Source organism: Perca flavescens, chromosome 14, assembly GCF_004354835.1.
Source record: "Perca flavescens isolate YP-PL-M2 chromosome 14, PFLA_1.0, whole genome shotgun sequence".
In the NCBI taxonomy this organism is placed as follows: Eukaryota; Metazoa; Chordata; class Actinopteri; order Perciformes; family Percidae; genus Perca; species Perca flavescens.
Window position 1 is genome coordinate 33,262,575 of NC_041344.1, and position 137,500 is coordinate 33,400,074.

General features: G+C 41.2%; 5 protein-coding genes and 1 long non-coding RNA gene across 6 annotated transcripts in view; 1 reads left to right on the top strand and 5 right to left on the bottom strand.

Moving 5' to 3' along the window:
- Nucleotides 1-1,735: 1,735 nt before the first annotated feature.
- LOC114567799 (uncharacterized) lies at nt 1,736-4,725 on the bottom strand. Its single transcript, XM_028596904.1, has 7 exons — nt 4,657-4,725; nt 4,466-4,576; nt 4,229-4,360; nt 4,058-4,138; nt 2,870-2,899; nt 2,650-2,760; nt 1,736-2,557 (listed from the first exon to the last, which is right to left on the bottom strand). The coding sequence occupies exons 1-7, from the start codon at nt 4,723-4,725 to the stop codon at nt 1,913-1,915; spliced, it is 1,179 nt and encodes a 392-aa protein (XP_028452705.1). The 3' UTR covers nt 1,736-1,912.
- A 227-nt stretch (nt 4,726-4,952) lies between these two features.
- Nucleotides 4,953-5,319, bottom strand: LOC114567562 (uncharacterized). Its single transcript, XR_003694195.1, has 3 exons — nt 5,287-5,319; nt 5,110-5,185; nt 4,953-5,020 (listed from the first exon to the last, which is right to left on the bottom strand). It is a non-coding gene; the product is annotated as an uncharacterized LOC114567562 (long non-coding RNA).
- A 14,706-nt stretch (nt 5,320-20,025) lies between these two features.
- Nucleotides 20,026-24,986, bottom strand: LOC114567555 (G2/M phase-specific E3 ubiquitin-protein ligase-like). The gene is made up of 10 exons (XM_028596598.1): nt 24,679-24,986; nt 24,434-24,494; nt 24,112-24,207; nt 23,062-23,200; nt 22,838-22,930; nt 22,387-22,679; nt 22,026-22,249; nt 21,662-21,862; nt 21,396-21,585; nt 20,026-21,107 (listed from the first exon to the last, which is right to left on the bottom strand). Exons 1-10 carry the CDS (start codon nt 24,841-24,843, stop codon nt 20,800-20,802), a joined length of 1,770 nt encoding a protein of 589 aa, XP_028452399.1. The 5' UTR covers nt 24,844-24,986; the 3' UTR covers nt 20,026-20,799.
- Nucleotides 24,987-41,108: 16,122 nt separating this feature from the next.
- Nucleotides 41,109-47,724, top strand: c1galt1a (core 1 synthase, glycoprotein-N-acetylgalactosamine 3-beta-galactosyltransferase 1a). The gene is made up of 2 exons (XM_028596905.1): nt 41,109-41,726; nt 47,560-47,724. Exons 1-2 carry the CDS (start codon nt 41,121-41,123, stop codon nt 47,722-47,724), a joined length of 771 nt encoding a protein of 256 aa, XP_028452706.1. The 5' UTR covers nt 41,109-41,120.
- An 8,709-nt stretch (nt 47,725-56,433) lies between these two features.
- Nucleotides 56,434-117,423, bottom strand: col28a1a (collagen, type XXVIII, alpha 1a). Its single transcript, XM_028596604.1, has 35 exons — nt 117,161-117,423; nt 114,568-114,708; nt 112,129-112,694; nt 110,847-110,867; nt 109,222-109,281; nt 106,873-106,926; nt 106,730-106,774; nt 103,230-103,256; nt 97,344-97,388; nt 97,200-97,244; nt 92,671-92,724; nt 92,513-92,581; nt 92,327-92,395; nt 89,800-89,868; nt 87,283-87,351; nt 87,113-87,181; nt 86,948-87,016; nt 83,962-84,030; nt 83,796-83,867; nt 82,808-82,876; nt 82,370-82,441; nt 82,062-82,130; nt 77,114-77,182; nt 76,857-76,925; nt 76,679-76,747; nt 73,861-73,929; nt 73,672-73,740; nt 72,143-72,211; nt 71,887-71,967; nt 63,674-63,709; nt 63,538-63,574; nt 62,740-63,294; nt 59,683-59,831; nt 58,850-59,099; nt 56,434-57,109 (listed from the first exon to the last, which is right to left on the bottom strand). Exons 2-35 carry the CDS (start codon nt 114,692-114,694, stop codon nt 56,937-56,939), a joined length of 3,504 nt encoding a protein of 1,167 aa, XP_028452405.1. The 5' UTR covers nt 114,695-114,708; nt 117,161-117,423; the 3' UTR covers nt 56,434-56,936.
- Nucleotides 117,424-137,072: 19,649 nt separating this feature from the next.
- Nucleotides 137,073-137,500, bottom strand: part of rpa3 (replication protein A3) — a 16,644-nt gene continuing 16,216 nt past the window's right edge. Inside the window, exon 4 of the mRNA XM_028596602.1 lies at nt 137,073-137,321. Within this exon, the coding sequence (XP_028452403.1) occupies nt 137,239-137,321 (83 nt within the window). The 3' untranslated portion in view covers nt 137,073-137,238. The remainder of the gene's footprint in view (nt 137,322-137,500) is intronic.

Consider the following 137,500-nt stretch of genomic DNA (forward strand, 5'->3'; position numbering starts at 1 on the left):
CTTATCACTACTTTCTTTATGCTCGACGGGTTGTATATAGCAAGAGTGCGTAGTAGCACCTAAAGGCTCTCTACAATGTAGGCATTTAGGTTTTTGACAGCTGTGTGGATTTTTCGACACACGATATGTTGCGTAACAGGACTCGCAATATTTGTTTTTATTGCAGGGTATAAGGCCGTGTTTCCCATCGGGTTTTTTATGGTTTTCAAAACACTGTTGCGATTTGCATATGCGTCTACAGTCTGTGCATTTAATGGTCTTGTCAGGTATACAAGCAGTGTAACACACATTACAAAGCCAACTACAACGGTGCCCCAGAGGGTTCTGGTAGGTCTTGTAACACCCCTCGCAAACGTAAGACGCCCCAAAAAAAGCCGTTTTATTTACGATGAGATAATAATGCTCGTCATGCAAATACAACCACGCTCGTGCGTTTTGAAGATTGCGGGTTTTTTACAGCCAGCTACATGATGGAATATCACAATTTTCATTTTCAAATGTTTCTGAAATCTGTCAACATCAGAGAACGAAACCTTATGGGTGTAGTCAAACCCCAAATCACTATGCAGCTGCTTGGCATAATTCATCTTCTCATCATGCGACAATCTGCTGTTTACATAATGTGCCAGGCAGAGAGAAAAGCAGAGATTGTCGTTACCAGCGTTATTCTTGGGATTATACAAAGCATTACCTTTTTCTGACAATATTTGATCGTAACCAATGCTTCCTAGTTTTCGACGTCCCCACCATTCCCCCCGACATATTGGCGCGCTATTGTCACAATTAATTCTAAAGAGTCTTCGGTCAGTGAATTATCGTTACTCTGCATCGCTTGTGTGACTTGCTCCAGAAATGTGTCTGTGTTATAGCCGTCGCTTGAATTCAACATTGTTTGGATAGGGACATCTACGGCGGGACCCCTTAACTCAACATTTAAAACGCTGTCCTGTGTTGCATTGCCCAAAGCCCTCTCTATTAAACCTGTTAGGGTGCTATACACCCTTTCAGGAACACTACCAATATCAGTCAAATCAATATTTCGCAGGTCAACATCTTGACGAAATTCAGCAGCATTAAAAAGAGGTATCTGTCTGGATGCTATTTCAGATGTTACCTTAGAAACTCGCTCCGCACCACACTGCACACTACCCTGAGGATTTTCTGAGGGTGATGGAGGGGGCCTATAAGCGCTTGTGGACGGTTGGGTACCGGTCTGTTCATCTGTACAGGATCGCTTTTGACGGCTGAACACTCGGAAAACATGCAGGACTGTTATTACTCTGATCTATGACTGTGGGGTCTGTATTTGATGATTGAGTTGCGTCTGTATTGGACTGTGTATTGTTGGAATATACGCGTGAAGGACCATTATGTGACAACTGTTCAGGAGCAGGACTATCTGATGCGTGTGTTTTCTCACTGTTGCTTTCACTAGCTCTAGCTCTAGGCATAGATCGGGCCCAGGCTTCGAATATTTTTGCATGTATCGCGCACAATCGTGCAAAATCCTGAGGATTGCTTACTGCTCTTGTGTAATCGTCCTCGCACGGCCATTCTAGTTCCTCATCACTACTAGCATCACACCCCCCTAGGGGTTCCGATTTTTTTGTTTTTTTGGGTGGGGATGACATTTCTTTTTTATTTTTTATTTCTTTTTTTATTTCTTTTTTATATATTTTGCACAAACTATAGCCTGTTTTACTGCGGGGTCAGATTCATTGTGTTTTTAAGGCATGCTATCATAGGTACAAGCATTGAATTGAGAGAGCTGACATGAGAGGCAAGAGTTGCGCCAAAGCCTGTGACCATATCAACCAAATGCGTGTTAGCTCTGGCCTGACTGGCTAGAGCCGTTCCAAAGTCTGTGACCAAACCGGTCAATTGTGTGTTAGCTGTTTGCAAGACATCTAATTTATTCATAAGACCATCGTTTTGTTTTTCGTAATTTGGCTAATTCTGCAGCCTGTATTTGTTTATAAGGGACATCGGACGCAGGTTGTTGAGGGGTAGTGTTGACACAATACTCAAAAAACTCTTCACTCTTAAGTAATGTTACCTGCTCAGGACCTCCTAGTGCCCCACCGTGTTCAAACGGATTGTTAGTAATATAATTAGGTACTGCTTGCTTATCAAGGAATGGAACGTTAACCTCTAATACATTTACAGGAGTGGTTACTGGGGTATTATCCCTGTTACACTTTTTATCTGACACAGTTATGACAGAGGTGTGTGGTATACAGCTGACATAATCGGTGCCTTCCTCGGTGCTATAGATACAGTTAAAGAGGTATTCACCTACATTATATTCAGGGACCTCCTGCAAAGCAGCCTGACACGGTTGGTGGGGTGTAAGCTGTGTTGCTGTTAGTCCAGTGTCTTCAGACTCTTCTCCCGTAGCTCCCCGATTTGTCTGACGTGATGTAGGGACGGTTGCTGTTAGCTCTGTGTCTTCAGACCCTTCGCCTGTAGCTTCCCGATTTGTTTGGCGTGATGTAGGGGCTGTTGCTGTTAGTCCGGTGTCTTCAGATACTTCGCCTACTTCTATGGCATGGATTGTCTAGAGGTATAACAAAATATTTTTGGTTAAATAAAGACACACACAAGCACACACACACACACACAAGCACACACACACAAGCACACACACACCTCTTCAGATGCCTTTTGTTCCCTCTCAATGGAGACACTTGGTGGCTGGTAGGGCGTTGGTGTACTAGACGACGACCGATGCAAGGACTCTAAGTCTTCGCTCGCCGTTAACTGCTAAAACAAAGGAAAAGCTTTTTTAACAATATATACATTTTATTTAAAAAAAAGCTTTTACAACACTATGTAAATATATTCTGCTATATACAAATGCGTTTCTCACCTCTGCAGTGGTGTTAGGAACACCCGATACATAGGCCTGTCGCGATAGTCAATAAATCGAGTTATCGCATGATAAAAAAAAATGAGCTCGATAATTTTCATTTGCATGCTTGTTTATTTTCCTCATCTCTCCCTCTCTTTCTCTACCAAAGAGACTGGAGGACCACTCTCGGTTCCTTAGCGTAACGAGGAGTGAACCCTCTTGTCAGTCGCATGGTCTTTGTGTGGGCGGTAGGCTACTCCAGGCGGAGAGAGAGATAGAGTTGGAGCAGGGTTTCTTGCAGCACTTTGCAGTTAAGGCGCCGTCAAAAAAAAAAAAAAAGTATATGAGCGACACGTGTTACTCGGCGTCCCGTTTTCTTCCTTTCATTCCAAACCACACAGCTGACAACCTGCAGGTGGAGATTGTGGAGACGGGCTCGGACATACACGCCGCTGGACTCGTCAGTCTCGCAAGCGGTTTCAGGAAAGTGGCTGCATGTGTCCGACAATGCACAGAACATTAACGGTACAAGCCTACAGCTGTCCGCGGACACGGAGTGTGGAAAGTATGTCAGAGTTGGCGCGTGTGTGTGTGTGTGTGTGTGTGTGTGTGTGTGTGTGTGTGTGTGTGTGTGTGTGTGTGTGTGTGTGTGTCGGCCCGCACCCACGAAGCTCCGACCTGCAGAGGAGCAGAAGCCGCACCTTCGCCAAAATGAAGACTGAAAAACAGAACTATTTTGGTACATTTAGTCGCCACGTGGCAGATAGCCATACATATAGATTTTATTTATTAATTATATATTATTTAAATGTAATATTTAGTGTTAAATAATTGTAAAATGTAGTACAGAGTCTCTAATCTGAGAACTTACGTGTCACAAATGGCAATTCCACAACTGTACATCAGCGTGAAAGACGACATACCAAAGGAGATCAAAGACATATTGTGGATATTTAAAATGTCTTCCAGTTCCAGTGTTAAATATTCTTTAGAAATAAAAGTGTATTGATCTTTGAAAAGGTGTACCTGTAGTATTATTATTATTATTATTATTATTATTATATTATTATTATTATTATTATTATGACATTATCATTATATTAGATGCAAATGGTCTCTCGATGACAATATTATCGTTTATCGCAATAATTTCTGGGACAATTTATCGTCCAGCAAAATTTGTTATCGTGACAGGCCTACCGATACAGTGTCTGGGTAAGGCGTGTCTGGAACAAAGGAAGGGCTTCTTCTTTTGGGTGGGGCACTGTCCGTGTATGGCTTCACAGGCTGAAATCAGCATTAGATTAGAAAATAATCTTTTTTTTTTTTTTTTTTTAAATACAACACGCTATTTTACTGTTTTCCTTTTAAACTCACATCAATAGATCTCTTCCTAGATCTCTTCTTAGGCTTGTGTGGACATACGTATCTGCTCCACGGGGGTGACTGTGTGAAATCGTCCTCAGGCGTCAAATACAATGAAACTAAGTCTTCCGTCGCCTTTAGTTGCTAAAACAAAGGAAAAAGCCTTTTTTAAAAATATATACATTTTATTTAAAAAGCTTTTACAACACTATGTAAATATATTCTGTTAGCTACAAAAGGTTTTCTTACCTCAGCTGCTGTGTTACTATCATAAGATACAGTGGCCGGGTAAGACGAGACCGGAACAAAGGAAGGGCTGCTACTTTTGGGCGGGAGACCAGTCGTGTATGGCTTCACAGGCTGGAATTAGCATTAGATTAGAAAAAAATCTTTTTTTTTAAATACAAAAAACGCTATTTGTGTTTTCCTTTTCAACTCACCTCAATAAATTGCTTCTTAGGCTTACGATGGCGAACGTTAGGCGCGAAAGCAGCCACAGAGAGGGGCATAGAAGCACATGGTCTTTCAACAGGGTTGATTTCAGCCACATGGGAGAGCGAGTAGCCGTCGCCCTTGCGGATCCTTTGTTCAGGGGCTGATTGTCTAGACACAGAATATATATATATATATATATATATATTAGATGACTACAAACAGTGATAAATTAAACAGTAATAAATATTACATACTGAAAGAGATAAATAAACCGTAAATACCTGTTTGCTGTGTTCTTATTCCTTATTAGAGTGGCCTTTTGTTTTATGTTCTGGCGTGTTGGGGTCTGTAGGATTGGGCTACACGGAGCTTTTTTAAAAACAAAAACAAAATGAATGAAAACACAGTACTAAATCAATTAATGCTGTAGTGTATAATATATTTATAAGTTTTTTTACCTTGTGGTTTAATAGTTTCATCAACTAACACAGCCACGTTATCCCAGCTCTTTGCATGATCACCTAATGATGCAAACTACATTATAACACACAAAAAAAACGTTTTTATGTCACAAATGTCTGAATGAATTAAATACCTTACAATAAGCTTTTTTTTTTTTTTTTAAATATACTCACCAAATGCAGCCATTGCTGTAGAAACGAATCCTCTTTCTTCAGAGGACTTTGTTGAGAAAACGAGGGAAAGTTTTAGCTAGCCACGTAGCTACAAAATGCAGGTAAAAAAGTGAGCAGACCCCGTCTTGAAACAAGGGGTTTTAAACACCACAAACCAAACCCCTTTATGACGATTTAACACTCACAACAATAGACCCCACATTTACAAGCTAGCCACTGGTCTAACACGACTTTTTTTTAACACTAGCGTCATGTGGTACAACCCACCAGCATTACGAACACACGATCAAAGTTTTAGCTAATTCATGAATGACTGAATGAATTAAATATCTTTGAACATTCTTAAACACAAGATTTACTTACCACTTGTAGGTAGTGCTGAAAAAACGAAACAGCGTTGCTTGCACCAAGAAGAATTAAAAAGTGAAACTCCAGAGGGCTTTTTTGATGTGGAAAAACGTGGTCGCAAGCTAGCTACCAGACGAGCTAAAAAAGCATCTAAAAAAAAAGAGCTAAATAGCAGTAAACAGAAGGCTAAAGAGGGCACTGCTGAGAAACGATCCCTAGTTGTTTTTCACCAAAACATAAGACAAACTCCAGATGGCCTTTTGTTGTGGAAGAACGCCAAGGTACTTGAACTCCTTCACTTGGGGTAAGGACTCATTCCCTACCTGGAGTAGGCACTCCATTGGTTTCCTGCTGAGAACCATGGCCTCAGATTTAGAGGTGCTGATCCTCATCCCAGCCGCTTCACACTCGGCTGCGAACCGATCCAGTGAGTGCTTTGTGAAGGCTTTAGTAACACAAAAACACAACGGTGACCAACATTACACGCTTAGGAATGTTATTTTTGGTTAATTTGGTTGAAAGAAACCCATATTTCTAATAACAACACAAGTGTTAGATGCCTTTTTATTGGCTAGTCTAAGATTAGAGTGACTAGTCAATAATTGCCACACATAAGCTAATAATAGATGAATGTAGATTTCCTGTGATTTTAAAATTATTATTAAATAATGAAATACTTTATATAACCCTAAATAGCTAACTTTAGCCTAATCTGACAAGCTACAGGCAAACAATGTATTCGTAAAGTGCCTCGTTCTTCTGGCAGTTATTACAGCTCTCATACTTTTATTTTGACAAGTTAATGTTACTTCCTGTCCAGAGCGCATTGGTTTGAGTCAACTTTGATCTTTAACACGTAAAACCAAAATAACATTCCCATCGGATTTTCAATGATTATGCACATTATAAAAATGAGCTATTCCTGCTGTTGGGTTAAAACGGAAACATGAATAACAGAAAAACAACAGTTGAAAAACGAGCAGTTTTCCAGTTAATTTTTTACTTTTATGGACATTGGAAAAATGGGAAAACGGAGCTCATAGTTTACTTTAGTACCCTGACCGTTGTAGCCTAGCTGTTTGAGAGCCTCAAGATCACGTTTCCAGCGCAGGGTAACCAGCTGTTTTAGACCCATTGTTTCAGAATCCGTGTGCTGCCTGCTATAATTTATGACAAATCCTTGTACACGGATAGCGCAGAGGTGTAGCAGACGGTTGGAGTGCTTGATATAGTTACGTTTTTAAGCCTAAATTAAGGTAACCTGTTGTTTCGGAGTACTCAGATAAACAGTGATTCATGGCCTACTGAGAAAAAAGAAAAAGAAAGTCATGTCCTGTGATTAGCGTGATAGTGTAGTGGACAGTGAAGCAGACTCAGCAGACAGATTTTTGCTGAGGAAGGGTCGAATCCAGCGCGACAAGGATCATCCTTTTTTTTTATTACTTTTAAAACACATTTTTCTCTCTGTACATTGTTATAGTAATGTAGGGCTCAGATATTCAATTCAGTTCAGTGTAGTTTTTATTTGAGTTGCGACATGCAAAGGCCAGTAAAATGTTTATGAATATGTAGCGAATCTGTTGACGTGGGTAGGTTGATAGGTTTACACGGCATCTGGACAGGCTCGGAAACCAGTAGGTGGAAAAACCAGAAGGCCCATAACACCGGCGGAGTGGGAAAGTGGTCTCGTCCCAGAACATGAAACCAATAATATCGCAAAAAGTGCAATTCTGTCTCCATATGTGGGAATGTATTTGGCCAAAGCTGAATCATCCATAAGCAGGATGACATCTATGTCGATCTGTGAAGCAAAGGAAAACCATGAAAGGGGAAAGAATCATCAGTTTACAGTTTTTCTCGATTGCTTAAACACATTTCTTGAAACTATACCTTGTATTCTCAAAACAGTAAACACAAATCCATAACGTCTCACCCAATTCACCAAACATCCTATTTTCAGGTCAAAATGAAGCACTACATCAAAACCATTAACTCTTACTGAAAAAACAAACTTTGACCTCAGACGGGACACACAAGCCGTCACAACATACACACTAAAACTTAGTTTTACACACTGGTGTAATAAATTCAAAACAACATTTCCAAAACTGTTAAATTATGTTGCCACAAACCTTTTCAGGTGAAAACAAGACCCAACCAATGGTTACATTGGCACATTTTATTCATTACTGTATTACAGTACTACACAGTAAAAAAAACAAATTCTGCATTATTCTGCATCAGCATCCCGTCTTTGCTCTGGGTCAGGCCAGAGAATCTCGTCCGCATCACAGGCTATATTGGCCCTAGCCAGGCAGCGGGGGTAAAATCCTCTTGCATGCCTGATCCACCCCTGGCACGCATCTACAGATATGTCTAGGCAGGCTTCTTCCATGGCCTGAAGGAGGTGAACACGGATATAAGGTTCTCGGTCATACACTTTCCACCGCCATGCCGAAAAAAACTCCTCTATTGGGTTAAGAAATGGAGAGTATGCAGGCAGAAAGAGGTTGGAAAATATTGGGTTATTGGTAAACCAGTCACGAACCAGAGCAGCGCAATGGAAGCTTACGTTATCCCAAACAACAACATAGTGAGGGTGCTCTGGTTGTGCTGGTTCCCTGTGGTCCAGCTGGAACATATGCTCTCTTAGACCGTCAAGGAATGCAAGAAGGAGCATAGTATTATAGGGTCCTAGACTGGCATGGCTGTGGAGTACCCCTCGTTGGCTGATGGCTGCGCACATCGTGACATTCCCTCCACGCTGACCAGGGACATTTACAATAGCCCGATGGCCGATTATAGTCCTCCCCCTCCTTCTTTTGGTGAGGTTGAAACCAGCCACATCCACAAAGATAATTTCAGGTGGAACAGGCCAGCCTTCAATCTCAAAGATTCTCTGCAAAACACATCAAAACACAATAGAGTATATCACTACCCTGAAGCACAGTTCAAGAGGACACAAATGGCAGCATAGACTGCTATACTGTGATGGTGCACAATACTTCATACAATATCAAAAGTCATACCTGAACATATTCCACTTGTTGGTCTTTTACCCTGTCAGAGTTTCGTTCAGAACCGATGCTTTCGGAGGATGCGATCAACTGTGGAAAGGCTGATGGAATTTATTCCTTGAAAATGATTATTATCCTCAATCACTCTCCTTTGAATCTCTCGCAGGCGGATTACATTATTGGCAATGACCATGTTTACAAGCTCCCTCTCTTGCTCCTCTGACAAAAGCCTTAGCCTCCCACCACCAGATGGTCGTCTCTGTATCCTACAAAAATAGAAGCACACATTACTTAAATTGTATGGATTTATTTAGTATTACAGAAGCATAGTACAACAGTGCATGTGATGTCACAGCACTCAAAAGTTACTGTACAGAGCAGTTGTACTGTAAGTACACCTACCTGTTTTCCTCCCTGAAGGTTCGGATGATGGAGGCAACGGTGAAGCGACTCAAATTAGCCTACGACAACAACACCTTGTTCGGAGGTAAATATGAAAACAAGAAAATATGTAACAAAGAAACGTGCAACAGAAATAAGTAATGATTGACTGACTAAACATTGAAAACACATTTCTAGCAATTACTCAAACATAAGCGATACGAAAACCTGAGCCCTACCACTACATATAGGAATTAACTCCACTTCCACGCCTTGCACCCGCAGGACGAATCACGGCATACCTGCCGGGGTGGCAATTCAGGCCAGCAACAAGCAAAATAAAGTCCCAAGTATGTTTAGTAACCTTGGTATGTGGCCAGAATGCAATACTTGCCAAAACCAAATAAAGCCCTAGCCTAATGGATTTTATTAACCTCGGCGCGGAGACCGGAATGGCGATACTGGCCAAACAAAGTAAAACCCTAACCAGTCTGAAGAACCACGGCACGATGACCGGCAATGCAGGCCATGAACAACGACAAGCAAAGAATAAATGTGACACAAGCAGGACAACATCCTAAATGAGACACAATAACAGAGACGTGAAAACACACCACCACCAGTTATATGCATGCTCACCAGAATCAAGGCTTCAATGATCTTTGGATGGTGAGAAGGTCGTCGACGTCAGGACGAATGTATGAGGAGTAAGCAGCAGATGACCAGCGACCCAGCAGTTGCAGGGAAGCACAAGATATGCCCCCGGTTAGCCGTCGCAGCCCCGATCCTAAACGAATGGCCCGAATAATTTTGGGGGGAATATTAGCTCTAAGGAGAATGAGCTTTAGATGAAGCCCAAACCACGCTCTCGACAGGGGAAATCCCCCGGGGACGAGGAACAGAGGCGCTAAGGAGCCAGTGCGAGGCCGCAACAGTAAATAGTTTAGCATGGATTTGAAGGGACAAAAACAAGTATCAGTGCGGGCGACGAGGACCGAGCAAGCGCCACCGCGTTTAGAATGTTTGAGAGATAAGCGCTAATGACCTTGATAAAAAGCCAATTCAGAAAAAGTGACATCACTATCAGGGTTAAAAGATTTAGAAGGGGTAGTAAATTCGCCGCATCTGAGAAAAGCCAGCAAAAACATGGACTCCAGTAAGGGAGAAACCACCCCCGCCCGAAGAACCAAGACCATAGCGTGCAAAATACCGAATGATAGGCTGCCTCTGATCAGGGGGAGAAGGATGGGACTTGGAAATGCCTTTCGGCAGCAATTTAACAGCCTGATTAGAAAAAATGCTCGGAAACGACGGGTCGTAACAGCGCCGGCGAGCAAACCTTGAGTATACTGCAACTTAAATGTGCAAGTGTCAGTACAATAACAAATGAATGCACAAATGCTGCTTGTAAGAACGGGTTTAAGAGGAACAGAAATACAAACACAAAAGAAACAGAAGGTACGCCAAGCAAAATCATAGGTTTTCAAAGTAAACGCAGCCAAGCCTTTTCTCATATACTCCCTAGAGGACTCTAGATAATGATTCAGGGGTGATAGGTTCAATACAGCGCCAGCTCCTGGAGAGAAGGCAGAGTGACAGGGAAGGGGCTGGCGGTAGGGCACAGGCGCCGAAAGGCCTGAAAATGAAAACGAGACAGAGCATCAGCCACACCATTAGAATGACCGGGAACATGACGGGCAGTGATGAGAACATTGTGCATGACGGCAGACCAGGTGATGCCCCAGACGCGGCAAGCTACGGCGATGGGGTAAATCTCATGCAAGGCCGATGAATCGAGCCGGGAGAAGGTGGGAGGCCAGTGACCTGCGAACCACTGCCCCTGAAAAAATCAACCGAACCCGGCAGAAGGGGCAGCGTCTGTGAAGAACAGCATGGAGTCAGAAGAATGCACCAAATCATCGTAAAAAAACAAAACACCATTCCAATGTTCGAGAAGGTGAGCCCAAAAACGCTAATCGGAACGGCAGCCGTCATCGAGGGATACGAGATCCTGCAGTTGGGAAACTGAAGATGCCGTATCCAATAACCGGGATATGAACGAACGCCCCTGAGGGATAACACGCATGGCGAAGTTGAGGTGGCCCAAAAGGGAAAGCAACTGGCGTTTGGTTATGGAAACGGCGGTTGAAAAAGACGCAGCGATCTCGCGAATGCGCTGTAATTTGTTAAGCGATAGAGACGCTTGCATGTCGACGGAGTCGAGGGTAATCCCGAGAAACTCCAGGCGCGTGGCAGAACCTAAAGTTTTTTCGTCAGACAAAGGAATGCCCAGGGAACGAAAGCAGCTCCGCAGCTTCCCCAGAGACGACCCTGAGCTATCGTGAGGGGGGTCGATTAGCAAAAAATCGTCCAGCAAATGAAGCACCGAAGGCACCCTCACCCTGTTAAGCAGGATCCAGCAAAGCGCCATCCGACACGTGATTAAAAATGCAAGGGCTGCTCTTGCACCCAAAGGTCAGGCGCACACCGAAATAGAAGTTTTAGTCCCACTTAACTCCGAAAAGAGGCCATTGGGAAGGATGGATGGGCACGATTTTAAAAGCGTCGGTGATGTCCGCCTTGGAAAGCCAAGCGCCCACCCCAGCCAGTTTAACCATGTTGATGGCATTATCGACGGTGGCATAGTGCAGAGAAAACGAGGCTAGTGGGATGAAACTGTTAATGCTGGGAACAGGCCCGTTATGCGGCGCGGACAAATCGAAGATCAATCGCTTTTTGCCAGAATACTTCCTAGTAGCAACGCTGGTCGGATTGACGCGAAACAGGGAAAACGGAGGAGAACTGAACGGCCCTATGACGTAGCCCTTAGCCACCCTTCAAATGCCAATGCACACAGTTTTAATGGAGTGGATGGGTGAACAGTCAAAATGTCTTTGGGCCGCGGCGAGGCGGCCGCCGGGCAGAACGGGGCAGACGCGAACGGCAAGGGCAGACAGACCGGGGGTGGGCATTGCGGCAGAAGCTGCAGACGTGAAGAAAGATGCTATTGGGGAAGGTACAAACATTGTCATTAAAGTTATTGCAAATGGGAGTTTTGGTTAGGCATAATGACCTGGCGGCCCTGCGCAGCAGCGTCGGGGGGGGACGAGGACACTGAGAGGAGTGGCCAGGGACCTGGCGAAACGGCAGCATAGGGCACAGAGAAGCCACGTGGCCCGCGACTCCACAGGTGGCACAGGAAGTAACCTGCGCGCCGCCCACCAGCATGACCAGAAGCTCGAGATCCACGACGGACCAGTCCAGCCGGACATTGGACCGAGCGAGGTGCAGCGCAGCCTTACTAGAGAAAGCCTTGTGATAGCGGTAGAAAAAGTTCCTCCCATACTTAGCAAGCAAGGTAGGAATCAAGTTCCTGCCGCCGTTCCGGGTACACTGAACAAATCACATCCCGAAATATGCTGAAAGCCACCAAAAACTGCCCAATGGAAAGCTCCTTGTACAACCGAGGGTCCGTAGATTTAAGCACTGCGGAGAACCCCACCCCGGAAACGACGGATTGGTCACATTCGGGGGAAGGCAAAATTAAGCTCACCAAATTGACGTCCTTGCCCTGCAAAATGTTAGCTCGCAGACGGGGAGAAATATTGGCAGAAGCTGGAATGTAAGGCCTACCGGGGGACGGAGCCGAAGCAGCAGTGGCCAGAGAAAAGGCAGCGTCGGCCGGGGCCGACGGGCCCGTCTGGGCGGAGCCGAGCGCCGGCAGCGCCGCGGAGGAGAGAGCAGCGCCGCAGAGGAGAGAGCAGCGCCGCAGAGGAGAGAGCAGCGCCGCAGAGGAGAGAACAGCGCCAGCTGGAATGCTTTCAACGGCCTGCAGTCGTGCTTCCATTGACTGCAACGAGCCGGCCAGAGACTGGAGAGAAGCGAGGGAGGGATCCGCCTTCCTGGTCCGTTTCCGACCGCAGGCAGCCACAGGAGCGGCAAGACGCACCCGACTTGGACGGCCAGCTCGCGGAGCTCAGGAGACGGCAAACCCGAAGCCGGCACGACGCCGTGATCACGGAGCCGCCGAAGCAGCAACTCCAACCCATCCGAGCGGGAGCCGGGCAGTGATGCCAGCCGCGAGCTCCTGGGAACGCCGTCCGGAGAACCAGGAATTGCCTCCGGCGACGAGCAGAGTACAGGAAACGGGTCCGAAGCAAGAGCAGGCTCAGAATCCGACATAGCGAATGTGGACGAATATAAGAAAATCATGTAGAATATAAAAACAATCATGTTTAAAGGTAATTTTGCCATTACAGGGGTCACATTTGAGCATTTAAAAATTTACTTGAAAGTAACGTAATAGTTACTTTCTGAAGCAATTACTTTCATAATTTGTAACTGAGTAACTAATTTAGTTACTTTTTGGAAGAAGTAACTAGTAACTGTAACTAATTACTTTTTAAAAGTAACTTGCCCAACACTGCTGAAGAGAAAGAGTGCCTGGCGTCATTAAAACAAAGCAGTAAATCCAAGAAATAAAACATTTTCGCCGATTTCTCACTCGAAATGCAACTCCAACAAGCATCTCACTATTGCTAACGTTATCCACATTCATATTTAGAAACAACAAATAATATATCCAGCTACAAAAAGCCGGAAAGTCAAAAGTTAGACAGAAGTACAAAGATTTAATGAATATGAAGATGATACACCGTCTTGTGTCGTCTCATTGGTGTTACAGATTTTTTTTTATTGCTAAACGACAGTGGGCACAACTGGAGTCACATGTGGAAAACTCTAACTCCAGTCTACACAGCAGCAGTTCATGTGGACCAGACTCTAACTAGTCTACACAGCAGCAGTTAATGTGGACCAGACTCTAACTAGTCTACACAGCAGCAGTTCATGTGGACCAGACTCTAACTAGTCTACACAGCAGCAGTTCATGTGGACCAGACTCTAACTAGTCTACACAGCAGCAGTTCATGTGGAACAAACTCTAGTTTGTTCTTCATTGCTTGAACACAGTTTTCATAACTATACACACTTATCCCATGACTTTAACCACAACCTGCAAAACACTGTAGATTCACAGCACTTTGTTCAAATGCTAACACACTGCTGTCAAAACTGTTAACCACACATTCAAAACAGAATAGATTTCAGTCTGGTGCCTATCAAACACTGCTCATTGGAATTTTAGCTGAAAGCCTAAGTAGGTGTCTAGTTTTAGACTAGTCACAGTTTTTTACAGTTGCTAGGACGCATTTCTCAACACTTGTCAAAACTCTTCACACAGTAAGCACAACAGAAGCATATGTGGGCTAAACTGTGGATCATTTATCATTGCTTTGGCACAAAATGCATTCAATGACTACATCTTTCAAATGACATTCATTCTTTTCTTACTTCAACACAACAACCGGCAAAACTCTATGTACCTACAGGCCAATTTGCACATGCTAACATACTGATTTCAAAAATGTTAAACTTAAGTTCAAAACAATAACATAATAAAAAACTGAATGAGACTACTGCTACATTTCTACAGTACTATTGTAATGAAATATATTTTGAATCGAAAAATTAAATGCTATGAAAACAATTGGACAATTGGACCAACGACAGCTGATTCTCATTATGGCTGAACACCTACACAGGTGTTACTCTTTCAATTTCATTACAAAAGGAGACAACCTCAGAATAGTTTTGTATTGTGACGTAAACATGGACCCAGCCAGAGATGGAGAAGTGGCTGAAAGAGGAAGAAGAGTGGCTGGGAGGGGACGAGGAAGTCATATGTGCGGTGGAAGAAGAAGAAGAGGAAGATCAAGAGCTGTAGTCTCAGATGAGATTAGAGCTACTGTAATTGATCATGTAATCAATCATGGTCTCTCAATGAGAGAGGCTCAGAGAGTTTTCCAGCAAACCAACAGGTAACTTATATCCTGCATGGCATCTGACTGAGCTGCAAATTACAGAAGTAAATGCAGAAGACCAAGTAGATTAGCATTCCTATTGTATCTGTATCAGTGGATGGTGTGTATACAAATTCTTATATTTTGGAATTACTCAGTGCAAATAAAAGACATACAATATATTGAAGCGTTCTGCATCATGTCTGATTCATTCCAGTAACATGTATTGCAGTGAATTCTAAACAGTAGAGCGGTGTCCTTGTTTTACATAAGAAAGCATTGTATAATGATACCTGTTGTTTATGGGGTGCCGTTTGTAAAGCGGCTCCCTCTGAAAATAACAGCAACATTTTGTCACATTTAGCTTCAAACAATGTTTAAAAAACTGGTATGAATTTTTGAGGGTCACTTTTTAGCACATTTAGAACAATATTTGTCGACTTAGAGATATTTTAAATAGTTAAATCTAAACATTAAATGTTACACCTAAATGTTAAATCTAAATCTAAATGTTAAATTTAAATATAAATCTAAATATTAAATCTAAATGTTAAATCTAAATGTTAAATCTAAATATTAAATCTTAATCTAAATCTAAATGTTAAATCTAAATGTTAAATCTAAATCTAAATCTAAATGTTAAATCTAAATATTAAATCTAAATCTATATCTAAATGTTAATTCTATAATATTAAATCTAAATCTAAATGTTAAATCTAAATATTAAATCTAAATCTAAATCTAAATGTTAAATATAAATGTTAAATATAAATCTAAATCTAAATGTTGAATCTAAATGTTTCGGGTGAAACTAAATATTTAGCTAATATGCAAATTCAAAATACCGGTAACCGGAAGTACCAAAATAAAAGCTCGAGGAGGTCAGTGTGTGTTTATAGTGTCAAATAATGATTGACAAAACATCTCATCCGGGGAAATGGGCTCTTGGACATGGATTATCGTGATAATAACTACCTAAATAATAAACACGTTTGGAGAAACTGTATTTGAAGAGTACTTTGAGTTTTTAGTGTCACTTTTATGAAGGGGGCGAGACTTATGACCTGTAGCCACTATAGCCAGCCACGAGGGGGCTCACTTTGACTGATCTGTCATGTTCGCTTGCATGAAGGCCAGCAAGAGCCTGACCAGTGCGGTAGTGTTGGCCATGGTCGCGCTGCGAAAAATGTCCAACGAATCGGCGTTAGCCGAGAACATCGGCAGAGCTGTCCTGGCGGCTATTCAAACTTTTTCAACAGCGACAGCAACCGCCTCAGGGCCACCACAGGCCAACTCGGTAAGTAGCTATGTTTTCCAAATCACGTAGCATTGGATTCTTGTCAAGGCTAACTTAACTTAACTAGCTAACGGTAGCCAGTAGAGATTTGCTACTAGCACCAATGCACTTTATGTGTAGCACATTTGTTTCTATAAACCCTAAAACTCACACCTTTTAAGTTACGCAGTGGGATGAACTCATGAGTAAATGTGAGTTCAAGATTATGTGAAGATGTTCTGACCAGCAAAGCATAAATTATATAATTTAGCGTTACAGCTAATGGAGACTACTTGTCACCCCTCAGGCCCACAAATGACACTGTGAATTGTTGGTCAAATGGAAATCTGCCTCTGTCTTCAGTCAGACATCTCACCTTGGCTTACCTGCTGGCCTTTACTCACAAGATAAAACCGTTCTCTGTTTGGCTAGAGAGAGAGCAATGCTGATGGAGGACAGAGGCAGTCACAATGATAAAGACATTTAATTTAATGTGAATGAGTGTATACTGTATAAAAGCATAAAATGTATCTCTTTGTTTCTGCATTTTCCTGCTTTTTTGTCCTTTGCCAATCTCAACACTGTTTTTTTGACTGCTGGGCATATAAACATTAAAAACACATGAAATATAATGTTGCTAATATTTTGCTAATGTCTCTTCAGGCTCTCACCACCTACAATAACCCACCGGGGCCAGCCACACCCACCACCTCCACTGGGACATCATACCGCTTGGTATACTTTCATACTCATGTAACCTAAGTGGCTGTTTGTTGGTTATTTAATTTGTGTGGTGTAATGTTTCGGCATTAGTTCCAATCATGGTGGCATATTTTACACAACAATAACATGTGACAAGATAACAATGTCTTTGGTATTTTGTTTATATTTCAAAACTCTTCAGGGCTCCAGCACCAGCACTACCATACCTTTACCAACAACAGACTTTGCTCCAGTGACCTGTCTGTCAGTAAGTACTCATTAATATTCATGTTCATATTTGTTTGATTTATTTCTCATTTACCTCTCTGTAACCTTTCATCTTTTGATTGTCCATTTTATTTAAATATTTCTTAAATAAATGTACAGTACACTCTATAATTCTCTTCAGTCAGAAAGATAATGAGTGGATGTGAATGCTCATCTGTTATGTCTATAATTCTCTCTTGAATAACCCTTGTTTGTTATAGAAACATGCCAAATGTCATATCCTTTGCTGTGTTCTAGAATGACTACCAAGGAAGACATCAGATTTCAAAGAGGAGCTTGAACATGTTCTTTCACTGAAAACCACCTTTACAGAAGCGGCATCTATTCTTTCAATCTCAAGGCCAACTTTCTACAAGTTACTGCAAGACTATAATATCCCAACGTCAAAATTTAAGAGCATCAGTGATCAACAATTGGATCTTGAAGTGTCACAAATAAAAACTGAACACCCAAATGTTGGAGAAGTGATGCTTATGGGGCATCTCCGCTCCAAAAACATTGTGGTTCAAAGACAACGTGTAAGAGATTCACTGCGAAGGATGGACCCAATTGGTGTCCTAGCCAGGAGAAGAACAGCAATAGCTCGGCGAGTATACTCTGTCCCACATCCAAATTTCATATGGCATGTAGACGGAAACCATAAGTTGATTCGGTGGAAATTGGTTGTTCATGGAGCCATAGACGGATACAGTAGGATGTTGATGTTTCTTCACTGCTCCAACAATAATCGTGCTGAAACTGTAAGAGACCTCTTTACTGCAGCTGTTGGACAGTTTGGCAGACCACTGCACATCAGGACTGATCACGGAGGAGAGAACGTTCAGATTTGGGAGGACATGCATGCAAGCAGGGGGGAAGGCTCTGTTTTAACAGGAAGTTCTGTACACAACCAGAGGATCGAGCGTTTTAACCGAGACTTGAACAAAAACTGCAGCCATATTTATGCACCCATTTTTTATGAACTGGAATCCCTGGGTATCCTAGACATAGACAATGCAACAGACCTATTTTGTCTCCATTATGTCTTTCTACCCAGAATCAACCGCACTTTGGAGGAATTCAAAGCTGGATTTAACAATCACTCTATGTCATCTGAAGGAAATAGAACACCAGTTCAGCTTTTTAGTCTGGACAATGATTTGCCTCATCTTCACAACCCAGAACTCTCAACAGCAGGGTTAGTTTTTTGTTCCTCACCAAACTCTCAAAGAGGATTTTCCCCATTGAATGACAGGGATTTGCAAGAACTGAATGATGCCATTAACCCTCTTCAAAATGACAACAACAATGGCAAAACATTGTTTCAGAGAACACAACAGTTTATTTTTGATAAACTTGTAAATGTGTGATCTTAGCATAACATGGACAACTAGGTAACAAGATTTAACTGCAAGATTTAAAGCCTCTTGCCAGCATATACAGTCATGTGAAAAAATTAGGACACCCATGCTAAAGTTGACTAAAAAGAGGAATAAAAATCTTTTGCAATTTGATCTTAATGTCTTAATTTTAAAAAATGAGGAAAAATCCAATCTTTAAGGACACCAATTTTCTTTGTGAATGAATAATGTATCGTAAATAAATAAATAAGTATATTGTATACATGCCCTTCACCATACCTAGAGATTGGCATGGGGTACTTTCCATAAAATCATCTCTCAATGCAAATCAAACCAGCTATTAGGCTAACTGAAATAAAACCATGCCAATCTCTAGGTATGGTGAAGGGTATGTGATGATGGGGGGCTATTTTAATTCCAAAGGCCAAGGGAACTTTATCAGGATGCATAGTATCCTGGATCCATGAAATTAAAATCTGCCTGCCTCTGGGGATTTAACATAGGGGTGTACTGACTTATGCCCCCTGTATTTTAAGGAAGAACATTTATTTACAATACATTATTCATTCACAAAGAAAATTGGTGTCCTTAAAGGTTGGATTTTTCCAAATGTTTTTAATTAAGGCATTAAGATCAATTTCCAAAAGGTGATTTTTTTTTTTTTTATTATTATTTCTCTTTTTAGTCAACTTTAGCATGGGTGTCCTAATTTTTTCACATGACTGTAGATGTTTAAAAATGACATGATGGCACATACTTGATGTCAATGTTAAAAAGGCTACAGATGCACTTTGGCAACTGTTAAGTTTTCTGTCAAGCCAAAAGCAATGGTACTGTGGATAAATACAAGATGACTCGTTATGTGAAAGAACAGTGAAATACTTTTCAGGGCTCTACAGATGTATTGATACAAAACTGTCTTCCACTACATTGCAGTACATTGTTCCTGATTTTTAAATTACCTAAATATGCAAAGTAAAACTACTCAGTAAAGTAAAACGATACCTGTCATTGTTTTATTATCTTATACATTACAAACATAACTATTGTATCTTTATTATGTATCTCTGAGAGAAGATGGCTGTTCATAAGGTAAGAAAGAAACTGTTTTCAGCTTTGTGACGATGCATTTTGCAGCTAATTCAAAAGGTTTTGTAAAGTGCTTGAGTAGGAATAGAAGGATTTTTTTTCAAAAAATGAACAAATACATTCTTCAGTTTATCACAAAACATTCAACATCAGTAAATCTGAATATAAATGGCTTTCAATGGTGAGGAGGGGAATTAAAAATTGTAATCTGAAAAGTACTTCAAATTTCTACTGAAGTACCTTACTTGAGTAAATGTACATAGTTTATTCCTTCACTACTGTTTCAGTATAAAAAAAACTGGTAGTTAAATTAATCAATCATTGTTAAAAAACACATATCACAAGGTTAAAGTAACTACATTAGTGATTTATTACTCTGATGACCGATTCCATATCCTTCAAATCATACCGTACATTTTACAGAATAAAGGGTCAGATACAGTCTTCACAGAGGTAAACACTTTTTGTAATTAACATCCACAAACAGGAATAGAGTTTTTATAATCAAAAACTACAGAAACCACATGGAAACCAGAGCTGATAGCTCTATCAATCCTTTTATACTAATACATACAGCCAAACCTTAGTCCTTAAACTATGATGAACTCAAAGGACATATAACATTTTTTTTTGTATTATTTTTCATTAGGCTATACTGATTGCATATGGCTGGCTGTTGATTTACAGAAATCAGGAAGTGATAGATGTGTTTACATAATGTGTACATCACAATGTTGCATTTTTATTGCAAAGGAGCTCTTAACAGGAAATTTGATGACAAGATAAAAAAAAAACAGCAAAGAATGTGGAGCAAGATGGGAAAACACGAGCTGAAGTATTTATTTTTCAGCTTTCTTATGTACTGCAATTGAAACCACTGCTTTATAATATGGACAAACTATGTCCTCTATGAAATACACTTACAAATATGGACACAATCAACCACTGGGCTGTAGTGTAAAGTTTTAGGGTTGTTACCATGAGGGGGGCAGAGGGTACACAGAACACCACAGGTTTGACGAACATGGGGAGTCCTGCACTAAACAGTGGTGTATTACACTGCAGCGGTTCTTTTACAAATTAACTGATTTCAGTAAATTAGTAGTAGATTTACAGTAAAAATCAAAACTAGGACAGTACACTTATGCTCCAGTTGTGCTTGCAAAAAATATGCCTTGTGCTTTTATGGTAGCTGTTAAATTTCTCGTTGTTTAAATGGTGCTGAATAAAGATCCATTCATTAGTGCTACTAGGAAGCAGTAGTTAAATTCATCATCATCAGCCATTGTTGTTGTGTTCACAAAAAGGTGATGCTCATTTGCACAAGTGTGCGCAATGGGAAGATGTTTTTTTTCATCATGAATAAATATTAATTTAGGAGTTGGATGAAAACCAATGGCTGGGACTTTGCTGCTCCCTGTAGCAAACGCCAGGATGTGACCAGGGCTCAAAGTCTTCAGGAATGCCTCCTCATCGTCGGTTAGAGTCCTGTCCCCATATGTGTCTCTCAGCTCTTTATCTAAAATGAAAGAGAAACCAGTGTTGACTTGGAGACTGGAAAATACTCAGGTTTAAGAAAGCCTGAATTAGTGAATAATTGAGTGACTAATGGATTACTGTATACTGTAGGTATTTTGGTGAAAAAGCTAAATTTTATTCTGAAAAGCAATCAGATAACTGTATTCTTGTTTGTGGTACATAAACATTAGATAGGCATAGCTTCATGAGTTGTAAAGAATAAAATGAATCTGTAAATTCTCTGGATTGCCTTATTGTATAATATACTGAATTACAAATACATACTTACTTTGAACACACTGGAGAAACTCCCTAAATTTGACCACCATCAACTCCTCCTTAGCTCTTCTGTTGCTCCCCAGTACGGAGTAGCTTGGCTTGAGAATACCAGCTACAAAATCAGCTTCTTGACCTTTGTCCTCTCCTGGTATGTCAAGCAGCACACGCAAGCTGTGGTTCTCTCTCAGGAGTGCTAAAACCTGGAGGGAAATTCAACACCATAAATGAAAGGCCATAAAGATAACCAAAGATACAGAACTGTGAGGTAAATCTTACTCCATAGTGGGACAAGCCATCAATGAGTTGATCAAGACAGCTCTGCCGTTGCAGAACAGTATGGTATAGAACTGCATTTTTCACAAACACATCTCTGTTGGCCATGGTGACTGTGAGTGGAAGCCCCTCTACTTGATATCGCCATGAGTCACAGCAGCTGACTGCTTTGTCCAAATCATCCTGCAAGGTTGCATGTTGAACCTAAATATTACAGATCAAATGTTAGTTTCTCAAATTACTGCATTAAATCTTTAATTATTTTAATATGCATTCCACCAAAATAAAAGTAACTGTACTGCTGTGGAATATTAAAAAAAAGCAAAGGCTTACTACAATAGTCTTCAGATCAGAACATTAACATTACCTTATTGAGGTTCTCCCTTAAATCAGGGTCACCTATATCATCAGGTGTCACATGAGCTTGAAGGATGTCCCCAGACACAATGTAGTCCACTACACTCGGGGACAGGAATGCAGGTGGTTCACCCCCTTGCACTATTATTGTAGACATCATCCTGCCAATGGTTCGATACACTCCATTTTGCAAGTGGAGCATGTTCAGTCTTGGTGTGCATCCATTTGGTGTGCCTGAAAGATTAAATAAATTAAACAGCACATTCTGTATTATTTACTCTGGCATTTACAAACCAATATTTTTTGCCAGGTAGCCACAAAATATATTATATATATATATATATATATACATAGATATATTTATAAAAAACCTTCAAAAGCTCCACTGTCCTGGAAGATAGCCTTCACCAGTAAGCGGAAAAACTCTCGTCTGGGACCCCCAAGGTCAGCAGCATCTTCCACAGCATCATGTTCATCGCTTGCAAATGTGACATAGAGCTTGTCACAGCTTTCTGCAAAACTGGGTCTCTTAAACACACGTAAGGCTGTGGTCCAAACATTGGCTCGACTGATATAGATCTGTCTTGTTCCCAATGTCATAACTCTCTCACTGTGAGCTTGTAGAAGGCCTGCAATTTCTTCTTTGCTCAGCATTTCAGATGACCTATATTAAAAATGACAAAGATAAACAGACCTTTGGCTATCTGTGCATTTACTCCACTATCACCTTCAGTGCACGATGATATAATGACGTTCGATGTTGTTTGCGATGTTTACAGAGGTGTAAACAAGCCGTGATAAAAAATTACTTGTAACTCTTACTTTAAAGTATTAACAGCAGGTCCATCACACTCTTCTAGTAGACTACGCTGAATTGCCTCTTCAAGAGCCTCATCTTCTTCCAGATAAACAGGGCTGAGCAAACAGATATAAACAGGGACAGCAGAAATCCGAGGGAGAGAGAAAAACTTATAACAGAGGTTCATAATGTAAACAGACCAACATCTACCCTGCTGTATTTCTATGAAGCCCAAACAATATCTTACACAAATTCTGCCACATTATAAGGAAACACTTGTCTCGGGTCCCCTGCCTGGCCCTGACTTTCACTCTCTTGAGTGCTGCTCTCTGTCTCCTGACATCTGGCCTCACTTTCCCTCGGTGATGAAGGCACTGTACTCCGCACTGCATGAAGAAAAGGAGGTCAAAGGGAAATATTTTTGTAATGATGTTAATCTCATTTTATCTAAGTGCAACTTAACCCTAATTCCATTTTTAAGTGTGTTTCCTTTAAAAAAAAATTAAAAGGCAGCCTTTAAGGATTTAGGGTGAAGCAAAACTGAATGAGATGAGCTAGGTTTGAGAGTTGCCTCTCCCTTTCAGTACAAATGACTGAATTGTGCTACTAAGCTCAGTCTACACCTCTTATGAATTGTAGGTAGATGAATCAAGACATCCAATCCAAATACAGTTTACAGGTTGCTTACAGTGATCCATTTGAGGCTGACAAAAAAAATTATAATAAAAGAACTGGTGCTTAAATTCTGTCAGGTTGGCTTTTGTTAAGCTTTGGTCACACTACAGGACTTTCAAAGTCTTAAGATCACTGTACTGTTCACACTACACGCCTGTCTTGTACTCAGGAGTGTTGTGGTTTGCACACTTCATGACTGGGGGGTGGGGGTGTAAATCATACATTACATTACATTAGGTTAAAGTTTGTTGATTGCTCTCGGCAAGTGGAAAAATCAGGGCTACAATCCTAAAGTGTGAACTTAACTTTTGCAGTAAATAAAGCAGTAATTACTGAGTTGTCAAGGACAAGGGTATACTTTATTAATCACACATACAATTTTGTACAGTGGAACTTGTCCTCTGCATTTAACCCATCCCAGGAGCAGGGGCAACCATAGCACAGTGCCCATGAACCAACTCCAGATTCTGAGCCAGTGCCTTGGTCAAGGGAACTGACTGGATAATTAACCTAAATGTGCCCGTTTTTGATGGTGCAGGAAACCCACACAAACAGACCGGGTTTGAACCAAGTTACCATACAGCCCATAGAAAACATAATATAAACAAGTGCTTTAACCTACTTCTTCTTTGACGCGATGGACTTTCTTGCAGTCTGTCATTTTCACTCCCTTGACTGATGAGCTCACTTTCACTTGTGGAAGGTGACACTGTATGAACTAAATTACATGATGTTATGGACAAAAGAAGGGAAAATATATATCAGTAATTGGAAACAAAGTACTTAACATTTTTAATTTAAATACCCATATCTGAATTTTGGGATGAGCAGAATTAATAATAAATAAAAAAAATGTATAAATAAATGATAAACCCATTGCTATAAGAAAATAACTGTTGACTGTGCCTACAACCTGTTGAAACATTTCAAATTCTCAGACCCACCTCTCCTTCTCCAGCCCACAGGACTTTCAAAGTCACTATCGGAGAGTTCCTCAGGTTCCTCCTGGAGAAAAAAGTATGTTATGTGTGATATATAATACATCAAGCCAGTGGCAATGCTAGTTAACCTAAAAAAAGGATATGCTATTTATGTAAAGAAGCAGAATAAGCAACATACATATTTTTACTTCTAAAACATTGAATGTTGCCCATAACTGAAACTCTGTACTGTCATATAAACTGTTTACCTGTACAGGTTTGCGTATTAATGCCATTATATAGAGACAAGTGGCTGAACTAATCGAGGCAACTTCCTTTCCACCCCAAAGAAAACTGTTCGAGACGTTTGGTTTCATTAGTCTTTTGCATCCCTTGACTGTACTCAAATACTCGAATGGGAATGACTGGCCCATAGACAATGCAAACGTTCTTCTGAAAATGGCAGTAATTTCTTCTTTAAGTTGTGCTTCAGACCAGTCAGATGTAAAGGAGATCTTCCCAATAAGGCCATCTCTTGCCAAATTTGCTCTTGAGTCTCCCCTTGGAATGCGGAATGTTGATGCTGAAGAGAAAAGCAAGCACACAACATCTCTTGTATAGTGTTTGCAGGCTTTGTTTTTTCTGACAAAACGTGAGTGTGTAGCAGGCCTTTGAAGAACTGATGGAAATGGAACCTGAAATCAATGGAAACACAGACACCTGTGCATTACAAGAGAGAAATACGTTTTTAGTTAATTGTGAATGCAAACTGTAGATGCAAACCAACTAACTGGTAGTATCATCAACCCATCATGGGGTCTCTATACGATTGATCGATTACTAGGTGGTTCCTTAACCTTTTTTTTGTCAATAAGCAATTTATTAAATCAAAATGCTGGTGTTGTGTAAAATATGCCACCATGATTGGAACTAATGCCGAAACATTACACCACACAAATTAAATAACCAACAAACAGCCACTTAGGTTACATGAGTATGAAAGTATACCGAGCGGTATGATGTCCCAGTGGAGGTGGTGGGTGTGGCTGGCCCCGGTGGGTTATTGTAGGTGGTGGGAGCCTGAAGAGACATTAGCAAAATATTAGCAACATTATATTTCATGTGTTTTTAATGTTTATATGCCCAGCAGTCAAAAAAAACAGTGTTGAGATTGGCAAAGGACAAAAAAGCAGGAAAATGCAGAAACAAAGAGATACATTTTATGCTTTTTTACAGTATACACTCATTCACATTAAATTAAATGTCTTTACCATTGTGACTGCCTCTGTCCTCCATCAGCATTGCTCTCTCTCTAGCCAAACAGAGAACGGTTTTATCTTGTGAGTAAAGGCCAGCAGGTAAGCCAAGGTGAGATGTCTGACTGAAGACAGAGGCAGATTTCCATTTGACCAACAATTCACAGTGTCATTTGTGGGCCTGAGGGGTGACAAGTAGTCTCCATTAGCTGTAACGCTAAATTATATAATTTATGCTTTGCTGGTCAGAACATCTTCACATAATCTTGAACTCACATTTACTCATGAGTTCATCCCACTGCGTAACTTAAAAGGTGTGAGTTTTAGGGTTTATAGAAACAAATGTGCTACACATAAAGTGCATTGGTGCTAGTAGCAAATCTCTACTGGCTACCGTTAGCTAGTTAAGTTAAGTTAGCCTTGACAAGAATCCAATGCTACGTGATTTGGAAAACATAGCTACTTACCGAGTTGGCCTGTGGTGGCCCTGAGGCGGTTGCTGTCGCTGTTGAAAAAGTTTGAATTCCCCTTATTCACCGCGCCTCCATCTTGAAAACCAAAACGAGGCTAGGGGGTACACTCTAAACCGGAAGTTCAGTGAGAGAGCGCAGCGGGCGTCTGTCTTCATCAGGTCGTCATGGCGGTACCTGTGTGGACTACAAACCTTTCATCTCTTCCGGAATTAAAAGTGGACTATGTTGAAAAATGGGCAAATAACGACTGCAAGATTCCGCGGGCTGTTTTGCTGAAAGGTTACAGCAACTGGATTGAGGGATATGTGCACGACGTGGAAGGTAATACACGATGATGACGGCTTTTTTTCTGAAATCAACATTAGCTAACGTTACTTTTATGGTTAGCTTGTTAGCTAGCTAATACAACATTACAAGCTGATGCTAAGCATTGTTAAGATATATTAACCACACCAGACTGACTGTTATTTTGAGTGTTAACAATACATTATTTTCCCGACAGTCAAGAGTGGCGAGACAGTCAGTGTGAGAGCTAAGTCTTTTTCGCTCAATGCGAAAAAACGAGGCACCTTACAACATTCAGGTATCATGACTGTGGACAAACTGCTCCGTTTGCGGAGTGGTGCCACTGCTAGAACAAAGATGCTTGCTAAACGTTCAAATGTTCATTTTGATCGTTCATATCAACAGTTCATCTTTCCCTGCTAGACTAAAAATAACATATGTGCAGTTAATGTGATCTTTAGCTAAAAGTGTATTGGAACCATCAGTCAAAATGGCTTGTTTCCAATGTGTCACTACAAAGCAAGGCAGGGTGCTACTGTTGGTTATTTAAGTTAATAAATATTAAGTATAAGTAAGTTTGTTTACAGGCATGTGTTGCTCAGTTTACACAGCGGTGTTAAGTAGGGTTGGGGAAGGTACTCTTCAGGTCTCACAGGTAACACAGATGCTAAAAACGAATCAGTAATGTCGTTCACAGGGATGCACAAACCCAGTAACATCATTTAATTACTTTGAAACTTATATGCATCTCGGCCTCAAAAATATCTTATTTTAATAAACAGCTGGTGTCAAACCGCTTGTCAAATTACTGTTATTCCCCAACCCTGGGTTTTAGTACAGTGAGTGTCCAACATATTAGGTACCCTGCAAGCTGTATTAATCAGTATCATGTCTGATGTCTAGAACAAACCTAGCAACTTAAACATTGACTGTTATGCTTTCATTGCTGGAACATGAAAACGCCAGTTGTACCTAATTAAATGCACACTCAGTGTACATCACCATGCTCTGTAAATTCATGTTAGGTATTTATATCACCACCTACTTTGCTAGGCCAGTTACATATTCTTTTAAATCCTTAGTTACCATGACTGTTTGGATCTGGACCAGACGTTTAGAAAAATATGTTTGTATACCTATCTAAATGTGAATGTGTTCTTAAACTTGTTTGATTATTCTTAAAGGTGGAGCTGTCCTTCGAGGAGCCATTCATTGGCAAGACCACCTGCAACTGTAAAGCTGGCTTGGGACAGTGCAATCACCTAATAGGACTGCTCTACACGCTGGCCCACTATATAAAAATGGGGTATGCATCTGTCCCCCCAACTGCAAGCAAAACATCTCTACCTCAAGCCTGGCATGTTCCATCAAGGACATTAGGTCTCACCCCAAGAGCAGTTAGCACTGTGACAGTATCCAAAGTTAAACCACCATTGGCTAATGCACCACCAAAAAAAAAAGCAGCACTCTACTAAGGGGATTGTATCTAATTTGTATTGTCCTGTGCCACTTCCATTACCAAGTGCTGAATTTGCAGAGACTCTTCGTAGCAACCTGGCTAAAATCGGCAGTAAGAGCCAGATGTTAAAGTTACTGGAAGTAAACTGTAAGCAGCCTGCTGATCTGGTCTCCACAGAATTTGGGGACCTTCCCCGGGGTTCTGTATTAACTTACCAGACTCAACGTCCACTGTCCATTTTCAGTGAAAATGACCCTGAACTTCCTCTACCTCCACAGCCATGCTCATTTAGCACTGCTCTAGATGATACTGAAACATTCTTCTATGGTGGCCTGGCTGTCACACTGTCTGATGCAAAGCATCTAGAGATGGAAACCAGAGGACAAAGCAGTAGCAAGACCTGGCATCAAGTACGAGCCAAACGCCTGACATCATCATCATTCAAAAGAATCTGCTCCAGGGTGAGAGATTTTGACAGTTTGGCAGCCAACATGAAGGAGAAACAGTTGACACAAACTAAAACAATGAAGAGAGGCCTTGAAATGGAGCCAGTTGCTGCTGCTGAATACAAGGAAATCACTGGCAATGAAATCTACCCTTGCGGGTTTGTAATTAACCCCCATGCCCCACATCTGGGGACCTCACCTGATAGGAAAGTGCGTGACATTAGTGCAGAACCAACCTACGGACTTCTGGAAATCAAGTGTCCAGACAAGGACAGTTTTAAAGACTGTGCATACTTGTACTGCAAGCCCGATGGAACCTATGCTCTGAAGACAGTCCATGAGTATTACTACCAGATGGTGGGACAGATGGGTATCACCGGTATGACATGGTGCGATTTCTTTGTCCAGTGCAAACAGGACCATCACCTGGAGCGGGTCCACTTCAACCCTGAAGAATGGGAAAACATGAAATCCAAACTTGACAGTTTCTTTTTTACATACTTCCTGCCTGCCTTGTGCAACAAAGGTACATAAAAAGAGCATCAATGAAATGAAACACAGGAGCCCATGTTTAAAGGTAGTGTTTTATTTTTCAGAGGTTTCGTGACAAGTGCTTTATATTTAAAAGTTTTTGTGAAGTAACATGTTTCTGATAATGTTACACACACACACACACACACACACACACACACACACACACACACACACACACACACACACACACACACACACACACACACACATCTGTGCAGTAGATGAAAAAATGAAAAATTACATAAAAAATAAACACTGTTAAAAATAAAAAACTTAACTGTAAAACAACCTGTCAGTGTAATTCAGTGTGCTCCATGGTGTGGACAGGATAATTTCAAACCAGTCCATAAAAGACAATTTCAAGGGTGCACTGGCACTCTTTAGAACAGAGGCCCTTGGAAGTTACTCAAGAGGGCACAAGTTGATTGACAGAGCCCACTAGTGTCATTGGTAAGACCGTATCGAATATGTGATACTCTTTGATCCTCCTAATGGCACGCTCAACATGAATGCGAAGTCTGGCTATGGCTTGTGTCTGTCTCACCTCTTCCTGGCTGAAATGTCCACTTGGGCCTAAAAAGGGCGGGATCACAAGGGAGACATTGATTTCAGTGAGAAGGTCCTTGATGAGAAATCCTTTATCAGCCATGACCTCATCGCCTTCCTCAAGTAGACACAGGATCCCTGATTCTCTTGTGATCTCCTTGTCAGATATCGAACCTGTATACAGGTCACTGACAAATGTGACTAAACCTGAGGGAGAGATGCCAACTAGGCCCTTAAAAGTGGTGTTACCTTTGTAGTGGGAGTAGATTTCAGAGTTGAGAACTTTTGAACTAGGCCTCTGCGTGTATTTCTGTACAATCTAATATAACTCTTGTAAGTGGGAAAGTGCTTTGGAAACAAGGAGGCATGAGCTCGTTTACAGTTTCTCTCGAAGGCCAAATTGGAAGTGATCCTAACATGAATTGTAGATAGTTTGCCCAGGTTACACAGATCCTGCTTACAGTTGACTGTGACACATCAAAGCGCACTGCAAGGTCCTGTTCAGGAAAACCTTGCCTAAGACGTCAAAGAAATAGAAAAAACTGGTCAATGACGGCCAGTTTAGGAATGCTAAACCCTGCCTTACAATTTCCCCGTCAGCTTGCCTTATTCGCTGTGCCTGACTCCACCCTACCATGTTTTCTGCAGTAGGCTGTAGGGCCATAAACACTGCTTTCAGTGTGTTGTAATCAGGAAAGCCTGTGAAAAACATGATGTTCTTATCATCGCCTTGGAATCTTGAAAGGAGAAACCGCTTGGTTTGAAGACGTGCAATTAATTCTGCTTGATCGTTGATCATCTTGTGGGCTTCCTTAAGTTGCTCCTCCAGTGGCGGGGCAGTTCAGCATAATCATGATCGGGGTGTGGAGGGGCCGTCTCTGTACTGCAAGGGCAATATTGAGGGACATAATTTTAGGAGAACATATTTTAAACTAGTAATCAATCTCCCATCTGAGGCCAGTCATTTGCAAAACAATGCTTTTCTCTTAAAAGTGATATTTCCCTAAGTAGAACAGGTCAGTAGCAGTCACCTCCAACATAAGCTGCTCTGGAAATCTGCTGTCACCACCAACAATATATAGAATAATATTAGTTTTTTAACACTCAGTATTGTTTACTACAAAGAGATATTACTTTTTGAAAGGTTAGATCCCAGACAGAATGAAATATATCCGGTACAATATTTATCATTTTCATGTTTTAGATTTTCAAAAGGATTAAGTGGTAACTACAGAGGGGTGTACTACAAAGTGAGGTTGATGGGTTAGCTAGGTATGTTGAGCCAAAAGCCAGAATTTTTTATGTCACAAAGGGGGCTCTCTTAACCTGGCTATATTATATATAGTTGTTATGTTAAATAAACAGGAGGCACTGAGAGTGTACTGAGTCAATAGCTACTGTATTTTCTAACAGAATTCCTCTGATCCTAGCAATCAGATAGGGGGAAAAATTATGTTCAGAGAGATACACGTCACTTACCTTAACTCATTGGAATTTACATCACCCTGCTGGACATCCTCTTCAACAACTGTGGTTGCATTACTGGAAAGCAGTATTACTGAAACTTAGTCACATGAAAAGAGGTCTTAAAAACATTATGGACTAAGAATGTAACTGCACAGAAATATACCTTGTAGTTCCTCTGACGATAGACCTCCTTGCAGGCCTCACGGTGCTATCAGTCCAGGCAAACAATGTTGGAACAGCACCCTTCTTCAACTTTCGCATGCCAACCAGGGTCTTCAAAAAAGACTCTTCTTTGAAGTGATCTGAACATACTTTTGTGTCCCCGTGGATCTGTAACGTTAGATATTGAATGGATGTTACTGTTTATAGTTGTGTGCTTAACTTGGTCTAGATTAGCAATGGTTATCATAAACAGGCACAGGTCACGTCTTGTTTATATTCTGCTGTAAGACACGGTTAGCCACGGCTTAGCAGACCAGGCTAGTCTAAAGAGCTACAACTTGCTTAACTTTACCCCCGAATCAGCCCCTCGCTCGTTATAACTTAAAAAGTACCGGTTCGTGGCTTATCAAGCCATGTCTATTTAGCCAAAAGGCTTAGCTAGGTATCTCTATGCTAGCTAGTTAACGTAAATATGGCTAGCTAACGTTAGCGTAGTTCGTAAGCTAATGTTAATATCTTACCTTGAAGTGGCGACCTGGATCTCTTCTTATTTTGTGAATCCATTCACGGCAAAGTACATGATCTTTGGGGAAACGATGGAACGTTTGACCTGTATAGGATTTCTTTCTTTTGGAAGAAGTACATTTGGGAACACAACAATGCGGCGGCATTGTTGGTAACGTTATGACAGTTAGCCTACAGAGGGCCAACGGTTACTTCCGTACAACACAGCCTCGTTTTGGTTTAAGATGATGACGTAGGTGAATAAGGCGATGTTCTCGGCTAACGCCGATTCGTTGGACATTTTCGCAGCGCGACCATGGCCAACACTACCGTACCTGGTCAGGCTCTTGCTGGCCTTCATGCAAGCGAACATGACAGATCAGTCAAAGTGAGCCCCCTCGTGGCTGGCTATAGTGGCTACAGGTCATAAGTCTCGCCCCCTTCATAAAAGTGACACTAAAAACTCAAAGTACTCTTCAAATACAGTTTCTCCAAACGTGTTTATTATTTAGGTAGTTATTATCACGATAATCCATGTCCAAGAGCCCATTTCCCCGGATGAGATGTTTTGTCAATCATTATTTGACACTATAAACACACACTGACCTCCTCGAGCTTTTATTTTGGTACTTCCGGTTACCGGTATTTTGAATTTGCATATTAGCTAAATATTTAGTTTCACCCGAAACATTTAGATTCAACATTTAGATTTAGATTTATATTTAACATTTATATTTAACATTTAGATTTAGATTTAGATTTAATATTTAGATTTAACATTTAGATTTAGATTTAGATTTAATATTATAGAATTAACATTTAGATATAGATTTAGATTTAATATTTAGATTTAACATTTAGATTTAGATTTAGATTTAACATTTAGATTTAACATTTAGATTTAGATTAAGATTTAATATTTAGATTTAACATTTAGATTTAGATTTAACATTTAGATTTAATATTTAGATTTATATTTAAATTTAACATTTAGATTTAGATTTAACATTTAGGTGTAACATTTAATGTTTAGATTTAACTATTTAAAATATCTCTAAGTCGACAAATATTGTTCTAAATGTGCTAAAAAGTGACCCTCAAAAATTCATACCAGTTTTTTAAACATTGTTTGAAGCTAAATGTGACAAAATGTTGCTGTTATTTTCAGAGGGAGCCGCTTTACAAACGGCACCCCATAGTTGTTAGTGTATTTTAGGTCATTGTTTTACAGGTGTCAAAGTGTGTTGTATGTAGCGGGAGGATGAGGACCCAAATGCAGAGAGAGGCAGGCAGGCAGGCAGGAGATGGTGGTTTTAATTTAATTGTAACAAAAAGCGGCAGCACAAAGACTGGAAAACTTACAAACTAAAACTGACGGGCAAAACGCAGGCAGGAGTAAAGTGACGCAGGAACAGACACAAGGCACAGGACGGAAACACAAGGGCATGGTCCCAAACTAAACGGGCACGGACACAAAACGATCTGACACAAGACAAGGGGAACACCGAGGCTAAATACATGAGGAGATGGGTAAATCAGAAACGGGTGAGACAACAAGTGAAGCACATCAGGGCGGGGCAGGACAATCGACAAAGGTGGGAAAACTCAGGAAGTTAATTGGACAAGACAAGACAGAAAACCAGACTATCAAAATAAAACAGGAACACAGACAGAAAATATGACAACAACTAAACACAGACACTTGACAAACCACTAGGCAACACAAGGGACAACAGAGAAGACAGAAATAATCAAAACACACAATACACAGACCAGAAAACAAACCCAACAGGGAACAAAAGTAAACCAAATGCAAAGCAAAACACCAAAACCATAACAAAGTGTGTTTGTTGGCTGTCAACCTTTGCTAGTGTTATGGGAGAAGGAGTTGATTTGAGACATGTATGAAGTGATTTGGTAGTTTTAGTGCATTTTGAATGTGAAATGAACTGCTGTGCCGAGCTGAAACTTGGTTGAGAGAACTGTGTTAAGAGTTTTGAAAAAGTGACCTAAGTATTGAGAGATGTATCCTAGCAACTGTAAAAAACTGTAGTGAACATATACGGTATTTATACAGAGAAAGCTCAGAAAGCCTTTTTTTTTTTTTTTGTATACAAACTCCAAATAAGAATGAAACAATTCTACACTGTACCATTTGAGAGAAACAAGAGAGCAAAGATACCAACATGTCCAGGTAAGATGTCTGAGGTTATGTACACAGCTATAAAAAAAAAGTGAAAAACACTATATCTTTAAGACTGCGTTCTTCCTGTTTTTCAGAAGGTAATGGAGGTGAAAGCAATAGAAACACCACATTCATTAGTATTTAGAGATGATGCAGACATCCCATGTGATGAAGAAAACCTGCCGCATGATGCTGGAGAGAGGCAGGATTAGTCCCACTATTCTTTGGTACTGTTACGTATGTACCTTTAGCTTTTTTCCCCAAGTAATTCCATAAATTACTAGAGACAAAATACTATATTGAAGAAAACTGCTGATTTTCATTCCTTCTTGTTTACCTTACATAAAAAATTGTATATTATACAATCTATATCTTTTCCTTAAATAAACTGTTGAGTAGTGTCAAGTCACTCAAATTGTTCAAACTGTAAAGATGAGAAAGTTTGTAATTACTGTATTGGTGTTTGATGCTAGTGTTTTTACCCTCCGTGTGTTCTGAGTGACAGTGTGTGTGTGTGTGTGTGTGTGTGTGTGTGTGGGTTATATGCGGGAGGGTGCTGCTGACATGAAAATGTATCGGGGCAGCTAACGTTAGTACAGTGTATGGGAACTCTTTTTTTTTTTTTTACCATGTCATTTTCCTAAATCTCTCTCCACTCCTGCACACTAAAGAAGCCCTTGTTAAGAAATCTCTTAAAAGACGTGTTCGTTTAGGAGAGGCTGCGGTCGAATTGAAAGTTAACTAAAAGGTTTAATAAAACAACATGAAAAACAACAGTCAAAACACAATCAAACATAAAACATGAAACACTGCCAGCTGCAGACTGCAAACATGCTTCCCCTTGTGGGGACACAGATTGCAGCCATGCGACATGACAAACACACTGTAACCAGCGGACTTCAGCTGTGACCCTGCAAGGGGAAGCTGCTGTAGTCTGCTGAATGACTAAATATGACTCAAACTAACAAGGACATTTGGCACAAGACTAAGACTACGACTAAATAAAAAATAGGTGACAAAATGAAAACCCTGTCGAGCCTCCGCCTCGGCACCTTGAAAAAAGATTCTTGCACACACTGCCCAATCAGGGGGTAGCACCCTAAGGCACCCTCCCCCTATAAAGCCCCAGTACACGCATTGCTCGCCTCCCTTTTTTACTCAGCCACCTTGAGTTATATCTGTGATCATATTTTTTGTCACCATCAGGTGTCACATAGTAATGGCCTCGACTAAGAACTGCGCTTCTTGGTCTTCTGCTGCCTAAACGGGTGGGGCTGGACCTACGACCAGGCCACGTCACATCAACCTACTGGAGCTGCACCACTTTGCCCCTAGCCTGACGTGGTCATACTCAGATTCTAGTCAGAATATGAGTCTGATACTGCTCCATTGAGCTGGGATTATGGGGCGTGTTTCAACCGAACCAGAAGAAGAAATGCCTCTGCACTCAATTAGATAGACCTACAACCAATCAGGGAAATGGAGACAGACATCACAGAAGCTGAAGTCAGTCAGGCTTCGACAGAGCAAAGGCAGTTTGCGTGTCGTGCGGACGGGTGTAGTAATGTGTATACATACGTGATCACAGTTCTCTGTTCCTCTTTTAAAATGAATGCACTGTCGCCATCTTCTATAACAGATGCGATGGCAGCCATCTTTGTTGTATACGAATTCAACCCAAGCGCTCTTTGGTGAAGTATTTGATTACGTTACTGTGGATCATCTGTCCATCATCGTATAAAGCCCGCCCTCACAATTTGATTGGTCCGAACAGCTCTGGTTTGAGCATAGTTGCTCCACAACAGATCAAGTCCAGGCCGAACTAAGTCCGGCTGGCATCCAGGCTACTTTGCCCCGCTGTTGGTCGGGACACATGTCATAGTGAGATCGGACAACACTACAGTAGTGTAATTTAACTTTATGGAATTATCCTGTTAAACAACTAAATTGTCTCATTATATCAATTTACAGATTACAACCTTTATTTAATGTTTTTTTTTTTTTTAATAACAGTATTTTTCTGTATTTGTATGGCATTAACCATACCATTAAGAAAAAATCTATAAAATAATACAGTGAATTCCAGTGAAATAATTGTTTTGTTTTTTTGACAGTGTAGGGATCGACCGATCTTTTTAAGGCCAATACTGATTATTAGTAGTTAATTAAACCAATAATTGATATTTGAAACCAATATATGGAACCGATATGCATTTACAGTGAAAATTAAAATCTTTAAATCCAAATTAAGATTTTGGAATGTTACAAACTCCAAAACAACACTTTGTTTAAATGCTTGAAGGAAGTATTTAATAAATGACAAACTTTTACATAAGCAGAGGGACAGACAGAGCTGTAGAGGAGCCAAAGTTAATTTTTAACTTTATGTAGTGTAATCAGGAAATAGTTTGAGCCGTTATCAGTAGGTAGGTGAAGCTTGATTGTCCGCCCCCCCATCCCCCCGATGACGTCAGGATGTGTTTATTTTAGCTCCGCCTGTCATGAATCAAACACATATTGGAAGCCGTGTTTGAGCAGCGGCTCTGACTGTATTTGCTGTGTGTACGCAGCATCTCTTGTCTGAAGGGAAGAAAGGCTTGGGGCTTATCCTTGACCAGGTACAATCATTTCTGATGGTTATTATTCACATAGCTTAATTACTTACTGCCCTTCAATTATTTATGGTTCTATTGTAGTATGTTATCCGTTTAGCTTCTGTGCATGGCAGCTGTCCTAATGACTACATATTTCAGTTAGTGAATGAACTGCACAATTTGACTAATTCCACATTGTGTCTGACAGGTACATCAGGAGGATGAGGCGCACTGTGTCTAATTTATTCTTCACCACTGGAATGATGATAGGATTTCTTTCCGTTCGCTTTCTGTCGGACCCATACTTTTCAACAGAACAAGTCTTCTATTTCATGAGGGCTGTAAAGCATGAGGTCAAACATGGTTTACAGCATGTACATACAGGTAGGCATTGTCTTAAGAGTTCATTTAATTGCGTTTTTATTTGTGCTTGTTTTATGGCTGATGTCTTGTCTTTGTTTTTCCTTTTCAATTAAAGCAGTAGTTCTTGGTGTCGACATTGTCTGTTAAAAACAATTCCCCTAAAAGGTGTAATCAATATATCAAATATTGTTAAATATATGTTAAATTGTCATGAAACATCTACATGTTGTGTTGATATATTTAAAATGGACATTTCCTTTGAAATGTGGACTGCTTTCCTTGAATGCTAAAAATCACTTACCGTAATGCCAAATGGGACAGGTGACTCTCAACTTCCTTACAAAATCGTTTGAACAATGGCAAGCCTTTTTTTTCTTTTCTTTTTTAAGGAGGGGAGCAAATTCAACAGGAAAAATAAATCTGATTGATTATGAATCCATTTACAGTTCTTTTCTTTCTTTCTCGAGTTATGTTGGTTAAACTACTGCGGTATTAGAATGTTATCAATAAGGCAAAATCAATTATAGCTGCAAGGTAAATACATATGGAGTAATTTAGGGATGTGTTTTTATAGGAGTTAAATCTAAAACATTTCACCCTAACAAAGGATATGTTTTAAAGTTTTAAAATTCAGTCTGTTGCTTTAGCGCCCCCACACAGTCTAGGTTTTCAGTTTCATTTTATGAATAGACCGGGCCCTGTGGCAAAAATGAGCTTTAGGATCTGACCCCTGTTCCTCTTACTTTTGTGCTAATTAGGAATGGGGCAAACAAAGGGAGTTTGTGTCAGTTGCACAGTTTCCAGCACGCAGCGTGTTGTGTGTGTAAGGTTGGGTGCCTACATTATGGAAATGGAATGCTGCTGACTAATGGTATAGGTAAGTTTTTGCAGTTACCATACAGCTTCAGTGCAGTCATTTCAACAAAAGTCACAATAAAAGTGCAGTACAGCGAAATGAACCAAATCTATAAACTGCAGCAACAACATGCCTTCTTTCTTCTAGATGATCTGAACCACCTTTTGAGGTGTCAAAAGTATTTACATTCATTACTCAGGTAGAAGTATAGATATTAGGGGTTAAAAAGACTTCTGTAGAAGTTGAAGTATCAACTCATCTTTTTACTCAAGTAAAAGTGTAAAAGTACTGGTTTCAAAACTACTTAAAGTATAAAAGTAAAAGTAATGTAAGGAAAAAAATGCCATTAAGGACAAAAGCTTAGACTGCGCCACAGGGGCCTATAGTGCACTACCCCACCTCCACAATTTCTTTTTTCTAAAGGCCATAATGACTTAGCCTCGTGAGACCGTCCTGATCTGGCGAGCTCCAGTTTTCCACTCGCAGATCAGTCTGGCATCTTGAGGCCGAGAAAATTTGGAGCCATTAGCCAAACGACCGGGCCATTCAGCGTTGGTTTTGAGGTGGGTTAGGTGGTGATAGACAGATGGTTTATCCAATCAGCTAACCAGTATTTTCAGACAGCGGTAGCCCTAATTCTGTTAGCCGCTCGCTAATGCTTTTTTTCTCTTGGATCCTTCTTTTGGAATATGGACCGGGAACCTGAAATGGTGCCTTTTATTCCTAAATTCTCGTTACACAAACGGCAAATATCCTTTACAGACATGTTGCTTGCATGCTGAGCTAACGAGCTATGCTTTGCCTGCAGCAGCAGGGGCGGGCTTGTGGTTGTATTTTCATACGCTTCGTGGATCTGATTGGTTGATTTGGCTCAGTCTATCACCAACATAGGTGATAAACAGATGGTTCAGCCAATCAGCTAACAAGTATTTCCGCCCCTTCCCAAAAGTTCTCCAACGGAAAGTTCCCAGATGGATATGCCGAGCAAATGCGAAGCAATCCATCTGGCGGAGTCAGGTTAATAATGACTATAATGTTATATTAAAATGTTAATGTTGAAAAATTTGGGATGCACCTGTTTATGCCCATTGAAAATGAAGGCATTTTAGTACAATGCAAATACATTAAAGAACCATATATGTGTACTACTGAGCATTAACGTGTTTCATGGAGCGGATGATATGATGACTAGTTGCCTATAAGTATTGTAATGGTGCAGAAGTCAAACTTCAGAGGCATGTTATCAATAGCCTTTATTGGATTGTAAATGTACATCAAAGCTTAGCTGCAGGAATCTGTGAGGGCAACGGATGTAAGATAACCAAACTGAAGAAAATTGCCGGTGCTTGGTTGGGACATTTCGCTGGAGTTCTCTTGAGTCTCTGCCACGGACATCTTGGTACTAGGATACATACGTCTGCTATTTCCTTGCTGGAGTGTGACGTGATTTGTGTCATGTGCAGGTGCGATGGATCACGTACAAACCAATAGGGTGTCGGAATGGTATATGTTTATACTTCTCAACCAACCACAATCAAATTCACTCTCTCTGGATGGCGCGATTTAGCTGGATAGGTTTTGGGTTTTTTTGGTGTTTTTTTTATCGATAACAAGCCGGAATGAAAACATACCATACCAACAAACGTATAGATACCCAAAATGTGTACTTAAGTAAGGTAACGAAGTATTTGTACTTCGTTACTTGACACCTGTGAACCAGTAAAGGATGTATTTTTTAGAGCTGGACAGACAGAAGCCGGGTCTTCTGGTCCTGCTGTGGTGTATCCACCTCTGTTTGACTGGTTGAAAAGTGCTCTTTTATGGCTCATCAAAATCAAACCGCAAAAGAAGACGGGGTGCTGTGTTGTTGCTAGGTGCTCATTCTCTCTAAAGACGATGATAATCAGAGGTGGGTAGTAACGAGTTACATTTACTCCGTTACATTTACTTGAGTAAGTTTTTGAAAAAACTATACTTCTAGGAGTAGTTTTAAATCACTATACTTTTTACTTTTACTTGAGTAGATTTGTGAAGAAGAAACTGTACTCTTACTCTGCTACATTAGGCTACAATGAGCTCGTTACTTTTCTTTTTACCTCTTTGGTTTTATTTTGACAGAGAGAGAGAGACTTCTGCTAAAGGCTCTACCACGTGACTGTGTTTCACCAATCACACAGAGTTGTGCAGTCTCGTCACGTGACCATGCTCAAACTCAGCGGCGGGACGGGTTACTTTACAGTCATAGCAAAACTAAAATGTCAGAATCAACCGTCGGCAGATCCAGACGAGGAGGAACACGCCAGAGGCCAGATCAACATGTCCTGGATTTATTTCAGTTACCCGGCTTCACCTAACCTAACCACTGGGGTCCCGCATAACCTGTGTCACGACGCTGGTTAACAACTAGTTCAGTCAACCATCAGGGTTTCCCAATCCAGCGGGGCGTGTTCACATAAAAGAGGTGATGTTTGCACAACATGACCAATAGCCACATATTTTACATAGCAAGAGCAAACTATAATTCTACATAAATATGAAGAACACAGACACGGTTCCTAAGGGGCCATCCACACGGAAAGTTTTTTTGTGTAAACGCACATCTTTTGCATCGTTTGGGTCGACCGTCCAAACAAATCCTGTAAACGCACTGCCTGAAAACGCACTTTTTTGAAACCTGGTCTCAGGGTGAAAAAATTCGAAAACGGCTCTCGTTTGGCTGGCGAGTACTTATGTCCTTTTGATTTCTTACAGGGTGAGTCGTTGTTGCCCATAAGACGCTAGCATTCTGCTAATGAATGCTGATTGGTCAGCGAAGGTCTGATTGCAATCGGAGATCCAGCTTGACGGCATCCAAAGCAGAGCCTGAATGTCAGAGTAAATATTTCGGCGTGGTCTTTAAAACAAGGTGGAGGGTGGGGGTGTGGCCTTGACCAACTGCCACTTTGCTCGTTTGAAAGCCATGATGTCTCTCTCTCTCTCTCATGGGTGGGCAAATTCTCTGGGCGGGCAAAGCAGAGAAAGGGGAGGTAACCTTTCTCCTTATGACCTCATAAGGAGAAGATTCCTGATTGGTCCATCTGAGCTTTCATTTTCTCTAAGGCAGAGCAGGATACCGAGGGCTCAGTTTACACCTATTACCATTTCTAGCCACTGGGGGACCATAGTCAGGCTGGGGGAACTCATATTAATGATAAAAAACCTCATAAAGTGAAATTTTCATGCTATGGGACCTTTAAAAAAAAAAAAACATAAATACAACCAAACTCTTTGCTTGGGGTAGGTTGAAACATTGGGTTGAGGGTTCTGCTTCTTCACATGTGTAATAAAGAATGAACACAACATGTTTAGAGTGAATCTGGTGATTCAAAACTTGCTCCTGTTTGGAGGAATTGGTGTTACAACTGACCCGTGTTGCAACTATCCCCGGTCTCCCCTACTTATGATTAACCTTAGGTCTTGAGCACACAGGACTCAAATGTCCATGCAGCACATTTCTGATACTTTGTTCTGACATGTTTCCAGTTAAGAACGAGAGCTCGGCAGATAATTCCACTCATACAACACGGATCTTGTGCTGGATCATGACAGGCCCCAACAACTTGGAATCTCGCACCAAGCACATCAGGGAAACATGGGCCAAGCGCTGCAACAAAGTGCTGTACATGAGCTCCATCAAGACTGACTTCCCCACTGTGGAGCTCAACGTGAGCGAGGGGAGGGACAACCTGTACTGGAAGACCATCCGAGCCTTTCAGTACGTCCACCAGCACCACCTGGACCAAGCAGACTGGTTCCTGAAGGCGGATGATGACACCTTTGTGGTCATGGAGAATCTACGCTACATCTTGTCCAAATATGATCCGGAAAAGCCATTATACCTGGGCAGAAGGTTTACCCCCTTCATCAGGCAAGGCTACATGAGTGGAGGAGCCGGTTATGTCCTCAGTAAGGAAGCACTGAGGAGATTTGTCACAGGGTTTAATACTGGGGAATGCACCCACTTCTCCACCATCGAGGACATGGCTCTGGGCAAATGTATGGAGAAGATGGAGGTGAAGCCCGCTGACTCCAGAGATGTGAAGGGGAGACAAACATTTCATCCTTATCCTCCAGACTATTACCTGGTCAGACAGCCCCCGAGACCACGGCCTTGGTATCTGATTTACGACCACTATACTCCAGTAGAGGTATGCAACACAATACACAAGTTCCTGTTAAGAATCTGGATTTAGACTGGTCTTAAGAAATCCCATTGTACGAGCTCAGTGTCTCAAGATGCCAGTAAGAAGCCCATCATTCTTGCATTAAAATTAATCCGTATCGGACAATTCTGCACCCCACAATTTAATTGTGCAAGCAAGTAATCAAGTAAAACGTATTTATAAAGCACATTTTACGGACACAATCACAAAGTGCGTTACGAGACATAGAAAACATGACACAATTGTACACAAAATTACCTAATAAACAAAGTGCAGACGGGTCAACCAAACCCCTGTTTAAAAAGGTAGGTCTGTATCTGATTTTAACAAGAGAGTCCACAGAAACAGCAGACTGTAAGAGGGGGGGGGGCAGAGGGTCCGAAGCCAGGTGCGTGGAACAGACAGTAACTGTAACCACATTAATAGAGAAGGGAGGCCATTCTGAAAGATATTTCCTACTTGACAGAATGAGCCATCATTCAAGATATTAGACCTAAGAGAGCAAGCTGGCGAAAATGAATGAAGTAGTTCAGCCACATATGCAGATGCCTGATCATGCAATGCTCTATATCACATGTGTCAAACTCAAGGCCTGCGCGCCAAATCCAGCCCCTCGCACATTCTGATCCGGCCCGCATATCAATTTAGGTTCACAATACATTTTGGCCCACCTAGTTGTGCGCCAAACCAAAAACGTGGGTAACTGTTTTTCAACTTGCAATTACGCAACACTCAAAGCAGAATTTGGCAAATTGCTTTTGACTTTGAGACTCTGAAAATTCCCACAGAAGCAGAGAGCTTTCATATTCCGGCTGTGAAAGAACTTGTTGTGCGTCAGCTGTGTGGTAGCCTACTTAGAAAATGTGATCATTGTTTTGCTCGATTTGCTAAATTCTAGAATGGCGTTGGAACTTTTTTGCTCACTTTTTCAGGGCTTTAGTCAAAGATATTTTACTTTTTCGATGAAATAAAAGCATGTCAATAAACTGTACATGTCTGGCCCTTGGTGCGATTCTCTTTTTCCAGTGTGGCCCTTAGTGAAATTGAGTGTGACACCCCTGCTCTATATGTAAGAGTGAGAATTTTAAAAACTGAATCCTGTATGTGACCGGGGGCCAGTGAGGACACTTAAGAAAAGGGGTAACAGGTGTGAGACCATCTATTTGACTTAGTGAGTAGCCTTGTGTCAGCGTTCTGGATTAACTGAAGACGATCAAGAGCAGACATATTAAGGGCGTTTTCAAAGCTATAGTTTGTTTGATCCAGACGAAATCAGTTGTTGAGTTTGTAAATTTGGAGCGTTTTCACCTTGCTTTGATTTAGTTTCATACGGAGAAAAATCCAAGTGAACCAAAATGCATAACTTCTAAACCATTTATTGGTTAAATGTATCTGGGGGCGGGAGCAAAAAAGTAAACACAGGAAGAAGGTCCTATGTTTTGGATACAAAATTACGAATCCCACTATGGCCACGCCAAGACCTGCTCTACAAAGCAGCTCGATTGGTTGGAGTTAGGCATTTGACCTCTAGTGGTTAAGGTTAGGATAGCCGATTGGTCAGGGGATAGGACCTGTACAAATCAGGTTACGTTACCTTGCGTAAGCATGGATGCCTGGCCAATAAATGCTATTGAAGGGTTGTGGGTCTTGACGTGGCCATAGTGGGATTTGTAATACCGCGTTCTGGACTAGTGCATATTGCTCTCATCTCCATGGTCAAACCAGCTCATTTCATTTAAATCATTTTCTAGAAATTGTTTTGCGAGCAACGTTACTACATCTGCTCTGCTCACCAAGACTTAGCTTTGCCGGCATTTACACGACTGTCCTGCTATTATTACAGACATGTGTCCTCACCACAGACACATGCCTCATTCATGGATTCATGGCGATGCGCAGCTGAGAGTAATTAGGGGAAAAACTGGAATGGATATTTGGATACAACCTTCATCTAAACTTTGTGACAAAAGGGGAGTTTAGATATCCTATAGGCCTATAAATGTTGGGCAAAAGCAGTATCTAAGTTGCTTCTCTTTAATATGGGCTGGATGGTAGCGTGCTTAAAATAGGAAGGGACTTGTCCTGTGGACAAGGAAGAATTTACAATAACTGAAACGGCAGGGCCAGTAATTGGTCAGACTTTAAAAAAACTAAAGAGAAAATGGTAATCAGAAGGCTAGAAGATCATCTTCATTTTCCTAATCAAATCCAACAGATCTTGTAAACTGATTGAAAAGAGTTTTAACGAGTAGATTGAGAGGGGTGTGGGCAAGTCCCAGGATGAAAAGTGGATCTAATAGCCATAGTTGTGTGTGTTAGCATGCTAACAGTTGCTGGTTAGCACAAAGACAAAGTACTGCTGAGGCTGATGTCATTAGTTTTGCAGGTATTCGATCATAAAGCAATGTATTTGACAAACTACTAAAAAGGTTTTGCCTGATGATGTCACTAGAGAAAACTTAAGATGATCACCAAAGTTATTACAATTCATGCTGAGGGGAACATGATTGATATGCACCAAACTTTATGGCAAACCATCCAGTAGAAGTTGAGACAAAACAATATATGACAAATGTGAACCTCAAAGTTACTTGAGGAAAAGTCAGGGGAGCACCAAATCAGTAGAACACATTATCTGGGAGTCATACATGTCTGTACAAAATGTTGTGCCGATCCATCTGGTAGATGTCGAGATATTTCACTCGCCGCATTGGCAATGCATACGCCTGAGTAGTGTAGTAAATATTAATATGCTGAATTTTAGCATTATATATTGGACTATAATTTGAATATTACAAAAATAACGAATGCAATTCCAAATGGTATTATAGATGAAGATAGACAGCTCTCTAATACTAGCAAATTAAAGTGACAAAGGACATTGTGACGTCTTTATCATCCAGTTAAAAGACTTCCTCCATCACAATTTATGACATTGAAAATAATATATTAACAACATTTAATAGACAATATTAATATGCAAGTACAACTCATTTATTTATATCAGGATTTCTTTTATCGCTATATTTATTTATTAGTTTATTTATGAATTATTTAACATGGACTGAAATGGGAGTTCCAAGCCAGGCTCACCAACAGGTTAAACTAAAGGATTACTTCAAGTGTCTATATGTAACTTTTAGTTATGCCATTATGGTCGGCTTTGAAATTCGGGAGAAGAGACCCACTTGACGCGTTCGTCATTTCCAGTTTTAATTTTTTGGGCGACAATCATAGGCGCGGGAAGTAGGGGTGCTGGGGTAGCTGCAGCACCCCCTGTTGGTGGCAGCACCCGTTGTTGGCAAACTGCGATCAAGCCCGTATTACCCAATGGGCATTAATCATTATGGTGATAATTATCCAATCAGAATAAAATACAAGTTGTTTAATGTAATGATTGGGAGAAGGCCGCATGCACTGTGTAGATTGGCTAAAGATAAAGGTGGCTGGGCATAGAGCAGGTTGTTTACATCGCACTGATCCAAGATCAGCTTTCTAAGAACGAGTTGAGATTGAAAGAGTGGAATTAATTAGTAACTGATCCCCGGTCAGATTGGGTTGCATCAGCGAGTGAAAGTGTGGAAAACGGAGAGAAAGCGGCTGCTATAAAAATGTCCCGCGAATAAAAAGCTTTTTAAAAAGAGCTGGGAATGACGAAGAGGAGGATGTCGAGGAGCTAGCCAACGTTAGCTTCGAAGAATTGCTGCCTTCTACCAGCTACACTCAGCCACAGCTAACGGTGGCTAACGTTACCTTTAGCGAAGTTGTTGTGGAAAAAGACAGAGATGAGGCCGGTCATCAGCATTACAGAACAAGGTAATGGCCCCTCAGGTACCATCATCTCTGAAGAGCCTGCACTACGGGGACCGATTACAGAGACCGTCCGGGAGGAAGTTATACCCAGAGGGATATTAGCCTTTCAGAATCGGCGGCTAAATGTCCAGCATCTCGGAGGGGGGACGAGGCTTGCGGCAGAAAGACCCGCTCTCTCACTAACGAGGCACTGACCCGACACCTTCACAACGGTGAAACGGTACCACGGGAGTGGATTCTAGATCACTGTCCACCGGAGACATTTGTCGCTTTGCCTGTAAAGCAGCGCATGTGTAGTAGGGTTAGCGAGCTGCTGAGGGAGGATTTGATCTGCGACTTTGCAAAGAAAAAGACAAGAAATTAGAACTTCTAAAGGTAAGAGCTATTATGCTATCTTTAAATTGAGTAGGTTAATATAATCTGTTGTGACCGTGTGACCAGATAATGTACATATTTTGTTTAGTTTATTGAAATGCCATGCATATCAGACGTATTGCATCATAATTTTGTGATGCTGATATAGGCCTGTGTGAGACTTAGTGGTCAAGTGCAGTAGCCTATATGTTGGCTTTTGCAGTTTGTGAAGTAGCAGCTGACTAAGTGACTGTTATTTTACAACCTGCACTCAGCTGTGTTGTGTGATGGCATTGTTGTATCTTCAGTCAATCACGTTTCAGAATTACTATTGTGCTTTCTGCTTGGGTGATTTTTAGTGAATACTATATCGCCATAGTCTTGAGCCATACAACGCTTTGGTAGGATTTAATTAATTGTAACATTGTCTTGTGATGTGTTAATCAGATGGCAGTACTTAGTTTATTGAACTGGAAAGGCATACTTGATGCCTGCTCAGCTAGTTGACTCAACTAGTCAGGAAAGGGGGAGAGAGAGGGAATGACAGGCAGCAAAGGGCCGCAGGTCGGATTTAAACCCGGGCCACTGCAAAGGAATCTTTTGACCAGTAGTGATTGGCATGTGATTTAGTGTCCATTTAGTTTGCACCATATGTAGCGTACTGCTGAAAATGATTTCCCGTGCCTCTGGCGACAATACAGATTAGCGCCACCTGCTGTTATGGAGACGTATTACGTAACGCTCAAGTCGGCGTCGCTTCGGTGTGTTCCGAGACACTTTTTGGACCGACAGGAGCCGACTGATCAGTCCGACTGGCTTTCTTGCTGACGGTCGGCCGTCGGGTTGGTGTGTCAGAGCCTTAAGAGTTCGTTGTAGCAACCAACGTAATAATAACTTAGATTCATATAGCGCATTTCATGAGACCCAAGGACACTTTACAGGCTATTTTTATGAATGAAATAGACATACTACATACCTAATAATTTACAGTTCCGTAATTGTCTCAGGCAAACCTCAACCAAAACTCGTTTTTTTGCCCGTCGTCTGTCACTCTCCTTTTTATCTTTTGGTTGTTCTTCAGTTCATTTCCTTTTTTTCCTTTGATGGTCCTGCCCCAGTATCAGCCATAACTACAGCAGATAACTTCTAAAATTAAATTAAAATACAATTAGGCCTATATAAATATACAGTATCTCCTGCTACACTTTACCTGGCTGGATGCACTAACAGGCTTTTCCGGTGTTACACCGAAATCTGTGACCCATCAGAATGTGTGCTCTGTAGCACCGTCTACCTGCCGTAAATCATTCTGTGACTTCATGACAAAAATCGGACCCAGGCAGAGGCATTAATAAAAACCTTTATAAAAGAAGCATCCTTTTTACGGTTAGTCTCGTTTGCTGTTACAGGTCATTTATGATCATCAGATGGAACATTACACCGTTTCAGAAACATTCAAAAGTTACATATAGTTACTTTAATACTTTAATAATACTTACGGTTGCAACGGCTGGTGTTATTGTTACATTTACTTGTGCTGTGGATGGAGGTTCATGGTACTCATCCAACATGTCGCCACTGGCTTCCTGCTGTTTGATCGCAGTCTGGATTGTACCTGCTAACCTCTGTGTTTCTCTCTCTTTCTCTCCAGGGTCCAGGTTGCTGCTCAGATTTTGTTGTGTCCTTTCACTACATTTACGCTGTTGAGCAGTACGTTTTGGAGTACCTGACGTACCACCTGCGGCCATACGGATACAAATACAGGTTTAATCCGGATAGTGATGAAGAATTTAACACAACAACTATGTCCACATAAAATGTTGGAGTGTGCACAACAACTCCAACATTTCTGCACTAATTGGAGTAGGGGTTGGGGGTACCAGCAGGTTTTAGAGCCAAGTTCAACTTCTTTTTTTACCGTAATATGTTTAATTCTCCCCAACCATTAACTTTATAATTTAAGATTTTTTAAAAGATGTGTTGATGAGGTCTGATTTAAACTGTGAGGACTTTGTTCATGATGTTTGGGGGTGTGAGTGGGTCTGTTTTACTAAGCTGTTACTTTGTATGAAATAAGAAACGAAGAAATGTAAGGAAATATCCAATTTTAAGTGCCTTCAATCTGCCTTCCTTATTTTGGTCTTTTATGGCAATGCTACTGTATTTGAAGAAGCGTGTCTTTCTCTGCGAAAACATCTGTGTATATTCTGTGTTGAAGTTGGTACAAAAGAATGAAGCAAGTTCTGGCAGATCACGGAGTCAAGCTCGGCTATTATCTCAGCTCATAGCTGACAGTTCCTAAGCCAGCACACCAGCTGATGGCTCAACTGATTGCCTCCTGAGCATATGATTGGATTTTCAATTAGAGCTCTATTGAACTGCTTTTCCCAGCCTACCTTGCTGCCTCCCGAGCTCCTCCTTTTACATTTATATTGTCTGACTTAATCAAGTCTGTTGTCATTGATGCTGCTCTGTTCTGTACCCTATGGGGATCCTGCACTGCTGCTGAGATGTGCTCTCTCTGCCTAATGCGCTCCACGTATACATGTGGAAGTGTGGGGAGGCCCCAGAATAGAGCCATACCACCAAATACAAATTGCAGATGAATTAATCCATTTATTGACAAAGTGGTCCTGACTAAAATGTGTAGTTTGGCAGCAGCAAGGGTAAACCACATTATTTGACTGTGACAGATGATTTTTTTAATTAAATTAAAAAAAAGATGCAATGGCAGAGGTGTCCAACATAGAGCACGTGAGCCATAACCGGCCCGCCAAAGGGTCCAGTCAGGCCCACTGGCTGACTTTGCAAAATCTGAAAATTGCAGAGAAGTAATTAATTCCAATTCCAAATTTACCCCTTTAATCTCAGAGAATATCCAAGTTCTATTTCCGTAAATGTACAACAAGTTATATCTCTGAATATTACCCGTCTCTCCTGGGTCTGTAACATTATTTTTTTTCTACAATGGCCTGTTGTAGCAGAAGCAACTTGCGTTAGCCAACATCAAGCTGACAAGAAACTGGACTGGTTTACTGGTCAGGCCCACTTGAGATCGAACTAGGGGGATGATAGCCCATGAACTAAATGAGTCTGACGCCCCTGAGCTAGGGGATCTGCTTCTCCTGCAAACAAAGCAGCCGCTTCTTGTATACCGGCCACCAAAAGGATGATGGGATGATGTACTGTTTGGGTGCCCAGGTTGCTCACCTGATTAAGAGTGTGCCCCATATACAGTACAAAGGCTCAGTCCTTACCACAGCAGCAGCAGGTTTGATTCCGACCTGCAGTCCTTTGCTGCATGTCAATCTCCCACTCTCTCCCGTCCTGTCAAATAAAAGGCCTAAAATGGCCAAAATAAATAAATAACAATAATGTACTGTCATGCACGTATAGCATTAGTAAACAGTTATGAGCTCCTCTCAGTGTTACTATCTCAGAAGCAACACTGTAGCTTTGTTTATATTGTTAGGTACATTGTAAAGTGTCTCGAGATAACTCGTTATGATTTGATATTATAAATAAAATTGAATTGAAATTGAATTATGCAAAGTATTTTCTGAATACTACATTGATGCATATGTTCAGTATGGCATATCACTTCTGTACCATCTTTGTTGGGAGTTGCACATGCTCAGTACCTAGGTAAGGACTACTAGCCAGTCAGAAGCAGAGTATGAGGGCGTGCCCTGACAGTACCTAGGTAAGGACTACTAGCCAGTCAGAAGCAGAGTATGAGGGCGTGCCCTGACAGTACCTAGGTAAGGACTACTAGCCAGTCAGAAGCAGAGTATGAGGGCGTGCCATGCTAGCAGCTAGGCGAGCATTATAACATGTGTTATAAAGTGACCACGTTTGTCTCTGAAGTAAAGGCTGGACTACAATAGAGCTGTTTGGAGCAGTTGGTGAACAGTGTTTTCTGTTGGAGATGGTAAGGCCCTTTGGGGGGGGACTTTGGGCCTATAACATGCACAAAAAGATATACAACAATAAAGGAAAGGGGAAAAAACCAAAAGCATAATATGAGCACTTGAGCACAGTTTAGTTTTAGCAGCTAGCACCTAGCCTTGTCCAATGTGTTCCAGGCTCTGTGGATTTTTGATGTTTGTGACTTTTGGTCTCTCCCTGACCCACCTCCAGACCCCTTTCTGTGAATGAAGCTCTGAATATAACACAGGAAATGTACCAAACTCACACAGTAATGTAAACAACATTCCTCAGTCTAGTCTAGTCAGGTTATTTTAATTTTGTTCTCCAGAACCATCTGGCGACCCCCAAAAATGATCTTGCGACCCCCAGGTTGAGAACCACTGATCTCAATGAAAGAAATTAGATCTTATTTAATGAAAAATTTTATTTTTATTTTGTTGAACTAACATGTTCTAAGTTTACTATTCCTTCTGGCAGTTTTACAGTGTTAAACAATAAAACAATATATTTTACAGTCAAGTGTGTCTCTTTCCATACAACATTCATCATAATGGAGGTTAACAGATTTGTGTTAAGATGAACTAAAACAACTACAGCTTAAGAAATGAACATTGAAGTAGCTACAACATAGTGTAAAAAGACCATAAAGAGGTTAAGACTACACCTGTGTGTTTAGTTATTAAGATGCCCTTAAAAGGCATCACTGCTTTGTGGACACATCTTAAAGAAACACCTACAAACAGTGACCCACACAAAGAAGATATAACCAGACAACTCCCAGAATGCAATACCCTAAAATGAAATACAAGTTGTTTTACATAAACTACATCTGTAACAACAGTAACTATATTCACATTGCAGGTGAAAGGGCCTCAATTCTGATGTTTTGCCCCTGTGCTCTTTTTTTATTTTTTTATATAGTAATAATGTCATGGCCTACTTCTTACTGCAATATACACTACCGGTCAAAAGTTTGGGATCACTTAGAAATTTCCATTCCACTCCATTACAGACAGACTGAGATCAGTTGCATTGTTTTTGTAACCAAGGCAGCAGTTTTCAGATTACATTATATGCTTACAGAATCGCAAAAGGGTTCTCCAATGTTTTCTCAGTTAGCTTTTTAAAATTATATCAGATAAGTAAACAGAAGGAGCCTTTGGAACATTGGATGAATGATTGCTGATAATGGGTAATATAGAAATTGCATTAAAGATCAGCCACCCACTCAGATCAGCTGGTATTCTGTCTATAATGGAGTGGAATGGAAATTTCTAAGTGACCTCAAACTTTTGACAGGTAGTGCATAATTAAAAAGATTTACACACAATGTTAATAATTCAGAAATTAGTTGCCATAGTAATAGAAAGAAACATATATACTCTTTACCACGTCTCAAACTCAAGGCCCGCGGGCCAAATCCGGCCCCTCGCAGATTTTGACCCGGCTCGCATATTGATTTTAGTTCACAATAATTTTTTGGCCGCCTAGCTGAGCGCCAAACCAAAAAGATAGACAGGAAACTGTTTTTCAAACTGTAATTACGCGACACTCCGAGCAGAATTAGACAGATTTGCTGACTTTGAGACTCAGAAATCCCCCAGAACCAGAGAGTTTTCATATCCAGGCTGTGAAACCGGTTGCTGAGAGTCGGCTAGCTGCTTTTAAAAATGTAATCTATATAAGTGATTTTTTTCTTATACGACAGGATTGACTAGGCCTGTCGCGATAGTCAATAAATCGAGTTATCGCATGATAAAAAAAAATGAGCTCGATAATTTTTCCGGCCGCGATAATTTCCATTTGCATGCTTGTTTATTTTCCTCATCTCTCCCTCTCTTTCTCTACCAAAGAGACTGGAGGACCACTCTCGGTTCCTTAGCGTAACGAGGAGTGAACCCTCTTGTCAGTCGCATGGTCTTTGTGTGGGCGGTAGGCTACTCCAGGCGGAGAGAGAGATAGAGTTGGAGCAGGGTTTCTTGCAGCACTTTGCAGTTAAGGCGCCGTCAAAAAAAAAAAAAAAAAAAAAAAGTATATGAGCGACACGTGTTACTCGGCGTCCCGTTTTCTTCCTTTCATTCCAAACCACACAGCTGACAACCTGCAGGTGGAGATTGTGGAGACGGGCTCGGACATACACGCCGCTGGACTCGTCAGTCTCGCAAGCGGTTTCAGGAAAGTGGCTGCATGTGTCCGACAATGCACAGAACATTAACGGTACAAGCCTACAGCTGTCCGCGGACACGGAGTGTGGAAAGTATGTCAGAGTTGGCGCGCGTGTGTGTGTGTGTGTGTGTGTGTGTGTGTGTGTGTGTGTGTGTGTGTCGGCCCGCACCCACGAAGCTCCGACCTGCAGAGGAGCAGAAGCCGCACCTTCGCCAAAATGAAGACTGAAAAACAGAACTATTTTGGTACATTTACTCGCCACGTGGCAGATAGCCATACATATAGATTTTATTTATTAATTATATATTATTTAAATGTAATATTTAGTGTTAAATAATTGTAAAATGTAGTACAGAGTCTCTAGTCTGAGAACTTACGTGTCACAAATGGCAATTCCACAACTGTACATCAGCGTGAAAGACGACATACCAAAGGAGATCAAAGACATATTGTGGATATTTAAAATGTCTTCCAGTTCCAGTGTTAAATATTCTTTAGAAATAAAAGTGTATTGATCTTTGAAAAGGTGTACCTGTAGTATTATTATTATTATTATTATTATTATTATTATGACATTATCATTATATTAGATGCAAATGGTCTCTCGATGACAATATTATCGTTTATCGCAATAATTTCTGGGACAATTTATCGTCCAGCAAAATTTGTTATCGTGACAGGCCTAGGATTGACGTTTGATGTCATACCCTGACAGGTTGGAATGCTGACTCTGCAGTCGTCTTCAGAAGAGTCACGTGATGTTGCCGTGACGTCTACTGTGGGTGTGATAGATTCAGTTTGGGTCATTCCACCTGTGGGATGGAATGACGCTGTGCCTCCCCACCGTCCAACGACCCCCCAGGGAACCGGGCGCAGAGCCTGATGGTCCCCTAGACGGCAGAGAGAGTCTCTGTAGAACTGTGTCCCAGGTGTGGAAAAGTTGGTATGATCCTTCATCCCGGGATCAGGGATGAAGGATCATAGGGGTTGTTGGACGGCGTCATTCCATCCCACAGGTGGAATGACCCAAACTGAATCTATCACACCCACAGTAGACGTCACGGCAACATCACATGACGCTTCTGAAGACAAATGTAGAGTCAGCAGTTGAAATTGTCAAGGTATGACTGAAAACTTGAAGCCCGTCGGATAAGAAGAAATCACTTAAATAGTAGGCTAACTGAACTTGTTTGGATTATTAATGTAATCTATAGTTTTGCTTGATTTGCTAAACCCTATGATGGCTAAGAAACTTTTTTCTGACTTTTGTAGGGCTTTGTGTTGACATAAATGCTCCAAAAGTCAAAAAAGCGACAACGTAAAAGGCGACAAAAAGTTGAAAAAAGCAACACAATGTTTAAAAAAGTGGCAAAAACGTTGGAGAAAGCCACAAAAAAATTGAAGAAAAGCAACAAAAATTATGAAAAATTCGTAATATAGTCAAAGATGCTTGACTTTTTCAATGAAATAAAAGCATGTGAATAAACTCGACATGTCTGGCCCTTGGTGTGATTCTCATGTTCCACTGGGCCTGAAGTGAAACGGAGTTTGACACCCCCACTCTATATGTTGTCTGTCCACACCTGTGAGTCGTGCCCGGCTGCCTGGATTAGTGTCTCAAACCGCCTACTTGCACACTTCAAACACTTAGTTTTAAGTAAATAGTGAAGATAACGAAAAAGTCAGTGCACTGAAAGTACCCGGATGACCCCCTAAAAACGGTCAAAAAGTTAAGTGTGGAACGATGGACACTACGCGCACTGAACGGGCGCTATCTTGACTACGCAGCGGAAAGGGGAGGGGCCAGGGACGTCGACCGGCAGCTGATTGGACGAACGCGTCACGTGGTTCTGGCTGCTCCCGGATTTTACCATTGACATATATATAATGGACCAATAGACCTTGTTGCTCTGGACGGAGACCAGTGAAGGATATTAGAAGCACTTTTCCGGTGATCTCTTGCTTTACTGAGCAGCCTCCAACTGACAGAGACAACGTAAATGTGACATGAGCAACGTGTCTGAAAGTGTGAAGTCTTCTGGTAGCTGTGACAAGAGAAATCTCAATCATTCCCAATCTTACAGAGACGGAGAGCGTAGGTATATGTAAGGAGATAACATGGGCACAGGCTAATTATTGCTCACTAACATGCTAGTTAACATTAGTAATTAAACCTAAACATCTCATGTAAGTCCAAACTCCTGTACTATACGGTAATTCCTCTACTGTGTGACAGTAAGTCACTTGGTTATGACACAATCGTTAGCCTATTTTTACAAAAGCGTCTGCTACGGAGCCATAACGTGAGGTACAAGGTAATGGAGCCTTTTATACATTGTCGTGTTTCTTTATAAATAAACAACGGACAAATAGAGTCTTTAAACGTTTCAGATGTAAAGTTATTCGCAGTCAAGTGACGTAAAAAAAAAATGGCGGTCAGTGTAATGCTAACAGGAGGTGATGCCTTTGTAGCAACAAAATGGCGCCATCGGAGGTTCGCGTTCTGAAGCGAAGCTTACCCCCTTGGATTTTACAACAGAGCATAATGGCGGCTCGTTCAGAATACGATCTCGTTTTTTACGAAAATAGTTCACCGAAACTTGTTTCTGAAAACATTTTAAGCGAGAAATAGGCCATGCAGTTGCTGAATCTGTCTTCATTTCAGATCAACAAAGGTCAGTTTAAGGGATTTTTGTCAGATTTTCAGAGGCGGCGGGGTGAGCCGACCGCTCGTCATTTCCGGTGAGTGTTTTAACGTAAGTGTTCCGTTTGGGACGACACTAACCATCCAAAGTGGGCACTACGGCAGGAAGTAGTCAGTGCACATTAGCAGTATACTGACAGAAGTGTGCGGTTTGAGACACAGAAATAAACCGATGAGTGACATCTCTATCTGTTGGGGCTTTGGTATTCTATAGCTGACTCCGTGTTTCCATGTTGCTATTTTTGGACCATTGTTCCATGAAATCCTGCTCACATGGGAGTGACCAACACGACAACACCGTGGGAACACTTTCAGGGGTGCTGTTTAAACCCCCTCCTGGTTTAAATGTGGTTCCATCGCCTCCATTAATTGATTCTACTGTTTAGATTTAATGCAATAGTTTGACGTTTTGGGAAATACTCTTATTTGCTTTCTGGTGAAGGGTTAGGTATTCAGACTGCGACCAACCACACTCATAGAAAATGCTCTCTAGACCTACTCTATCTGTAAAGTGTCTTGAGATAACTGTTATAATTTGACACTATAAATAAAAATAAATCAAACTGAATTGCTGGCTGTAGCTTCATACTTAACGTCCAGACATGACAGTCTTCATCCGTGGTCTAGAATGTAAAGAAATGAAGTCTGGTTTGTACAGACACTGTAATACTGTATCAATACACAGACGCAAAGTATGGATCTGTTATTATAAATGTGTCAGTATTTTGCAGCAATAAAACTGAAGTGAGATGAACAAACAGAGACATTTATCTTTTTACATAAAACAGATGTTGACAAAGTTTCCTTTTGGGGACATCATTTGAAATTGAAAAAAATTTGAAGTTGGAAAAGTGACACAAGTATCGTAATGATATTGTATCGTGAGGCCTCTAGTGAGTCCCACTCCTAATATCAGCACCACTAAATGTGTCAGCTGTTAGTGATTTGATCAGCTCAGAGAGCAGTAGGAGGTATGTGAGACCATGGACTCAGGACCCACCCTGGCCTGGGAACGCCTCGGGATCCCCCAGTCAGAGCTGGTTCATGTGGCTCGGGAAGGGAAAGTTTGGGGTCCTCTGCTGGAGCTGCTGCCCCCGCGACCCGACCCCGGATAAGCGGTTAAAGATAGATGAGTGATATTACACTGGGAATACAGTGTTAAGCGTTGTGTAGCGTACATACGTGCCTGATCGTGTGCCTGGCCTTTCACACGTATTTCTACACACCGGTGTGAACGGACAGATTGGATAATAGGGGCGGCAGAATAAAAATAGCTGCGCTACGCTGCTATACCCTTTACCCCTGCGGTGTGTTTTGGCTGTTTTAGTACGTTCTCTACTCATGGTGAAGCTAATGGTTAAGCCAACCAGTTTTGTGACATCAGTTCCCCAGGATCACCAGTGTTAAAGCTGACGTGGCTTTGTGATACATGCAGGGTTTCCCCCAGTGTACTGTAAGCCTGGTGGCCCACCAGGCCTAACCCATTGGGAATTATTTTTTTTAAATGTATGTTAAGACGTGTTTTAAAACTAGTTACAGTGGGGCTGATCAATTTGAAACTTGGAGTCATATTTTCAAATCTCCAGTTAGCTTTTAGCTCTGACTTAATGTAGAGCCCTGTGGAATCTGGGGTTAGCGCTTTTAAATTTCAATTTTGCGATTCCATTCATGATTGTGTTACCACAGAAACTATTGGGCTCTACATTAATGCTGCCATCAGCATTAATGCAGGGCCCTCTTTGAGAAAAAAACACTTGCAACCAGGCTAAACAACGTTTCTGGGGGAAACCATGACATGCCCCTGGTTTTTCCAGTCCAGTGTAAAGAGGGATTAGGGTTAGTGTTTGCATGGAGGACGACGAGGCAACAACAAAAAAAAGCAAAAACAAAAGCATTTCAGTTTGGGGACGACATTTTGAACCTGTCCTGTGACACTCCTGTCAGCCTGTATTCTTTTTTAGTTATATATTTAGGTGTAAATCCAAGAGCAGACAGAAGTATTGTCCAAAATGATCAGACAGTTAGTACATGTGCAGCAGTTGAAAACTGAGCAGGAGCACCTGCAGTGTGAACGTAGCCTGAGAGACACTGAGGAGGGCCAAGTCTGCTCTTCATCACCATCTGGTTCAGAGTGAGCTGCTGGTCTGCATCATCAGTCTGTTGTGTTCCTCAGTGGTAATGGAGCATGTTAGCTCTGCACACACCCTTCTCTCCAAACTCACAGTTTGTTACGTGTAGACACAGGAATTCTTGCAGCCGGCTTCAGTCTCAAAGTTGTTTGCGTTGCCCTGACATCCTCCGTACCAGAACTGAGCGCAGGCGTTGGCCTCAGGGTCGTAGTACCACCGGACTACGTACTGCCGACAGGGACCGGGGTCCAGAGGCTGACTGCACCCCCGATCTGGAAGGACAAGAAGGGTGCACTAAATGAGTTGTTCGGCTTAGATGAATAAACCACTAGCATCATTTCCACTGCATGTCACGGCTGTGTCCTGTGGCAGATCCTAACCTGCTGACACAGACTGGAGTTCAAACAGAGGACAGTGAAGAAAAACAACCTGGTTGAATCTGAGTGGACTCTTTACTAATTCCTTCATTCCTAGTCTGGATCAACAGGAGAACATTTCCAGGATAAAGCCTGACATCCACGTGCAGGATGTCCTCTCTCTGTGTGCCGCCGTTCTCAAACTCTGTTTGCGTCGGGACACAACAACAAACCTCACGCCAGCGAGCTACACGCTGAAAATGTCAAGTTTTGAAGAACATTTGTATTGTATAACAAGACAGGCCTGCTTGATTCTTTCAGAGAATGATTGTAAATATTTAAAAAGAATATGTTTCCTCTCTAACTGGGACGTTCTGGGACTGATTGGTGTAGGGTTAATATCGTCAGACGAGACGAGACCTCCACAGCATGCAGAACTACTTTTTCCCTACACATTCCAAATTGTAAAGCTCAGCTCCTTATAATCTATTCAAAAGGTGGAAGTATTCAGAGCCTTTACTTAAGTATAAGTAGAAATACTACAATTTAAAACTTACCCTGAAGTAGAACAAGCGTATTATCAGTAAAATATCAAAAGTAAAAGTACACCCTTGAGTGTTATATTATGATGTATGATATTATGGGATCATTATTTCAGATGCATTAATGTGTGAGGAGCTTTGACTTTTGGACATAATCAAACGCATGTTTAAATTGATTTTGTTGCTCTGTGTATGATAAAGGTTCAGTAGCTAACTTTGTCACTACATCATGACGGTAGCACATTAGAAAATATTATCTATAAAAGAAACCATGGTCCTCTGGCCCCCCCCCCGTATGGTATCAGGTTTCCACCGCGCCCGAAGATTAACAACCAATCAGAGCAGAGGAGAATCAAGAATGTTTTCAGAAACATATTTTAGTGTTTAGCTATAAAATAAGAAAGTTTGCTCCAGCCAACCGGAGAGTTTACAGCTAAACACTGTAACAGATCAGCGCTGCCTAGTTGGACCGCACTTCAGAGAGTCCTGGGCTCTGATTGGTTGTTTTCCTCTTGCCATTAGGAGAACCAGGGGGAGGCAGAGGGACGGGATTGTTTTCCCCCCACAGATTATCGGAGTCATGTAGTACTGTCAGGATACAGTGACAGTTTGAGCAAATGTGATATAAGTACATTTTTATAAAAGTTACCAACTGTAGCTTTAAATCTAAATATACAAAAGTAACTACAGTAACTAAAATTGGAAACTATGAAATTAATCTAGTGGAATAAAAATTACAATATCTCCCTCTGAAATGTAGTGGAGTGGAAGTATGAAGTCACAAACAAATATCTAAATATTGAACTTGTTATGAAATACGTTCTACCATACATTCCTGAATCTGTTCTCATCATTTACAAATAATCACAAAAGATATGGACATGGTCACCCCAAAACTTAAACTAAATAAAATGAATGAAGAGAAAAAAAGGTGAGGAAGAACTCTGTCCCGGTAGGTTTGGTTTCACTCGTCTAACGAGCAGCCTTTTCAAGCGTTGCACAACTTTTGATTTCCCGTCATCTGTTAGTTTGTCTTTGTGAGGTAATACACTTATCAGGAATATCAGAAGTGGGATTTAAGTGACATGTACTGAAGGCGTAGTCCTGTGTTTACCTGGCAGCGCTGAGTGTGTCAGCGGGGGAGGGAGCGCGCTGGCTGGAGCCTCTGTGCTCTCAGCCTCGTACAGCCAGTCAGTGAGAGTCTGAGGACCCGCCACGGAGATGGCCCCGGGGCCCCCAGGAGAGCCCGGCGTGATGTCCGGCAGCTGGTTCCAGGGCTCAGTATCGAGCAGGTTCCCGTCGGGCCGCCGGGCCTCGTGGGGCAGGGGGGTCGGGGCAGTTACTGTCTCCACTGGGAGTTCAAGCTGGGAAGTAGAGGAGCTCAGATCAGACCCTCTTATAGGTCACACCTTTAACACACGCCAAAATGAACCCTATAATAACGACTTAACACAAATTCCTTTTTAATGACACTAATTCTTTTGACACTCAATTTACGCACAAGAGTTCTGTGATTTGGGCCTCGGGCCACCCCGTAGTTTTGATCCAATACCAAGTAAATCGCTGATATTGATACGATACACATACTTCACGTGACGCTGGTAGCCGGTGTCCTGGAGCTCTGTAGTGGCTTAATCCAACCAGCAACTGCTGCTGGGATTTTACCGTTCTATGGCACTATAGACTGTTCACGTTACAGCGCTTTACTTAGTTTAAAATACTTCTATTTTAGGTTTATAATACATGGTCTATTCAGAAAACCGCACCCTGGTCCTACATGGGGACTCATTCTAATTAAATAATGACATACATACATACATACATACATACATACACATAGAAATGCATGTACAACAAGGTGTTTTGTCACATTCATCACCTGGACACAGTTTTCTCAAGTACTCAGTCTATCAATCATTTTTCCAAACGAGATTAAAGCAGCATTACTTGGATGTTTTCCTCCACTGGGAACTCTTTGGAGCGGCTGTCTTCTGGAGCCTTAGGATGGATTTCCATCGGTGGAAAGACAGAGTTTGGTAGAAAAGCCATTGTGTCATCCTGCTCACAAATCCGACTCAGTATTTTGCTTTCCAGAGCTGGACCAAAATGAACAACATAATTAGAAAGAATATTTTTTACAGGAAGTGACAGAGGAAAGATTTATAATAGTAAGCAGGATTAATAATACACCAAAGTAGTAGTAAGTTATACCTAATGTTTGACAAATGTCAAACTACTGTTAATTTCACCTTTCACACCAGTTATAACAGTGTTATGTCAGCACATTAAGCACAGCCCTTCAGAGTGATTCTGTACTGGACCAACGGAGGTGTGGCTGATAATATTTATGGGGTTTGTTCTGATTTACAGAAACATGTTTTGAGTTGTTGGTACTACAGTTTCCATCATCCTTTCCATCCAGTGAGCCAGCCGTTATCTTTACTGTAGCCCTGTTTTGTGCAGCTTGTGTTTCTTTACCTTTTGGCGACTCTGACCCATGAAAGTCATGCTGCATTATACGACAAGTGGATCAGCCAATCTGATTGGTCAACTGGACATTTAGAAGGTGCTCAAATCAGCATGACAGCACACCCAGAGCCGTTTGTTGACACGATGCTCATTACAAAAAATATTACTCCACCATTTATATGGCAATGTTACAGAGTTGAAATAAAAAATGTGTATTCATGAAAATTAGAACATTATGTTATTTATTTAGAATATTTTACACTGTAAAAATAAAAAATAAAAATAAATAAAACCACTTCCTCTCTCCTCCCAAACCCGCCCCTACAACCTATTCAATTTAATAATTATTCAACTTTTATTTTTGAATTTGTATATTAGCCTGTTTTATTTTCATCATGACCGTTATAACTGCTCTTTAATGTTTCATGTAAAGCTCTTATAATTGCCTTGTTGCTGAAACGTGCTGGTAACCTGACTCCGCCAGATGGATTGCTTTGCATTTGCTCGGCATATCCATCTGGGAACTTTCCGTTGGAGAACTTTTGGGAAGGGGCGGAAATACTTGTTAGCTGATTGGATGAACCATCTGTCTATCACCTATGTTGGTGATAGACTGAGCCAAGTCAACCAATCAGATCCACAAAGCGTATGAAAATACAACCACAAGCCCGCCCCTGCTGCTGGAGGCAAAGCATAGCTCATTAGCTCAGCATGCAAGCAACATGTCGGTAAAGGAGATTTGCCGTTAACAAGAATTTAGGAATAAAAGACACCATTTCAGGTTCCTGGACCATATTCCAAAATGAGGATCCAAGAGAAAAAAAGCATTAGCGAGCAGCTAACAGAATTAGGGCTACCGCTGTCTGAAAATACTGGTTAGCTGATTGGATAAACCATCAGTCTATCACCACCTAACCCTCCTCAAAACCAACGCTGATTGGCCCGGTCGTTTGGCTAATGGCTCCAAATTTTCTCTGGAGCTCGCCAGATCAGGACGGTCTCACGAGGCTAAGGTGCTGTAGTCCTTACAGCCTCAGTGTGTCGGACCTCTGCTCTTTGTCAACATGCAGAGAGGACAGATAAGCTTGCGTTTACTCTCAGGTACCGAAATCAGGCACCGTTTGATTTTACATGAACCAATACTCGGTAGTACCGACGTGATTTGGTCTGTACTGGTAAAATTACAGGGTTCGGTACCCAACCCTATTCAGCAGGCACTAGAAATTCACTGGGGATTTTGTAAGAACATTGCCCCACAATATGAATACAGTTTGATTATATCTTTTATATAGTATAATCACTCTGGTGTAATTTTGCTGCTAGCTGCAAATTCCTGTTTGCACAATGACCATGGATACACAGACAACTATTTCTATATAACTGCTGAAAAGAATTTAATTTGAATATGATGATTATGATGCGATATGAGAAGTTATAAGGAGCATCTTTTTAGGATATTCAGGGATACTGAAAGCACGAGAAGGACTAAATTACAGATTTCAGACGTGGGTGATGTCTGTGTGTTCCAATTTCCCTGAGTTCTTAATCTGAGAAGGGGTGCAAGTTTGGGCGCAAATCCCCTCAATTAGGTTTGGAGGGTGAACAACTTGTTATAGAAAACCAAGTCTGTATGGACAAACTCTTAAATGTGCCAGCATGCCAATATCAACAAAAGTCAACAGCAGGGGCGTAGCCATAATTTCAGAAGTGAAAAGGGACAGATTGTTCAGGAGGAGGATTTTTATTGAAAAGATCATGTACCACTTGTCATCTGAGGGGAGAGTAGGGGGGTCCGGGGACATGCCCCCACAGAGGATTGTTTTTGGCCATAATACCCCAAATTTGGTGGCCTCTGACACATTCTAATGCCAGTATTCATATACCATACTATATCGTATCATTTTTTTGTATGTATTTTCATTATATATTATTTTATTATTGCTTTATGTATATGAGTCTATCAATCAACTGACGCAACCTGAGTAACGTGCACACTCGCCTACTTATGGTGCGTTCAAATCCACTCAGGTGTGTTGTACATGGGGGGATAGAGGGCCCCCACGTACCCCGTGTCCGGTACGCCCTTGGTCAACAGAAGGATTGGGCATCGAGAACCGGTTCCAACTTGGAATCATTTCAAAAATTACGATTCCAATGGAACCGTTTGGAAAATTTGGTTTTTAATCCGATCATTGTTCAACATTTAACATGCATGTGCATGTTTTGATTTCCATAACGACCACTGTATTTCCAGGTGTTGTGTGGCTTTATTTTACTTTGAAAAAACCCGGTAAAACTGTAAATCACTATGGAATCCAAAAAATATGTTCCTCTAGTCTGTGATTCTGTGAAATAAACATGTGACCTGTTTCAACTCCACTCCACAAAGAATCGGACTGCAGAATGGATAAGTGCCGGATTCGAAAGGACGAATCAGAATTGGAATCAAAATTGTTAAAATCTAAACGATGCCCAACCCTAGTCAACAGTGTGGTTGTGGTTTGTCTGAGGCGTGAGGTGACATTGAGTGCTTACCGGGGAGCATCCTGAAGTCATCTATGAGGTAGACGTGCTCTTCATCAGGGTCAGAAGCAATAACATCCATCTGAGCCTGGAACTCTTCATAGAGAGGGTCCGTCTTGTTCGCGACTCCTATCACAAACATCTCGATCCCCTCAGCGTGGGCCTCCATCGCCGTTTCTTCAAACTGCATGAAGTCGCGGGCGTCGGCGTGGCCATCCGTTAACACCACCGCCACCTTCCTCACGCCAGGCCGCGAGGCCTGGAACAGCTGGTTGGCGCGATGGATGGCGCTGCCCGTGAAGGTGCCCTCGCCGAGGTACGGCATCTTCCTGACGGCGGCCTTGACGTCGTCCTGGCTGAGCTGCTGCTGCAAGCTGACCACCACCATGTCCACGTGGCTGTAGAGCACCACGCCGATCCGACCAGCGTCTCGGCTCACAGGCAGCCGCTCGATGACGGCGTTCACAAAGTCCTTCACCAGCTTAAAGTTCTCTGGTCCCACGCTCTCGGAGCTGTCGACCACAAACACCAGCTCCAGAGGGCTCGCTCGGCACTTGAGACCACAGCCTGGGCAACACACATCAGAGATAAATTCACACCAAACGCATTGTTGTTTTTATTCTTATTCTACTTAGAATGTGCCATATGTAATAAAGTGGTGGGACTGCATTATATCATAAGGATGTTTCTAATATTTTGTCGACTTAATTTACATTTATTAGACACATTAGCTCCAAACTAAGCAACACAAACAATTACTTTTGACTGATGATTAAACTGCTGCAAAACTTGATAAAATGTGTAATTTACCACAGATTTCCCTTATAATCCTGATGACCTCTTCTCTCTGTGTGCAGAAACAAAGAAGACGAAGAAGAAAAAAGGTCTTGAATTTCAATGTTAAGATAGAAAGCTCAATGTCATTTGTGCCAGTCACTTTACTCACCTTCAGTCCTGGTTCTCCTTTTTCTCCAGCCCTCCCCTGTAACATTAAACTCCGATTAGGAAATGGAATGATAACAGAGTGTGGGCCAATCTCCATAGGACAAGCCCACAGTGAGTTTATGTAAGAGACAACACATTCTCACTCCCATCACGTCAAAAAGAGACGCTTGGTCAGGTGCCTTTTGGCGTCTATTTAGATGTCGGGACTCTTGGCGTCACTATTTGACACTTTCGGGACTCACGTTTTGCCCTTTAGCGTCATATTTAGAGGCTCTGGGTCGAGACTCTTGTCGTCACTTTTTGACGCGCTTGGTCGGGACGTACGTTTAACTGACATGCGACACAAGAACGGGACAGTTAGGTTTAGGAAAATATGGTGGGTGGGGTTCCAAAATGTACGTTTCAGTGACATGCGGGACAAGAACCCCGGTCTCCTGGGTGAAAGTCATACGTGGAGTTTGCGGGGGGGACAGGGGGAGCACTGCCCCTCTAGTGGCTGAAACAGGTAATTGCATTGTTTAAAAAATTAGTGGAATAATTACTTCTTTTTTCTTAACGTGTCTTAACGTTTTATGGTGTGATTGCGCTTCATTTCTGCGTTTGGAGAGGCATCTCAACTGACTGGAGGTCCAACACTGATTGCTGACTGTTACATTTGAGTAGAATTTAAGTGTCGGGGCATTCCACCACCGTCTGTCTACTGCGTTCCAAGACAGCCTGCTGCGATTGGATTTCATAAGGGCGAAATGTTAAATTGTTACAATGTAATTTAAAATCTGCTTTAAAAATAAACATATGTTTATTTAGCATGTTTATTTTGTCCATATGTGCTTGTGCTGTGTTCCCCAAGTGGTAGGCCAGGTCTCAGCTGCTATAATGAGTTTATTTTTTTTGCCCCCCCGGCTCAAGTTCAACTCCGCTTATGGCGAAAGTCCTGTGTTGTTTGACCCATCCACCCCCCGAACCTTCGTCCTTACACAGAGTTTAGGTCTTTCACACCTCTACTGTTGTCTCTCTTAATACTACAACATCGTCTTACAGCACCGCGATGAGTTGTGTCCCATACAGACGCTAAAGGGTGACTTTTTTGTCGATATCTGACGCTAAGAGACACGGACCAAGCATCAGTATTTTACGAGTTGGGAGTGAGAACGGGTTGGTAAAGGATGCTCCAATAGAGCTGGGCAATATATCAATATTATATTGATATTGTGCCCGTCAGACACCGCCTACCAAGAGCCTGGGTCTGTCCGAGGTTTCTTCCCAAGAGGGAGTTTTTCCTCGCCACTGTCGCACTGCTTGCTCTTGAGGAAATTACTGTAATTGTTGGAATTGTTGGGGCTTTGCTAATTATACAGTGTGGTCTAGACCTACTCTATCGGTAAAGTGTCTCGAGATAACCTATGTTATGATTTGATACTATAAATAAAATTGAATATGAGACTAGATATCGTCTTAGATTTTGGATATCGTAATATGGCATAAGTGTTGTCTTTTCCTGGTTTTAAAGGCTGCATTACAGTAAAGTGATGTACTTTTCTGAACTTACCAGACTGTTGTAACTGTTCTATTATTTGCCTTTACTATAGAGTTATATTCCTATCTTTATTCAAGAGCACATTCTTTCAATTTGAGAGCATTTCTCACTGATATTCCGTTCAGATTTTGTAATAATTTCCCTCAAAACCTTGCTCTCACACTCAAATGGTCATGCTCGCGCTTGGATTTGCTCTGCTTTTGCTCAAACTTTGTGCTCGGACTCAGATATGTTGTTCTGTGGACAGATTTCCTGCTCTCAGCTTTGAACCTTCTCCTCGCACTCAGCCTGATTCTGCGCGCTTGCAAATCTGCTGCTCTCGGATCTCTCCTGCACGCTTGGATTTTTCTGTGTTACAACACTATCAAAATTCCACAACCAATAGAATGCCAGGTGTAGTGTTGACCAATGAAATGATTCCTGCCCCGTTGAGGGTGCGTTCGTTTTATGTGAGAACATCCGTTGCAGCCGGCTCCTATGTAACCATGGGTCTGTAACCCAAGTTTATTTAACGGGAGAAAGCTTTGAAGTGGGACATATCAAGTTAAGTAGCTACACAACTATGAGGGTGAGTAACATAAATTAAGCACATAGCATATGGCGCTAGCCATAGCTAGCCTAGCTTGATGTCCGTAAACAAATAGCTTTTCTTTATATCGGTAGTTTAGCTAGCTAGATAGAACGAACGACATACTGTATGACGGACAGTATGTGTGTATTTACAACTGGTATTTAATGACCCCACTTTGTAATTTGTCCTCGTTTGGTTAACCATGTTCCTGGGGATTTGGCTAATTTCAGACATGTTAGAGGCAATTGTAAAACCTAAACTGTAATATAACTGAAAAACAAAAGAAACTGGATTGTTTGTATCAGTTTTTACATCACTGTTGCATGTTTTTCAGATGTTCTAAATTCTTATAACATTATTTTAACAATAACATTCATATATATCTGTATAGAAAGTTGTAAGTACAATTCCACTCCTATAATAACACACTATTTAAAATAGCAGTTATTTATTTTTACCCTTATGAAATCAATACAAAGCAAATTGAACAAAAAAAAAAAACAAGTATTTTGTTTCAGTTCCCTTCTTCCAGGTGGGGCTGAAGTACCCCTGTTGAGCTGCACCGTGTGCATGGACCAGTGTTGTACAACCACACTACTGTGTTGTTCCAGTCAGTACATTACTCCAAACGCAAAATCCCATTGGTTCCCCCTGTACTCACCTGTGTGCAGAGGGCAGGCATTAGTGGCACAAACCAAGTACTTTGGCAAGTCTGATAATAATTTAATTGTAAAATCATGTTACATACACTTATCATTTCTTTCTTGCTTAAATTCACAGGGTGCACAACAAGGCCCAGGAGAGACAATTACTGTGATGTCCACAAATCCAAAGCAGAGAAGAGAAGGTAAGGTAAGATAGTAATGATGTTAAAGAAAGCTATGTACACCTAATACCTTATGTGTTGATGTCTATGAATTTGTTTTAAATAGGAGCACACTATACAAAGACAACAGTGGAGAGTTGCTGGATCGGTCTGTCCTCAAATTGCCAGAGATCTACAAGGACTTCACCCGTTTCTGCACCATCAACTGCATAATCCAAGTGATAAAAGAGAGAGCAAACTATTTTGTTCTCTGCTTACATGAATAGGTGCCTGTAATGTCTGCACACATAAACAATCAATTAATAAATGTTAAGTATCACTCATATTTCTTAAATCATTGTGGTTTTTCAGAGCAATAAGATTATTAAAGCCATAATCATACTTGCAACAAATTAAAACCCTTATCAAGGCAAATAGGTTTTTCATTTTCTGTAATCTAAATCTAAAAACAGTATAATTAAATTTACCAGAGTGGACACTTGCAGGTTGTTAAACAGCTTTAATTTACCTTGTCAAAACAATAAGTAATTCATAACCAACTGCACAATATTTGACACAAAACCTAAAAAGCGTATGGTTCATACTCCTGTGAAGCAGTACACTTTGCCTGTAGGATTTACTGTAGCAGGAACATTGATATTGGCAAACTGATGACCCAGGTACAGGTGAGTTTGTGAGCAGGGTTATGATATGAACTAAAATAAAGATAAGATAAGCCTAGTGTTCACAAGAGGAGATAATTCAGGTATTACAACACAAGTTATAGAATAATTGAATTAAAGGAGGTATATATATATATATATATATATATATATATATATACATACATACATACATACATACATACATATATATACACACACACACACACACACACACACACACACACAGACCCTTTCCAAAAAATTAGTATATCATGGAAAAGTTTATTTATTTCCATAATTCCATTCAAAACGTTAAACTTCCATAGATTATAGATTCAGGGCCCACAACTTAAACAATTTCAAGTATTTAGTTTATTTGTACATAATTTGGGCTTCCAGCTCATAAAACCCACGAAAACAGGATTTCAAAAAATTAGAATACTGTGAAAAAATCACCATAAGAAGGACTGGACTGTTGGCCAGTGGTCCAAGGTCCTCTTTTCCGATGAAAGTAAAGTGTGCCTTTCATTCGGGAATCAAGGTCCAAGGGTTTGGAGGAAGACGGGTGAGGAACAGAACCCAAGCTGCTTGAGGTCCAGTGTGAAATATCCACAGTCAGTCATGATTTGGGGTGCAATGTCCAGTGCAGGTGTTGGTAAACTCTGTTTTCTTAAATCCAAGGTCACTGCATCAGTCTACCATAAAGTTTTAGAGGACTTCATGATTCCTTCTGCTGAGGATCTGTATGGAGATGCAGATTTCATCTTCCGGCAGGACCTGGCCCCTGCCCATACTGCCAGAAGCACCAAAACCTGGTTTGATGCCCATGCTATCACAGTGCTTGACTGGCCAGCCAACTCGCCGGACCTAAACCCCATTGAGAATCTATGGGGTATTATCACGAGGAAAATGAGGGGCACCAGACCCAAAAACAAAGAAGAGCTGACAGCAAGCATCAAGGAAATCTGGGCTTCCAGAACTCCCAGGCAATACCACAGGCTGATTGCCTCAATGCCACGGCGCATCGAGGCAGTGATTAAGGCAAAGGGATTCCCTACCAAGTATTGAAGATTGACGTATCGTTTAAAGTACCATATTTTGATTGATTTGATGTGATCCTAATTTATTTTTTTTCTGCAAAAACTGAGAAGTAAATGGTGATTTCTTCACAGTATTCTAATTTTTTGAAATCCTGTTTTCGTGGGTTTTATGAGCTGGAAGCCCAAATTATGTACAAATAAACAGCTAAATACTTGAAATCGTTTAAGTTGTGGGCCCTGAATCTATAATCTATGGAAGTTTAACGTTTTGAATGGAATTATGGAAATAAATAAAACTTTTCCATGATATTCTAATTTTTTAGAAAGGGTCTGTGTGTGTATATATATATATATATATATATACACTAGTAGAAAATAAATTAACTAAACAAGAGCAATTATGGCAAAGTTATGAGGTAGTAGCAAGCTAAAGTGACATCAGTGAGTCACATCAACAGTGTACACCAGAATAATATACACTGTGATTAAGTAATGATACTTAGTGTCGTCTGTAGACTACTAATATAACAAAACCGAAAAATAATATAGTGTACGATGCAGTATGGAGAACAACAGAGTCCCATATGACCCCAAGAGACTTTAATTGCAGCTGTTGATGATGTTGCAGATGGTTGTAGTCTGTAGCCAGTCATACAGTAGGTAGATCTGGAGCAGCAGGGTGACTTCTAGCTTTCATGGGCTGGTGATAAGACTCTGCTGCTATGATGCAGCATTGGTCGAGCCCTTCATTCTCAACTGGAAGAAAAGAAAAGAAAATGCTTGTTTTTTCTGTTCTGTTTGCTTTGTATTCATTAAAAAAAACTGCTATTTAAGGAGCAAATTATTCTAGATCTGTTTTTATTATAGTGATAACATTGTACTTAACATTACAATGTTTTATACAGACTGATATGAATCCATCATTTTCAAACTAATGTTATATGAAGAAATGAAGACTAAATTCTGATGAACAACACACAACAGTGATGCAAAAACAAACAAACAATCCAGTTTCTGGTGTTCTTTCAGTTATATTACAGTTTAGGTTTTACTATTGGCTCTAACATTAAATTAGCAAAATCTCCAGGAACAAGGTTAACCAAACGAGGAAAAATACACATACTGTCGGTCATATGTTGTTCAATCTAGCTAAACTATGAAGAAAATCTATTTGTTTACGGACATCAAGCTAGGCTGTATGTTAGCATGTCTGAAATTAGCCAAATCCCCAGGAACATGGTTAACCAAACGAGGACAAATTACAAAGTGGGGTCATTAAATACCAGTTGTAAATACACACATACTGTCCGTCATACAGTATGTCGTTCGTTCTATCTAGCTAGCTAAACTACCGATATAAAGAAAAGCTATTTGTTTACGGACATCAAGCTAGGCTAGCTATGGCTAGCGCCATATGCTATGTGCTTAATTTATGTTACTCACCCTCATAGTTGTGTAGCTACGTAACTTGATATGTCCCACTTCAAAGCTTTCTCCCGTTTCCTGATGGGTGCAGGTGAAAGACCGTCGACCAGTCTGTGCACATTATTGACATATACTAATAATAAAGCGATGGACAGCGGGGTTAAATAAACTTGGGTTACAGACCAAGGGGGTAAGCTTCGCTTCAGAACTCAAGCCATCATGGCGCCATTTTGTTGCTAACTGGCCATCACCTCCTGTTAGCATTCCGCTGACCGCCATTTTTTTTTTACGTCACTTGACTGCGAATAACTTTACATCTGAAGCGTTTAAAGACTCTATTTGTCCATTGTTTAGTTCCAAAGAAACACGACAATTTATAAAAGGCTCCATTACCTTGTATCTCACGTTATGGCTCCGTAGCAGACGTTTTTGTAAAAATAGGCTAACGATTGTGTCATAACCAAGTGACTTACTGTCGCATAGTAGAGGAATTACCGTATAGTACAGGAGAAGCTCGCAGGCAGTTTCGACTTACATGAGATGTTTAGGTTTAATTACTAATGTTAACTAGCATGTTAGTGATCAATAATTAGCCTGTGCCCATGTTATCTGCTTACATACACCTACTGTCTCCGTATCTGTAAGATTGGGAATGATTGAGATTTCTCTTGGCACAGCTACCACAAGACTTACAACTTTCAGACACGTTGCTCACGTCACATTCTCTCAGTTGGAGGCTGCGCAGTAAAGCTGGCCATCACCGGAAAAGTGCTTCTAATAGCCTTCACTGGTCCCCGTCCAGAGCAACGGGGTCTATTGGTCCATTATATACTGTCTATGTTACAGACCCATGGTTACATAGGAGCCGGCCGCAACGGATGTTCTCACATAAAACGAACGCACCCTCAACGGGGCAGGGATCATTTCATTGGTCAACACTACACCTGGCATTCTATTGGTTGTGGAATTTTGATAGTGTTGTAACACAGAAAAATCCAAGCGCGCAGGAGAGATCCCAGAGCAGCAGATTTGCAAGCGCGCAGAATCAGGCTGAGTGCGAGGAGAAGGTTCAAAGCTGAGAGCAGGAAACCTGTCCACAGAACAACATATCTGAGTCCGAGCACAAAGTTTGAGCACAAGCAGAGCAAATCCAAGCGCGAGCATGACCATTTGAGTGTGAGAGAAAGGTTTTGAGGGAAATTATTACAAAATTTGAATGTAATATCAGTGAGAAATGCTCTCAAATTGAAAGAATGCGCTCTTGAATAAAGATAGGAATATAACTCCATACTTTACCCACTTAGTCATTATATCCACATTACTGATGATTATTTATCAAAAATCTCATTGTGTAAATATTTTGTGAAAGCACCAATAGTCAACACTACAATATTGTTGCGGTATCGATAGAGGTATTTGGTCGACAATATCGTGATCCCAGTCCTATGCTCCGATATCACCGGTAATGCTAATTAATGTTTGTTTTCATCCAAAACCATCATGTGAATATTATTATTTCATCGAGATAAATTATCCCGCCAGGTGCCATTCATGAAACCATTTTAAAAGAAGAGAGCACAATGAGAGGATTTCATTAAAAGAGCTCCTGTAAAATGTCAAACAATGGAAACCATGTGGAAAACAAAATGAAAATATGACATTTATGTTGGATATGTGTATTCATTTAGGGAAGTTACAATCTCCATATTGGTCCACACAGATGTTTTCATATCTGTCTCTTCAGTGGCAAGAAACGCTTGAAATGCTTTATGTACGTCAAAAGTTATTCGCCAAGTCTGTTTCAACTGCGCTTGGTCGCTGTTATTCGTTTCTATCGATACAGCAAATTATTCTACACAAATTTATTTTTGTGAATTTTTTGTAAATACCTATAAAAACAGGATGGAAACACATTTATAAAGCTTCTTGCAATTACTTTTAAAACTATGCAATAAAAAAAACTTTTGCGGTTTGAGAGATTAAACAATAAAACAAATTGAAATGGAGAAATAAGCACCACTTTTGTGTAAAAAGAAAAAAAATAAGAAAAAGAAACCGAGTCCCACAACAAATTATAGCTTTGACACAGAGAACTGTGATCATCACAGACAGAGGAACTGCTTAGGAGATTACTATATAAAGTTATTACAAGACTGGGCATGTTATATTACCATTGGTCCAGTAGATCCCGGTTCTCCATAGTCTCCCTTGTCTCCTTTCCTTCCCCGGTCTCCAGCAATGCCTCTGTCACCCTGTGTGTTTTTGTGTGTGTGTGTGTGTGTGTGTGTGTGTGTGTGTGTGTGTGTGTGTGTGTGTGTGTGTGTAAAAGCAGTCATTAGTACAGCAAATTTGGAGCACTGCTAATCAGAGGCAATATGTCACAGGCCATGCAGCCACTGGCACATGCAGTAGCTGTATTGTTCTTACCTTCTCCCCTGGAAGGCCATCCCCTGGTGGACCCCGAGGGCCCATTGGCCCCTGAAACCCAGGCTCTCCCTAAGAATAAAGTTGGATAAATTTGTTAGTGTGACAAGAGTATCATCAGCATATAGACGTATCTGGAAGTCCTTCCCATTTAATGAAACACCACAGATTGATTGGTTTGATGGAACAGCACAGGCGTACGACTCAACAGGGACAACCTATCAATACGCTCAGCTCCACCAGAGCTGGGTGCTGAATCCTCAAAAAAAAAGAACCTAACCCACCTTTGATGAACAACATGATACAGTTGGAATTCGGGTTGGGTACCGAAACCCGGTGCTAATATGGCACCTAAACTACCGTTATCTACCGCACCGAATAGCAACATGGATTTCGGTGCCTCAGATGTTAGAGGCAACAGAAGCATCGCTGCATGTGACCCTAGTTAACACTACACTTGACAGGAGGTAACGTTAGCTACTAGGGGTGTAAAAAAAAAAAAATCAATACACTTGAATATCGCGATATTTTATTTTGCAATACTGTATTGATTTTTTTTTACGTTCATAAATATTCATGTAAGACAGTGGTTCACGTTTATGTTGTGTTTAAACCCCCTACCGCTAGATCGCTATGTTGAGACGCACCACTAGTGTCCTTGCCTAACAGTGCCTAGCAACGCCTGACTTTTTACTAGAAGCTAACAACATAGCTATGGCTGAACTTTGGCCTACTTTAGCCTATAAAAATTTGCTCACTAAGAACTTGTGAACCACAATCCCTGTGTACTGAATTGTTTACCTAAAGTAATCTTCTTTGACTTTTATGAACATCATGTCTTTTTTAAATATTAGTTTTTCTAAAATTATACTAAAATCCCAATATATCGCCTTACGCACAGTATCGAAATATATTGCAATAATCGTGACCCATGTATCGTGATACGTATCGTATCGCCAGATTATTGCCAATACACAGCACTATTAGCTACAGTTAGCTAGTAGCTGGATGAAATACGGTTAAAATGCTGACAGCTAAACGGTGTAAGGTGTGACTGTATTTCACTGTAGAGGATGTTGATACCGGCACGTACAACAGTCTGCTGCTATCGCTGTTGGAAAAACAACACAGACGGTACGTTTATTTGAAATTGGTAGCCTAAGTGGTGCATTCAAACTTCTTGTAAAATACCCTATTCCCATCTGGTGGTTGTTTTTGTCTTTTACAGCAATTTACTGGTGAAATAAGTTATAGTTATAAGTTATTGTTATTACATTTTTAATAAGTCATTTAATTTAGAATATATGGCCTTAGCAATAAACAAGCCGACTGTCTTGTGCTCTTCCTTTTATTTTTTTTTTATAGTATCTTTTCAGGTACTATTTAGGCACTGGCACTGTTTTAAAAGTATCATTTTAGCACTGGTATCGAAAAAAAACCAAACAATACCCAACCCTAGTTTGAATACACGTGTGAGCCCATTGTTTTAAAAGACACTATACCAGCCTTTGTTAAGTGTTTGTATGCCCTACCTTTGGTCCCTGAATGCCATCTCCTGGAGGCCCCATCACGCCTGGTGGGCCAGGCTGCCCTGTAGAGCCCTGGGAATACCACACATCACAGCAACTCAAGTTATACGGCTAAAATCATGATGATATGCAGAGGAAATGGTTTCTAGGAAGTTGTTTAACTCCTTTCAGACTGCATGTATACACACTGACCTTCAGTCCATAAAGCCCAACTCCAGGAGGGCCCGATGGCCCCGGCACGCCCGGCAAGCCTCGGTCACCCTGGCAAACAGAGAAACTTAATAAAAATATGTCCCACTACTTATCCATCTTATACAGCACCTTACACACACTTTAGTTTGTTCCATTTCCGCTATTGTCTCTTTCCAACGACAATAAACACAGGTCAACAGTATCTGTTTCAATTGGTCCATGTAGCCTGCTATGAATTTCACAACCATATCCACATTTATGAGGTCATATTTTTTTGGCTCCACTTGTGTGGAAGCTGATGGTCAGATGGTACAACGTCTTCTGTGAATCAGCGTCAGGCTTGTACAGTAGTATGCTATGGCTATTGTGTATAAATATTTCAATATAAAAAATAATATCCTATTTTCTCACTCTGGTATGTTGAATGACACTACAGTTCCTATGAGCCTTAGTGAATGTCCCTCTGAGGACTCTCCTAACAAGAGGGAGTTTTTCCTCGCCACTGTCGCACTGCTTGCTCTTGAGGGAATTACTGTAATTGTTGGAATTGTTGGGGCTTTGTAAATTATAGAGTGTGGTCTAGACCTACTCTATCTGTAAAGTGTCTCGAGATAACTCTTGTTATGATTTGATACTATAAATAAAATTGAATTGAAAATACATGAAGTAACACTTAGGGTTTCCCCCAGTCTATTGTAAGCCCGGTGGCCCACCGTGCCTCAGTTGTCCTCCACCAGGCCTAAACCACTGGGAATTCTTTTTTTATGTATTTTAAGATGTTTTTTTAAAACTACAGTTACAGTGGGGTGGCTTGGTTGGAAACTTGACGTAACGTTAGTTTTTACTAATGACTTAATGTAGGGCCCTATGGCGTCTGTCTTAAGGCTGTACTCCTTAAAGACAGTGTCAAGAGAGGAGGATGCTGTCCAAAATACACTCCATCCTGGACAACTCCTCCCACCCACTCCACAATACACTGGTCAGTCTGAGGAGCACCTTCAGCGCCAGACTCAGACACCCACGATGCACCACAGAGCGTTGTGCCTGCCTGTGGCTCCTCCCTCTGAGTGTTACACACATAGGGCCCTATCTTGCACTCAGCGCAATTCCCTTTGTACACCGACGCATGTATCATTCCTAATTTGCACCCGACGCAGGGCGGACTTTTCCCTCCACAGACGCACGTCGGTAAATTAGGGAATGTATTTGCGCTCCCGGGGGCGGTTCAGCGAAAAGAGGAGGCGTGTTCCGGCGCAAATGTTATCTGGTGCTATTTTGCAGTTTCAGAAAACAATTCCGCCACTGACCAGGAAAAACCTGGTCTAAAGTCAGTGGTGCTAGTCTAAAGTCAGTGGTGCTAGTCTAAAGTCAGTGGTGCTAGTCTAAAGTCAGTGGTGCTAGTCTAAAGTCAGTGGTCCTAGTCTAAAGTCAGTGGTCCTAGTCTAAAGTCAGTGGTGCTAGTCTAAAGTCAGTGGTGCTAGTTTAAAGTCAGTGGTCCTAGTCTAAAGTCAGTGGTCCTAGTCTAAAGTCAGTGGTGCTAGTCTAAAGTCAGTGGTGCTAGTCTAAAGTCAGTGGTGCTAGTCTAAAGTCAGTGGTGCTAGTCTAAAGTCAGTGGTGCTAGTCTAAAGTCAGTGGTGCTAGTCTAAAGTCAGTGGTGCTAGTCTAAAGTCAGTAGCGCGTTATTCAGATGCTATTTTAGGGGCGCATGCTTGGCCATAATGTAGCGTGTGCACAACGCGCATACACTTCTCTCATCTAAACGGACGCAGCAGTTCCCATTTTTGCAAACCATACATAATTACAAAGGAAAATATTACTGAAAATGCGCTTCAGGTGTTTGGATCGGTCAGGAGGCACTTTACAGTACAATCCTCAAAAAGTCCCAGCATTCTTTGTGGCTTCTTGTGTTTTACACAACATTTCAATGAATCATGGATGTGACATAAATGAGGAAATATTAGAGGACTTAAGGAGACGTGATGTTGAACTACGGTGGGATTTGACACTACGGCGGAATCTGATCCGGGAGTAATGTGCGATGCGCTCCTGATGGAGCAGGTGGATGGAAATGCAGTGGGGGGGAAGAGGAAGGGGCACAACAGGAGCAGGTGGTGCGTTTGGAGGCCCACGCTCCATGGCTGCAGCAATCCTCTCCAGATTCAGATTTCAGTTTCAGATCGTTAAAATAGGGCCCTTAATGTCAAAACTGGACAGCATGCATCCCCACATCACATCTCAATTGTGTTGAACAATTATGTACAATAATTACTTGGCGGGATAATTTATCAGCAACATGTGCAAAATGTGTTATTTATTCACTGCTGCTACTTATTATTCACACTGTACTTATTTATGTTAGTACTGTATTTTTGTTGACATTGCACTTTATGTTGACACTGCACTACAATAGAATTTGTACAATCCATTTGAAACAATCTTTATAACCTAATCTCATTTTACTTCTAACGTTTTTATTGTTTCTTACTGTAGCTATGCTACTTTATACACTTATTAACTTGCTCTTTTTTACTCTTATTTTACCGTGAATTTCACTGTGAGCAACTGCAACCAATTAATTTCCTTGAGGGGATCAATAAATAAATAAATAATAAATAGGCTGATTCTGATTTTAGCGTTTTTAAATTCTCAATTTCGCGATTTCTTCCATGATTGTGTTATCACAGAAACTGTTGGGCTCTACAATAATGCTGCCATCAGTCTGGGACTGGCCCGCGCTGCGCCCTTGTTGAAAAAAAAAGACACTTGCCACCGGGCTAAACAACTTTTCTGGGGGAAACCCTGAACACTTGTGCCTCACCTTGGCTCCCGGTAGTCCTTTCCCTTCAGGTCCCATCTCTCCTTGCACTCCTGGTAAGCCAGGCAGCCCCTAATGATCAAGGAAAATGTGTTCATCCACAAACTTAAGTCTTTCTCACACATTGAATATGAGGATCATTCAACTGTGCTCCTCATTTTTGATGTCTGTTTCCTCTCACCTGTGGTCCTGGGAAGCCTTCTCCTTTCATTCCTGGCGGCCCCACAGGTCCAATGTTTCCTTTGTTACCCTGAAGGAAGAGCAGAAGAACAGTCAAAATACTGGGTGACAAACAGTTAGAAAGTATAAAAGATATACTGAACTGCAGGTGGGTATATTGCAAACATATTGTAATGTGATTTAACTGACCTCAAACATTCAGACCATACATTATTAAAGTATCGGGGAAAGTAATGAGGCGTGAAAGATAGATGCTACCTTCGGGCCAATGATTCCTACTCCATGTTCTCCAACAGGTCCAGCTGGTCCTACAGGCCCAGGATCCCCCTGTTTTTTTGGACAAGTGAACGAACAACCCACTATTATGGCTCATAATATAAGCAATACAATCTATATACTTATATACCCCCTCAAAATTGTGTTTTGTTTGATGTACAGTGCCTGAATTAGACCAAGAAAATGTGCCAGTAGCCTAATTCAGCAGTTGCGTGACATGATCATTGCATGTGTCTTGGATATATTTATATTCATGATGTATATTATAGGCATGAATCCGAATAGTCGACTATTCTGGGATTCAATTTAAGGAGCCTGATTCGACCAATCTCACAGCCTGAAAATGTGGTTATTAAACAAAAGATCATTCCATTTGGCCTACAGTATGTTGGGGGGCTGGATGTCGTATTTTGCATAGAATTGCTTGTTTTGTTTCCAATAAATCATGATATAGCCTGTATCAGCCTATTAATAATACTGTTAATTACAATTAAAAGTAAGGGTACTCATGTGGAAAAATCAGAAGTGCCAATACTTAGTAATGGTGAGTACTGGCCCATTTCAGGCACTGGTTATGTATCAGTAGACTTCAAACAGTTGTGGTTAAACAGATATGTCATTTTTCTAAATAGTCAAAGTTTATAGCTATAGCTACTAGTTTCTTTACACATTGTGACTCTACACTCGAAACAAACTGTATGATCTTCAAAAAAAAAAAAACTATTCAACAAATATATATGAGGAAGATCAAATTTGCCCCATCGACCAGCTACAGTGTACAACATTAAAATGCTGGATACATGTTATTGCATCTGTAATAATCCAATAATATGATATACTGTATAAATAACTTAAAGGGGTGATAGAATGATTATATAGAGTATTTCACACTGTTCCTTATGGTCTCCTAATGGGGTATGTAACATTGGTTGGGCTGAAAATGGCCTGGTTGATATTTTATTGGCCCTTATGCATCCCTGTGTTTTGGCCCTATTTGTAACAAGAGCTTTTCTTCCAAATATGGTATGGTCATGAATATTTAGATGAGCTGCGCGCTGATTGGTTGAGCAAATCCCCAATACACACACATTAGAGAAGCGACCAAATCTCATATTCCAGACACTGCAATGTTTAATTACCAAATTCACTTCTGAGACTTTATGTGAGAAATCAACTATATAAAGCTCAAATATGGGCCATTTTACGAACATTGATTGCTAATTGCAAATATGGTAAGACTGTGTGTCGGACTTCAGCGGCGGTGCTGCTGCTTCGCCGCCCGGCCAGCCTTCCTTCACAGACCCCGGCCTGCTGTGAGCTCCGTTAGGCTGGCAGCCCTGACAGAGCTCCAGGGGCCTGCAACTCCCCTCTTCCTGGTAGCTAAATGGCCCGTTGTGTGAGAGTGAGAGCGCGGTCAGCGAGCTTGTTACACCAGCAATCTCTTACCACATGTTACACACGTCACGCCACTTATACAACATCTAACTAAATGTCTTATAAAGATAACAACGGTGTCCGATTTCAAGTTAATGAATATTTGTGAAGACTAGCTAGGTGTTTCGTTAGCTGCGACTGTCCCTTCAATCCTAGCTATGTGTAGCTAGCTACAAATCACGGATAGTTAGCTTCATTTTCGGCGTAATTCCGAGTATATTTACAGTTTGAATTTCGTCACGCCACTTATACAACATCTAACTAAATGTGTTATAAAGCTAACAACAGTGTCCGATTTCAAGTTAATGAACTTTTGTGAATTCCAGAGGAATTCTAAGAGGAGGCTAGCTAGCTCCGTCCAGCCGCAGGCTCTAATCACATCCAGCCGCAGGCTCTATCAATGAGACTCGCGGACAAGAGGCGTCTATTTCACCGATCGTTTGTTTAAATAACTCAACACATTATAATTAAACACATTATAAGATTAACTGGAACCTGTGGTAACAGATTGCTGGCATAACAAGCTCGCTGACCGCGCTCTCACTCACACACACCTGGCATTAGAAGAGGGGAACTGCAGGCCCTGGAGCTCTGTCAGAGCACCAGCGTTTGGTAGTCCATTAGCCCACAAAACGGTGACTTTGCTTGGGTATGAAGTGCCGTGGGTTGCCAGCCGTAACGGAGCTCAATCGAGCTCACAGCAGGCCGGGGTCTGTGAAGGAAGGCAGGCCCGGGCAGCGAGGCAGTAACCCAGGCAGCACTGGCCGCTGAAGTCCGACACACAGTTGGACAAAATTTGCAATTAGACATACATTTTTGAAAACGGCCCATATTTGAGCTTTATATAGTTGATTTCTCGCATAAAAAAGTTTCAGAAGTGAATTTTGTAATGGAATAGCAGAGATCTGCGTGACCTAGATTCAGAAGACTACCTGATCTCAGGTCAGTTGTGTAGCCTATGTAAATATTGGGGCGTGACTGTTCTCTTAATACACCCACGGCTGTGACAAAGGTTCCGGATTTTGAGATGGTTACGTAAGCAACTAGCTTTGTTGAGATTCGCCCGTTTTCAGCGGCAGTTTCAAAATATGAGATTTTCATAGTAAAGGGGTGTCAATGGGATTTTGAGCTCATATGTATGTCCTATTTACCCACTGAATGGTCGTTATTCAACTATGACAGGGTAAAATCAATTTTGCATTCTATCACCCCTTTAACAACCAAATAATTTCTCTGAGGGGATCAATAAAGTATTGTGATTCTGATATATACAGTATATACACACACAATTCTGGTGCATAATTGATTACTTTTACTTCTGTTACTTTAATCTTGTCTTGTCGCACTTTTACTTTGTAACATCCTGCATGCAGAACTTTTACATTGTGGTATTGCTACTTTTCAGTGTTTCCTCTATGTTGATTTTATTGTGGCAGTGCGCCATGGCAACATTTCTTCCGCCACGGTATCAGAAATAGGGGAGACGCACAATAGTCACGGTTGCCTTTTAAATGATCCTGCCGACATAATGCACCAACCCCCCGTTGGTGCATTATGCTGCCGCTCAGATTGCAATTTAACAACAAGGAGAACTATTCAGAGGTTATTGGGCCCGTCCAAAACGCGGTCTAAGCTTATCAATGCATTTAAATGCGTCATATGTGGGAGTCATTCTCTAGTTGAGGGTACTTTCACGTCATATTTCACATGCATATTTTAAAAAGAAGCCTATATCTTTTGCTTTTTCCGTCAGTTCAGAGAATCGGTGAAGTATAGCTTTGTTGTTTTTAATAATTTTAGAACCGATCATCGAGAGCCCCACTCGGTGCCGTGTCTGCGCGTGTGTGTGTGTGCGTGCGTGCGTGCGTGTTGTAGTAAAGAGAGAGAATGGGAGAAGGAAGTTTGTGTGAGGTGGACCTGCTCACCACAGACCCAAATCTTCTCAGATGTTGCTACTGTCATATGCTGCACTGTTTCTTCATGTGGCACATTATGTTTGGCACATTGTATGGGTCACTTCTTATATCATAACAAGGTAATACAATGTGTAATCAAGTGATGACTGATTAACAGTAATGTAAATGCAAGTATAGGCTCTTAACCTTGCAGTTTTGCACAAATGTAAGACTCAATTTCTCCATTTCTTTGCACAAAACTCTCCAGAAAGTGCCATTTACCGGTTTATTTAAAAAAAAAAATTCCCGGGCATAACAAATCCCAATTTAACCCCTGCTTAGGCCTATTCACAAGATGTTATGTTTTTTTATTTGAATGTTACAGTATATGTATGTTACAGTTTGTTGGTCTTACCAGTGAAGAAGAATTAGTTTGCTGTGTAAGACAGAACGTGGTCATTCATATCAGACAATCGGACAGCGAGCAGGCATCTTTGCAAAGCCTGTAGGTCTGCATATTTAATACAAGTTTTGTCACCACCAAATATAATAATTTCTGCAGATAATGTAATACAAAAATGATAAATAAATAAAGTAGGCTATACTTCTTTCTCTAAAATGTAAAGTGTGCAAATATACAAACATATAAACCATAAGATAATACTGATACAGATTTTAAGGTGGAAGAAGGCAGTTGTGATTTTGATGACATGCTTTTCGAAGAACAGGTTGCTGTCCAAACTAACTCCTGATGGTGTGGATGTGTGAGGAGGGAGACAGATTGCATTTACAGATGGTGAAGCAAAAGTTTTGCGATGTTTTGAAGAGGAATTTGGGACCGATGATTTGTCACAGTTAAGTTTGAGAAAGTTGGTTTGCTTCCATGATTTAAATTTCACTGAGGCCAATGGTCAAAGTGGAGTGAGTTGCAGTGGTGATGGATTTGGTGGAGATGTAGAGCTGAACAACATCGGTAATGGCGTTACATTGTCAGGTGTCATTACATATCAGGAAATTATGACATAGAATAGTTGCCATACATTAAGTTGTGCAACTTAACTTTGAGAACTACATTTCACGCTGAGAGTGAGCTGTATAGGCCTATACGTATATATAAGTTATAATCAACCTATTTTCAGAGACAGTGAGAGAGTAAAAGAGGTGCTCAACAATCAGCTGTTTTTCCAAAGTCAGCTCTTTAGGCTGTATTTTCATAGATTTTAATCTGCTTTATTGCAATAAATTCTGTTGATTTTGTTCTGTGATAGTTTCAATTTTGTCCTTTGTTTTATAGATATTTATAGAGTCACAATTAACATCACAAGAAATGGAGTTAAAATGCAGGAAAAAAGCTTTAGTTGCCTATGCTGCAACAGTTTGGCACAGAGATGAATCAGAATACCTTGCCCTAGTCATCAGTTTGTGGTTGAGGCTACATAGTCCATATTTGAAATTATATTTAAATGTAGATGATTGTGAGCACCATGCATGTTTAACTGTGCAACAATATGAATGTCACCCATCACTTGATCATAGGACTAAGCTTGTCAGTCAGCGTGGCTGTTTGTTTTGGCTGTGTGTGTGTTTGTGTGCGCCATCACCTTGGATCCTGGTAAGCCACGCCCGGCCGGTCCAGGTGGGCCCATCATCCCTGGACTCCCGGGCTCTCCCTGAAAATAAAGGGTTCATTAATAAATGACATCACGTGGTCAGCAGGTAAATGCATGTGTCAAGACAATCAAAGCAAAGCTAACATGTACCATGTATTTTTTTAGACATACTAAAACAGCTACTGATCTCTGCTCAGTGTCATGCTTTACATGTACGTGTATGTGACAAATAAAGTACCTTTACCTTTACCTTTTAAATCCTTCTGACAGTACTTAGGCGTAAACTGTATTTAGCATACCTTAGCTCCAGCAGGTCCAACGGGGCCTGGAGACCCTGAAAGTCCCCTCGCTCCACGGTCACCTCTGTCCCCCTGTGGAAAAACACCTGCACATGACGTCTTACATCCCAGCATGTCTGGTACTGTAATAGGAAGGTATATGTTGAATTCCAAAGGAATCACTGCTACTTAATACAACAATCCAGTAAGTCAACGTTGCATGTACCTGCGTAAGTCAGCAAGGACATTATCAATACAGATATGTAAACATGTACTGTACCCACTTACACAATTCCAAGTAACTACTTGCGTACGAGCCAGTTTTTACAACTTGCACCTACAAGGAACCCACATGCAACGGCTATTCATACAAAGCAACTTTGTTCATGTTAAACAAACAGCTATCAGGATATCCTCGTGGATTCTGTAAATAATACCTGGGCAGTGAGTATGCATTACCTTTTCTCCCGGAAAGCCTTTGCCCGGTGCTCCCTCTAGGCCTCGCAGACCTGGCAACCCCATCTCTCCCTAGATTAAACAGCAGACCGAGCCGCATCACAGCATTAAACCAACATGTGCAAATAGCGGAACACAAACTGCTTTGTGACGCGTGTGTCAGAGCAGGGAGCAACATCCTGCTGGCAACTTGAGAAGGCCTTCAGCGTGGCTCTTTAAAGACAACATGACTTTGCATCTTTACTTCCTTGATATGTCAATCATGCTGAAGCGAGATGCTGAGGTGGGACATGATACAGAGAGGGGTCATTTTATGTTAACTCCTACTGTTTTTTTCCATTTCCTGTTTTGTCTCCTGACTTATTTCTAACTATAGTAAATCCAAGTTAAAGTCTGGGTCCTGATTGGTTCACACAGTCTGCTATACATTTATCAGAGCTGGGAACACCTGAAACCATCAGGGTCACCACAGATTAAAAATACCATCTTTGGAGCAAAGTTACCTAAGGGCTAGGTGGAATGTAATTAAGTATATTTATCTTTTAGTTCCTGTAACAAAGTACTTTTACTTCCACCACTGCCTAAGGAGATTAGCTATCTTTTAACTTGCTCAGCTATCTCACTGTGTTTGGTGTGAGAAATGTCCTGATGCTAATTCATCAGTACGACGATGCAGGTTATCAAATGATTACGGTCACTCAATCTTTCTCTGGAAGCTGAGTTTTCACACACAACTACATAATGATTTAATTTCAAATAATCATCTTGTTACACAATGATGGGCCCATGTCATAGATCCACTGTCTTCCAGAAAGGGACAGTTTTGTTTATATCTTTTTATGACTACCCATTTCAAAATATAGAAAGTAGGCTACCTAACTGTTTGGTAAGTGGGTAAGTTCCATATCTGAACTGCACTCAAGCCAGACTGGACCATATAACTTACAAAACGTACAAAATGTGAACCTTTGGCCTTCAGTCCCTGACTCACCTTAGGCCCAACAGCTCCATCCTCCCCAGGAATGCCAGGTATCCCAGCAGCCCCATCGGGCCCGGGCTCTCCCTGGAAAAACCACACATTAACTCAAAACTCCTAGGTCCCACTGTGCTTTTTCACTGAACAGGCTTTATTTACAAGGGGAGTTTGGTTGTCCTACCTTTGGTCCTGGTTCACCAACACCCCTATCTCCCTGAGGTCCCGGCTCTCCAGGGAAACCCTGGTCACCCTGGGAAACCATATAAATCACTGACTGATCACATCAGATGACCAGCAACAACAGAAAGATGCTTTAGTGCTCCCTAGCTGGTGGGTAAATCTAAATATTTGAAGATTTTACATCTTAAAGCTTTGGTGCGTAACTTTTTGATATTAATGAACGTCCATTTCATTCAAGCCGTTGTCAAATGAGTTGCTACAAAGTTAATTAAGACTATCAGCTCCACACAACTCTCTCTGGATTTCTTAGTATGACTATGTTCAGAAGATTCCGGTGACTTTCACTCACAGAAACTCAAGTGAAGATAATGTCCTCTGCTGAAGAGTCCATCATGTTTTTTAATCCTCTGTGTCCTCCTTGGCTACTACCAACTGTGTGGAGGGGGGTGGTGTGTGATCACGTAAGGCTTGTATCATGTGGACACGCCAACAGTGTTGTTGTCATTAGTTGAATTCCTCATGGGGGGGGACAGAAACTACGCAATATAGCTTTAAAGGGAAGGGGAAATGATCACAGAGACTGCCCAGTTTGCAGACTGACTTCCTGCTTTCACCTACCACACTTACTCTCAGTCTTATGGTGCAATTAGAGATTATTATAGACATTTAAATGCACTTATAATTTCAATTTCACCTCAAAAGTGATTCAGTTAATCTGATTGCTCAATTCAATTTTATTTATAGTATCAACTCATTATTGGAGTTATCTCAAGACACCTTAAGGATAGAGTAGGTCTAGACCACACTCTAATTACAGAGACCCAACATTTCCCCCCAAGAGCAAGCATTCTTGAAAAAAAAGAATATTGTATCTTCTTTCAAATGTTACAGTGTTGCTTTAAAGCCATGTATTATACTGTATATTCTCCTATCTCATGAATGTCAGATAAATGTATAAATGACTGAACAGGGTTCAACGCTAACTTTTTAAAGTGGTTGCCGGCTTGGCAACCAGGCATCAGCTTTTGGTTGCTGAAATTGACAATACGGTTGCCATGTTTTAAACTGCCTATATTTGGAGCAATTCATTTCTTATGTAACTATACCACACATTCAAACTCACAAATTGGATCACTGTTTTGAGTCACGGATCGGATCAATTTTAGGATCAGCATAAAAAAGGGGGGAATTTAAATGATTATTAAAAATGTAATAATAATAACTTAATAATTACTTCTTTCACCTGTAAATTGCTATTAAAAGGATCAACATAAGGATGGCAGAGTTGCGACGGTTCCGCGTGAATTCCCTGCTACTTGAAAACAAAGAAGATGGCTGCTGCTGGTGAACAGTGGTCTTCTGGAAGACTTGGAGTTCAGCTTTTCTTTGAGAAAAGAACAAAGAACGGCACTGAAGTCATTCTTAAAAAAGGAAGATGTGTTCAGAGTTTTGCCGACCAGATACAGAAAAAGTTTAAATCTATCAACTAGCGTTGCTCTGCCTGGTTGTGGCGCTATCCTATTGCGTGCAGAGGTAATTTGAAAGACAACCGTTTATCCCGCCCCTCGGATTGAGCCCTGACAATGGTGAGTTCCCAGACCCAACATCTGGATGTTGGTCTGGCTTGTCAGGCTAGTGACCAGTGCTAGTTTGTGTCTTTTAGCTCTTAGCTTTTAGCTTTAGCAGCCGACTGTTGTACATCCCGCTGTTGGAATTCTCTAAAGTGAAATACAGACACACTTTTACACCGTTTAGCTGTCAGAGTTTTAACCGTGTATAATCCATTTACTACTTTAGCTAACGGTAGGCTAACGTTACCTGCTGTGTAACGCGTTATTAGTTTTTACTAGCGTGACATGCAGCGATGCCTCAGTTTCCTCTAACGTCTGTCTCAGAGCATCAGAGAGCAGCACAGACATTTAGGTGGCACCGTAATGAGGCACTAAAATCTGCGTTGCTATTTCATCCAATATATACCGGGCACCGGTGCCATATTAGCACCGGATTTTAACATGTGCCGTTAACATGAACAGAAAATTGCGTTGCCCGTATCTTTTCAAACGCGCATGTGTGGAAAGCCGTCGCACAACAGCTGAAATGTGTTGCGCACAAACGTAGAGTTTAAACTTTATGGAGACAACCAAATAAAATATTGACTGCTTTTGAATACATTTTCCAGTTTTCTAAGTTTTGATTTGTTTTTATATATAAAAAAAACACAAATATTGAACAGGTGGTTGCCAAAGGGGGCAACCAGAGGCCAGGAAACGGTTGCCAATTGACTCAGTCTGGTTGCCAAGGGCAACCGCTACTGTCGAAAATACAAACGCCACAGTGTCACCTCTCTACTACCAACCAGGGGTGGGCTGGCATTGGGTGTGGGGGGGTGGCGTGGGACAATTAATTGAAAATGTATCAACATCGAAATTCTGAAGATGTTATCAATTTTTCCCATGACGATAATTTAGATAATTTATTCCTGTTGATAGGCCTGCTTTCTCCTTAAAACATTCTACCATGTGTGTAGTCACGTGACTTCCCTCGGACCAGTCAGCTGCATGGAAAGCATAACTGAGGATAACTCAAACACAGAGTCTGATTCAACTGAGCAACTTGTGCCCCAAAAAAACACAATGTCTGTCGTCTGGAAACATTTTGGCTTCAGAAAAAATTATTTAGAACAACGTGATTAATTATAGTTATTCATCGAGGTAGAATGTGCAATTAATCGTGATTTTGATTTTAGGTCCTATCATGCAGCCCTATGTGGGACTACAGATGGATGTGCTTTGTATGTTTATGTGCTTTATGTATTTTAATGTGGCAATGTTTCATGTTTGTTTAAAAAAAGAAAAGCCCTTCTAGGGACGGGCATTGGAAATTAGCAATAGCCATAAAAGCTGTGAATCTGTACATTGGGAACGTGTCTATGTCGAAGCATCTGTCCCTATTCAAATACACATGAAATGAAAAAAACTGCTACTAACCTTTGGTCCAGCTATACCCAGTCCAGGAGGTCCTCTGGGACCAGAAGGCCCAGGTGGCCCGTGGTCCCCCTAAAGACAGAGGGAAACATCACAATTCAAAATACAGCTACACAAATGAAAGGCTAATTAGGGGGAGCAGATTCCTAACATTTTTATTGGCCTTGCCTTATCTCCTTGCATGCCTGCCCCTGGAAAGCCCACCAAGCCTGGCAGCCCCGGTGCTCCGGTGTTCCCCTGAGGGCCAGACAGGATACAGGTCAGACAGGTCATCCGTCACAGCATCAGAGGGTTTTTACCACACGCGTGTCTGCGATCCCAACCGTGTTTAACCGTACCTTATCACCTTTGTATCCGACTCCTGGGGGTCCACGGCTGCCTTTGGGACCCTCATACCCCCGGTCGCCCTGCAAGAAACACACGGGGAGGGTTAGGAGAACAGCAAGGCCCAGGAAATAGCAAATCATATTGGCATATTAAGACTCAAATCATACAACTATAATCTGAATGATTACAATAATGACATACGTATCTAGGCTTGTAACAATTATAACATAATTGTCTAATTTTTTTTGAATAATCGTAGTTTCTTTGTTTAACCGCAATGAACTGCTAACATTAGCTAAGGTCTTATGACATATGGATGGTAATTGTTGATTTTGTTTAGATATGCCAAATTGTAATTATAACCCTAATCCTAAATGATTATCGGTCGGACTACATATTTTTATTATTTTAATTTTTTGTTCACATGTTCATAGCAACAAAAATGACAAGGGGGGGGGGACACTGTTAGAAAAGTTTAATGATAATAAAGAGGCACAGTTTACCTCATAGACTGTGTATTTGTGTTATTACATTATCTGGGTCACATAACAGTGATATAACTAAAACATGTATCCTGGAATTAATTCAAAACTTTAATTTGTAAAAAGAAATACATTAATACAACTTTTTAAAATTTGACTGAAAGAGAAAATTATATTGTTAATTGCAATTATTTCTGTGACAATTGTACAGCAACATTTGGAATGTCACAGACTACAGTATAGCAGTTACTTTTGAATACCTTCCACATAATTTCTGATCAGGTGGCTTCTGATTTTCTAACACCTATACCACAAATTATAAATAAAACAGAACTTTAAAATTAGTCTTTCTTCCCTCTATTTGTGTCACATCTCATATTTTGTGAGCACTTTGTCATTGTTTCAGGAAATGTGTATCCCCGTGCATTGCAGACAATCTTAAAGTGATGGTTCGGAGTAATTTCACCCTAGGGTCCTTTGCACCATGACCTCGAACCAAACAACCCCCCAGAAGCTTTTTTCACCTGGTCGAACATTGGGAGATTTAGCGTTATCAGCTGAATAGTTTAGTGCAGGCTAACAGAACCTTATTTAATCATTAAATTAATAAATATTTTTGTTGTTTGTATCTCTTTTCGGTGTTGTAATTTGTAGACGTCCCTAAGCGCTCTTACTACCGGTAGCAGTAGCAACAGCAGAGAGCAAAAGCCAACAGGCAAGTGTTATTTACATAAACTTCTGGTGTACTTAAAGGTGCAATATGTAATATTGTGTGTAATACTGGCAGCTAGCGGTTAAAATAGTTACTGCACTACCAATTCCTCGGCTTAGAATTACAATACGAAACGCTAAAAATACCACTACCTTGCCGACGGAACACACTTCATTGGCTTAGAATTATGGCAACAATCGCTAAACACACTGCAAACTCACAGTCCTCTCTTTCCGATTTACAGCCCCCCTCTCGTGGCTTAAAATAACTCACCGTTGTCGGCTCCAGCCGCTAAACTACACGTTGTAAACAGCCATGGGCTGCTTCCTCCGGTAACGTTAGCAAGGTTAGCATGGCGGCGTTAGCCAGGACCAGTCAGGATCACTTTACTGGCTATGTCTCAATTGTTTTTGCGAGTAACCAACTCGGTTACTCTAGCTATATAATTCAATGTGAGTACACAAATGTTGAAATGACAAAAAATGCCCATCCCTAGTAGCTGTGATAAATTAGCCTGAAGCTAATGCTTACCGGTTCAGGAGAAAATAAGCCAACTCTGCGTCCTTTTGGGATCCAAGCTGTCTCCATCTTTCAAATACATCTCCAATATTTACCAGGGGGTTGTTACGTCTCTGGTCACGCAACTGTTAGAAACATGCCGTTTTCTTTTTTTATGTCATGTAGAATCTATCTCCGTTGATCCTGTTGGTTTGTTTGCTGCTTTCATGGCTGTACTACCGTTACAGCTGTAGCGCGCTGGGTGTACGTTTTTACAGGTATATCTGGCAACCCGGCCTGCCTGTCAAACTGGGTCGTTGATAACAACACACAGATCAAAACATAAACGTAAATTCCGTCACGGAATGTAAATTTCCAAAAGAAAAAATACTGAAATTAGCATTGTTGTCAGAAAAGATAGTATTTCAGTTTAACATGTTTCCTTAATATCTGATAAGGCACTGGTGTCATTTTTGGATTTATTACAGTACAAATATTACATATTGGACCTTTAACAACTTTCCAATCCATCGTTTTATGAGTACATAACCTATTTATACTACTTTAGAAGTTTGGTATAATTTCGGGCATTATTAGTGGGGTCATTTACGAGATACAAACCTGGGTCCATTAGCGCCTGCACTAAGCTATTCAGCTGATCACGCTAACTTGTCCAATGTTAGACCCAGCTGAAAAAAGCTTCTGGAGGGGTGTTTGGCTCGAGGTCATGGTGCAAAGGACCCTAGGGTGAAATTACTCCGAACCATCACTTTAAATAAAGGATCGATAAAATGACACATGCTAGTTATAGTGAGCCAGCTTGTCCTGGAACTTACCTTGGGCCCTGGGAGACCCTCACCCGAAAACCCCGGCGATCCTTGCATCCCTGGTGGCCCTGCTGGACCCTAAACTCAGCAACACAAAGAGAAAGATCAAATGTTGCATTAACAAATATATTATTATATTAGTAATTGTAAACTGGAAGGACTATAATATTCATGCAAAACAATAATACAAAGTGGCTGTAAAAAAAGCTGCACTGCCAACAGTAACTTATGTGGTTTATAGGGGGAGGGGGGGTAACATGAATTTTAAAACTCCGCACCAAAATGGATGCTGCAAGTCTTTAAAGTATTTATTCTTTGCGCAGAGAAGGTTCAGTTCATCATGAGAGTCTGGGAGAATGAACAGAGTCTTGGAGAATCACTTGCTTATTAACCCTCTAACAAGCTGACAGCACTGGGGAGGGGGTCAAATAGACCTTTTTCACGGCAGACATGTTGACATGTCAGTAGGAAAAGCACAGGTGTGTTCAAAACCATTACTGATGGCTGCATTCCACTTAGGAGAGGTCCTGGTATTGTGCATGCTGACTCACTGAAATAGCTTACTGGGACACTTGATGGAATAGAGCCATCGTTAAGGTTATCAATTTCAGCTGTGCTTCTCCTACTATGACAAGTCAACATGTCTGCTGTGAAAAACAGCCCTTCTAACTATCAGTCCATCTGACCTCTGACCTCCAAATCTATGACCAAAATTAGAGGTAGAGAAAAGCCAGTCTCTGCACTTTAGATAAACAGAAGAACATAAAGTTAGGCCATCAGGGTCCATACATCAAAACAGAGGTAAAGAGTTCACACAGCTAAAAATTAAAAAACAGTCAATAGTAAGATATGTTAATAGACAAATATGTGATTTTCCAATACAGAAGCCCAATACAAAGTGTTTGTGCTATGCAAAGCATTGAAAAATGACTCAGTTACTCAGTTTGTGATTTAGTATATAAGACATGTATGGAAATGACATCATTTAAATATTTTTTAAATAATTGTATATGTTCCCCAATTTTCCATTGTACCACTGGGTGTAAAATCCTAGAGGGGATCTCATCAGACAAAAAAAAAAACATTTGTGTGGCCAGGTCGGCTCAGTGGGAAGAGCAGGTGCACATATACTGAGTAGCTTATGCCTCGACGCAGAGGTCCAGGGTTTAGAGAGTCCTGTGATGATTTCCTGCATGTCTTCCCCCTCTCTCTCTCACCTAGCTGTCCTGTCAATTAAAGGTGGAAAAGCCCAAGAAATAAAAAAAAAAAAAAAAAAAAAAAAAAATCACTTTGGGTTAGCGACATAATGTGTTTTTCCTTTATAAATCAAAACTAGTGTGTATATGTGGCCGGTTAGCTCAGTTGGTAGAGCGGACGCACATATGCATTTCCTGCTTGTCTTCCCCCCTCTCTCTGCATCTTTCATATCTCTCTGCTTTCCTATCCAATAAAGGCAGAAATGCCCCCCCCAACAAAAAATAAATCTAGTGTGTATATGCAGGGTTTTTAACACACCCACTAAAAATAGGGGATAGACACCTTTTTTTGGTCTGGTGCGTCACATTCAATCTCAAAAATGCACCGGAAAACAGGCTCAGTAAAAGTAGAAAGCAGCACGGAGGCCAATAAAAATGTTATGGAGGTTACTTCTTTTTTATATTGGTTACTTATTCAGTTGCCCTTTCAAATTCACTTATTTGGAACGATGTCCGAGCGTCGCTTGCAGAAAGACGGACCCAAGCCTGCGGAGTAGGGCTGAGTACGGAATTCAATATTATTACATTACATTTATCCAAAGCGACTTACAATTGCTATATATCAGAGCACGCCTCTGGAGCAACTAGTGTCCCTAAGCAAGTGTCTTGCTCAGGGACACTTTGGTTGATGTTTCGCATTGGGAATAAATCCCGGATCTCCCACACCAAAGGCACGTTATATCCACTGTGCCATCACTACCAAACTTTATAATACTTTTAAGGCATCGACTGAATTGCCTCTAAAGCAGGGGGCTTCAAAGTTGTTTAAGCCAAGGACCCCTTAACTTAAAGACAGACAGATCAGGGACACCCTACTACATAATATTGTATAAAATTAAGTTGCATATTAAACTGGGCCTACAATAACATGTAGGGTGGCCTAAAGTCTTTATACAGACCTTTTAAGTGCATTTAATTAAAATGGTTGGCATGGTTTTATAAATCATTTAACGTTAAACATAAATGTGGCACAGTGTTACTTAGTATTAACTGTATCTGTGGATGGTCTTAGTGACCTTACCTATAGGCCAGTGTGTTTTTTTTCACAAATAGGCTTTTATATGTGGTAATAGTATGTTGGATTCATGTTAAGACATTTTAGTATTTGAAAAAACAAATATAAAAATAATTTGGAGGTCCCCCTGCAGTGACTCGAGGCCTCCCTGCAGTGACTTGAGGCCCCCCTAGGGCCGATTGTAACCTTCCCCACTGCAGACAAACACCAGATGTTAAAGTGTTTTTTGTCCAGTGGGAAACGGGCTTTAGTTTTGTCAACTCACTGGTGTCCCTGGTTCACCCATACCCATTGGTCCAGGAGGACCTGGTCTTCCTTGGTTTCCCTTGTCACCCTGAAAAATCAAGTTTACAGATTACAGATAAACTAAAGTATACAAGACACACATTGGCTTTCTCGCAGATAGACAAGAAAATGATGTAATCAAATGCTAAACCAAACCTAAATGTACCTTGGGACCAGGGAACCCAATGCCATTATCTCCTGGAGGTCCAGATGCTCCCCTCAGTCCTCGGTCACCCTTTTACGGGAGGGAAAAAGACCTTTACAAAAAAATATATATATAAAGAAATATATATATATAAGAAACATGACTGTCAGTGTTCTTACTTTAGATCCAGGTGTCCCCTCTGGACCCTGGTCTCCAGTTGCTCCTCTGGCTCCCTGAGATAGGAACAAAACAGGAAAGGGCAAGTAAATACATATGATTCCATAAATAACATAAAAGGAATTCAATTTTAAAGAAAAACATAAACTCTTGCATTTTCAATATGAAGAAGTAGTTGATATTGCTGGTATCTTCTGGGTTTGAGATACACAAATCGGGACATTTAGCGTATTTGACAAACTTTGCCTTTATCGCAGAGTTCAAACAAAAGGTAATGTAAGAGCTGTGGGTTTTTTCTTTTTCAGTTCCCCCTTATTGTTACTGCCAACTCTCTGGGAAGTGTGTGTCTCACTGATACACAGATCCCTCACTGGCTTCCCACTGGCTACGACTGCAGGGGGGTAGGGGGGTTACTGTTTTGATTACTGAGAGTATCTTCAACAGCACCACCCAAGTGTACATAGTCATTATTAGGATTAAATGGTTGGGGTTAGGCTAAGGATAACAGTTCCATATAAGTTATTAACTATGGGACGTTAAATGTGATGCAGATAACCAGAGATATTGTCATTTTTATGTTACACCTTTTTCTTCCTTGTGAAAAACCTGGCGCATTACCCACAATGCAGCTCGACCAACATCAGTTCGGTCGGAGGTTTTGGTTGTGGTGCGGCTACATTAGCCGCTTCTAGCTTAGCTTAGACCGGTGTGTTATGCTAGTAGTGGCTAATGTGTTATGCTAGTAGTGGCTAATGTAGCCTGCAGCAGAGATGAGCAGGGCTACAGAGGTTTTGAGGAAGATCAATCCTTTCTCCCCACCCCCAAATGTTTAAACTTGTAGGCTTCAGACCCAACTGACACTGACTCAAGTGACATCAGTTAAGGCAATTTATCAGAAGGCAAAAGGCTTTATATAACTTCTTTCACATATGCAGTAGTACTTTCCAACACCTGGAGACAGACTAGATGTGTAAAATCAGCGGAGTTCCCCTTGAAAGGGATACGCCACCGTTTGTTGAAATGGGGCTTATCATAGTCTCCCCTAGCTGTAGATAGTGTCTACGTCTGTAGGATTAAAAGATAAAATGTCTTCTCCTAAAGATAAAAACCCCATTCACAGCGGTGGAAGCCCGGTGCTCAGAAGCCACACCGGCCGCTACCAGTTCATGTCGCTGACCAAGCCGTTGAACCGGTCCTAGCTGTCGCATCTCCTCCAGCGGCAGGGCTCTGAGCCGGCCATGGCTCACCTCCGAGCATCAGAGAGCCCCACATGGTGCCGTGTGTGTGTGTGTGTGTGTGTGTGTGTGTGTGTGTGTGTGTGTGTGTGTGTGTGTGTGTGTGTGTGTGTGTGTTGTAGTAAAGAGAGAGAATGGGAGAAGGAAGTTTGTGTGAGGTGGACCTGGTCACCACAGACCCAAATCTTCTCAGCTGTTGCTACTGCCATATGCTGCACTGTCTCTTCATGTGGCACATTATGTTTGGCACATAATGTGCCAAACATAATATGCCACATGAAGAGATGGGTCACTTCTTATATCATAACGAGGTAATACAATGTGTAATCAAGTGATGACTGATTAACAGTAATTTAAATGCTAAATGCCTAATACCTGTTGATACTACAACAATGCAAAGTATAGGCTCTTAACTTTGCAGTTTTGCACATATCATATAAGATTCAATTTCTCCATTTCTTTGCACAAAACTGTCCAGAAAGTGCCATTTAACAGTTTATTTTTCAAATTTTTACCCCCAGACCTCCCTAGGGAGAACGCCCCCCACATAACAAATCCCAATTTAACCCCTGGTTGTGAGTTAAAGTGAGCCAACAAAAGACAAAAAAACAACCTAATTACTTGCACTGAGACAAAAAATGCGTTGGCCCACCTATCTACAGTCAGGGTAGACCGTGATAAGAACTATTTCAACAAACTGTGGCATATCCCTTTAAGGTATGTCATCATGTTGATTCTACTTCCATTCAGATCCCCTTAGACTAGAGACAGTTGAAACTTGGGCTGAGCATCCATCCATCTATATCTATCTATCTATCTATCTATCTATCTATTTTTTTTTTTTAGATAGTGTAGATCACATGTGTCAAACTCAAGGCTCCGGCCTCTTCAAATTTTTATCTGGCCCACATATCAATTTTGGCCCGATTAGTTGTGCAGTCCACCAAAAAAGTCAGTAAACTGTTTTTCACACTGTAATTATGTGACACTCAGAGCAGATTTTGGCAGATTTGCCGACTTTGAGCCTCAGAAATTCCCACACAACCAGAGAGTTTACATATTCAGGCTGTGAAACAGGTTGTTGTGAGTTGGCCGTGTGGTAGCCTGCTTTTGAAAATGTAATCTTTGTTTTTCATGATTTGCTAAATTCTATGAAGGGTTTTATGTCGACCAAACTGTATGGGAGAAAGCTATATGAGACATGCAATAATACAAAGTTATTTGACTTTTTCTGTTATAATAAAAGAAAATAAGGTCGGATTCGAACCCAGGCCGCTGCCAAGGATTTAGCCTACATGGGGCGCACGCTCTTACTGGGTGAGCTAGAGGTCACCCCATGAGCGATATATTTGACATGTGAAACATTGGGACCCAGTGTGTGTCTGTGGTTGGTGAGCTGTGCCTGCCCTCTGCTGGAAGCTGAGAGGAGTGTGACCGGAGTGGGAACGTCTGCTCCACACAGAAGCTCTCTGACACACATTCTATCCAAAAATGTTACAAATCCACAGAAATTCAACAGGAAAAAGTAACCAAACAAAACTGTCGGGGCTTCTATCAAATAGCCTATTTGTTAATCTTTTAAGCCATGAGGGGTCATTTATCATACATTGGAGAATTTTGTGAAGTCATAAATCCGATCATGTGTGCTTTAAATATGTTGTGTCAAAGTTGTTGATATTTCGAAACAATCAGAACCTTGCTAAGATAACACTATCGTCATTTGTGTAACAGCGGGATATGGCATATTTTATTTCCATGGAGATTCTGACTCATCATCTGTCCTTCTCAGAACAAAATCTTTGGGGATCAACGCCGACGAGATCCTAAAGTCAAGATATTTGCAATAACAACCAACACAACGTAGAGGCCACCAGTTCCACTGTGGTGGTGAAGTATAGGCTCCAGACAGTAAGCCACTGGATCTTCAAACTAGACCCCTTCTATGATAATCCCGTACTGTATTGAGTGGCTAAACTGAGCTTCTGTACTGTAGCTCCAGGCAAAAGCATGCTTTTAGAAAATGGAATGGAAAATAGAAAATAGTCAATGGGCCAAAACATGCAAAAAAACAGCTGTTTCTTTAAAATGAGATCATTTCATAATTTGAAGTTGTGAACTTATATAAGATATAAATTACACTGAGTCTGGTGGTCTCATACTGAGACTGTGACGGCGTATACTTTGGTATTCCAGGTTTGTGAATACACTGTTTGGCAGTGTGGGTAGATACATTTCATGGGAATATGGAGACAGACCGATCAGAAGGACGTGAAACCGAATGGCACGCCGACGATGGCCGCTGTTGTTCTACCGATGCTAGAGGGGGCAACAAGCATTTAAGACGAGGGCGAATTGATAACATGTGCTCAAATCCTAATCCTCTGGGACCACGTCTGCTCAAAGACTACAACCAAACATTTCGAGCTTGGATTCCCCGCTTTGGAAAGGCTACATTAGGAGGGGGATAAGACCTAATCCACAGCTCACATTCCACAAGTGCAGAGCAGGAGATGGACTCGGAGTGTGTGGCTTTCACTGCAGCGCTGATTGTTTCAGCGCGGATGTGGGGGGACACAGGAATCTTTCAATTTGACCACACACCCGTTCAGGTATGAAGACTCGTACGCATTGAGTCTCCTCAATTTTTAAATGAAAACATGGCATGCCTCTGTTCCATGGGTGTACTGCATGGTGGTAAAATCAAGCATAAACACCTACATTAAAGCCTACTCAAACAATAAATGACCCTGAGATTCTAGTCTACTACTTTGAATGAATGTGAATGACACACATTGTTGGCCATTTCTTAAAAGGATAGATGACATTTTGGCAAATGCCCTTTTTCACTCTCTTTCTGAGAGTGAGATGAGAAGATCCATATCAATCTCATATCTGTGTGTAAAATAATGGAAGCAGGGGGATACAGCTAGCCTGGCTCTGTCCAAAGTTAAATATAAAATAGACAATAAAAAGTAACAAAAAAGAACATGGTGGTTACAGTCCAAAACAACTGAACTGCAGTCCTCTTTCCATTCTTACCTTTAATGCCCTCCACGTGAATGTTAGCTCAACAAGGCTGCTGAGGTGCCTAAACTATGCAACTGTCTGTCTGTGGATGCATATTTGTGAAGTGCTGTATGTTAATGTGATTGGTTACCAACACTGATGATGATCACAAAGCATTAGATGAGAGGGAAGACATCTGAGCTAAGATTATCTGAGGCTCTTTGTATGATGTATAAAGTTACGAGTATTGGTTAATGGAATCAAAATTTAAAATAATAAAAAAACTTCACCTGCTCTCCTCTGGGGCCTCTGGGGCCAGGAGCTCCATCTGCACCCTACGGAAAGACATCAACATAGCGTCACTACATTTACAAGCAGCTCTTAGCAACAGAAAAACATGTTGATTAAATTAAATAATAAATAATAACACCTACCCGCTCTCCCTTTTTACCGGGGGCACCACATTCACCCTGTTCTCCCTAGAAAATACAAGCAGATAAGATAAGAGAGACTGTATCGATACCACAATGGGGACATTAACTTGTCACAGCAGCTCAATGTAGCACAGCACAAAACAACAATACACATCAAATATAAATAGCATAGGTCACGTGACCGGCTGGACAAGATGGCAGCTTAGGATATTCGCTCCTGCCCGACTCTCCCTTCTTGATTAATTTATCCCATTAAGCTTGACTTCCTCAGACGTCTCAACAGTGTACAGCTTCTAGGAGTAAGAATGACCGACTCTGTGAGGAGAAACAATACGAGTGGAGCCTCTGCGAAGACAAATAAAGGGCAACGCGGTGGCGAGCTCGGCGCCATTACAGATGCGCTGATGGAGAAACAGATGGAATTTTTGGAATCTCGCTCAGACAGTAAGCTGGATGCCATACGAACTGAATTGGCAGCGCTCTCAGGGAGTATTGGCTTAATTAAAGCTGAAATGTTGACCATAAAAGTTGCCGTTGAAGACAACTCAAAGGGCGTAGTGGACCACGCGGCAGCCTTAAGTAGTCTTGAACTTAAAATGGCGGACATGGAAGACAGGAGCCGGTGTTGCAACTTACGCATTATCGGTTTGAAAGAGGGGACCGAGGGCTCGAACGCTGTACAGTTCCTGACACGAGCTCTGCCTGAGTGGTTCCCGTCCCTACAGACCGAGCAGCTGGAAATCATGCGGGCTCATCGGATTTACAGTGGCTGTTCAGCCGGGGACAGACCTCGCACTCTTATTTTCAACACCCTTCGTTACTCGTCCCGCCAAGCTGTTCTTTGAGCCGCAAAGAAGGACCAGGTCATTATTGACGGCAAAACTGTGAGGTTTGCTGCAGACTACAGTAACCATACGATCAAACGCCAACAAGCTTTTGGCCCAGCGATGGACACTGCAAGGAAGAGAGGCATCGAATTTTTTCTACTGTACCCGGCGAGCCTGAAGATTAAAACCGGATTGGACTATCGTGTGTTCAACCATCCCTGCGAAGCTGAGGACTTCCTTAACTCCCGGCCGATGTCGACGTGGGTTAACAACCGACGAGCTCCAGAGGCAGGCGCAGCCGAAGCCCGTAGCCGCAGCTCCTCGGAAGCGGAGGGTTGACCTCTACCAAGTGCTGGTTTAATGTGGAGCTCTGTCTACGATTTCTCAAGATAGACTCAAAGGTTTTTCTGCTCTGTACGAGCGGTCCGTTATCGGACTAATATAGCAGATTTTGGACCCTTTTTCGGCTATTTCAGCTTTACCGAGGTTTATACGCCTATCTTCGCCTTTTGATTTGGGCCACAGTCTACGCGGACTCAGTTCTTTTTCACGGCTGGTCATACTGGATGATTCTCCTTTTTTTTTTTTTTTTTTTTTTCTGCCGCCTGACTTTTAATTTTTTATATTTTCCTGATGGTGATGTTCTCTGGTACAAGGTAACATACAAGACTTTCATTCATTGTATTTGGGTTAATTTGTTCTATTCGCCCATATGTTCAGTCTTTAAATTGTATGGTGTAGCTAGCTGATTTGGTAATTATTCTTTTAACTGTTTTACCTCATACAAAGATTAAAGCGCATTCCCTGTATACCGCTACATCACCTAGCTGCAACAGCTGGACTTTACTGCACTAGAATGATTTGTTAATTTTTTTTTCTTTATAATGCGCCCTTAAATGCGCTATATGTTGGGCTTTTGCCATGGTGATATTAAAATAACTGCTTTTATTTTTGCATTTGTAATAGTCTAAATTCTAAGTCGGCATACTTAGCATTATCATTTCTCAGCTGACTTGTATAGCTACCATAGTTTATTTATTTTTGCCATTATTATTACTAATAATTCAATTTTTTGTTTGCTATTCTGAATGTGGCTCCATGCAGCCTTTAATAGTTTGACATAGCCTACGTCCCTGTTGTTATTGTTGTGAGTAATGGGATAATATGTTACTGATTCTATTTGTTGAACTGGGGGAGGGGCGGGCGGTATACTCCAACTATAGCTGCCCGTTCTCCATCCATGGTCATGGAACTTAGTATATATGGAGGGTTCATTGTTGGAGCTTGTTCTAGCTCCTTGGGGTTAGGAATGTGTGTTTTTTATTATTATTATTATTATTATTATTATTCGCCTTTAGGTTTTATCCCCTTTTTTTTTTTTTTTTTTTTTTGGGCGGGGTGGGGGGACCCTGGTGGGCTGGAATGGTTACCCTTTATTGGTTATGTCTGTTGGTCGCAGGGCTGTTCTCAATATTACTCGATGCCCTGGTTGGGACAAAGGTCTAAATTATGTCAGAACTTAACATTCTAAGTTGGAATGCTGGTGGTCTGAATGCCCCCCACAAAAGGGTTAGCACATTAGGGTTGTTACGGAAGAAGAAAGTTGACATCGCATTATTACAAGAAACACATCTCTTGAGTGGGGATGTCAGGCGCCTGGCCAATAAGTATTATCATGTTATAGCATCTTCCTCATCTCTTACAAGGACTAAGGGTGTAGCTATAGTAGCCAGAAGAAATATTAAATTCAGACTGCAAGATACATGGTCTGATGCAACAGGTAGGCTGACTTTGGCCAAAGTTGAACATAATGGCAAGAAAATTGCTTTCTTATCTGCATACGCACCTAATTGTTATGATAGGAGTTTTTATAGTGACATGACTAATATTATGCTGGAGTTAACTGAATATCTATTCATAGTTGGAGGGGATTTTAATGCAGTTTGGAATCCGACTGAAGATAGGTCTGGCGGCTCGGAGACTAGGGACCAGGAATTAGCGTCCTCTGCGTTACGGGCTTGGGCAAATGGCCTTGGGCTCACAGATTTGTGGCGCATAAACAACCCATCTGTGAAGGATTACACCTTTTTTTCTGCGCGTCACAAGTCCTCCTCTAGAATAGACTATTTATTTGCGTCCCCGAAGCTCTTCCGAGACTTACAACGTGTTAATTTACTACCTATAGCCCTCTCTGATCATAAAGCCGTATTTTGTACTGTGGTGGTTAGCTGTATATCTTCTCGGGCGCCGCAATGGCGTTTCAACACCACCCTGCTGAAGCTGGAGGGATTTAAGGAACAGTTTGTGGAGAAACTCAGAAAGTTTTTAGATTTTAATGTCGGCTCGGTTGACGACCCTAGGATACTGTGGGATTCAATCAAGGGTTACATTAGGAGTAATGCTACATTATTTGCTTCTAATCAACGTAAAGCTCGACACTCTAAATTACAAGAACTGGAAAATACCTATGCCACTTTAGAATACGCTTTATCGGCCAATTATTCAGATGACATAGCTATGCAACATAAAGTGATCAAGAAAGAAATTAACAATATTCTTAAGCAGCAATCAGAATTTTTGATTCATAGGACCAGGCAACAGTATTATTTTCACGGATCTAGACCCAGCCATCTTTTGGCCATGAAAATTAGATCGAATGAACAATTCTCGGACATTCCCTCAATCAAATTACAGACTGGAGCTGTCACCACTGACCCTGCACAAATTAATGATACTTTTCGTAGTTTTTACTCTAATCTTTACAAATCTGAGGTTTCCTTCGACAAGAACAAATGTGGAGACTTTCTAGCTCATTTGAAAATGCCCCGTCTTGCTGATGATGACGCAAATGATTTGGCCAGGCCGATCTCACTTGAAGAGCTCAAGGCTGCTGTACAAAGCATGCAACAGGGCAAATCCCCTGGCCTTGACGGTATACCGCCAGAGCTATACTTAGCCTTCTGGGACCTCCTAGGCCCACTGCTTTTTGACAACTGCTTTACCTGCGACTATCCCATCTGTTAAACAGTTTAGGTACCTAGGTATTGATATATTCCCCTCTCTGAATCGCATTGTTAAACACAATTATACTGACGTGCTGAATGCGGCTCTGGCTGACTTGGAAAGATGGGCGAGTTTGCCTAATTCGCTACAAGCTCGAATTTCCCTCGTTAAAATGAATATATTGCCCAGGATAAATTTTGTAGGTTCCATGGTCCCGCTCTCTCCTCCTTCTGGTTACTGGGAGAAGCTGCAAGCTGCGGTTTCCAAATTTATTTGGAAAGGAAAATGTCCGCGTGTGAAAACTTCCACTGCTCAGCGTGACAGATTGAGCGGGGGTTAGCAGTTCCCAACTTTAAATGGTTCTACTGGGCTTTCACCCTTCGACCGCTTGCCACCTGGTTTGAACCCCAGTCGGTGGTTTCCTGGCGAGCGATGGAAGAGAAGATGGTGCACCCTTGGTCTTTGGCGGATGTGCTATTTGCGAACGTGTCGGTTAGGCAGTGTCAGCTACGATTTGGTCCGATCATTTCCCATCTTGTTGAGGTTTGGCGCTCGGTGGAAAGGTATTGTAACTCTTCCTGCAGATGGCATCTTTATTCACCCATTTTTAATAACAACGGTTTATTGATGGGGGGTAGACCGATCATCTTCCCCCAATGGGAAAAGGGGGGCATTCACCTTTTAGGGGACGTTTTTGATGTAAACGGGCTGTGCTCCTTTCTAGCCTTAAAGGAAGATTTTAACCTGCCAGGCACATCCTTCTTTTTTTACCTCCAACTTAGAGCAGCTCTTAAGGCACATGGCGTACCGTGGCAGCACCCCCTGCCTGTACACCCGCTTCACGAGCTGTTCATTGCTAAAAGTGACTCACGGGGCATGGTATCCACTCTATATCAATATATAAGGGAAGCCTCACACCGGACACTTCCACTAGACAGAGTATGGAGGAGGGATTTCCCAGGGCTAGAGCCAGATTTCGACTGGAGCAGGGTATGGAATAATGTCAAATTGGCTTCTAGAAATCCAGACCACCAGCAGATCCACTATAATTTTGTCCATAGGACTTATTTGACCCCTCGTAAGCTGTGCCTGATGAAAATGATTGGTGACGCTTCATGCACATTGTGTTCACTGAAGACCATGGGCACATTTCTTCACGTTTTGGGAGTGCCCCCCTGTTGCACGGTTCTGGCAAAATGTTGCCTCAGAACGGTCAACATTTGTCTCTGGGACAGTATTAGCGACAATACCAGTTCTGTTACTGAATTACATTTTTTCACTACAGATTTCTAAATGTCAGAAAAGGATAGTCCTGGCCGGGCTCACTGCTGCAAAGAAAATGGTGGCGGTGCGCTGGAAGCCCCCACACACTTTGACCATTAAGCAAATGGCTTCTGACCTTTCTAGACATGATATTGTTTTAAGTGTACAGCTTTTATCTCATTTTGACTCAATGTAATTTTTTTTATTTAATTTATATGTGTGTATGTGTATATGTATGTATGTATGTATGTATGTATGTATATGTATGTATGTATGTGTGTGTGTATATGTGTGTGTATATGTATGTATGTATATTATATATATATATTTTTTTTTTATTATTATTATGAGTGGGAAGGAGGGGGGGGATGTTACATGTATGTTCTGTTACTTGTAACATACTGTTGGTTATGTATGTGTTGAATAAAAACATTTGATCACAAAAAAAATATAAATAGCATAGAAAAATACACAATGAATAAAATAGGAAATAGAAACAATGAGAAGAGAGTAATAACAGTAATATGTACACTATAAACCCTTCTTACAGATCCAGGTGAGTGTAGCTCAGAGCCAACATCTTTCTAATCTGGACACTGAGCAAACGTAGACACGGCTCATAAAGTCTGCCCGCTTTGTAGTATTCAAACTGTCAAACTGTGTGTGTGTAGGATCACAGAGCCCTCTGAACATGCATAGAAACAGTTAAGACATATTTTCTTTACCTGGATGCAGCAGTGGTGAGGCATCATGAATAGAAACGTATTATATCAAAAATAATGATAAGACATACCTTTTCCCCTATGCTGCCAGGCCGACCCTAGAGAAATGGACATTTTAATTCAACTCTGATATCAGTTCAGTGTATCAGTTGGCTGTCCACCAATCATCACGCTTCGGTTTAAGAAAGTCAACCAACCAACACAACTTGATGGGATGGGAGATTTCATAGATCAAGACTATTTTTGCTAATTGTAGTACAGTTTTATATATTACAAAAAATGGATTTAACCCATATACTATCTGTAGATCCCTTACAGAAAACAAACCGTGGTTTTTCTGTAGGTATAGTTTTATTAAAGTTATATTTACCTATGATGTTAGTCAGTCAACATTTCAGGAAATACACTTATTGTTCGAGAGAGATAGATAAAGCAGGGGGAAACCAGCTGTCCAAAGTTCATTTCTTAGGTGAAACTCCTGGGCGCAGTGACATTTTAAAGTCTTGTCATCACAGTGAGGTCGCCAGCCAGGAGTCCCGTTGTGCCTGTACAGAGACATTTAACTTACCAAAACCTGTGCTGACCGACTGTATCTGGCAATCTGCGCTGCACACAAATACTGGAAAAATGGATAAACTTTCATTCTATCCTATTCTAATTTAAATATTTGAATGTTCTGTGTGTGTGTGTGTGTGTGTGTGTTTGTGGAGTGAAAGGGCTACCGCTTATATTTCATTGTGCCACCCTGTGTTGTAAAAGGACCTTGAATCTTGTAACTTTGTACACAAAACAGTTCCAGCACATTTACACTTCAGTTTGTGTACACTTGTTTAAACAGAAGAGATGCAATGTGATAATTGAAGCTGTGTGCAGCGATGGACGGGCCCTCGCGCCTCTGCGCGCGTCGGGGTTACCGGCGGACGCCGCTCCTTGCGACCGCGCATTTGCCCGGCACTCAGACGCCACAAACCGTCACCAATGAAAAGGGAACTCCCCGCCGAGTTCAACGATACCTCACACAAGACTCTACGTCATATGGTTCATTAGCTGTGAAAGGGGGCGTGGCTAAATCATAGGGGGCCAATTAACCATCACCAATTAAAAATGAAGCCTCTGCTGAGATGAATGATACCTCACACAAGACTCTACCTTAAATGGGTAAGCATGTATGAAAGGGGGCGTGGCGTTGGGATGGTACAGACCAAGTTTGAAGTCCATCGGATGAAATCTCTAGGAGGAGTTCGTTAAAGTATAGCACCTTGACTGTTAGGCCTACTTCCTGTTGCCACTAGGGGGCGCTATGACTTTAAGTAAATATCGGCCTTTATTTGTCCTCAGGGTTGGACTCTTATGAATCCTGAAAAGTTTTGAGGTAATCGGACAACGTACACTCGAGTTACACCCACTTCCTGTTTCGGTGGAGAAACGTACAAAATGGCCGCCCTGCCACGGCCACGCCCTATGACGAAAAGTTTTTTTTTAACAACTTTTCATCTTTAACATCTTAAGATGGCACAGACCGAGTTCGAAGATGATCGGATGAAATCTCTAGGAGGAGTTCGTTAAAGTACGACATGTGGAAATGGCCAAAATCGCACTAATTTCGAACTTTGAAATCAAAATGGCGGACTTCCTGTTGGGTTTAGCGTATGGCTGTAGTGACGTTTTTGTACATGTTGACATGTTACATATGTGTACCAAATTTCGTGAGTCTACGTTAAACGCACTGCAGGGGCTCAATTTTCTTAACATACTAGGGGGCGCTAGAGAGCCATTTTTGGGCGGCTATTCCCGAAACCCGTAAAATACGTAAATTTTCACCAGACTTGATGCGACCGCCAAATTTGGTGAGTTTTTGAATATGTTAAGCCCCTCAAAAAGCCAATTCATTTGACGGGAAAATAATAATAATTCCTTCAGTTTCAATAGGGCCTTCGCCGCTGTTGGCGCTTGGGCCCTAATTAGTAAACTTTATGCCAGGATCAGACTACTCCATTTTTTTGTCTTTCACAACAGTCACTATGTCAGACTAGACAGACATAGTGCCATCCATTCTTGCTGTGTCTCGGACGGAAGAGTGTGCTAGGTGTATTCTGGAACTTTGGAACGGCCAAACCTAGCTAGCTGTTCCACCCTGCTTCCAGTCGTTATGCTAAGCTAGGCTAGGCTAGGCTAATTGCCTCTTGGCTCCTGTAATCTTCTCATCTCGTTCTTGGGAAGAAAGTGAATAAGTGTATTTCCCAAAATGTACGTTTGAAATAGACAACCTGAAACTTGAAAATGGGTGAAATCTGTCTGAATAATTTAAATACTCTGTATATTGGCGCATTGCTTCTTACTAGATACAGATACAGATAGCTTTATTCATCCCTGAAGGGCAATTCAGTTTCAACAGTCCACCGAAACATACATACACATTCATACTGCCAGGCATCAATGACAGAGGGAGCACAATACAAAGGCATATGGGAAAGAGTGAGATTCAGAACAAGGAAAATATTTGAAATAAGAAATGATAAATGGATAAAGTGCCGAGTATATTCACATACAAAAACGAATTGCAATCCCCCAATTTTAAACACATAACAAATATGAGATTTGTGCAAAATACACTTCCATCAAGACAGCTACTCCCCATTCAGCAGCTTAATGGCCGAGGGAATGAAGGATTTGGTTAGTCTTTCTGGGAGACGGCAGATAGCGCCGTCCTGAGGGCATTAGTGTGAACTCACTGGACAAAATATGGTCATGATTAATAATACGTTTCGCCTTTTGGAGAATACGCTTTTTTCCCCACTCTGATGGGCTCCGATAATTTTGGAGCAGACTTTAACGATATTATTCAGGCAGTTTCTGTTCTTCACAGATCAAACATTAAACCAACAGATGAATGAAAACGTCAACAAGCTCTCAATATAAGACAGGTGAACAGTACAGAGTAGTAAAGAGTTGATGTTCCGCAGCAAATGGATTCTCCGTTGGCCTCGCCTCTAGACTGCAGTATTTAACAGTAGGGTGTTGAAATGAATATCTCATCAATCGATGCAGGCGTGGACTATTCTGCATCGAGGCAGTGACCGACCATAATCGATTATTGCCTGCTGATGTTACTCGTTGACTTCGTTGACTCGTTGTCGCTGCTTTTTTAGTTTCTGCCTTTTGTCTGCTCTTTGCTGTGTTCAGACTCCGCTACATTCAGGAAGTGTTTTTTTAAGAGCAGTTACAATAAAAAGAAGAGTTCATATACTGTATATCTGACTGACGGAATGTGTTGATGAAAACAATGTGTAGCAATATATAATAAATTTGAGATAGTGGCGCATGGTGATGCATCGAGATATAGAATCGTATCGAAGCATTGACAGGATAATTGTAATCGAACTGAATACGTGAGACCACAGTACAGTGTTTTAAAAGGTCAAACTCTGTAAGGAAAGGGCCAATAGAATCCATTTGGAGCTCCCTCCATGCTTAGATAATAGCATAGAGATAATAGAGAATATAAACAGAATACCATACTCTGATTTACAGCTTGACCCAAGCAAGAGAAGAAAAAACATTTGATGATTACCTCAAGGCCCTCCATTCCTGGACGTCCATTAATGCCCGGTTCCCCCTACAGTGACCGAGCCCAGACAAAACAGCACATCAAACGACACTTCATGGATTCTTTCTGTAACCAGCGCTGGATTATGAAGACAATAAGAGACTTACACGAGATCCCTTTGGACCTGGAGCTCCGTCAGAGCCCGGCTCGCCTGGTTTCCCCTACATGAAAGAAAAGCAAGAGATTATACCCAATGAGAATATTTGGGCCCCTTGTTCACTTTGGACTCGGTGTGTTTTTAGACAAAGGTGAGATGGGACATTCTCGGTGCGACCTGTCTGTAACCCCTGTCCAACATTAACGTCCACCTCAGTGCAGCAGGTTCTCAGATCTCCTCAGCCCGTGTGTTTGCCCGTGTTTAATCTTCCGTCGTTGACCTTTGCTTCTTTCCGAGGGCCTCTCCACCAGTGAAAACAGCCTTTTCAGCGGGCTCCTCCACCACCTGCTACACTTGCATTGTGGGAAACATTTCCTGCACTTTCACATTTTTTCCCCCGGCAGTGCTTTGAAAGCAGGCCAGATGCACCTGCATCCAGGGATAACAAGCCACTGTGTGAGGCTTACTGGGCTCTGTGTGGCGGAGGAAGTGAGCTCGGCAGCTAGCGGCACGGCTCAGTGATGGTGAGACGGGCCAGTCGCTCTGTCCACCTGTCTAACACTTTGATGCAAAGCAACTGCTAGCAAGAACGTCAATGAAATGTACTAGATATTCAGGGTCCACTGAAGATGATACTAGGGCTGGACAATAAGACCAAAATCTATGGCCACACAGTTCGACTAAACAATCCTACCCCAAGGTCCACTTACTAGCTTTTTCACAATATGATTGATTTTGAGCGTAGCCAATATTAGGAAAATATGCGATAGCATTGTTTAATATCGCAATAATGATATTTCTTGCGATAAATAAAAATATATTAAAATGTCCTCAGTTCTGCATTGCGGCTGCTTTGAACAAATTTAATTTTGAATTGAATATAAAAAGGCACCACCAAAAAAAGATTGATACATTACATTTTAGGGCGTTTTCACACCTATAGTTAGTTTGCTCTGGTCCGAATCAGTTGATGAGTTTGTAAACTTGGAGCGGATTCCCCTTGGTTTGGTTTGGTTTCACACCTGGAAAAATCCAAGCGTACTAAAATGTATCCTTACAAATCACGCAAGAACGTTCACTCCTCTTATTGGTCGGATGTGTCTGGGGGCAGGAGCAACAAAGTAAATACAGGAAGAAGCTCCTGTGTTCTGGACCACTACTATATTTCTCTCATCTCCATGGTCAAACCAGCTCATTTCATTTAAATAAGACATTGTTTGGCGAGAGACGTTACTACGTCTGCTCTGCTCACCGAGACTTCGCGCTGTCCTGCTCAACAACTCTAGTGTGATTCAACCAAACTAAACAAGGCAGGTGTGAAAGCGCCCTTAAGGTGCAGTTTATTACTGATATTTCTTTCATATAATAAAAAAATCTCGGAGCATCTTTCGCAATATTTCGCAGCCTTTCACGATGTGTTTATTGCGATGACAATAAAAAAAAAGGTCTTCTCTCCGTAGATGAGAAGACCTAGAAGTGCTATGGAAAGCTAATAAGCTCACATTTAAGCAGATCCATCTCCATTCACTCAGGAAGGACCATGTTATATATGGTTGAATTCCAGAAAGAGCTAGTTAGAGGACCTCAAGTTGGGATTGTTTTGAAAACTGCGACATCACATCAGCTAGCCCTAGTTTTGTGTTGTGAAAGCTCATGGGAAAGCTAATAGGTGGACCTAAAGTTTGGATTGTTTGTCAAATTGCTGTTTCCAAGGTCAGGAATTACATTTCCTTGCTCATGCAGAGAAATGATCAGATGTGCATGTTGTATATAAATCAGTATATGACCTATACACTGGCCAGGGACAACAGAAGAAAATTAGCCTGCTGAGCTAACTCTGGCTCATTTATAGTTAGTTTGCTGTCGATTAATGAGCACTGTCTATGTCAAATAAACAATGAAGTGAAAAATGCATTTCCTTTCTTCATGTTGGCTCATGTCTGATGTTTGTCCTGTTGAATTACATTATGACCAGTTCAAGACTTTGGGCTGTTGGCTGAAACTTGTCATTGGTTGTTGTAGCTAATGACAGCAATCTCAGCAAGAGATTCATAATGTTGATGAATTTACTTTATGTCCAGATCTACATGATACCAGTTTTCGCCAACCCTGACCTTGCCTTTAGCGCCAGCGTTACAATCTCCTAATTACACAAAACAACATAACTCATAATCTAAAGGGAAGATCTTTATAGAACTTTCTGATCTTATTTACAATGCCTGCCTGCCTGCCTGCCTGCCTGCCTGCCAGCCATTGCAGATAGTAGTTTGGTATGAAATACAGTGATTGATGGAACACAGACTGTGTTAAACAGTATGTTGGTACATGAAGATGAATGAGCATACTATAATATACTCACCGGGCTTCCAGGGTGACCCCTCTCCCCCCTCTCACACAGACAGCTCTTTGGCTGGGGGCACTGTAATGAAGGGGGAAAAGAAAAATACATAAACAAAACTATCAACAATGTGCTTTAGATACAAAGCAAAAAAGAGGTGAAATAGTAAGACGTTTTTTTGTACCTTGAATGTGTTTCATGCACACAGTATCACAATACAACACGGTTTTAAATGATAAATGATGAAAAATGTATTTCTCTTATGTTGATGTCGCCTAAAATGTCTGACCATACAAAGTCCTGAAGGGGGAGATGTCTGTGAACTAGTACTGTACATCACTAATCCGTAAACCAATCGCTAACTAACAAACCAGCAAAGAAACCTGAGAGCTCCAGCACAGAGTGGACCGTCAGTACCAGAGAGGGAAAACACACGTAGCTGTCAGCCACTGCTAGCTACAAGCTAACAAACACAGACAAATAAAAAAGGCTAACTCCAACTTACCATTCAGGTACGTCTGCTATTCGCCGATTTTAGTGCAAACCAGACTCCTCATCTGAGTCTGGGTATGACTGATGCCTAGTGTTGCTAACTTGGCAACTTTCTCCTTAGATTTAGCGACTTTTCAAACCCTCTTTTTTTTTTTTTAAAGATGACTTTCAACAAATTTAGCAACTTCAGAGTATCCGGGGGAAATCCAGATATATTATATTGTAAGTGATTTCCATGCATGGTGCTCAGAGTAATCACAGTCCACGGCTCTTCTGCCAACAGCACAGGGTCTCTCTCCATCTCTTCTTGTACTGTATGCAGCCAGTCAGCCAATATAACCACTAAACAACTAAGTTGCACTTTGGAACTAGTACTAGCTACTTTCATTGGCAAAGAGTTGGGAACACTGCAGACGCCGGGTTCAGACAGGACGCTGAAACTATAGTTGCAGTCCTGTGTCAACCCGGGGTGAGGCTTAAACATGTAGGCCATGTCTGAATCCCTCCGATGTTTCTAGCCATCTTGAAAGCGTGCGGTTCTTCGAACAGTCAACCTAAGGTAGATGCTAGAATGTAGCAGTGGTGGGCGAATGAGGGACAAAGAGTAGATGTGCTTCCAGCCCCTTTTCTTTATGTGGGTAAACCATGTTAAACAAAATACATTATCTTTACATACAACAGAGTATTTTTACAAACTTTAAATGTGTCTGGAGTGGAACTTTAAACACCCAATAGCAGAGATGGGGACTCAAGTTCAAGACTCTGACTCAAGTCGCACTTAAGTTGCACACACAGTGACTTCAGACTCAACTCGGACTCGAGATGCGGGACTCGTGACCAATCTTTAGGTTTAGGAAACGTCTGATTAATGTTATTCCCCTCCATATGTAACCCATAACCTACCTACATTACACATAATACATAATATATAATGTATCTGCTGGCACGGCCACACATGAGAAAGGACAACAAAAATGTTGCTCGTACCTGCTGCTGCTGCTATGCCATTCATTATAAGATTTGTCTTTAAAAACTTCAAAAAACAAGGCCTATACAAAAGCTTAATGCAAAATATATGTAGACTCTAGTTCAGAGACTTGAGACTTGACCTCTAGTTCAGAGACTTGTGAACATGTCTGACTCATAGTACTTACCCCAGTTTTGACAATTGTGTTCTGAAAGAAAAAAAAAGAGAGGAAGTTACTCATAGTCCCGTCCTGCAGAAATCACAAACCTGGACCAACAAACCGAGGTACTTATGTGTCATTTATATTCTCAGGTACCGTGAGTTTTCATTGTATAGAAAAACTTTTTTTTAACTTGAACTATCTTGCATGTTTTGCCACAGCTTCTACTTGCACGTTTTTCTTCCCATTCGGGAATGTTGTGTGGACGAGCTAGACCTTCCTATCTTATTTTAACCGTTAGCTAAATATTTCAACATTTAGCCATTTTTACCATTTCTCCATTACTTTAGCTAATCATTCAAACTGTTTAGTCATTACTTTTAACTAGTTATTTCTACCATTTATTCATTACTGTTCCCCCCTGGGGATCAATAACAGTATATCTCTCTGTCTGTCTAAACTTCTGTGCTTGCCAGCTAGCTTTCACACACTCTTACATAACTGCAACACTTAATGTTAATATGTGGATGTACAGTATTCTTCCCAAAAAATCCTAATTAAAATTTTTTTTTCAAATTAGTGCAAAGATTGTAGAGTAACTCTCAACTCTACAATCTTTCCATGTAACTCCTGGCAACAGTAGAAGTAGCCCCTGGGGTACACGTACACTGTGGGCAGCGTACTGTATGTGTGTATGTAATCCTACATTACGTATCGCTGCTGTCATTAATCCATATCTCATCTGTTTTAATTGCTTGTTTTATGGTCTGAGTATTGATACATTCTGTTCTCTCCTTATGAATGCTAGTGGATGTTAGGGGTGTAACGATTCATCGATCTGCAGCGATATATTGAGTCAACCCTCAACCATCCAAAATTATTGATACAAAGTGAAAATATCAATACATACGGTCATCTTTAAAATGCCCCTTTATTTTGGAAATTCCCACTTTATATTTATTCTTTTTACTAAAAAGAGTAGTTGGCTTTTAATTAAAATGACTGGAAGAGCTCAGTAATGAAATTATCTAATCATATTGTATTTGCTATTTAGTAAATAAATACAAATGTAACAGATTGTGTTAAATGGACTTATGTATCGTCTTGTATCGGTCGCAGGACCCTGAATTGAATCGAAAGCGTATCGTGGCAGACTTTGTATATCAGTAAATATTGTATTGTTGTCCAAAGAATCAATATAATATCGTTTTGTGATAAAATGTGTGATTTTTGATTTGCGAGTGCGAAACCATCATCATTATTGAAGACTAATAACACTGATGCAACCCTGAACACAGACATGACTGACCAGTTCCTTGAAGAGTCTGTCATCTAGATGGCTGTCGGTGAGGCTGAGGACATGCTGCTGTGGGGGGGCGCTGGCGATGGATCTCAGTCTTGCGCCCATGGGGCCGTCCCTCGGCAGGCCCGAGAGCCTGATGGTGAACACCCTGATGTTGTGCTGCTTGGCCTCGGCTGCGGCCGTCACAGCGCTGGGGCTGCGCGGGTGGTCCGTTCCATCCGTCATCAGCAGCGCCACCCTCAGGCTGCTGGGCGACGTCTCACGGTTGAACACCTGCGTGGCATTGGCGATGGCGTAGGCCGAGTAGGTGCCGTGGCCGATGAACGTCATGGCGGCCACCCGGCTCTGGAAGACGTCCACGTCCTGCCAGTCGCGGAAGTTGTGCTCCACAGACACGCTGCTGCTGTACTGCAGAGCGGCCAGGCGCAGACGCAGACGCCAGCCGGCCGATTGGAGCTGCATCAGCTTGGTGCTGAAGCGCAGGATGAAGTCCTTCTGGCGCTCAAACTGCAGAGATTTGGCTTTCTCGGTACTGTCCACGATGAACATGATCTCCACCGGGCAGATCAGGGCTGGGCAGGAGCCAAAACACAGCACGCTTACATTCCAACAGCAAACATTTAGGGAGCTTTCAAGTAGGACTGCGCAATATATCGATATTATATCCAAATCGATATATATGAGGCTAGATATTGTCTTACATTTTTATACCGTAATATGGCATAAGTGGTGTGTTTTCCTGGTTCTAAAGGCTGCATTACAGTAAAGTGATGTCGTTTTCTGAACTTACCAAACTGTTGTAACTGTTCTATTATTTGCCTTTTCCCACTTAGTTATTATATCCACATTACGGATGATTATTTATCACAAATCTCATTATGTATACATTTTGTGAAAGCACCAATAGTCAACACTACAATATCGCCACAATATCGACGTTAAGGTATTTGGTCAAAAATATTGTCATATTTGATTTTCTCCATATCGCCCAGCTCTAGTTTCAAGCACTTGGTGCAGTGGTATATTAAAACTTCTAGAAGTGTATTCTATCACAGTATCTCCATATTTGAGACAGCGGTAGGCTCCATTGTTCCACCAGCAATGGTCTGATGGTATGAATGATCGTGGTGAACAGAGGAGGATCTTTGCTAAACCTCTGATCTTTCATCTTGTGCTGCCACTGAGTTGAACTTTTTCCTGGACAAACCCTTTTGGTCAAAGACAAGACATCATGAAAACTAATGAGTGAATTTCAAACAGCACTTAACATATAAATTGGCCCTGCTAATTTTAACGGATTATATTAACTCATTACTTATCAGCTCATAGAGTTAAGATGAGTCACAAGAATTTGCAGTACAAATCCTAATTAAAACTGTTTATGCCATGTGTTTAAAATAAAAAAACATATACTGCATACAAGGTATCATTATTAGATTTAGTTTACTCTTAAATATTGATATGTGTGTTGGCCTCAAAAAGCCGGCATTGGAAGGGCTCCAATTTTCAACAACGTAATGCTGGAGGATTTTGTTCCCCAAAGGATTCAAATCTAGAAATATTTTTGTTTACATTGTTCAACTGCTAATGCACAAAAGCCAGTTTAAATAGGCAAAAGAGACACCGCTGACTGCTGCTAGTATCAGGGTTGTAATTGCTCAACTCTCCGTAGTAGCTGTCTAATTGATAAAAGCAGATGACAAAAAAGCCAGTGGCGTGCCAATCACGCCACTTATTCAGCCTAACATTGTTGAAACAGAGCAGCCGATAGTGGTAGCAGGAGCAACAAGTTAGCAGCCGAGTCTGTGTGTATATGTGTGTGTGTGTGTGTGTGTGTGTGTGTGTGTGTGTGTGTGTGTGTGTGTGTGTGTGTGTGTGTGTGTGTGTGTGTGTGTGTGTGTGTGTGTGTGTGACGCTGAGCTGAAATGGAGTCGAAATAATAATGCGTATACATTGATTCTCTCATCTAACAAAATCCATTTCAATATTTTTAAATGCTTCTCATGGCAAATATTGATATATGCAAATGCACTGAATTTTGATTAATTAATCACAAACCATGTCATTAATTAGATTGTTGTTTTTAAGCGCTTGACAGCTTTAGTTGAAACACATCATCTTGGACTTTGGGAAACTTTGATGAACATTTCTTTCACTATATTCTGACATTTTATAGACCAAACGATCAATCGATTAACCTAGAAAATAATCTGCAAATTCATCGATATATGTTAGTTGCAGCCATACTTTTAAATCATTTAACACTTATTACACACTTAGTACCTCCAGTAAGACATAAGGATTTGAGTTCCGATAATGTAAGACTTGCAATAATCTGACTTATTTTAATCAGTGAACCAGGAATTAAAATATGCATTAGCGCCGTCTCTTTAATCAAGCTGATCTACGGCGCTGATACATTTCACGGCTGTTTAAAACACTCACTTTTGGCCTCGTTAATGATGACCTGGTTATCATCTCTCTGGCCTTTCCTCCTTCTGTTTTGGCATCTGGTCGGGCTTGACAGGGCCAGCGTGAGGATCAAAACCTTTAGGAACCACCGCATTGTCATTGTTTGATCTCAGCCTGGGAAAATGGAGAGAAGATTAGTAGTAGAAGCATTAGTGGTAAAGTATGCTTCTACAGTATGAGAGACTTAACAATGCACAGCATCAGTCCTTTGAGATCTGCATTGCAGCACCCACACTTAAACCCACACTCGGTCACGAGCAGCAGAGAGATTCCACATGGACACAAGAGGGAGACAGGACAGCAAGGACTGCTCACAGCAGAGTTCCTTCAGCAGCCGCATCCATCCCTCAACCGGCTTACAGGTCACACAACTCAGCTATGTGCTCCCTGTGGGGGGGTCACACACTGTGTAATCCCAGCTGCTGTTTGACTGATTTATACCACTATTCTATAGGATTTGTACATGGATGTAATGAAGCAGAGGCGTTGTTAGGATTTGAAAAATCGATATTTTTCCCTGAATCGTGCAGGCCTAGTGCAAAATAATTGTTTTTCTCAATTACATCGTTTTTGGGATCAATAGTCGATTAATTGCACAACCCTATTTTATGCTACAATATACCGTACATTGATTTTGTGATTAAACAAAACTACATACACTCACCTAAAGGATTATTAGGAACCCCTGTTAAATTTCAAGTTAATGACATTATCTAATCAACCAATCACATTGCAGCTGCTTCAATGCATTTAGGGGTGTGGTCCAGGTCGAGACCATCTCCTGAACTCCAAACTGAATCTCAGAATGGGAAAGAAAGGTGATCTAAGCTACTTTGAGCGTGGCATAGTTGTTGGTGCCAGACGGGCCGGTCTGAGTATTTCACAATCTGCTCAGTTACTGGGATTTTCACCCACAACCATTTCTAGGTTTTACAAAGAATGGTCTGAACAAGGAAAAACATCCAGGATGCTGCAGTCCTGGGGGGGCGAAAATGCCTTGTTGATGCTAGAGGTCAGAGGAGAATGGGCCGACTGATTCAAGCTGATAGAAGATCAACTTTGACTCAAATAACTACTCGTTACAACTGAGGTATGCAGCAAAGCATTTGTGAACCACAACACGCACAACCTTGAGGCGGATGGACTACACCAGCAGAAGACCTCCCCCCGGGTACCATTACAGGCTACAATTTGCACCAGCTCACCAAAATTGGACAGTTGAAGACTGTAAAAATGTTGCCTGGTCTTAGGAGTCTCAATTTCTGTTGAGACATTCAGATGGTAGAGTCAGAATTTGGCGTAAACAGAATGAGAACATGGATCCGTCATGCCTTGTTACCACTGGGCAGGCTGGTGGTGGTGGGGGTGGTGTAAGGGTGTGGGGGGGGATCCCTTTCACCTTCAGAACTGCCTTAATTCTTTGTGTCATTGATTCAACAAGGTGCTGGAAGCATTCTTTAGAAATGTTGGCCCAAATTGAGAGGATAGGGTCAAACACAGTATTAGTATGGTGTTCCTAATAATCCTTTAGGGGAGCGTATATACCATGATAAATAATTCCATTCATATCACCCACCCCACCATTACTTCTATCACTAGTGCTACTGAAATTACTAGTGATAATATTATTACTATATATCCTGCTAATTTCTACAACTACAATTGGGGTACTATTGAAATGACTGCTACTAGAGCTATTATCATTAATAACTCTGGTGTAATACTACTACTGCTCTGCTGCTGCCACTGAAATCCTTCCACCACAGCTCTAATTATTATAACGTTACCACTACTCCTGCTTTGATTACCAGTAGCGCTACTTACTAGGGCTGGGCGATATGGAGAAAATCAAATATCACAATATTTTTTGTCCAAATACCTCGATATCAGTACCGCAACAATATTGTAGTGTTGACTATTGGTGCTTACACAAAATATTTATTTATTTATTTTAGATAAATAATCATCAGTAATGTGGATATAATGACTAAGTGGGTAAAGGCAAATAATAGAACAGTTACAATAGTCTGGTAAGAAAATGACATCACTTTACTGTAATGCAGCCTTTAAAACCAGGAAAAAACATTTATGTCATATTACGATATCCAAAATCTAAGACAATATCTAGTCTCATATCACGATATCGATAATATTGATATATTGCCCAGCTCTAGTACTAACATTCTCACACACACACACACACACACACACACACACACACACACACACACACACACACACACACACACACACACACACACACACACACACACACACACCTTTGCTGCTGCTACTACTGGTACCACAGAAACTACTACTATATTATGGACTGGTCTTGCAATGGTGAATGGTATCTTTAATTGTTCCTGATAATTTAACTCACACACTGAAGCAACCACATTAACTGTTAGTTTCAGGATGTATTCAGCTAACGTCTTGGAAGAAGTTTTTGAACTACATTATGAAAATGTATTTGAAGATACATTAAAACAAGGCAAACAGCTAGTGTCCACATTAGCATGCCAATGGCAGTTTAGCTAAAGTTGATCCAGCACGAGACACGTACCTGCGTGTTAGAATGAGAGCTCCAGGTTAGTCCATCAGTGAGTGAGCGGCCGCTGCTCTGCTCGGTCTGCTTGGAGTCCAACCTGCAGCGGTTCTGATGGCCCCAGCACACCGGTGACAAGTCACCCACATTACAACAACTACCACTTCCTGTCACTCCCTTCACAATAAAACTTGACTTGAGAAACAATGCTACTTATGGTCATTTTTGTTAAGTATTTTACACTTGTAATTCACATTTAACTTCACGTTTTACTAAGCAATTAGGAGTATATATTTCGAAATGCTATTTGTAGCTCCGCATGGTGCCAATTGCTTTTATTTTGAAGGCAAATCCTTCTGGCAAACTGATGCAGCTGCAGCAAATTTTTCACTAATTACTGATTCTGATTGAGTGACTGGTGCGCCACAAATATCAGAAACCTGTGCTTATGGAAAAGTACCAATGCAAGAGTAAGAGTTTTAAAAAAAGTATACACCTTGTAATCACAATTCACAAATTAAATATCAGCTAACTGTTGAAGAAAAAAAGAGTAAAAAGAAGTAGCCTACTATTCATTTTTCCAGAGTGTTCTATTATTGTTCAACGTATAGCCTATTATTCAAATTATTATCTGCGAAACAAATGATGTGCAAGCAACACAATGCTGTAGCTTTTAGTCTTTGACAATAAGTCATACATCATATTCTATAGGCTGTTTTTGGGGATTACACTCTTCAGTGTTAACAAGGTCAAACAAGTGCAGTGCTGTTCTGTCTTCCTCTTGTTTAGATTCTCCTGTCTCACGTCCTTGGCAGAGGGAACAGAGAGGTAATTATAGGTGAACAGCAGCGGCGGAAGAAGTACTCAGATCCTTAAGTAACAAGTAAAAGTACTAATAATACCACACTGCAAGCATACTCTGTCACAAGTAAAAGCCCTGCATTGAAAATGTTACTTAAAGGTCCCATAGCATGAAAATTTCACTTTATGAGTTTTTTTTAACATTAATATGAGTCCCCTCAGCCTGCCTATGGTCCCCCAGTGGCTAGAAATGGTGATAGGTGTAAACCGAGCCCTGGGTATCCTGCTCTGCCTTTGAGAAAATGAAAGCTCAGATGGACCAATCAGGAATCTTCTCCTTATGAGGTCATAAGGAGAAAGGTTACCTCCCCTTTTTTTGCTTTGCCTGCCCAGAGAATTTGGCCCACCCATGAGAGAGAGAGAGAGAAATCATGGCTTTCAAAGGAGCAAAGTGGCAGTTGGTCAAGGCCACACCCCCACTCTCCACCTTGCCCCCCCTCTGTCCTCCTCAATAGCTACAGACACAGAAATGGCACATACTAAAGGCCATAGTCGTGCGTAAAATCGATCCTACACCGTAGCCTGACATGCACCTCCCGAAAAATGTAACTACATGTCGCGGCGATGCACGTCGCTCAGCCGTGGCTTGGTAGCATTTCCCCCCCCGACTCATTTCCTGGTTCTCCTCCATGAGATCAAGGAGAGGATTAACTTCTCCTGCTGCAGATCTCCCACCGTGGTCAGAAAGAACAGGGGAGCCTCTGGTTCTCTCACTAGGACTCTGGAGTCATTACTCACTCTGAAGATAATCACCATCACTCTCTCACTTCTCCCTCGCTCTACCACACACTCCCCACACACACACACACACACACATGCCGGCTCAACGCACACACCAGCGCACAAGTATAAACATCAGGCCACTTATGTAGGCTACGGCGAAAGCTCTGCGTGGAGCCTCCGCACAACTGTAAAACGGCCTTAAGGAAAGCTCATTGTGGGACTGGCTCTAGTGGCTGTAATTCTGCACCAAGGCTGAATTTTGGGAAAGAGACTTCAGATACAGTATTAGGGGACCACTAAGGTCTATATAAAAGAGACTTCAGATACAGTATTAGGGGACCACTAAGGTCTATATAAAAGAGACTTCAGATACAGTATTAGGGGACCACTAAGGTCTATATAAAAGAGACTTCAGATACAGTATTAGGGGACCACTAAGGTCTATATAAAAGAGACTTCAGATACAGTATTAGGAGACCACTAAGGTCTATATAAAAGAGACTTCAGATACAGTATTAGGGGACCACTAAGGTCTATATAAAAGAGACTTCAGATACAGTATTAGGGGACCACTAAGGTCTATATAAAGAGACTTCAGATACAGTATTAGGGGACCACTAAGGTCTATATAAAAGAGACTTCAGATACAGTATTAGGGGACCACTAAGGTCTATATAAAAGAGACTTTAGATACAGTATTAGGGGACCACTAAGGCCTATATAAAAGATACTTCAGATACAGTATTAGGGGACCACTAAGGCCTATATAAAAGCATCCAAAGAGCACCATGTCATGGGACCTTTACTTAAGTAAAAGTGTGTAAGTATCATCAGGAAAATGTACTTGTAACTAACTAACTAACTGTACTTGAAGTACTCAATGGAGAAAAATCCTCACGTTTTAGAAACTGGAAGCAGGTGTGTTTAATCGGCTTATCATCTCAGCAGGACTTATTGGCCTTTATATTGTTGGCTAGTTTAATTTATAGTAAAACCTCATATTTTATAAACTATGTGTTTTGTGGGCAAAAATCTTATATTATTATTTCTTGCTGTATGCGACGTCAAAAGCATAGAACCCTTTATAATACACTTTTTTCAGCGCTTTTTTTCTTCATTTTCAATAAACCTCATTTATATGACATTATACCTCATTTTTGAGTTAAAGAAAAAAAAATATGAGTTATTTGGACTAATAGTTAAGATCAGAGCATGTTGCGAATCACAGATGGACATATGTCAAAGTTTAGTTTTGAAAAAAAAAATTTCAAATGCTATAAAAATTGTATAAAACACCCAAAATTTAATGAAATTAATCATTAATTTGACCCGCAAAGATGCATCATTGTTATTTTTGGGCAATTTGACTAAAAGAAACGCATTCTTTTGATATAATAAAAAAAAACTCTGAAAACGGGTCAAAAGGTCCAAGGCACTCTTCTTGTGAAAACATTACAAAGCCTTTATTTAGATGGATAGACATGCAGGAAATAATCACAGGTCGGACTCAAACCCTGGACCTCTGCATCAAGGCATAAACCTCTATGTATACGTGCACCTGCTCTACCAACTGAGCCAACCCGGCAACAATTGATGTTCATTTTTGAAAGTTTTTTCAAAAATTAAAATGTTTTAACATGAATCCAACATATTATTAGCAAATATAAATCCTGACAGATGATAGGCTTACTAGCCTATTGTTGCTAGTCACTAAGGTAGCCATCAAGCATTCACTGTGCCACAGGTATGTTTATAAAACCATGTCAACAATTATTATTTCAATAGCTTAGTATTCTATACACTTAAAAGGTCTGTATACAGGCTTTAGGCTGCCCTACATGTTATTGTAGGCCCAGTTTAATATGCATCTTCATTTTAAACAATATATGTAGTAGGGGGTCCCTGATCTGTCTCTCTCTCAGTTAAGGGGTCCTTGGCTTAAAAAAACGTTGAAGCCCCCTGGTTTAAAGCATAACTTGAACTAATTTAAACTGACTTAGGTGCTACAGGTGTTGATCCATGTAAAGCTTATTACAACTATAAACCAGCTTCCACTGGGAAGAAAAACTCAATAGCAACAGTCTGCTCTCTGAGTCGAATACAATACAAGTATGTACTAAAAATGACTTATAGGGTGAGGAAGACAGAACATGGAGTCTGTGCTTGGACTGAAAAATGGTTCATTCAGCATGGGGGAGAGGAAAAGCTGAGTGGCAACCTGAGAATGTTGAGCGGCTGTTAGAAACTGTACCTGGAGGATGTCGGTATGAGAAACTTCTATTAGCTGCTCCCATAATTCATACAGACAGGCTCAGATAAGGCCTCATGCCCAATTCCTAACATAAATCACAGATATGTCTGAGACCTGCCGCTGCTCTCGCTGCAAAAAGTTACCAATCATTCAATAAATATGACCTGGAACCTTTGAGAAGACATTCCTCCACAGAACCTCTCCTTTTATAACATATCGGTTTGCTACTGCTTAGGATAAACTTTTGTATAACAAGTGGTCATGTCTTTTCGGGCAGATTAAAAGATTGGTAGACTCCATGAGTCACAATAAACTAACAGGATATAGAATCAAAACCTTTCACAATAAAACTCTGACATATTCTGGTTACGACAAAGAACTAAAAGTAAACAACACATTTAAGACAATGTTTTTTGTAAATATGTTTCTTCCAGGGGGTGTCGGACTGGGGGGGGGGGGGACTGAGTACCCAGGGTCCTCATGTGAGGAGGGCCCAAAAAGATGCTAGAATGAATATCTGTGGATGTGGGGAGAAGTGTTCATCCTTCTTCATGGAACTGTAGATTAAAAACTTTCCATTATTCTGATGACTTTTGGTCACTTCTTTGGGCTTTTAAGTTCAGCTTGTCAAGTCAAGACAATGGGATACAGTTGAAAGCTCCAGAAGTATGTAAGTGAACCTTGAGTGAAGATTGTTTTTTCACAGTTTCTAATGTTACAATTGAACAGTTATGCTCAAACTCAACTGTAAATTTGACCATTTATTCCCTTTACTTAAATTAATTATATCTGTATATTTATTTATCTTTTATATTTATTCATCTTTAGAGTGTCTTGTACTCCCCACTGATGATAGGCTTACTGGCCTATAGGTAACATAGTCACTAAAGTAGCCATCCACAGATACAGTTCATCCTAAGTAATAAAAAATAAATAAAAAAAAGATTATTTATAAAACCATGCCAACAATTGTTATTTTAATAGCTTAGTATTCTGTGCACTAAAAATGTATGTATAAAGGCTCTGCCCTCCTTCGTACTTCGTACTTCCGTAGTCCGTCTGGGTTTGCGGTATATTCTTGCGAGTTTTCTGGTCCAATCAGTGAACAGAGGGAGTGGCTGAGAACGATGACGTAGAGGTTGTGTGCTAGTTTGAGTTGTAGTTCTGTAATGGTTTGTTGTGGCAACGCTGCCGAATATCCAGAAGTTAAAGCCCAAGCAAGACCAGTCTTTGCTGAGTTGTGTTGGTGGCCATGATGTCGTGGCCCTCTTCCCCACGGGTTTCAGGAATAGTTTGATTTTCCAGCTCGCTCCGCAAACGCTAGCGATGCTAAGCCGATAGTTGTTGTCGGTCTCCCCTCTTGTTGTACATGCGCATGACATACGTCACAACCAAACGTTAGCGATTGGTTCTGGCAGATCCAGAGTGGCTCTGGGCAGATCCAGTAGTTTTAAACTTCAACAGAGTACCCGCCTTCAAGGAAGTTAACACTTGTCAATGGAGAGAGGCCAGACTCTCTGGACAAATCAAATGGACCAGAGTCTGGTAGGACCAGGCTAATGTACCAGAGTCTGGCCAGGCTAGTAGTAGGGGGTCTCTCTCTCCCTTTCTTTCAGTTAAGGGGTCCTTGGTTTAAAAAAAACGTTGAACAACACTGCTTAGGGCCCCAAAAAGGGTTTCTGGCCCTCAATCCACCACTGTGACAAACAGAAAATCATAGTGTCATAGTTCTTATCTCATATGATCTCGCCTAGATATCAGACAAGACTAAACCAGTTTTAAAAAGCCTTTGTGAATGTGTGTGACATGTAATGCATAAATGGTGCCTATGGAGAGGCAGTATAAGGGATGTGTGTGAAGAAAGCAGACCCTGGGTGCCTTCAGCTGCTGGCTGTATGGGAAGAGACGGGGGTAATGCTGGCTGTGGCACCCTGTCTGCAGACAGCTCTGTGTTAAGACAACACAGCCAGGCGGCACCAACACCGATACCAGGCTTCCTGCTCCAGTTCAACATATTTTGATAAGACCAACAGGCTTTTGACAGCAGACGGCTGCTCGCCCAGACACACAAGCACGGCCATGTGGAACTCTGCCACAGCCTCGCAGCTCCTACATGTACATGAAACAAATCTAAAATGAATGAAGGAGTTCATTTCGATACTGTTGGAGAGAGACTTTGGGAGAGACCTCAGGAACAGATGCTTTTCAACTGCATTCCACAGCCTGATGGAGGCCATGAGAGAAACTAGACCTGGCAGATTTTTTTCTTTTCTTTTTTTTTTCAAAAACAACAACAAACATTTGAGAGTTAGTTTATTTGACGACTATAAACCATAGCGCCAGGCCCGAACTAGTCTATATCCACGAAGTTCCACTTCCGTAATTGCTCCATTGCTGGTGGAAATTCCGCCGGATGTCCCTCTTTACGGATCTACGTTTTTGGATGTCCGTCCCCTTCCTCTTCCTTTGTGTTGGCGTTCTAACCTCCGGTGGATCTGTGAGGACTATGGTTAACTGCTCCTCAGATCTCTGCAGGGTAAATCCAGACAGCTAGCTAGACTATCTGTCCAATCTGCCGAGCATTTGCTGGGTTCTCTTCCCAAAACCAATGGGATTGCTTGAGGCAAATGCGGAACTGTTTTCGGGTATGCAAGACGTTCTCTGTCCTTGATCAGTATACAGTTCTCAGATTTGTTCAAGCAACTGTGCTTGAGGCACAAATTCAAACTGAGCTAAACTCAGGGTTGTTCGTTTTCAAAAGAAGCATTGTTTTAATGTAACACGTAGCGCTATATATCTCCTGCAGTAGCAGGCTGCAGAGACAGTTTTAGAGCCTGTGAATGCTTACATGAGGAGCTTGCAGGTATGGAGTCTTCTTGAACTTGCCATGCTTGGATCATTTGTTAGAGCTTCCCCGTGGCACTTCAGACTTCAGGCCTGACAGCTTCTTACAGTCGGTCCAAAAGCCCCGCTTAGGGGCCCTGAGAGGCATGTGATAGATATGCAGGGGTTGTTTTAAACATGTTGGCTCACATTGCATCATGACGAGCTGCTGCACTCATGGGCAACTACAATTGAATAAAAAAATCTGTCTCCACCTTGCAGCAGGGGTGATTTCGGGATTTTGTGAGTGGGGTGGGGACAGGGGGGGACCAATAATCAGACAGGGGTGTCCCGGGAGGGTGGGGGCTGTATCAGAATACAGCATAACAAATCTGCTTAAACATATTGGATAGGATAGAACAACACAATGTTCTGTAATCCAATTCATTATTAATGTCACTTGTTTTCATTTTAAACAAATTGTATATCCGAATACCATACACATTTTCTTTAGGCTTTTTAAAAACTATTCCAGTGCTGGTTCCATGGTATCAGAATTTTGGATAGTCATTATGGAAACATGAATTGGTCACGTGACAATTGTTTCATTCTCCATCCCCCCATGATCACTCATAATTTTACTCTAAAGCAGGTAATATGTTACTTTGACAGTAGTAAGGATACATCTCTAATTTATGTGGTTAACTTTTTTATTTTACCATGGACATTTTTCATTCATAAACAAACCTTCTTTGGTTCTCAACCCTCATTCCCTCTTTTTTTGTTGAATTTAAGTCACTTCTTAAATCACTTTATTTTATTAATAATAAATAAATAAATAATAATTATAAGAATGTATTTGATGAGCTACCTTAACACCATATCGGTTATTTATCCTTTATTTATCCTAGAATTTACACATTTATAGTGCATCCTGTCAGAATTGTATATTTTTACAATATGGTTTTGTTTTCATTCCTCATTTACTTACTTTTCTACATTTACTTATTATTTATTTACTATCTGATTAGGAATCAGAAGCTTTTTGTGTATTTTTGTTTATGTAGGTTCTTTATGTGTATATATATTTTATGTGATGTGTTTTTTGTTTGTTTTTGCTCCCGGACATTGTATTGTGTATTGCATGTAATCTATCTGGCTTTTATTGTAAGTTTTGATGAATATAATGTAAAATAGGCAGCCAAGTGACAGTACTCTGATCCAATGGAAATCTCAATTTAGCACACTCTAGCCAGCACTCTAGCCAAATTGATTGGGGGGCAATCATATTTCAGGAGGGGCCGGTGCCACCCTGTGCCCCCCTTCTAGCCCCGCCCCTGCCACCTTGGTATGTAGAGTATGAACTAATAACCTTTGGAGGTATGTAATGGGTTAAACACTGTGAGTTTTACAAGATCCACAGCTTGTCTAGCAGTCTAGCAGTTATTGTGGTCATTTCACGGTTAACAAGCAGAACATAATGGCACCATAAACATCAAGCCCCTCCAAAAAAAAAAAAAAAAAAAAGAAGCTTCTAAAGGACTAACCATGAAGGACTAAGATGGGAATTTACATTACAATGACTGGTGATGACGGGACAAAAGCAAACAGAAACTGGCCTGCACTGATATATGCGTGTGATGATGAATTGGGAAGATAGTTGCTTTTAAAGTCAAAATTTTGTCCTTTCAGCGTGGACCCACCAACAGGATCAAGAGGATCATTTTATAGGATCGTTTCAGGGGTGTCAGTCTGTAAAACCTGCAATGAAACGTGCCTCATTCTGCCTATGGAGCTATTAACTCCCAAGAATTTCAATAAATAGCTTCAGTTAGCCCACTTCAAAGTTCTGGATTCAAAAGAATACTTGTCATTTTAAGCATAGCAAGCAAATATGTTCAATATGTTGGCTCTATGCATGCTAAAAGTATCGCTTTTTTAAATGGAGTCTGGTGGGTTTAGTTAGGCCTGTCACGATAACAAATTTTGCTGGACGATAAATTGTCCCAGAAATTATTGCGATAAACGATAATATTGTCATCGAGAGACCATTTGCATCTAATATAATGATAATGTCATAATAATAATAATAATAATAATAATAATAATAATAATAATACTACAGGTACACCTTTTCAAAGATCAATACACTTTTATTTCTAAAGAATATTTAACACTGGAACTGGAAGACATTTTAAATATCCACAATATGTCTTTGATCTCCTTTGGTATGTCGTCTTTCACGCTGATGTACAGTTGTGGAATTGCCATTTGTGACACGTAAGTTCTCAGATTAGAGACTCTGTACTACATTTTACAATTATTTAACACTAAATATTACATTTAAATAATATATAATTAATAAATAAAATCTATATGTATGGCTATCTGCCACGTGGCGAGTAAATGTACCAAAATAGTTCTGTTTTTCAGTCTTCATTTTGGCGAAGGTGCGGCTTCTGCTCCTCTGCAGGTCGGAGCTTCGTGGGTGCGGGCCGACACACACACACACACACACACACACACACACACACACGCGCGCCAACTCTGACATACTTTCCACACTCCGTGTCCGCGGACAGCTGTAGGCTTGTACCGTTAATGTTCTGTGCATTGTCGGACACATGCAGCCACTTTCCTGAAACCGCTTGCGAGACTGACGAGTCCAGCGGCGTGTATGTCCGAGCCCGTCTCCACAATCTCCACCTGCAGGTTGTCAGCTGTGTGGTTTGGAATGAAAGGAAGAAAACGGGACGCCGAGTAACACGTGTCGCTCATATACTTTTTTTTTTTTTTTGACGGCGCCTTAACTGCAAAGTGCTGCAAGAAACCCTGCTCCAACTCTATCTCTCTCTCCGCCTGGAGTAGCCTACCGCCCACACAAAGACCATGCGACTGACAAGAGGGTTCACTCCTCGTTACGCTAAGGAACCGAGAGTGGTCCTCCAGTCTCTTTGGTAGAGAAAGAGAGGGAGAGATGAGGAAAATAAACAAGCATGCAAATGGAAATTATCGCGGCCGGAAAAATTATCGAGCTCATTTTTTTTTATCATGCGATAACTCGATTTATTGACTATCCCGACAGGCCTAGGTTTAGTGCTAGCGACTTCAGAGCTGTTTCTGGTTGAACAGAAAGGTCTCAGAGAGGATTTAAAGGACTATCTCTGAAGGGATCCTTTCCATAATGTTGTCAGACACGTAGAATATTAATCTGAGCCTGTCAGCGGCAAAATAAGCCCTTTTGTGAAGGTAAATACAAGCTGGACAATTGTCCTATTAACTTACATTGCAGTTTGTTTCGCCAATGCTGACTGCAGAGATCTCTCTTAATACTGGACCAATGTCAAAGATTGTTGTTCCCATCAGTCACTTAGACACAAAAACATAGGAACATAGGGTCCAGGTTGAAACAAAAAAAGGTAGTTACCCATTATAGCTGCACTAATCAATATTTTTAACATTGGATTCAATTATTGACCTTTGTATTGCAGCGGTTGGCATTGTCGCCTCACAGCAAGAAGATTCTTGGCCCTTCTGTGTGGCGTTTGCATGTTCTCCCCATGTCAGTGTGGGTTTTCAGCGTGGACTTCCTCCCACAACAGGTGGGTTTGGATGCCAAGCATTCGCTGCTTTTCTGCATTTTTGTAAAATGTTGTGTTTGGACTGCTGGTCTGACAAAACCCACACAGGGGTCAATCCTGCATAGTATGGCAATATTTTCCATGGCAATACGGTATCGATATATAGATGCCAAGTATGGATCTTTTATTATATACAGTATGTGTTGGTCAGTCGGTCTGCTTGACTATCCCATTCTGCAGCAGTAACATTGAAGTTAGATGAACAAACAGAGACATTTATCTTTTTAGATAAAACATTTATCTTTTGGGGACATCATTTAAAATTGGGAAAAATTTGAAGTTGGAAAAAAAGGTAAAAAAGAAGGCTCATCCAAACTCTGGTGCAGATCAAACAAACAAACAAACTCTGGTCCGCTAGAAAACAGGGGGCTCAGTTCACTTCCAAGTGAACTAGAGTTTGGTTCACTTTAGGCGAGAATGTGATACGTGGGAGCATTTACTAGCCTGCAATTTCAACCTTGCACACAATTTAGGGATCTATATATGATGATTTAAGGGATGATAACTTTCAGATCCATAAGCTGTTCTGAGCACAGATCACTGGTTGTCTCTGTGACATCATCAGTCTGTGTGACATCATCATCTCTCTCTCTCCTTCACTCGCTGTCCTCGACCTTGACCTTGGTCGCTTCTCTATTGCCATCGTGTTAAACCCGCCAATAGCGCGCCAGGTGGATAAGCCAGTTTGTGATTGGTCCCCGCAAAATTGTAACGGACGCAGGACAGATAAACGTAGTAGATCGGGCTGGGTTTACTCATTTTCCTAAAAACATGGAAATCACAACAAAAACGTCCAAAAAACCAACAAAAAATGATGAAAAAGCCCAAAACGCCTATGCATCTGCTGAATTAGAGTAAAGGCAAAGGCAAATTTATTTATAGAGCACTTTCTCATACACAGAGGTCATTCAAAGTGCTTTACAGGCAGAAACAACAACAAACATATACAATTGAGATATGTGAGAAGACCATTTTATAAAGAACATAGTTTTGAGTAATTAAAATACCATCAAATGAGACTAATTGAAAGCTCTGGAGAAGAGAACAGACTTTAACTTAGATTTTAAAATGCTTATAGTTGGTGCTTGCCTTAGATCCAGCGGAAGCTGATTCCAGCAGTGGGCAACATAATGGCTGAAGGCCGTTTCACCACCAACTGATCTGAGAGACCTACCGGGCTCATAGTCAATAAACATATCGGCAATATATTTAGGGCCTAGACCATTGAAAGACTTGAAGGCAATAAGTAGGGCCTTGAAGTTGATTCTGAATTTAACCGGAAGCCAGTGCAGGGATTTAAGAATTGGGGTAATGTGCTCTCTCCTCTTGGTGTTTGTGAGTATTCTCGCAGCAGCATTTTACCGGCACTTTTTTGGGGGGCCAATTCAGGCACTGGACGTTTCCATGACAAAGTGTGTGCGATGGAAGCGATAGTGTCTGCGGATGGGAGCAGATGGAGCAGATGCTGCAACATTAACACGTTAACCGTGTCTGGGCTTGCTGGAACATGGCAGCTGCCTTCCTCCGGGCTACTGCTCTCCCACTCATCAACCGGCGGCAACTTTTACAACAGTTGACATTATCACCCCGCCTCTTTGGTAATGATATATACATCAGTACATTGGTTTGCCATGAAGCTATATTTCACAGCGATCATTTCCTCCTTGATCACATTTTATGTCACCCTTCTGAAGTGGTTGGCTTTTATCATTCTATTGAAGGATGAGACTTACGAAATTAAAATCCTGTCAACGTCCACTCAGAACCCAAGACTTTGGAAAAATACTGATTCATTACAAACTTTAATAAAAAAAATAAATGGATCTAATGATTTCGTAAGATTTCCTGGCAAACAACTTGTGAAGGCAAATACATGACATATTATTTACTGAATGAACGGGACAGACCCAACAACAATCAGGAGCAGTTGGTGGCCTAAAGGTTAGAGAAGAAAGCTTGGGACCGGGCGGTTGCAGGTTCAATCCCCAGACCAGCAGGATAAAATCTGGGTGGGGAAAGTGAATGGGCAGCACTTATCCCCCTGCCCCCTCGTTACCACCACTGAGGTGCCCTTGAGCAAGTCCATTAACCCCAGCCGCTCCAGTGGAGCTACTCAGTGGCAGGCAGATCAGACTGTGGTTGTTGGGCAACTTCCAGGTATAAATGTGTGAATGTGTTGTTGTTGCAAAGGAAAAATTACTCTCAATTGTTTCACCTGGAAAAATAAAGGTTAAAAAAATAAATGAAACATGTATTTCAATTTTATGCTTCTTTATACTACTACTAGTTACTTAGCAGATTAATTTGTGTAAAAAATATGATGCATACAGAATCTTTAGTTTATCTTTATTTTATTTTTGTCGTCTTCCTACCTATTTATGTTTTTGTGTATAATCTGTGCAATGAAAAAATTCTATATATTTTAATGATGCATGATTATACAGTAAGTTAAACTATATAACAATTAAATCAGCATCTTGACCCACCACAACTTTAAAATCCTGCTTACTTACATGCTAATGCACGAGTAATAATAGTCAATTACACAAAGAATGGGACACTAAGCTGAGTCATTCTGCATAATCAAACTTGTTGAAACTTCAAATACATCTTACTGATACTATTTCTGTAATTTCAATTAAAGGAAAAGTTCAACATTTTGGTAAACATGCTTATTTACTTTCTTACCAAGAGTTGGATGGGCAGTTTAAAGGGTAACTACTGTTTTGTTTCAACCTGGACCCTATGTTCCTATGTTTTTGTGTCTAAGTGACAGATGGGAACAACAATCTTTGACATTGGTCCAGTATTAAGAGAGATCGCTGCAGTCTGCATCAGCGAAACAAGTTACAATGTAAGTTAATAGGGTAATTGTCCAGCTTGTATTTACCTTCACAAAAGGGCTTGTTTTGCCACTGACTGACTCAGATTAATATTCTAAGTGTCTGACAACAATATAGAAAGGATCCCTTAGAGATAGACCTTTAAATCCTCTCTGAGATCTTTCTGTTTAACCAGACTCCATTTAAAAAAACAATACTTTTAGTGTGTATAGAGCCAACATATTTTCACATGTAAACGCGATAAACTATGAGTTTATTTCAACCAAAACTAAGGTTGTAATGGTTGGAAAAGTAGAAAGACGACCCAAAACGGCTTTTCATAGTTTTATTTTGTGTCTTTCGACTTTGAATGAAGTGTATTTTACGATGCTAAAATTACTGTTTAATACGTGGAGTCTGTTGGGTTTAGCGAACACAATTTCGCGGATGTTTTTGTTTAAAAAAAGGATCTTACTTTTTAACAGAAAGGTCGACCTCCTAAGAAATCCTTTCCATAATGTTGTCAGACACTTAGAATATTAATCTGAGTCTGTCAGTGGCAAAACGAGCACTTTTGTGAAGGTAAATACAAGCTGGACAATTGTGCTATTAACTCACATTGTAGCTTGTTTCTCCACTGCCGACTGCAGCGATCTCTCTTAACACTGGACCAGTGTCAAAGATTGTTGTTCCCATCAGTCACTTAGACACAGGACAATAGGGTTGAAATAAACGGTGGTAACCCTTTACTACCACGCTGTACAGTAAATATTCAAGCTGGAGCCAACAGCCGATTAGCTTAGCTTAGCTTAGCATAAACACTAAGAAATAAATCCGTAAAAACATCTGGCAGCTGCCAGCTCATTACCCGGACTTTCAAAAAATTCTTAAAAAAAATTAAAAAAGACAACGTGGACTTTTAATCTCCCAAATCCTCCATGGCCGACAAAAGTTGTCGGCGCACACGTTATGCAATTTGAAATGTACAAAACAAAAAATTACAACTGTGAATCACATTCTATGGACAATTTATGTTCAAATATACAGACATACAACTATTAAAGCAACACTATGTAACTTTTAGCTGCAGCTGTAGTTCCAATGAGACAACCTATAGGGGGACCGAAGCGGGAAAAGGTACATAGGGTTGCTTTAATACACAGATATTTCTTAGCGTGTACCAACACTTAAACATGTTATATAACTGGAGTCTCAACTGGTTGCCTGGCAACCTCACAGTGATGACAGGAAGTCTCTGCGCCCGGCCCAGGCCACTGAGTCCAGGGTATCAAACTGGATCAACATACTGTACAGAAAACACTGACTGGATCAGATCCCATCTGAACAAATGGCTACTATCGATTTAATAATCTTGAGGAAGTGATTTTACACAAAAAAGATCAGTAAATGTAGCTCTGAAGGAACTATCTGAAGTAGAAAAAAACCCTTAGGATCTCTCAGTTTGGGCTTGGAGATTAAGAAATGGTGACATAAAGACGAGTGGAGGGGTCGCAGCAAGCTCAGACATGTCTGTAATATCAGGATGAGAGGTTTTTAGACAGCGGTGAAAACATTGACATTAAATAACTGTTGGTGAGGTTTATGGATATGGACCAAACCAAGTTACAATGATGTACGTCAGGGACGTGCATTGGTACGGGCTATTGTTGCCCGGGCAACAGCCCGTGGGCACTGATAGGCTCCAGCTGTCCCTCTGGGGAAAGAGCCTGAATACACTTTTCTTTCTTTTTTTTTTGCTGTTGCATCTATAGCATAAGCCCATCATTAGTAAAGTACATTAAATTAAATCGCCACATCCAATTTTGTGTTGTGTACTTTGTTTATATTCTTACACAAGCAGCACCACAAGTAAAAGAGATGGAAAGCCTTTTCCTTCACGTGGCCTGTCCACGTCCCTGATGTACGTGCCCGCTTTGCTGAGCTTGTATCTTTCATGGGAGCTGTAGTTTCTTTCTTTCCTCACAGGGAAAATGTAGTTAACTTTGTTAAAAAAAACACAAAGGTTTAATTTTCTAATAGCACACTCAGGCTACGTTTACATTTCTACGGTTTGGTTTAAAAAACGATTATCTTTTGCTACGTTTCCCCCTCTCATTCCCCCTACTCTGGTGTTCCCCCCTCTCATTCCCCCTGCTCTGGCGTTCCCCCCTCTCATTCCCCCTGCTCTGGTGTTTCCCCCTCTCATTCCCCCTGCTCTGGTGTTTCTCCCTCTCATTCCCCCTGCTCTGGTGTTTCTCCCTCTCATTCCCCCTGCTCTGGTGTTTCTCCCTCTCATCCCCCTGCTCTGGTGTTTCTCCCTCTCTCATCTCCCCCCCCCTGCTCTGGTGTTTCTCCCTCTCATTCCCCCTGCTCTGGTGTTTCTCCCTCTCATTCCCCCTGCTCTGGTGTTTCTCCCTCTCATTCCCCCTGCTCTGGCGTTTCTCCCTCTCATTCCCCCTGCTCTGGTGTGTCTCCCTCTCATTCTGCGACCGTCGATCTTCAAGGCACCTAACCCTAACCTTAACCTTAACCCTAACCCTGATGCTTTCCATGCAGCGCTGCCTGGAAGACGATGTTGGGGGCTTAAAACACCAAACACCGCAACACCGACGCCAACGTTTCACCGTTTGATTGGGTCTCATCGTTCACAATGTCTCGTTCTCTGAGACTAAAGCTACTAGAAGGAATTGATATTGTGAATAAGTCTTGCAGTAACAAATATAAGAAAGTCTTCTGTTGTGAGCGATTTACAGTGGAAAAAGGCATCAACGATTCTTGAAGTATTGTATTACTAACAAGGTAAAATACGTTTTGTTTAATATTTTGCATAGAATTTACCCTGCCAAAAAAGTGTTGGAAAGATTTCAAATTAACATTGATTATAATTGTGATTTTTGTAATTTGGAAAACAAATTATATTTCATCTGTTTTATCACTGTGAACACACGATTGCATTCTACAAAGATTTGGAAAATTTTATTAACAGAAAAACCTGTACGAGTATTTTAATTAATGTATTTGATGTCATGTTATGTTTTGTACTTCATGGTCATGGACTTCAAATCAGGCACCGTTTGATTTTACGTGAACCAATACTCGGTAGTACCGACGTGATTTGGTCGGTACTGGTAAAAGTACCGGGTTCGGTACCCAACCCTAATTCTAGCGTGGCTCCGCTCTCGTACGTACTTCCGCTCCAATCAGCGAACAGAGGGAGTGGCTGAGAACGATGACGTCGAGGTCGTGCACTAGTATGAGTTGTAGTTCCGTAATGGCATCGGAGAAAGATGAGAGCGAAGCCATTTGAAATGAAAGCCCGAGCAAGACCAGTCTTTGCTGAGTTGTGTTGGTGGCCATGATGTTGTGGCCCTCCTCCCCACAGGGTTCGGTATGATTTTCCAGCTCGCTCCGTTAGCGGTGAAGGAGTTGGCTAAGGCTAACGCTAGCGATGCTAAGCCGACGTCACGACCAAAACGTTAGCGATTGGTTCTGGCAGATCCAGAGTGGCTCTGGGCAGATCCAATAGTTTTAAACTTCAACAGAGTACCCGCCTTCAAGGAAGTTAACACTTGTCAATGGAGAGTGGCCAGACTCTCTGGACAAATCAAATGGACCAGAGTCTGGTAGGACCAGAGTCTGGTAGGACCAGGCTAATGTACCAGAGTCTGGTAGGACCAGGCTAGTGGACCAGAGTCTGGTAGGACTAGGCTAGTGTACCAGAGTCTGGTAGGACCAGGGTAGTGTACCAGAGTCTGGTAGGACCACGCTAGTGTACCAGAGTCTGGTAGGACCAGGCTAGTGTACCAGAGTCGGACCAGGCTAGTGTACCAGAGTCTGGTAGGACCAGGCTAATGTACCAGAGTCTGGTAGGACTAGGCTAGTGTACCAGAGTCTGGTAGGACCAGGCTAGTGTACCAGAGTCTGGTAGGACTAGGCTAGTGTACCAGAGTCTGGTAGGACCAGGCTAGTGTACCAGAGTCTGGTAGGACCAGGCTACAGCTCTTCATCATACTTGGAAAATTCCACATCCACAGATCCACATGGACTGGATGGAAGCCCTGCTTCCCTCTGCTGCACCTCAACAGAACACTTAACAAATACAGCCATGAAAAGCTCCAATATTCTACAAGAGAGTCACTTAATTTAACCTTCTGGCAATGTAAGATTGTTTGATGACTTGATGTGTTGTATTTTTAAAATTTTTGATGTTTAAACTTTGCATCAATAAAAAAAAACATTAAACGTTACCATGACAACTACCAGCAACGGGTGCAGTATCCACGCTGCCTCCTGTTTACCCCAGCATGCGCATGCCCAGTATACCAGAATGTTGATGAGATATTTTGGTTTGGGCGTCTTCTACTGGAGACAGAAACACTGGGGTGCACGGAGATCGCTTTTGGCTCAAAACTGCGCTAAATAAAATGGATTGGATAGAAAAAAACAAAACGTTGCAATGTAAATAGTAGTAGTAGCATCAGAACACCGTTGGAAAGACAGATGAAAGAAATGTTGAGTGAAATATCGCATTGAGTTACAGAAGCAGGTGGAACAGAGGGCCAGCCCAGAAGTGACATCATGCCTTTGGCTGCTATTTATTAGGAAATGGAGGATCTGATTTTGGAACTTGCCCTATATACTAGAGCTGTGCAGCTGAAGGAGTTGCTAACTCCGCCCAAACAGCTGACGTATTCATGTGACGCTTCAGAGGAAAGGAAGTCTCATCACTCTAAAACACATTCGCTCGTTTCCTCTCTCCTTGCGTCTCTCCCGTGCCTCCTCGGTGGGAGGGACTAAGACGCGAGGAAGGGAAGCAAGTGGAGGACTCGAGGAGGCAATAACCTCTGGAATTCAAAATCAGGATACCTCGGCCTCTGCAGCATCAATTCTTAAATTCAGAAGTACAATACTAAATCACTTCAGTCAGTGCCACTTTAAAGACTGAGCCAGACCCTGAGAGGCTGCAGCTCTGTGTGTGTGTGTGTGTGTGTGTGTGTGTGTGTGTGTGTGTGTAGACCGTTTGGAACCAGCAGAGTGTGCTGTAACCAAGGTGACGCTCCATCACTGCTCACTGAGACATAAAACATGTCCATGGATGTAGATGTCGTGCTAGACTGGTTTACAATCAAGGTTAGGAGTGAATTCAGAAAGCCAAATTTAATTGAAATGAATAAAAAAATGATATACTACATTTTTAGGAGCATAATGTCTGTCGTGTTCTGGTCCATTTAGTATCCATATTATGTATTTATCCAAGAGAGATTATTTCATATGAACTGTATAGCTCTATCCAAATGAAAAGAAACTTGAGCATTAGTAAAAGCTAAAACATCTTAGCACAAGGTCCCCTTTTTTTCTGGAGCTTTAAACACCGTCTTATGGGCTTCCTCAGCACATGGAGCTTTGGTTTGAATTTCTTTCTTTTTTTTTTTACCCAAAACAGCTCAACAAACTCCACAAAAAACACTAGATGGTGCTTCTAAAGGCAATGAAAAAAAAGCTTTGGTCAAAGCTGTTCCCAAAAAGCAGGTCCTATCTTTCCAGCTGACTACCGTCAAATCTCATTAGTCAGCTGTGTTGGCAACGTGCACTGTGGGATCCTAAAGGGATGCCCTTCTGGAGGACACGGCTTCCAAAATTGCCCCATCACAACATGACTTTAGGGCTGATAGATCAACGGTCAGTCACTGTCAGATCCTGGAATGTTGGTACGAAGCACTCAATAACCATTCCAAAATGGGTCGATGCTGGTTCGGTTGATTTCTCTCGTTCTTTGGACACAATAAAGCCTTGTGAATTGCTTTATACACTGGCTGACATGTCTGTCTCATTGTGAGGAGCTATCTTGAGTGACTGTCTAGATAAGTGGGGTTCTTGTGTTGAGTCCCTGTGCAATACCAGCTGGTGTTCCCCAGGGGGGGCTATTGTCCCCATTGTTCGTTGACATTTGCATCAATCGCCTGGATTCCCATCTGCCTCCCTTCCTTTATCCCTGTGAAATATGCCCTTGACCTACTAATCACAGAGCTCTTGATGGGGTCTCTGCCTGGCCTGACTCAGGACTTGGGTTCTGTGGTTGAATGGGGTTACGAGTTTTCACTGGCAATAATTGGAGCTAAGACCATGGATATGGTAATCAGAGCCAGGAGAGAGAACATGAGATGCACCCTAGAAAGCTAGGAAGTGGACCTTTAAAGATCTACTGCCCTACAAAGGAAAAAGAGACAAATAAATTATAGGTTGACCACTGGAAATCTGTCAAATACATGTAAATGTTTTAGTAATACTATTTATCTACATAAAAACTCTTGAGCTCAAACTTGACTTTTGACCTCTATTTTTAAGTGACTGTACTCTGCCTTTGTATTGGCTGCAAAAAGTGAGAAGTCACGCCAAGGCAAAATGCAGTAACTTCCTCATTATCAATGTTTGGTTGCTGATCACCATTTACAAAATCATTACAGTAACACCTGTTGATCATGGCATATATTTTTTATGATTTAAGAGGAATTCTAGCCATCTACTTATTGCTATCCTGTACCCTGACTATTTGAGTGCTGCAAAACAAAGTCAAAGAGCAGTAACTGGTGTTACGGTGTTCTGCCTTGGTTTCTTGGCTTTTGGAAGGGACTGTTAAGACAACACTTTATTTTCTCAAAAGAAAACTACGAAATTGAGTCTGCAGCCCTTCCATGCAAAACTGCATTTCAGTTTTGAGCTGAATGACAGAGGGACAGCTTCACAGAGGACAAAAAGTTGAGAATTTCACACTAAAAATTCTCATTTAAAATAAATAAAACTCCACTTCATTTGGTCTTTACACATTTTATTTTACTGACAAAAATGACTTAATATTACAGATTTTCTTTTGTACAAATCAAATTTTTACTCAACAAAAAACGGGCCACATGAAACAAACAAAGGCCAGTGAACTTGAAGAGAATCTTCAGTGGCCACATGTTGACCTGGGGAGCCTCATCCACTTGCAGCCACTTCAAAAGGGTAGTACTGGGAGAACTCATGGATGACTTTCAGGGCTTCAGCATACAGCTCTAAATCTGGGGGAATCAATGGACACAACATACTGTAAACCAGCACAGATCAAGTATACATCTTTTATTATATACAGTACGTGTTGCTCAGTCTGTCTGCTCTACTATCCCATTCTACAGCAGTAACATTGAGTGAGATGAACAGAGACATTTATCTTTTTACATAAAAATGATGTTGACAAAGT

Excerpts from the sequence above, each read along its gene's own strand:
- LOC114567799 (XM_028596904.1), bottom strand. The coding sequence starts at position 4,725 with ATGCCCCTCTCTGTGGCTGCTTTCGCGCCTAACGTTCGCCATCGTAAG. Across the intron at positions 4,361-4,465 it reads ATAGTAACACAGCAGCTGAG|CAACTAAAGGCGACGGAAGA; the intron begins GTAAGAAAACCT and ends CCTTTGTTTTAG. Across the intron at positions 4,139-4,228 it reads CTAGGAAGAGATCTATTGAT|CCTGTGAAGCCATACACGGA; the intron begins GTGAGTTTAAAA and ends TGCTGATTTCAG.
- LOC114567555 (XM_028596598.1), bottom strand. The coding sequence starts at position 24,843 with ATGGGCCAGTCATTCCCATTCGAGTATTTGAGTACAGTCAAGGGATGC. Across the intron at positions 23,201-24,111 it reads TCCATCGCGTCAAAGAAGAA|TGCGGAGTACAGTGCCTTCA; the intron begins GTAGGTTAAAGC and ends TTCTTCATGCAG. Across the intron at positions 21,586-21,661 it reads ATGGCTTGTCCCACTATGGA|GTTTTAGCACTCCTGAGAGA; the intron begins GTAAGATTTACC and ends ATTTCCCTCCAG.
- c1galt1a (XM_028596905.1), top strand. The coding sequence starts at position 41,121 with ATGACAGGCCCCAACAACTTGGAATCTCGCACCAAGCACATCAGGGAA. Across the intron at positions 41,727-47,559 it reads ACCACTATACTCCAGTAGAG|GGTCCAGGTTGCTGCTCAGA; the intron begins GTATGCAACACA and ends CTTTCTCTCCAG.
- col28a1a (XM_028596604.1), bottom strand. The coding sequence starts at position 114,694 with ATGACAATGCGGTGGTTCCTAAAGGTTTTGATCCTCACGCTGGCCCTG. Across the intron at positions 77,183-82,061 it reads GTGGCTTACCAGGATCCAAG|GGGGATCCTGGGCCTGTAGG; the intron begins GTGATGGCGCAC and ends CCAAAAAAACAG. Across the intron at positions 57,110-58,849 it reads GACACACTCAGCGCTGCCAG|ATCGGGGGTGCAGTCAGCCT; the intron begins GTAAACACAGGA and ends TTGTCCTTCCAG.